The sequence below is a fragment of the Lissotriton helveticus genome, chromosome 11, assembly GCF_964261635.1.
Source record: "Lissotriton helveticus chromosome 11, aLisHel1.1, whole genome shotgun sequence".
Classification (NCBI taxonomy): domain Eukaryota; kingdom Metazoa; phylum Chordata; class Amphibia; order Caudata; family Salamandridae; genus Lissotriton; species Lissotriton helveticus.
The window spans coordinates 386,502,906-386,647,084 of NC_136072.1; the positions used below are offsets into that span (position 1 = coordinate 386,502,906).

At 44.7% G+C, this 144,179-nt stretch overlaps 1 long non-coding RNA gene across 1 annotated transcript; it reads left to right on the forward strand.

The window, feature by feature from the left end:
* The first annotated feature begins 106,727 nt into the window (after positions 1-106,727).
* On the forward strand, positions 106,728-107,899 carry LOC144792800 (uncharacterized). The gene is made up of 3 exons (XR_013602621.1): positions 106,728-106,788; positions 106,882-106,985; positions 107,713-107,899. It is a non-coding gene; the product is annotated as an uncharacterized LOC144792800 (long non-coding RNA).
* The last annotated feature ends 36,280 nt before the right edge of the window (positions 107,900-144,179 follow it).

Genomic DNA, 144,179 nt, shown 5'->3' on the forward strand with positions numbered 1-144,179 from the left:
AGTTTCCTTAAGTGAGATTGTGTCTCGGGCACAGCGTTGCTGGTGAGAAATGAAGCGCCTCACTCTCTCCTTCCTAGCAAATAGCTGCTAATCCCCTATGTTTCCTCCAGATGGAAACATTGCTGAATGGTTTCTGACAGATGGGGGTGACTCCGAAAACAAGATAAGAAGCTAAAAGAATAAAGTGCTCTCCATGTGCTAGTTGCAGAAGGGGAAAAAACATTAGAATGTTGAAAGGAGTCTTTCGGGACCCATGAACACCTCTCACAGGGATGTGGGGAGGGGAGTGGAGGCAACCCCACAAGCACCTGGAGAATACCGGGGGCATCAAAAGCAGGGAATAGGCAGGCGGACCAGCACAAGGGTCCTTGTAGCAAAGTGGCAGTCCTTCTCTCAGTCCAAGCAGGTAGCAGGTCAGCACTATAAAGTAATTAAGTCCAATGGCGGTTCCTCCTGACAGTCCTCTGGCTAGGTGCAGCATGTAGAACCAGCAGCATCTGATTACACGTCCACGCAGTGTCTAAAAACATGGGGTCAGTGCCCCAGTACTTATACTCAAAATGCCTTCGATCTGGAGGTAACTTCAAAGGAAATCTTAGAAATGAACAACACCCCCATTCAATCCCAGCCCTGGCTCCAAGCACCGGTAGCCCTTTGTGTGATGGCAGGAACTAGCCTATACAAATGTATGTGGCTCAGCTCCGTCTATCCCAGCCCAGGAAGACCAATCAATATGCAGATAAATGCAGATGCAACTGTGTTACACCCAATCCTTCCCGTGTGATGGCTGTCTGGAAAATATGCATAGATCCTAGCTGTCACTGTGCTTGAGACGTGGATTGAAGACAGGCTGCAAAGCACAAATAGACCTAAGCACATAGGAATGCTCACTTTCTAAAAGTGTCATTTCTACAATTGTAATGAAAAATCCACTTACACCAATAAGCAGGATTTATCAACACTATTCCAAACATACCAAACTTGGCAACTCTATGCCTTTCAGATCAGAAATTACCACTTATATACAGGAATTCCCAATGCTAACCTATGAGAGAAGCAGCACTCAATGTAGTGAAAAACAAAATAGGGTGATTGTCAATACCAGGACATTCTGCACATGTCCTACCTTTTACCTACACAGCACCCTGCCCTTTGAGCTACTTAGTATCTACCTTATGGGTGACCTACAGTTAGTAAAAGGAGAGTTTCAATCTTGGCAAGTAACTTAAAATGCCAATTCAATGTGGTAGTAAACTGTGCACGCAGAGACTGCGTAGCAGAGGACTGGGACCAGTTTGAAAGGCTACTTTTGTGGCAGGTGCAAGCAACGCTGTGGCCCACTAGTTGGATTTCATTTACAGCTTTGGGTATATGGGATACCACTGTAGAACGGACTTACAGGTAAATTAAATATGCCAAACAGATGTAAGCCAATCATTTGAAGTTTAAAGGAGAAAGCACATGCACTTTAACACTGATTAGCGGTGGTAAAGTGCCCTAAATCCAACAAAAACAGGCCAGAAAAAATACACCAGGTCAAACAGGGGGATCTGACAGCGGTTGGTGGTGAAGTGTACGATGATATGGTCAGTCCAGGTGAGTTCTGTGGTGTGGCCGAATTTGATTCTGTTGCTGGAGGTGAAAATTGGGTTCAAGTGTGTGTCTGCCTTTGTGCGTGGCTTCGTTGATCAGCTTGGTGCGACCACTGTTGGTCATTGTCTCCAGGAGGCCGATATAGTTGGCATTTTCAGGGTCGTCAATGTGGAAGTTGAGGTCGCTGAGTACGACGTAGTGGTGGGAGTCAATTTCTAGGGGGCGATGGGGTTTGGGATGGCATTGCAGAATGTTGCTCAGGGTCCCGGGGGTCTGTAGGCAAGGGTGCCACTTGTCGTGGTCTTTGCATCAGCTTGTAGTAGGAAGTTGAGGTGTTCCATGAGAGGCGCAAGGTTGTCATTGGTGCTGTTGTATCTGATGGTTTCCTTGAAGTTGATGGTGATGCCTCTGCCTTGATTGTTGGCACAGTCTCTGTGTTTTATCTTGTAGCCTTCAGAAGTGGCAGTAGTGATGTCCGGGTCCGAGGAGGGGTTGAGCCACATTTCGGTGATGAAGACAACATCCATGGAGAGGGTGGTGAGGGTGTCCCAGATTTCCATGGTCTTTTTGCAGAGGGAGCAGGCACTAAGCAGGATACCGTGGAGGGGTTGTGGTGTGTCCTCGGTCTTGTGGGCAGGAGTGCTGCGGGATATTTCATAGGTTGTGTTGCAGCAGAAGTGGCAGTGTCAGCAGGTGAAGGGTTCTTAGGTGGACCGTGGGGAGACAGAGATGCAGCTGCTGTTTTGGCATCTGGGTTCCAGGTCCAGGAGTTCCTTAACAGTGTACTGTTGGGTCCTGGGAGGGTCATGGATCCTGGTGCTGGGCGTTGTCCAACTGGCGTTGCATCTGCTGCACACCTGATATACTCATCTGCTCCTTGACCATGTGGCTGACTACATTAGTTGCCGTGGTGGGTGGTCCTGGGCAACGGGGAAGGACCTGGGATGGGCAGTGCGGGTTCAGGGACAGCAGACAGTGCAGGGACAGGAACAGGCAGCACGGGGTCAAGGACAGCAGGCAGAGCAGGGAGAGGGGGAGCAGCAGTGCTGAGGGAGCAGAAGCACACGGACAGCAGGCAGGCAGGGACAATACAAGGTGAGCGGCAGCACCGGGACTGGGATGCAGGCAGGGACAGCAGCCAGTGCAGGGACAGCAAGCAACGCAGGGAGGGGGGATGGGCACAGTACCTTAAAATGTGGTCAAGCAAAAGTGGGGTGGTTCAGCCCATCCTCCTCCAGGCTCTGCCAGCACGAGTCCCACAATGTCGGAGCCGCAAGGGCCCTTTATTCGGCGCCGGGAGGCACGAAAATCCAAGGACCAGAGGGCCTCTTCTCTGGGGCAAGTGGGAAATGTAGTCAGTGGTGGGAGGGATTCTGGGACAATCTGGAGCAAGGCGCAGCGGCAGTGGCAGCAACTGTGGGTGAATTCCCAATCAGAAGCCCACCATCTCCTTGGCATACTTCTTTTGAAGATGGGTCAACCCAGGCCTTTCCTCGAATCCTTGGGGTTGCAGGTGCCATGCAGCAATATCTAAGAGGAGAGTGCAGCCAGGACAACAGTTACATGGTAGAGGTGGGCGAAATTGCATATTTTATCCATGCTTAATAAACATAATTGTCACTGCACCTTATGTACATTATGATCAAAGTGTGATGGTCTATGTTAATTTTGAGCTCAACGAATGTTATGTTATGTTATGTTAGGTTGTTTTATATAGCGCATGGCTACCCCAGCAACGGGGCATTTAGATACCAAAATCACTAGGCCTATCTGTTCATAGTGTTTTCCTTGCCTATTAAAAGTCATGTGTTACGAAGCGCAGCACGTGTGGCAGTGTGTACGTTTCCCTCCACAGGTCTCGCAAGACACGTTCTGCTCAAAAGAGTTACTTGTAAGAAAAAAATGTGTAAGCAGGAGTATGGGAAAAATATGGGAACTACACGTAACCCAGTAATCAAGATTTATGCAAAATCATGTTCATATTTAAAAAATAGCTTTGTCCTAGGACATGGTCTGCGACAGTGAGTCGAACTCGAAAGCCATTGGTGACACTCCTGGGTAACTTGCTTTAAGCAGGGAAGGTTTACCTCTAAGGGCATGTGAAGGTTGAGGCTAGATCCAGCACACCACAGTTATCAAAGTTGCAAGAAAGACAGAATATCCTGCAAGAATTTGTGAAAAAGAAACAATTTTATAACGGCAAGAATATATAGATAATGTGCTTTGATTTTGGTAGTGGGCAAGAAAGAACTTCAGTTCCAGCCACCTCGAGGACTGTTCCAAAACTCAATAAGTTGATTTCCCCTCCCTATGTAGGATGTTGGTTAGAGCAGAGCTTAATTTGAGCCGGTGGCCTCCAGTGCTCAGCACAGGCACTTACTTCTCAACACCAGCACTAGTGACGGTCCCCACATGGTGAGGGTATCTGTCTAATTTTCAGATGAGCACAACAGAGTTTATTAATTCAATGTACATTAGAAAATGCATAATGCCTGCCACACACGGCATTCTTATAGCTTTAGATGGCCTTGAAGATTCTGGGTTTTCACACTTGAAGGCAGGCCCTACTTTATATTAGTGTGACCGGTGCAGCCACACCAGATGCTGGCGTGGGGTGGGGTGCTGTGTTTTAAATAAGTTACAGGTTTTAAACCACATGCTGCAGAGCTCCTTGTGTGTCTAGCACTTTTCAGGCAATAATAAAAATGTCAAGATAACTCTGGTGATTAGTGTACCTGTTAGAGAGAGATCTGAGTTTCCTCCAGTGGAAATTTTGACTCATCATAAAGCAGTACAGAGGGTTGATGGGCCTGCTGCAAAGAATATGTGCCATGCAGATCATTCAACTGAGTTTGAGAGAACTATGAGTAGAGATATTAAAAATTGAAATGTATGTATAGTGGGGCTATAGAGAGATAAGGGACAACACTGCAGGGTGGCAGTGAGGGAGTTTGTGGAGAAGAAGGTCATGGGGGGGCAAAAAAAGATTGTTGCACCGGGTGACCACCCGCACTAAAGCAGGCCCTACTTGTCGGGGTGAGACAAGTTGTGTTGCTACTGTCATTGGCAGAGCTGGTAGGGGCTATGAGTGATACAAGCTGCAGTTCCCCCTGAAAAGTGCTGTGGCACTTACTTTTTTTTTTTTTTACAAATTAAGCTCTGGGATTGCCCATGCTCCCAGCTCATAGAATGCTCAGTGAACGCTAATGCCAATAGAGCTCCCGCAGGTACTTTGTCTAATAGCTTAGTGACAAACCTGGAGTATTCCCCTTTGACAAGCTCCATAGTCAACGGCACAAAAGGCAGGAAGCCACATTGGAGAATTGGCTCCCCCTGTATTTTCTCTGTGAACAGCAGCCACCCTTCAAATTACACCCAGGTTTCATACTTAAAGATGCTCGCAAACATCTTCCGGTAAGCTTCCTGACAGATGTATTGAATGTGATGGCTCACCGCCGACTGCCGAGGAAGATCAAAATAGACTCCGAGACCTCGTATGTGCAGATGGATGCAGTATAAAGAACGGGGTTACTTACCAAACTGAAGAAAGTAATATCTCTACTCCCTGTCCGGAGAATGGCGGCATATCTCTAGCTAAATAAAGGAATGCTTTCCTCATCTGTGCCACTAACAAGACACCGTAGCTGTTGAGACCACGTCTTATCGATCCGTATTGTACCGCTGAGGGCATCATCAGCCACTAAAAGTTTTTAATTGACTCCCTGGAGAACGGATAACCATCTCTGAACAGGTTGGAGTAATTGTACCCTGTCTTGCAATGAAAATCGGTGTCTCTCAACAAGTATCCGGTCCTAAAATTTAGCAACTGAGCACTTGAGGAACTTAAATCGGCCTATCTTTTCTGTCCCCTGATATCTTTGATCCACAAGAGAAAAAAAGGTCCTGAGGAAGGTGGTTTATCCACCGAAACGCGCGTCAACCGACTATGTGCGGGGGCCTCAAGTTCTTCTGAGACCCTAGAATTTGACAACTTGGGAACTTGTCAATCAATACGTAGTTTCTCCCTTTTTTCCCCTTTTGGTAGTGTGGTTGTGGTATGCATGTGTGTATGTTTGCGAATTGAGTTGAGTATTTAAATATCAGGTGGCCTTCTTAAAAATTAATTGTTTATTATAATCGTGTATAAGAAAATCTTTTTCTATTACTGGTGTGTTATTAATAATGTGTGCTCTAAAAAGCAAAAAAATTCGAGTTTGAAAAATGTATTTATGATGAATCATGTATTTTGTATATGAAAAACTGAAATGAAAAAAACTTAATTAAAATGAAAATAAAAACTATGATAAAGTAAACACTTTTATATAATTCTGTCACCTTTCTTAATTATTTGTTGTATATTGCCTATGGATACATATGACCACTGAAGGAACAACTTCCTAGAACAAATTTCTTTCTTCCCCTCTGTTCCTTGGTCGCAAATTAATTCTTTGAGGGGGTCCCATCTTTCATGCTGTTGAATGTGATGGCAAACAGCTTCCCATCCACACTCATTCCTTTGTTTACAATCCAGGTAATGCCGGAAAGCGCTCTCATTCCTCAAATAAAATAAACACAAAAGAGGACATCAATGTATGGGGGTCACTGGACGATATGTATAAAGTGGCCAGTAAGCATTGCTCCTGGGATCAGCTACTTTGCATCATATGTATACAGATGTTAACACATCCCGGTATTTCATAAGAGCAAAGGGTGCAGAGCTAAATACACATCTTCTACCACTTGTATCTGCTGTAAATATCAAATGCCATGATTACACTGTTCATACTCAATTTACCCACCTCAGAAGTGGAAGGATTTCGCTCATTCAACTCATTGAGCCATAAATTGGAAGATGAGAAACGACAAGAAAAAAACATAGAAACGCTCCTTCACTGGGATGGCACCCAGGATCTGGAATGCCCTTCCTCCGGAAATAAGGTTGAACCCCTCGACTGCAGCTTTCAAGCGGGAAGTTAAAGGCATTCTTATGGCAAAACTCTCTTAAACACAGACCTTTGACTCTGCATGAACACTTGTACATAGTATCATTCTAGGCTATCTAATCAACCTGGTTTTCGTTACCCTGTCGTTAAGTGTGCTCCTAACAGGCAATACACAACCAGGGGCCCCCTGAACAACGCTAATATAGGGCAATTCAGGACCCTATTTGGGCCACAAGTATCAATAGAGGGCACTCTCTTTGTTCTTCGTTATAGCGCTCCTAACAGGCACCTTATTGTTCTGCTTTTATTTTTCGTTCTCAATGATGTCATTGTTATTTGACCTCCTCACCGGTCAAGGCACTACCCGCATGTAGAGTCTCTCACGCATTAAGGACACGAGACTCTGTAGATATTTATACAGTCCTTTATTCTTCGTGTACACTGGTCCCTGTCCCTACTCTAACTGCCCGCCTTTCCTGTCCGTCCCACTCCTCCCTTTCCTGTCCCTCCGTTGTCTCCACCCACTATCCACTAGACTGCTAACACCATTACACCGCACACTACAGATCATCTCCTATTGTCTTGTGTTATGTTGTCGTTTTGTTCTTATGTACACCTCATCGAACTTTCCTCGAGGGATATTATTTTTTATCCCGATGTACTGGTAAGCGCTCTGATACCTGTAAGGGTCTTGTCCGCGCTCTATAAAACTCTCAAAATAAATAAGTAAATAAATAGTCTCCCTAGCCCTAGAGGTGTCTCTCTGGAGCACTATGGCCCTCATTTACAAGAGGCCTGCTCCGCCCGGAGCATTACTTTTCATGACGATCCGGTGGCACATGCCTCTCAATTATATATATGAGGCAACACCAAATCACACTGCATGGCTTTGCATGGTCTCGTAGATACTCTACATCGAGGAAGCATTCCATAGATTTTGCGGTGGGTATTCCCACTCAACACACACGGAAATTGACACAACCCCAGATTTGTAACATCATGTCAACCTGGGGCATCGCCAAAAATGTACGCCTTCCAAGAGCAGGCATAACGAGGAGAAATGTCTTACATTTGTCCTCGCTTTTTTGATCATTCCACGTGTGCTGCATTCCGCAGCAGACATAGAATGAGGAAAATGCCTCTTGTAATTGCTTTTGTGCAGGAAGGTACCCCTTTCTGCACAAAAACAATCATGCAAACAACACAGACACCCTTGCACCATGGTGCAAGTGTGCCTGCGTTGGCTGCAAATTGTGTACCGGTGGTGGTTGAAAGGACAAGAATGCATTGTATCTTGTAAATATGGTGCATTCCTGCCCTTTCAAATTGGCATTCGAAAGGGCAGAGCAGAGCAGCGAAATGACTTGAGGCGCTGCCATTCGCCAATTCTTTTTAAATAAGGCCCTATATTTGCAAATGAGAAGGGTTCTCTTCAGTGGTGTAAGAAAGTTGAGGGGGCCCCTGCAAAGTAGATGGATCCCCCACTCAATAAGGAGTTCTCAGGCCAGGGGCCCACCGACCGTGCACAGTGCCGGATTGGACTTCCTGGAGGGGGGGGGGGCCCTGCAGCGCGGGGCTGCCAGGGGCAAATGTTCTGCCTCTGGTTGTCTTTGGTTATGGACTTATAAATTTAGTCAAAAAATAATGATTTGAGGCAACGTCAGAACCAAGGGAAAATGTCTGGAATGTGGCAGTGAACAGGCAGTCGGGGACTAGTTTGCTATTTACAAGCAGTCAACATATTTGTCAGACGCAGCTACCTCAGACAGTGAGCTGTCCCAACAGTGAACTGTGAGCTGAAGCATTCAATTGTCCTGTCCTCGTAAAATGTATTAGTGGCGACTTTTTTTTCTGGGTGAGAAGCACACGGGATCTTTCTTATCTGACGCAGAAAGAATTCAGTGAAGGAGAGACATCGCTGTGCCTGGGACTATGGCAAGCTCCCCATGATGAATCGTCCTGCTTGTATTTTACTCATGGCAGCAGATAAATGTATCGCGCGGAAATGCTATTCAGATAAAGGATTGAGAGCAGAAGGAGACGGTGCTTGGGCTGAACTGATTATGTGTGGAGGAATGGAGGGGAGCAGAGAGGCGGAGAGAAAGTGTTCTTCTTAATCAATAGTTTGCCGATGGCACTCCATTCGGGGACTGTCGTGACGGGAAGTCATCCGCACCAAGATAATGTACCGAATAAATGTGGAAGGTGGCGCGTGGCCCCTGCCCGAGGGGAGGAGCAAAACAGAAGCATACGAATGCAAGTTTTTATGGAATAGTGTCCATCTTCCCAATGACAGCTTCTCTCCGGCCCTTCAATTAACCCCAAGCCACCTTGGTGCGAAATGCAGGACAAGGGATTTATTTTACAAGCCGTGTGTCAGAGAGAAATAAAGAGAGAAAGTGAAAGGGAGGAGGAGTGTGGAGGTAGGATTCAGGAGTGGGATTGAGGACTCGAGAAAACAAGCATTTTCAATCCAATAAATCCCGCGTTTTCGAGAGTTAGAGCTAGTGGCGTTGTAAATGACAACGTATTTTACCTATGTGTTTTGGATTGGAATGTAGTTGATGTACGTGGTGTGGAGTGCAATTATTCTATTTCTTTTTTCCGGGATTTATATAGCGCATGGCTACCCAATGGGCCTTAAAAGCACTGGTAATGACCTCCGCTCTGGTTGAAAATATCTAAATGTCCCTAAAATAGGTGAGTTTTCAGTAGCTTCCTGAAGGTAATTCATACCTGCCAACTTGAAGAACCATCAAACAGTGTGAGGAAGGGGCGGACCTGGAAAGGGGTGGGGCCTTGTGTCAAGAAGTACCTTCAAGGCACTTTTGAACCCCACCTTGCCCCCTAAGCCCTCTCCTCCCAACAAAAAGAAAATGCTTGCTGAGGCTGGTGCCAATGTCCTGGGGTATTTTCCCACCCCTTAAATGATGCCGGCAGTTCAAAGCCCCGGAAAAAGAGATGGAAGACCACTATTTACAGTGGTGGTTTTCAGCTCATTTTTCCTGACATTGTTAGATATCGGCTGCTCACTGGGAGACCGTGTGATGGGAGCCGCAATTGTGTGTCACACTGTGGCACAGTGTGAGTTGGCATGTATATAATTTCTGTTTTATCCTACATAATATGAAAAGGAAGCTTGTTCCAAAGCTTGGGAGTTGGAAATGTAAAAGAGCTTCCGCCACCTCTTGCCTTCTTATTCTTGGGAACAAGAAGACGGTTCTGACCCTCGGAACGTAAAGTTCTTTTGTGGGCATAGGGAGTGATCAGACATTGAATGGGCGGGGGCCGGTTTTTGTTTTCAGTCCGGCCCTGGCTGGGGTTAGGGTACTTTTCTTTGTACAACTCAATGAACTAAGCAAAGAGACTTAAACTGCATTCTCTTTTGTATTGGCAGCCAATGAAGTGCAGCCAAAGCAGTGGCTGTTGATGTGTGCTTAGGGATATTAAAAAGCATACATGCTGCTGCATTCTGTATTACCTGCAGAGGGTTGGTTACATATTTGGGACTACCTAGGTAAAGGAAGTTCCCGTAGTCTAAGTGCAAATTGATCAGACCTCAGTCTACTATTCTGCGAAACTGGCTTGGAAGCCAACTCAAAAACTTTCTTTCACCCTGAAGAAAGCTGAAGCAACAAGCTGCCAACTTTTTGGCCTGGAATTCCATAGATAGCCCTTTATCGATCCAGAATCCTAAACTCTTCACTGATGGAGCAGTTATGGGAACAGTCCTAACTCTTTTGGTCAATTGAGTTCATTCCAGAGGGAAGGATTGTTTACTTACGACCATCACCTCTGTTTTATCTCCATTCACTTTTATAAATGACTATCTGAAATCCAATTCATGATAGACCTGAGGCATGCATTCAGCAGCCTGATGTCTTTACGGAGCAAAACAACAATCTGGGTGTCGTCTGTGTATGAGACAAGGGCAAACCTATAAGTATGTACAATTTCTGACAGTGGGCATATGTAAATATTAAAAAGGGTGGGACTCAAGTACTCCACAATTTAATGCATAGATTGTGGAGAAGGAGGACTCCTCCTCATCTTGGAAGCTTCTCAGTTCTAGAAGGTTAGTTAGCCATGTGGGTTGTGTTGGAATTGTGTGGGTTGAATTCATGTGGAGTGTAATTTCTTAGTGGAATTATGTGGCATGGTGAACAGATGGGGTGAGAGCTGCACATAATAGATAGAAAGGAAGATAGAGAGGGATAGATAGATTGTGCAGGAAGTGATGAATGAATGGAGACAGAGGAGCAGAAAGGGTGTGTGATAAAGAGAGAAAGAGGGGGAGATTAAGCCACAAACGCATAAAGAGGATACCTGTGTACACAGAAGACACACCAAGAGGCGGCGAGCATGGGATTGAGGGACGGAAACTTCAAAAAGGCACGGGAAAGAAACTGCGCTCAAAGGCCTGAAGTCATCAACATAAGAGAGGTGGAAAAAGTCTTGCCTTCGGGACCTCGGGGCTTTGCCAATTGGTTTTAGCCATGCTGCATTATATCTCTGATCCTATGAAGCATGGCTAAACAATAAAAAAAAAACACTTTAGTGTTTGAATGGTGCCGTCATTTTGCAAGCGTGCACACAACTCATGTGCTCCTACAAAATGCACCCAGTGTGTTTTTTACAGAACTGAATCGGATCCTTAACTAAAATAAACAAGTGTGTCAAACATGGTCTACGCAAATATTATGGGTGCAATAAAAATTCCTTACCACAGTTGTACTGTGGGTTGATATCTCACTGACTGTTTCTGATATCGTGCTGAAGAAATTCAATTTCAATGATAAAATCCTCACTTTTGGATATCATAGAAAACACGATTTAGAAGAATCAACACACCTTCCACGTAAAGCCATGTTTTCAATAATTGAATAGAAGCAAGCAATTTTTTAACAGCTCTTAAGCAACGCTACTAAGCTATCACCTTCCTATTACTTGACCATTCCCAACAAAAGTGTCAAACTGTCCCCATTTACTCAATGCGAATGTTCCTAGGAGTCGGCTCCTGGTCTTTCTCATTTCCTCTTTTTGCCTAAAAGCAACTTTCGAACCATCATTTTTACATATTTTGATAAAGGGTAGGGCTGTCCATGCTTGTATTTTCCAGTATATTCATTATATGGATGATACATGCTGCCTCCATCTTCCCAAAGCCTTTCAAATCCGATGTATGCATGCATTCTAACCAGAGGCGCAACCAGAGCCAAATTTCGGGTGGTGGGGGCTGAAACTTTGAGCAATAGGCAGAGTGGAGCTGCAGGGGCTCTTACAAGGGGTGAAACAACAACGAAGCCTCTTTAACATGCAAATGGTGTTTTAAAGACCTGTGAAGTGCTCGGGTGCGGCTGTGTGTGTGCCCGGGAAGCTGTCTCATCCCGGGCTGCCACACACGATGGGGGGTCCAATGGGTGTTGCGTGCCTGATTCTAGCACACATTGTGAGCTGAAACACTTCCACATACTTGAGCATTAGTGCTCATAAAACGGGTAAGTACCAATACTGCAATTAAGCCCTAACGAAAAGTACAACGCACTCGAGTCAGGCCATAGAATTGTGCTATCCTCATTGCTTTCTCCTGCAAGGGGAATATTTAGCTGGTACGTCCACTTTTTGTAAAGCTCATTTTTTAACTTGTAATTTTACGGTCATCTTTTAATTACCTTGCCGGTTGCACTCGCACGGCCTTCCGCATTCATCCTCGGTCCACAGCGGTTTTTCCCAATTGAGTGGAGGGAGACTGTGTGAAGGAGGAAGTAGTACACTTGGGGGCAGATTTTCAAAACTTTTGTGCTGGTTTAGCGTCACTAAGCAAAGCAAATTTTTGTTTTGCTATTTTCTTTCCAGTGCAAAACTTGTTTTGCGCTGGAAAGTACCCTGTAAGTAGCGCAAAGCAGGGCCAAGCACTGCTTTGCTTAACTTTGTGCCGAGGGGGCGTGACATGGGTGGTACATGGGCGTTCCCATGCAACCACTAATGCCTTTTGACGCAAAACCATATTTACAAAGATTTGCAAACCTGTTTTTGAGCCAAAAGTTAGCGCCCCTTCAAAGGAGGCTCTAGCAGGAGAAATGCTTTAATTTCTCCATGCCTTTCCGACTTTCCATGCGTGCTGTACTTTGCAGCATGTATACAAAGTGAGAAAAGCTTTGCATCATGCCTTGCATAATGTTTTGAACAGGAAGGGTACCCTTCCTGTACAAAACCTATGCTACACTCATGCACGTACCCTAGCGCTGTGGCGCCAAGGTGTGTGCGTGGTGCACTGCAGCTGAAATGAGCGTTGGCGCAAGGGAAAGTGGAGGAGAGAGCCATATCTCTGAAGATATGACACTCTCCTGCTCCCTCCCTGTTGCGCAACGTGGCGCAGTCTCGCGGGGGGCTGCGCTGAGTTGTGCGACTTTTTAGAAAATCTCCCCCTTGGGCTTCTGGGGGAACGAACGGAGGTCTGCGGTCTAGCTGCTGGCCTCCCCTATTTAATTCACATGGCTGGTACGACGGGCAGCGGACGCACGCATAGGGCGTGCCGCTGGCGCGCCTAATGCAAGCCCATCTGTGCCCTTCCGTGCCTGGTCGTCGCAAGGAGCCAGGACCCCTGCATGTTTTACACCAGAGTCAGGAACCAGCCTGAAGGACATATGCACGTACACTAACCAGAAACTCCTCGAGATTAGACAAAGTAGCTTAAATAAATGCTTCCACCAGGCCAATGCAACATCTTGTACCCCTAGACTTTGGAGGGGCCCTTTGCATCTAGGTCCTGTAGATATCAGAGCTTGCAATTGACACAGCATCCCACTGATAATACGACATCTGACAAAAGTAAAAGTCAGCACAGCCCCTGTGCAAAGGTAGAACCCTTTCCACAGACCCAATCGGGAAACCAAGACTGGAACTGCTTACTTAGCAATGTTAGATCACTGCCTAAACACACAGTTGAAATCTGAGACCTTTTTTTCTTCCAAACTCTCCGATATCAGATTCCTCACTGAAACTTGGCTAAAACCCAGCTCCACCCCTGCCATAGCAACAGCACTACCGGAGGGATACCGTATCCTAAGGCTGGATAGACAATTCAAGGTAGGGGGCGCCTCGCGTTGGGGGTAGGTTCTTCACCCTGGCTGTCCGGTGCTACAGGTATTCTACCTTTCCGAACAGCCCCACGGGAACAGTCTGCGGGGCCCTTTAGGGTTGTCCTTAGGGTTCCCCTCTAGAGTAGGACCAGTTGGCTTACTCCCTGATTGGCCCAATGAGGTTGTATCTTTTTAACTCCTTTTCATATTTTCACTGTGTAGTACCCAACAATCGAGGTCCTGAAGAATTGCCAGACAGGCATGAAACATGTCGACCTTTCTAGAGGGTAGAGTTAGTCCACTGTAAATTAAGCAGTTCCTTTATCCCCTCCCACCCTTTTAAACAAGGGAGTCAGCCACTCGAATAAAAGTCCCCTGTGGACTGACTCACCCTTTTTTACCTCACTTACCCCTCACGACTACACTTCACCAGACCCCTTACACGCACTCAAACCATTGGCTGGAACAAAAGATCTCCAACAAAGAGCGCCTACGGCGCCCGTCAGACATTGCAGCGCCAGTCTGACGAGGCGCAGAAGACCAATGATGAAGCCTGACACCTAGGTTCCTGGGTGTGTGAGGTCTCCTAGTTCCAACAAGGGAACACCTTGTTCCCTGCTTTCTGTTCTGTCTCCATATCTTTACACCTCCCTCCTTTTCTGTCTCCGGGGAACTCAGTACTCCTTTGCCTATAGGGGGGGTGTACGGCCATAATTCATAAGGATTCCATTAAAGGCTCCATACTGGAGCAACTAAGTAACAACAGAATTGAAATACTAGTTTCAGAATTGACCAGCACCCTCAACACAGCTGGAAAGGCGCTTTTGTTTACCGACCTCAAGGTCCCCTCTGAGACTTTTGATCCAACTAATAGAATAAATATCCTTCCATGTAATTTCTACAAAAAATGTCTTTCTCCTAAGTGACTCTAACGTTCACTGTGAAGTCACCAGAAATCAGGATGCCTCAACTCTCCTAGAAGATTTAATCATGCTAGATTTAAATAAGATCAACAATGGCACCACCCACTCAGCAAGACTCACGTTAGATCTCATTCTTACCAACTCTCCTAATATGTTTTGGGGAGCTCCCTGCCCACTTACATGGACGACCATTCACTTATAGAGTTTCAAATCAGGGGTCCCAGGTTACACAACGCTCCCTCTCCAACCCCCCTGAGCTGGCGCAGACAGTGGCAGAAAATCACTCCTGTCTACTTTCAGGATTTAATTCCAACACCATGGAACCCTGACGCACAGAATGTAGAGGATAGCCTAGCCCACTACAACTCTATTATAAAAATTGCCTTTGATCTCCTGCGAACTTTAAAACAATGCACCAGTTCAGCCAGGCGTACTCAGACAGCATGGTTCTCTCCCATTCTCAAGATAGAAAACAGTCTCTGCAGAAAACTGGAACGGCGCTGGCGCCTCTCCCACAATGCACTAGATAAAGAAAGATAAAGAAAGATACAAAACTGCTCTGACTCGATATCATAGAAATATAAAAATCATCCGCAAAGCCCATATTGCACTGCAACTAGAGCAGGTAGGGAATGCCCCCAAAACTCTCTATCAGCTTCTAAAATCCTTCACTCATGTGAAGGCATGTAACAATGAGGAAGCTCCCTCTCAACCTTTATGTGACAAAATAGCAACTCACGTCACTCAGAAAATGTATCTTATCTATGATAAAATCACCTTAGACGGAAGTTCTCAACAGGATCTCACAGCAGACCACTCCTCTGCCCCGTCTAACATGCAAAAGGTAGAAAATGTCCCCATGCTCACGCCCGATAAAGTTGAGTCCTTACTTAACACAGTAAAATCAGGCCCCTCTTGATATCATCCCGGCCAAGACCACCTCGTTGCTATCCAAACAGCTTGCCACCCCAAACTGCTTAATCCTTAATCTCTTGATGAGAAAGGGTCAACTCCCCCCTCAGTGGAAGGCGGCACAAATAATTCCCTTCTGTAAGAACCGTAATGTCCCCATGGATGACCTTTTCAATTATCAACCTATTTCACTGCTACCTCTCCTGAGCAAGATATTTGCAAAACACATCAATAAACATCTATCTGACTTTGTCAAAGCCTCCAGATGTCTCGATCCTTCCCAGTCAGGTTTCAGACCCAGGCATAGTACTGCATTAGCACTGATTGCTGTCACCGACAACTTTAGACAATCCCTGGACAAAGGACAGGCAGTAGTTCTTGTACTGCTCGATTTGTTGGCAGCCTTTGACACTGTCTCACATCAAATTCTGCTCAGGAGTCTCAGGGGATTTGGAATTCATGGGACAGCCTTACAATGGATGTTGAGTTTTCTTTCACATAGAACTCAGGATATCAACCTATGTCCTTTCCGCTCAAAGACTATGGTACTGACTAAAGGGGTACCCCAGGGATCCTGTCTCAGTCCCACATTATTCAACATTTCTGTTGCTCCCCTAGCGGGATTACTCTGGAACTTAGGTTTTATGCACATCTTATATGCTGATGATACTCCTACTTGCCTTCCATTAAAATTAATACCAATGCCCAGTCCATTTTCTCCAGAGGGCATGAACATCAATGTTAGCTGGATGAGGCACAATTTCCTCCAGCTAAATGCGGGGAAAAACAAAATGATGTTGTTTGGTGATGCATCTATGCGATGATCCCCAAGCTGGTGGCCAGCGGAGCTGGGCACCACACTGGCCCCCAAGACTGTGGTCAAAAACCTAGGCATCAGCCTGGACCAGAAACTATTATTGAAGGAACATGCTTCAAACACCGTCAGCGCTTGATTTCAAGTGCCAAGCCTCCTTCGGAGTGTATTTCCCTTTCTTCCACTGACCACCAGATAAACCCTCATCCTGGCACCAGTGTTAAGTCGCCTGGATTACTGCAATGCTGTTCTGGTCTCAGCTAACAAAGTGTCACTGAACAAAGTGCCAGTGGTCCAAAATACCGCAGCTCGACTGGTCTCCAATGCTCTCCCCCACACGGCCTCCCTCCCCCTCTTGCAGCGATTGCATTGACTCCCAGGTTATTTTTATTTATTTTATTTGACTGAGTTTTATATAGCGCGAACATGACCCAAATCAGGTATCAGAGCGCTTTACATGAGAACCAGTTGCATTACATGAGGTCACTTTTTAAATTTTTTTTTGTTGTTGTTGTCTTTTTGTTAGACACAGGGAGATTAGGGGCCCGATGTAGGTAAATCTTTTTTACCGGTTCCTAAATACCGAATCATACCGAATCGGTATTTATGAACCGGAAAACGATATGTAGGTAAATAATCGGTAAAAAATACAGAATCGGTAACATTCCGTATCCACACTCGGTAAATACCGATTCGGTAAACACCGATTCGGTAATCTCCGATTCGGTAACACCCATTCAACTCTATGGGCCTCCAGTCCCATAGGAATGAATGGGAGACACCAAATCGGTATTTACCGAATCGGTATTTACCGAATCGGTAAATTCCGATCTCGAAAATTCGAATACATGACATGTGAGCCTGTGAACCAATCAGGGACACCCACCACACCCCACAACAAAGCATCTGAGAGATCAACCAATCAGATGCAAGTACCACACCCCAGTACCTGGAGGTGGCCACACCCATGCAGGTACAGAGCAACAGAACTGCAGTGAGAGCTGGAGGTGAGACAGAGGAGCAGGCTGCACTGAGCCCAGCATAGCAACACCATGGAGTTCCAGGAGGCACAAAAGGATGGAGGTGACAGAAAGAGGAAGGTGAAATTCAGCCCAACTGAGCTCCAGGTGCTGGTGGAGAAGGTTGTGCAGCATTACAGTCAGCTGTTTTGGAGACAGTCTCTGCAAGTAGCAGAGTCTGTAAAGAGGAACACCTGGCTGGCAATCAAGAGCAAAGTCAATGCCCTAGGAGTGACTCATCCCGAAATCGATGACATGAAGAAAAGGTGGTATGATCTGAGGATCACCACCAAAAAGAAGCTTGCCACCCAGAGGAAGGAATCAGCAGCCACAGGTGGGGGGAAGAGCCGTGCTCCAAGCCTCACTGAACTGGAGCAGCTTGTGGAATCCACCATGGAGCCTGAGAGCATACACGGGATTGGGGATGCTGATAGCTCAGCCAGACCTGCAAGAAAGAAAGGTAAGATGCAGGGACATGTACCCCACCTGTTGGACCCGGTCCTTTGGGCAGGTTCACCCCGTGACTTTTTTGCTTTTTCCTAGCCTGTTTTTGGAACCTGGGTTGGTGATTTTAGGCCTCTGCGCACTTTTTCACTGTGGTACAGTGTAAAGTGCGTGTGCTTTCTGTGTATGGATGGTGAGCGCCCTGCCCTCCCATAGGAATGAATGGGAAATATGTATGCCCATGGTAGATTCCTGATGCGTGGGGAATGCAGGGGCGAGTTTGATATGTATGAACTCGTGAGAATGAATGCTGCAGAATGGTGTATGCGGCATGGCTGTATCTAGTCCAGAAGCGCCACTTTTAGAAGTTGGCATAATTGTGTAGTGAGTCTGCTAGCACGTGATTGGCTGATGGGCCTGGCCCAGGCATGCCTGGGACTGCTGGTAGATGGACTGTCTGGAGGAGGGGGTCTGAGTCAGCCGTAGATGAAAGGCCCCCATCTGCTGTTAGGGAGGAGTGGAAAGAGCGTCTGGTGGAGCCAGGCTGTGCCTGTGGGCCCACCCTTGATGGCTCTCCCTCCTGATGGCCCCCTGTCACCTCTGACCTGAGGCTGACAGGAGAGGGAAACCAGATACACCCAGAGCTTAGGGCTCGCTCACACAAAGACTTCAAATGACTTCAAAGCCTTTTCTGTGGATAAGAAGGGGCTCTGCCCCTTCCAAAAGGTTCTTGTCTTGTTCTTACTTCGGACTGGAATCTAGCAGGGGTGGGCGCTGCCCAGCCCCTGGATGCCTGGACTCCTGGGGGACCCCTCTGCCCTGCCTGGGCTGAGGGGGGGACTTGGCTTTACCCCTGGGAAGCTCTGGGACCCTTGGCAGCATGGAGAAGCTGCATCTTCCTGGGGAGGAGCGCTGGAGCTGTACTACTAGCGCCTGGAAGCGCTCTGCCTGTTGTCTAGCGCTTTGGAGCGCTTCAATTTTGCCCTGAGCGCCTGGGAGCGCTCTGCCTGCTGTGCTAGCGCTGGGAGCGCTGTGGACTGTGCTCCAGCGCTAAAGAGCGCTTTATGTTGGTCCTAGCGCTGCATTTGGATTCTAAGCGCTGGTAGCGCTTTGGGTGTACTTTTTGGCGCGTGGTTGCCCCCCAGCGCTTGTGAGCGCTGTTTAATGGTGACCGTAGAAGAAATCCGCCCCCGCCTGCCTGCCTAAGGAGAAGGGCCGCTGCGCTGCCCGCAGCAACCCGGAAGCGGTTGGCCGGCCGGCCAATGCGGTCGCGGCCGGCTGGAAGTCCCGCCCCCCGCAGTCGGCGGGAAGAAGGAGGAAGAGGGGCGAGACATGGCGGTCGTTCGTGGGGCTCCTCTCAGCTGAGGGAGCCCCGAGGAGAAGATGGCGGCTGCTGCGGGGCTCCCGTGACCGGGAGGGAGCCCCGAGAGAAAGAAGCAGGTTGTCGTTGCCGGTCTCCCATGCTGTGGAGGGAGACCGGAGATGTGCCCGAGAGGACGCGGAAGACGGAGCCACGGAGAGGGAGGAGTCCGGCCGCAGCATGGGAGAGTCCCGAGGAGCGGGAGCTCTCCGTCCCGCCGCCGCACAAGAGAACTGGTGAGTGCAGCTCGGAGGGGAGAGAGGGGCCGTCGGCGCACATTGTCGGTGCCCGCGCCCCCCCCCCCTCTGGTGTGCAGAGCCTGATGAGGCTCGGAGGGCGGATCTCTGTGCCCGAGCCCCCGAGCGGGGCTCCAGCAAACCGGCCGCATTTCTTTTTGTGAGCCCTGAGAGGCTCAAAGGGGGCACAAATGTTCTACGAGCCCATAGAGGCTCGAGGGGCATTCCCGGTATCTCGAGTCCCCCAGGGGGGGGGACTCCAACCAAGGGCGACCCCGGTCGGCAGTGGGTCGCCCCAACGTTTGGAGAGTCCAGTAGGGCTCTAGGGGGCACCATTGTTTTCAGAGCCTGAGGGCTCCCCGGTGCCTAGTGTTTTTAGAGCCTGTGTGGCTCCAACGTTTGACCAGTGTTTCTAGAGCCTGTGTGGCTCCCACGGTTGACCAGTGTTTTCAGAGCCTGTGTGGCTCCAACCTTTTGCGCAGTTTGGTTCTAGGGCCAGTGAGGGCCCCGGCGCAGTTTTGAATCTCCAGCGGCCCAGCAATTAGTGGGCAGCTGCACCGTTTAGGCGCAATTTCAGGAGAGAGTCCCTGTGTGGGACAGCGAGGGCACAGTGGTGCCCGGCCTTCACAGCTGCGCAGCACTTAGTGCCGGCTGCAGCGTTTAGGCCCTTGTGAGTGTTCCCAGGGGCCCAGCAAGTAGTGGGCCCCTGCATCGTTTAGGCCCCTGACATTGAGACTCATGGCGTTCTAGCCCCAACAAGGCCAGTTGGCCTAGGGACTGCCACAGGTGGTGGCTTATGTAGGTTTTGCGCAACTGTATGGTTCTTGCACCTCTGAATGTGATTTCTTGCATCATGTCTTATTCCTGCACCTCTGAATGTCTTTAGACATCATGTGACTATTGCGCTACTGTATTATTCTGGTACCTCTGAATGTAATTTTATTGCATCATGTGCTTTATTCTTAACACCGCTGAATGTGTAGGTTTATGCATTATGTGTTTTTCCTTTACTACTCCTCTGAATGTGTTTCATACATCATGGGTAATGTGTTCTTTCTTAGACCCCTAAATGCTGTGTGATACTTAGGTGGTTGTTCTTTTTAGTACAGGTGGTCCTAGTGAGGTCCTGGTCCCCTGCGTGACAGTCTCCTAAGGGGTTTAGGGTTGCGTAGGAGGTACTTACCTGTTCCCAGTAGTTACTGGATGTGATCTATAACTGTTACTTTGTGTTACAGTGAAGTTTATATACTTTTATTCTAATTTCTGACAAGTATTTCTATATCTGCAAAGTGTTGATTCAGACAGTGGCCCATGTGGCCCTGTCGTGTAAATAATCCCTTTTGAATATTGCCGTGCCAGTTGGCACAATGTACATGTGTGATTTCTATCTGATATGTTTTGACAATACAAAAGTTATTTTAATATAACCTTGTGTGGAGTCTCTTTTGTGGTGTGCCTAGAATGTTGTTGCTGTCGTGCGCTGACGCAAATGCTTTACACATCGCCTCCGAGTTTAGCCTAGACTGCTCGCGCCATGCTACCTAGAGGGTGAGCAGGGGTTATCTTGGCGTGTGACTTCCTTGCCCTGACTGGAATGGTGGCTTCGGCCTGGCTTTGGCGTCAGCCTTAGCCTACCCGAAATAGCCGGTTTCCAACATTGGTGGGTCAGCGGTGCGGATTTGGACTTGCGTTTGCCCAGTGCCATAGCGACAACTGGCTACATTACAAAAACTCTGCGTTTTTCAGATAGTCACATATTTGGGATTATTGTTTTTGATTTTGTTTTTCCTCAAAAGTGTCATTTTCAGATGGTGTTCCTGCGCTTTATGTTTAGTGGCAGATGAGAGAAAATGACAGGGCGGGACGCCAGTAGAGAGGGGAGGTTCCCATAGATTAGGAATCCCTTGCTGGGTCCAGTGTCCAATCCCTATTCCTGTCCCTGTGTGGGTAGATGGAAGAGAGGGAGGGTGGAGGAGAAATTGCTTGCTCAGGCGGGTGGTTATTCCCTGAGTGTAGTGTGTGTGTCTGGATTCCCCAGTATGGTAGGATCCAGTGGTGGCAGCTTAAATGTGTCCAGTGCGCGAATTCCCATTCCCATTTCCCAGAGTATGGTGCCTGGTGCGCTCAGTAAGAGGGTGACAGGTTGAGAGTCGGAGGCAGTGAGGAACTGTCTCACCAGTCTGGCGGGGGATTGTGTGGATGAGTGCTGTGTTGAACTGGAGGAGTTGTGTGAGTTTTTTTTTAAGGAGCTTGCACGTGAGGTGGATGTCTGGCGGTGTGCTGGATGTCGTGCAGAGACATTAGGGAGTGATTCTAAAAGTAGTGGCTTGTGTATCTGATGATCCTGTGTAGGTGAAGAGGTTCATGTGTAGCCCAGCTTGGCCCCATTAGTATGGTAGGGGTGTAGGGGCTCGCGTCCTGTCTCAGTGGAGGTGGAGTGAGTGTGGGATGGTGTGTCCCACGGTGACCCGAAACCCTGTCTCAGGGCCTGGAGGGTTCCCTAAGGGAGCGCCAGGTCAGGGGCCTAGGCTGTACTTACAAGTTATTTGAGGAGGATCTTCCTGTGTCTAGAGGACGGGGAGTTTCTGTAACCAGAACTCCGGCGGTCATAGGGTTGGGCAGTACCGCTTCTAAGTGGAGGGTGCAGAAGTCCTGGCTCGCTGAGCATTTGACCGTCTAGAGTGCTTGACCATTTTATTGGGGCCTCTGGAGGTCGTTCCCCGAGGAGGGGGGAGGTCAGGTTCAGGTTCAGCCTGACCTGGAAGGAAGGGCATCGGTAATCAGTGTCCTGACCGGTTGTTGGCTTCCAGGGGTACCGCTCCCGGTGGGAGGAGAGTGTGTCGCTGCTACGCCGCTGGCGTGTGCTCTGTCTAGCCTGAGACATACTGTGTCTGTGATCATGGAACTGGAAGGGGGTGCAGAAGGACGGTGTACTTCTGACCCCGGTGCAACTTAAGGGTGTAAATCCTAGGTTGGGAGATTAGGAAACTTCTAGGTCAAGAGGAACTCTACCAAAGTGAATCAGCTGAAGAGACCGAGGGGGCTGCCCTTGCTGTGTGTTCTGGGGCCCGCCTGCAGTTTGTTGTTTCCACTAAGGTAGAGGAAAGGGGACTTTGCTGTGTGCTGTGTCCCCCCACCTGCTTGAGGAGGGACTGTGCTGTGTGCTTAGTACCTCAGAAGTGGAATCGTTTCCAGGTGGTAGACCAGTGACGGAGTGAGGTCCTGATCTGGTAGGAGAGTTGTGTTCTGGTGAGTGCTTCCCTGTGAGGGTTATTCCTTCACCCTGACTGGAAGCAAGGGTCCCTACTTGGTCTAAGGTACTTACCTCTGCCAACTAGAGACCCCCAGTTCTAACATTGGTGGAGTAGAGGTAGGATCAGGCATTCTTGCCCGTGACCTCTAGTCAGCCTGAGGGTGTGGTCCCTAGGTTGTAGGATCAGTGGTAGTGTAGCTACCCTGAGAGAGAGAGTGGAGATTGGCTATTGTGTGCCAGGGGCTTCTGCCCCCACTCTGTGGAGTGGTTAGGACCTGTGATCTTTGGATGGGCTAGGGCCTGGTCCTGGCTGTGGATGACTAGTGCATACCAGTGGGGTATCCTAGTTGTGCCAGAGAGCTTTTGGTGAGGGAAATCTATGTGGGTTCAGAGTGGCGGAAAAAACTGGAAGTTGGCCCTGCCGTGCAGGCCCGTGTCCGTGGTTTTTGTCGCCCAAAGCAGTGAAGACCATCAGTGTAGTGATTGGTCTACCCTGCGTTTTGGCTGGAAGGGGGATGTGCTGGACCCGGTCCTTTGGGCAGGTTCACCCCGTGACTTTTTTGCTTTTTCCTAGCCTGTTTTTGGAACCTGGGTTGGTGATTTTAGGCCTCTGCGCACTTTTTCACTGTGGTACAGTGTAAAGTGCGTGTGCTTTCTGTGTATGGATGGTGAGCGCCCTGCCCTCCCATAGGAATGAATGGGAAATATGTATGCCCATGGTAGATTCCTGATGCGTGGGGAGTGCAGGGGCGAGTTTGATATGTATGAACTCGTGAGAATGAATGCTGCAGAATGGTGTATGCGGCATGGCTGTATCTAGTCCAGAAGCGCCACTTTTAGAAGTTGGCATAATTGTGTAGTGAGTCTGCTAGCACGTGATTGGCTGATGGGCCTGGCCCAGGCATGCCGGGGACTGCTGGTAGATGGACTGTCTGGAGGAGTGGGTCTGAGTCAGCCGTAGATGAAAGGCCCCCATCTGCTGTTAGGGAGGAGTGGAAAGAGCGTCTGGTGGAGCCAGGCTGTGCCTGTGGGCCCACCCTTGATGGCTCTCCCTCCTGATGGCCCCCTGTCACCTCTGACCTGAGGCTGACAGGAGAGGGAAACCAGATACACCCAGAGCTTAGGGCTCGCTCACACAAAGACTTCAAATGACTTCAAAGCCTTTTCTGTGGATAAGAAGGGGCTCTGCCCCTTCCAAAAGGTTCTTGTCTTGTTCTTACTTCGGACTGGAATCTAGCAGGGATGGGCGCTGCCCAGCCCCTGGATGCCTGGACTCCTGGGGGACCCCTCTGCCCTGCCTGGGCTGAGGGGGGGACTTGGCTTTACCCCTGGGAAGCTCTGGGACCCTTGGCAGCATGGAGAAGCTGCATCTTCCTGGGGAGGAGCGCTGGAGCTGTACTACTAGCGCCTGGAAGCGCTCTGCCTGTTGTCTAGCGCTTTGGAGCGCTTCAATTTTCCCCTGAGCGCCTGGGAGCGCTCTGCCTGCTGTGCTAGCGCTGGGAGCGCTGTGAGCGCTGTGGACTGTGCTCCAGCGCTATGTTGGTCCTAGCGCTGCATTTGGATTCTAAGCGCTGGTAGCGCTTTGGGTGTACTTTTTGGCGCGTGGTTGCCCCCCAGCGCTTGAGAGCGCTGTTTAATGGTGACCGTAGAAGAAATCCACCCCCGCCTGCCTGCCTAAGGAGTAGGGCCGCTGCGCTGCCCGCAGCAACCCGGAAGCGGTTGGCCGGCCGGCCAATGCGGTCGCGGCCGGCCGGAAGTCCCGCCCCCGCAGTCGGCGGGAAGAAGGAGGAAGAGGGGCGAGACATGGCGGTCGTTCGTGGGGCTCCTCTCAGCTGAGGGAGCCCCGAGGAGAAGATGGCGGCTGCTGCGGGGCTCCCGTGACCGGGAGGGAGCCCCGAGAGAAAGAAGCAGGTTGTCGTTGCCGGTCTACCATGCTGTGGAGGGAGACCGGAGATGTGCCCGAGAGGACGCGGCAGGAAGAAGGAGCCACGGAGAGGGAGGAGTCCGGCCGCAGCATGGGAGAGTCCCGAGGAGCGGGAGCTCTCCGTCCCGCCGCCGCACAAGAGAACTGGTGAGTGCAGCTCGGAGGGGAGAGAGGGGCCGTCGGGGCACATTGCCGGTGCCCGCGCCCCCCCCCCTCTGGTGTGCAGAGCCTGATGAGGCTCGGAGGGCGGATCTCTGTGCCCGAGCCCCCGAGCGGGGCTCAAGCAAACCGGCCGCATTTCTTTTTGTGAGCCCTGAGAGGCTCAAAGGGGGCACAAATGTTCTACGAGCCCATAGAGGCTCGAGGGGCATTCCCGGTATCTCGAGTCCCCCAGGGGGGGGGACTCCAACCAAGGGCGACCCCAGTCGGCAGTGGGTCGCCCCAACGTTTGGAGAGTCCAGTGGGGCTCTAGGGGGCACCATTGTTTTCAGAGCCTGAGGGCTCCCCGGTGCCTAGTGTTTTTAGAGCCTGTGTGGCTCCAACGTTTGACCAGTGTTTCTAGAGCCTGTGTGGCTCCCACGGTTGACCAGTGTTTTCAGAGCCTGTGTGGCTCCAACCTTTTGCGCAGTTTGGTTCTAGGGCCAGTGAGGGCCCCGGCGCAGTTTTGAATCTCCAGCGGCCCAGCAATTAGTGGGCAGCTGCACCGTTTAGGCGCAATTTCAGGAGAGAGTCCCTGTGTGGGACAGCGAGGGCACAGTGGTGCCCGGCCTTCACAGCTGCGCAGCACTTAGTGCCAGCTGCAGCGTTTAGGCCCTTGTGAGTGTTCCCAGGGGCCCAGCAAGTAGTGGGCCCCTGCATCGTTTAGGCCCCTGACATTGAGACTCAGGGCGTTCTAGCCCCAACAAGGCCAGTTGGCCTAGGGACTGCCACAGGTGGTGGCTTATGTAGGTTTTACGCAACTGTATGATTCTTGCACCTCTGAATGTGATTTCTTGCATCATGTCTTATTCCTGCACCTCTGAATGTCTTTAGACATCATGTGACTATTGCGCTACTGTATTATTCTGGTACCTCTGAATGTAATTTTATTGCATCATGTGCTTTATTCTTAACACCGCTGAATGTGTAGGTTTATGCATTATGTGTTTTTCCTTTACTACTCCTCTGAATGTGTTTCATACATCATGGGTAATGTGTTCTTTCTTAGACCCCTAAATGCTGTGTGATACTTAGGTGGTTGTTCTTTTTAGTACAGGTTGTCCTAGTGAGGTCCTGGTCTCCTGCGTGACAGTCTCCTAAGGGGTTTAGGGTTGCGTAGGAGGTACTTACCTGTTCCCAGTAGTTACTGGATGTGATCTATAACTGTTACTTTGTGTTACAGTGAAGTTTATATACTTTTATTCTAATTTCTGACAAGTATTTCTATATCTACAAAGTGTTGATTCAGACAGTGGCCCATGTGGCCCTGTCGTGTAAATAATCCCTTGTGAATATTGCCGTGCCAGTTGGCACAATGTACATGTGTGATTTCTATCTGATATGTTTTGACAATACAAAAGTTATTTTAATATAACCTTGTGTGGAGTCTCTTTTGTGGTGTGCCTAGAATGTTGTTGCTGTCGTGCGCTGACGCAAATGCTTTACACATCGCCTCCGAGTTTAGCCTAGACTGCTCGCGCCATGCTACCTAGAGGGTGAGCAGGGGTTATCTTGGCGTGTGACTACCTTGCCCTGACTGGAATGGTGGTTTCGGCCTGGCTTTGGCGTCAGCCTTAGCCTACCCGAAATAGCCGGTTTCCAACACCACCCATTTCCTGACCCCTTCCCCAATGTGGGTGAGTCACTCACAATCCAGCACACATGACAGTAGTCACCAGCAATGCCTCATGGTAGTCGTAGTCGAAGGTACATACATCAAAGCTGCCAACACCGAACACTGCATGCCATGCCACACTCCCCATACACAAACAGTTGAGGCATATGAAAATGTGTGTTAGGAATCTGTGTGATGAAAACACACAGCTGATCATTGTCCATGTCTGTCCACAGGAGAGTCATCGCGCAGAGCAGCGCAGGGAGGGGAGTCAAGTGCAACAACAACGGCTGCGAGGAAGAAGCCCACAGACACAGCAGGACCTAGCACTGTCCCTGAGGACACAAGCACAACGCACGCACCCACAGCAATGGAGCAAGACACCACTGCACAGCCACTGTCACCCCTGCTGTTCGAGACACAGACTCCGCCAGCACCTGCAGATGCCACAACACCCAGCTCAGGGTCCCCTGTGCATGTGAGGCCAAGGAGGCAGGACGTACCACCATTAAGGATCCTGGAGAGCTCCGATGAGGAAGTGGTCGAGGCTCCCAGACCTAGCACACCACCACTGGCTGGCGACGCAGGCCAACAGGGGTCAATGGGATCTGGCCGTGCAAGTGGCCGTGGCCGTAGGGCACGTGAGCAGGATGAGGGGCAGAATGTGCAGGAGGTCTTTGCTGGGCTGGAAGCCACAATGGTTAAGGTCCAGCGCATGCAGGCCAAAGGTATCATGGCAGTGCACAGACAGGTGCGCATCCTGAACAGCAGGATGTCAGACATAGATCGGGGGATAAGTGCCATGGCAAAGGGAATGGAGTCCATGGGCAAAGGAATAGAGTCAATGGGCAAAGGAATGGAGTCCATGGCAGAGGGGGTGAGGGACATGGGTGTGCGCATGGGTTCCCTTTGTGACAGGCTTGAGAGTGACCACCAAGAGAGGCGCAGGTATAGGCGCGAGGTCAGGCTGCTGAATCAGTCTATTAACCGTCTGGCAACTTCTACCATACTGCTGTGCCGCCGCTCTGGGAACTTGCAGACTGACATTGTACACTGCTGCAGTGACTTGTCCAAGGGGATGGGGAGGGTGACCTCTGCTATGGAGGTACTGCTGACACAGCAGACAGCCACAGGTGGTAACACGTGTGTTGGGGACACAGAGGAGTCTACAAGCAGGAGTGGGTCCAGCACGCCTGTACAGGACATTCGTCGGAGCAGCAGACTCCATGCAGATGACACCGGCACGACTGCGCAGGTAGACCCCCAGCCCCGTGGCTCCCACAACATCATGCGTAAGCGCAAACATTGAGAAACATAATGTACACAGGACAGGTCACAGTGAAGTGAACTTTGGCCATCCAGTGTGCAAAGTGCATTTAATTTGATTTATGTGGTTTTGAATAGTGCAGTAGTGCATATTAAAGTGAGTGTTCCAAGACATGAACATGCCTGTGTGTCATCACTCTATTAAAAGTATCTGTTGGTGATTTCTGCGTGTCGCAGTCGACCATCTGTTGCTGGTACTGCTCCTGCTGCATTGTGATCTGCTTGTACTGTCACATCATCTATGTCCTCATGATATGTTAGTTCAATCTCTGTGCCCTCCTTGGTGGCAAGATTGTGCAGCATGGCGCAGGTCGCAATAATCTTGCAACAGATAATTGGCGTGTATTGCCGTGCACCTCCACTCTTATGGAGGCACCTAAATCTACTTTTCAGCAGTCCAAAAGTGCGTTCCACCACGCAGCGTGTTGTTCTGTGTGCCACGTTATAACGCCTTTCGCTCCTGGTGGATGAGTTCCGGTAGGGGGCTGAGCACAAATGACCGCAGGGCATATGCACTGCCACCTGGGTGGAAAATGACATTTTGATTAGTCACATACTCATGATTGCTCATTCTGCATGGACTATCAGGGTGTCTCACACATACTCACCTAGCAGGTATCCATCACCAAAATCACCAGCCACAAGGCGTCTGTATATCCCACTGTTGGTGAATATGTAGGAGTCGTGGGTACTCCCTGGATATTTGGCTACAATGTCCGTAATCATGTTGCCAGCATTGCAGATCACCTGCACATTGATAGAATGTGTGGACTTCCGGTTTCTGTATATGTGTTCAGTTGCTGCAGGTGGGCATAGTGGGATGTGCGTCCCATCGATACAGCCTATGATGTGCGGGAACTGTGCAAGTTGATAGAAATCAGTTTTCGTCCTTGCTAGTTCTGCAGGTGTGTCAGGGAAATCAATGTAGTGTTCCATCCTCTGCATCATGGCGTCAAGGAATTTTCTGAAAAAACGTGACAGGCAGCTCTGGGACACCCCACCTACCGTGGCTATCATGTGCTGGTAGCTCCCAGAGGCAAGAAGGTGTAGGCAGCACAGCACCTGCACATGGGGTGGGATGGCGTGTGCTCTTGGGGTGGGTATTCCAGATATGGGTGGAGGTCCCTGATCAAGTCCAGGATGGTTCTGGGGTGGAGTCGGTACCTTTGCAGGAGCTCTGCTTCAGTCAGTTGGAAGAGGGTGATCCTCTGCCTATACACCTGCTCCTCCCTTAGCCACACCCTCTCTCCTGCTGCCTGTATCCGTAGCCGCATTGCAATAACGTAGAAAGCCGCCATTGTGGTTGCACTGTTGCATTTTGGGACCTTCTTATATATCCTGTTCCTGGTTTCCACCTGCTTCCAATCCATGGTAAATACCGACTCTTAAATACCGAATTTCATGAACTTCGGTATTTTTTGGATTTGCTACATCTCAACTGGCCATTTTTACCATTTCTTATTTACCGACTCGGTAAATATGAATTCGGTATTTTCCGATTCGGACAATTACCATTTCTTATTTTCCGACTCTGTAAATATGAATTCAGTAAATTCCGATTCGTGTTATACCGATTCGGTGTTTTACCGACTGGTATTTACTGAATCGGTACGTTTTTGGTCACATACATCTCGATGCACTTATACCGGTCGGTAAAGGCCGAAATTACCGAATTTCGGCCGTTACGGACCTGTATTTGGCTACCTACATCCGGCCCTAAGTGATTTGCCCAGAATCACAGGATGTTGAACGTCATTGCCGAGACTCGAACCCAGTTCCCCAGGTTCAGGATCGACCACCCTAGCCGTTAGGCCAACTCAGTGCGGAAGCGGATCCGATTCAAGATCTGTTGCATTGTGCACAAATCTTTGAATGGCAAAAGTCCCAGCTATCTGGCAGAAAAATTCACAAAATATCTGCCACCAAGGGCCCTAAGCTGAGGGACCAAGTATTTACTCGTGGTTCCACATTGTAAAAAATCTTGGCTGGATGGTAAAGCCTTCTTCCACCTAGACCCCTTCTACTGGAACCAATTACCGTCCATTTGAGACATTGCCTGGATCATCTGCAATTCCGTAGGCTCCTCAAGACCGCATTGTTTTGATTTGTTCCTCTTCTCTGGCCGACGGTAGCAGATCATCAGCATGGAGATACCCCTTGGGGGGTGATCGAGATGCTTTATAAACCAATAAATATCAAATATTAACAAGTGCTGCTCAACAAAATAGATAGCAAACCTCGTGAGTAGTGCTGGTTCTGTACTACTTGCGGTACAAAGAGCCCTGCTGATGGGTGGACACTTTCTCATTAAAAGGTAAACTTTTAAAGTAATAAAATAAAAGTATACCATCTTTGCATATACAAATATTAACAACATATGACGTTGGAAATAAGTGCTCCTTCTAACTGGCTGAGGTTATGGAAACTACGAGAAGTGCTTTTAATGTCATAATAAAATGACATAGATTACGTGGTTCAATCAATCAATCAATCAGGGGTTTGTAAAATGTGGCTACTCACCTGTAAGGGTCTCAAGGTGCTGGGGGAGTGGGGACTGCTGGTCCCTCTGGGTGTAGGATCATTCGAAGAGCCAAGTCTTGAGGTCCTTCTTGAATTGGGTCAGCAATGCGGATTGCCTGAGTTGGAGGGGCAGGGTGTTCCAGGTCTTGGTGGCAAGGTAGGAGAATTAACTTCCACTGGTTCTGGTCTTGCGGATCCTGGGGATGGAGGCTAGGACGTGTTGGGTGGAACAGAGTTTTCTGGCATGTATGTGGAATGCGCGGCCGTCATTTAGGTACGCTGATCCTTAGTTGTGGAGAGCTTTGTAGGCATGTGTGAAGAGTTTGTAGGTGATTCCCTTGTTGACTGGGAGCCAATGAAGTTCTTGGAATTGTTGCACCATGCAGCTTTGGCAGGGGATGTCGAGGACCAGACTAGCTGCAGTGTTTTGGATGTTCTGACATTTTTTGAGCTGTTTCTGGGTGAATCAGACATACAGTGCATTGTTGTAGTCAAGTCTGCTGGTGATGAGTGTGTGGGTAACCGTCTTTCTAAATTCTGTGGAGATCCATCTGAATGTCTTCAAAGCAGGCAGAGTGTGTGGAAGCAGGCTGAGGCAACTGTGTTGATTTGGCAATTCATTGTGATCAATGAGTCCAGTATGATGCTGAGGTTTAGAGGGTGGTTTGTCAGGTGAGAGAGGGTCCCAGAGTGGCTAGTCACCAAGAGTCATCCCAGGCTGAAGGGGAGGGTCCCAGGATGAGTACTTCAGCCTTGTCTGAGTTGAGCTTGAGGCAACTGTCTTTCATCTAGGTGGCAACAACCTTCATTCCACTGTTCATGTTGGTTCTAGTGGTTCGTTGGTGAATGAGAGGGTCAGCTGGGTGTCATCGGCATAGGAGATAATGTTGAGTTCCAGGCTTCTGACGATGGCTGCAAGGAGGGCCATGTAGACATCGAAGAGGGTGGGGCTAAGGGAGGATCCCTGGGGTACCCCACAGCTGATCTCCGTAGGTACTGAGACGAATGGGATTAGTCTGACCTGCTAAGTCTGGCTGGTGAGGAAGGAGTAAATCCAGTTGAGTGCCTTGTCAAGGATGCCAGCATCATGGAGTCTTGTGATTAGGGTGCTGTGGTAGACGGTGTTGAAGGTGACCGATAGGTCAAGTAGGATGATGGCTGTAGTCTGCCTGCAGTCTAGGAGGGAGCGGAAGTCAGCGGTGGCGGCAATGAGTGCATTCTCCGTGCCATGGTTGGTTCAGAAGCTGGATTGGGAGGTGCCCAGTACGTGCCTCTCTTCTATGGATGAGGTGAGTTGGGCGTTGTTGGCCTTCTTGATGTCCTTGGCTGGGAAAGGGAGGAGGGAGATGGGTCTGAAGTTCTTGAGGTCCTTCGGGTTTGGAGACGACTTCGTCAGTAGGAGGTTGATCTTGCCGTGTTTCCAGTAGTCAGGGAAGGTGGCGGTTTTGATAGAGCAGTTATTAGTGCGGCAACTACTCTGTGTCAGATGTGATAAGTGCAAGTGGAGTATAACTATCAATTCCAGAAATGGGATAAGTGAGTGGTTCAGTGAAATGGAAAGGGACAAGCAGAGTTCTCAGTTAGCAGGGCAGTACAGCAGTACTTCTGGAAGAAATGTAAACAGGGTGCTGCCGGACGGTGATCACAGTCAGCAAAGAAAATTGATTATACAACAGTTAATGCAGGTGATTCCTGAAATGCTCTAGTCCGCCCCTCTCAGAAAGAATGCTCCCAAAACAGTTATGTAAAGAAGACCAACTTCCTTTCAATAATCTTTCAAAACTATCTACGCACATAAACTGATGTAAATGTGCTCCAAAAGCGATAACATTCACTCAGTCTTTAGACGGGAGTGTCCTCTAACATAAATATTTAAAAATGCAGAAATAACTTTTCCATTAATTTACCTTGGGATTTCACAACTCACCTGCTGCAGATATCTCCATTTAAATTGCAGAGCGTAAAATGCAATTCCAGCAATATAGGTCTGCATTCACAATTAGTGGTTTTGCTGCAGAATGGCCACGGGGTGACCAGTCTTCAGGTTTAAGGCATGGACAAAGGCTGTACCCCAGCTCCTCCTTCCAAGAGTTCCACAAACTCTGTAGCGGGCAGGGGGAATGAAAGTGGGATAGAAAAAAATAGTACCTACATCACAGCAGACAGCCACTAATCAACTCAGGCTTACAAAAAGGCGATGCCGATGGCAAGAACGGCGGTGGAGACAAAATTATACCACCACCGAGAAAGACATTTATAGGGAGCTGATCGCAGAGTATGAAGAATTGATTCATATGTCAAAAACAACCTATTTCTCAGATAAAATCAAATTTACAAATAACAGCACTAAAGAATTATTTGCCACGGTTCAGAAACTAAGCAGAACCCTGGGGGACTAGAAACTGTGAAATTGATCAAACTTTCTGTAACACTCCAGCTTCTTCTGTGAAAAAGTATGTAGCATTTACGACGCATTTGCCATGAGTAACTCTCGGGAAAGGTGTAGCTCTTCTGCTGGGAGTAGAGGGGTCTTGGCTAATCTAACAGGCCAAAAGGGCCCATAATAGCTAATGCAGCTCAGCTATCAAATATTTCGTTCATCTTTTATGACCAGCTTCGCACAACCTAAGCTGGCTCCCTGACGGATCCTTGTCCCCCTAGAATAGCTCACGTAGCGCTGGATCCTATTGCACAGCAACTCACTGAAATTTTTAATCTTGTCCTCAAAACAGGAATAATACCAAAAATCTGGAAAAAGGCTTCCAGTATGCCTCTGTTAAAAAAAATGTTTTTAAACTTGGACCTGATATTGCTGGACCTATACGGCGGCTTTCAATACAGTGGACCAGGGCTTATTGATAAGTTGCCTCCAAGAAATTGGCATAGGCGGTGTAGCTCTTTCTCTTTTCAAATCTTTTTTAACTGAGCGTGAGCAACTTGTGGAACTAGACAGTAATGCATCACATACTTTTCAACTTCCTTAGAGGTTCCACAGGGCTCTTCACTGAGCCCCTCTCTTTATAATCTATACGTCACTCCTGTGGCCAGGCCTATTAAATCATTTGATTTTACCGTGGTGTCATACGCCGATGACACGCAGATTATTGTTTTTTTTACAAACAATGTACAGGACAGAGAATTTATATTTCATAGTTACATGCAACAGGTAAGTAAGTGGATGATGGATAACTGCCTGAAGTGAAATTCAAACAAAACCGAAGCATTGCTCTTCAGTAGGAACTCCTCCTACTGGTCTCCTGGTTGGTGGCCTCAGGGACTCAGTTTCCTTCCTATTCCAGTTACAAAGACAAAAAACCTGAGAGTTATCTGCGATACAGCCTTGTCCTTTACACATAAGGTATTGGCCATCACCTTGTCCCCTTTTTTGACATAAACATTTTAAAGAAAAATATTTCCTTTTATACCATTGGACCTTCAAAAACAGTTGTCTTTGCGCTTATCTTATCTAAGTTAGACTACTGTAACTACCTCTTTGTTTGTCTACAGAAGAGTCTTCTTAACAAGCTACAGGTTCTCCATAATGCAGCTGCTCACTTATTATTAGGGATCCTCACACATTCTTCAGCTAAACAAGCTCTTAAATCCCTCCACTGGCTTTCTGTGGAGAGAGGATTGATTTTGAGGCCGTTTGTATTGCTTTTAAGGCTTCTCACAATCACGGACTGGAATACCCACAGGACCAGTTCCTTTGGTATGTTCCGTCAAGAAATCTCGGGTCATCATCTCTAAAGCTGGTGGAGATTCTCAGATTCCAGCTTTCAAGCTAGCGGGGCAAAAGGTTTGTCACTGTCACCGCTAGATTATGGAACTGTTTTCCCATCAATCTAAAGAACTTTACTGACTTGTTTTCTTTTAGGAAGAACCTCAAGACTTGGGTCTTCACCCATTAGTCCATCTTCCAAAAATGCAAAGGTTCAAGTAGTGCTAAGATCTGGCTATCACTCCAGGTTTCTTTTAGCACCTAGAAGCCTTCAGATATTAGTTTGCACTCTATAAATAATTTTTTTTTAAAGTGTAATTAATCAGTACTTCACCCGTGCTCCTCAGCTACGAAAAGAAGTGACATATCAGGTGCGCCAACCAATTAGGAGGCAGAAAAGAACAGCAACACTGGAGTTAACCTGTGGTAAGTAACAGGTTGGCTCAACGTCCTATACTGAATACGATGAACACAAAACCACTGGGTGTGGGCTCCCACAGGCATTGCTTGCCACAATTGTATAAAGAACAAAACAGTTGCAAATGCCACTAATTTTTCAAATTAAACATTCGTTAAATGAACATACGATTGAAACAATATGTTTAATGAATTAAATTCTGCTTGTTTTAATTTTTTTGCATTTTCGTTTGAACACTTCTATTTGAAAATAATTTTCACATATATTCTACAAATATTAAAAACCTGGAGTGCACAACAAATATCATATACAGTGCTAACAAACTTGTTGAATATTTACAATATAATACAACTTCCTCACCATTCAGTCTTCACTCATACAACACTCAATCCACTACAAACCACACCGACTGACAACAAAACATAAATGATTCGAAAAATGCTGTAATAAATCTCCAGCAACAGAAGCCAAATGTTTTTTTCTTTAATCTGTACAAATATTCCCTTATTAATAAATCAATTGTGTTTTTTTTTGGCTATTAAAGGGGTCTACGCGTTTCGAACTACCGTTCTTGCGTAGTTCTCTTCAGGACCAATCTGTAATAAAAAAACAAAATCTATTGGAGGGGGGGGGGAAATAAATTAACACTACTCTGCCCTCCCCAAAACTCAAGTGTCCTCACCTACCTTGCGCTCGACAAAACAAGCTGGAGGAGTTGTGATCCCAATCTAAAAGATACATCGGGAAATCCCAAAGTCAGAGATCCATTCACAAAATATTACAAAATCTTACATCCTGTCAAGCAACCTTACATTCATGCCCCTGACTTACTTGGGGATTTTCAGTGCGCTCACGGACTGGCCTGGCTCGCCTATCTGTAATGGGGACAAAAACATGCCACCGGTTGGTTGCATCCCTGAGTGTCTCTTGTCTAGCGGAACGCGGAAATGCGAGCGCCGCTTACCAGGTTCAGGCGGGTCAGGCGCGTTGTATGTAGAAACGAGTCTATCGCCTCATTGTCCTTGTTTTCCTCGGTATTCACTCGTAACAGTTCTATGTAAACATGACGTGAAAGGAGGGTTTTAAATCACTCCGGGTTTGCCGGTTTGAAGGCGGCGGTAGTTGCTGGACAAATACGTGAATTCGCACTTACTGCACAGGTCGTGGCTGAGTCCCGTCTGTGTCACTGGGCGTCCGGACGCTACACTGAATGTAGGCACTTCCTGGTACAACTGGGATTATGGGTAATGTAGTCCCAGGTATGCCGGCTGAGCTTGGACAGAACTTTATTGTCCAGACGCTGCACTGAATGTGAGCATTTCCTGGTACACTTGGGATTGTGGATAATGTAGTATACCGGCCATTGATGATAATGAAATTAGAAAAACCTTTATTATTCTTGGATATAATGGTGCATGCAACGATATTAATTGTGCACAAGTTTTGTGTGCTATTTCGCAATCGCTTCTTGGGTGTAATGAAGCATACCACGGTGTTAATTCTCTTCAGAGTTGCGCTGATTTCTACTGATGGCTGGGTGGCCGAGCTTATAGTTTGAAAATCTCAGACAGTTCATTTAATCCTGAGAACACAGTGTTAAATTTCAAAATGAGCATAGCCTCTCTTTTAATTAGTTTGGCATCCAAATCGCCTCCTCTGGTATCATTCTCCACTTTGGAAATGACTGTCCAGGTTAATTCATTTTCATGGTGATTCTTTTCTTTCCAGTGGTTGACCAAAGGGGCATTGGCAACATTGTTTTTAATTCTGGATTTATGCTGTTGTATCCTTACGCGGACCTCTTGGTTGGTTTTACCAATGTATAAGAGGTCACATGGGCATAAAATTCCATACACTACATACCTCGTTTTACAATTGGAGAATGTCTCGTGTTTCCAATTAATTGCACTGTGTGAGAATACTTTGCCTTCTTTCGTAGAATCACAACATGAACAGTTGCCGCATTTGTGATGGCCTTGAATGGGAGGCAGGCGTAGCATATTTCTCAAGTCCGGTTTTTTTGTCGTTGGTAGTGCTGCTCTTACCAGATGGTTAGAGATGCTGTGATTTTTTCTGAATGCAAACAAGGGTTCCTTATGCAACATTTGGTCTAGATCTTTGACCAGGTGCCAATTCTGTTTTGCTAGTTTCTTTAGTGTGTTTGAGTTGGGGCAGAAAGTTGATACAAATACCATCCTATCCGTGTTCTTTTTTGGTCTCCTTTCCAACAAACATTCTCTTGGTGTCCACCATGCTCTTTTGCAGGATTTCTTGAGGAGTTTCTTTGGATATCCTCGTTGTTTTAAATTGTTGGTCAAGACCTCCGCATGCCTTAGATATTCTTGCTTTTCCGTGCAATTACGGCGAATACGGAGATACTGCCCATAAGGCAAATTTTCCTTGAGGCTCCGCGGGTGGTTGCTTCCGAAGTGTAATGCTTTGTTGCGATCTGTGGGCTTTTTGTATAGCGTTGTTACTAGGCCGCCCATGGAGGGGTATACTTCCACGTCCAGAAAAGGCATCTTGTCACGTGAGTAGCCAAACTGAAATGGATCGCTGGTACTCTGTTATTGAGCCATTCGTGGAAATTTTTTTAATTCTCTTCCGTCCCAGTCCACACGAAGAACACATCGTCAATAAAGCGATGCCAATTGGTTATCCATTGAAGGAACGGATTGTTTGTATAGACAAATGTTTCCTCGTATTTTGCCATAAACAGAATTGCTAATTCTGGAGCAACAAAGCATTACACTTCGGAAGCAACCACCCGCGGAGCCTCAAGGAAAATTTGCCTTATGGGCAGTATCTCCGTATTCGCCGTAATTGCACGGAAAAGCAAGAATATCTAAGGCATGCGGAGGTCTTGACCAACAATTTAAAACAACGAGGATATCCAAAGAAACTCCTCAAGAAATCACAGCATCTCTAACCATCTGGTAAGAGCAGCACTACCAACGACAAAAAAAACGGACTTGAGAAATATGCTACGCCTGCCTCCCATTCAAGGCCATCACAAATGCGGCAACTGTTCATGTTGTGATTCTACGAAAGAAGGCAAAGTATTCTCACACAGTGCAATTAATTGGAAACACGAGACATTCTCCAATTGTAAAACGAGGTAGGTAGTGTATGGAATTTTATGCCCATGTGACCTCTTATACATTGGTAAAACCAACCAAGAGGTCCGCGTAAGGATACAACAGCATAAATCCAGAATTAAAAACAATGTTGCCAATGCCCCTTTGGTCAACCACTGGAAAGAAAAGAATCACCATGAAAATGAATTAACCTGGACAGTCATTTCCAAAGTGGAGAATGATACCAGAGGAGGCGATTTGGATGCCAAACTAATTAAAAGAGAGGCTATGCTCATTTTGAAATTTAACACTGTGTTCTCAGGATTAAATGAACTGTCTGAGATTTTCAAACTATAAGCTCGGCCACCCAGCCATCAGTAGAAATCAGCGCAACTCTGAAGAGAATTAACACCGTGGTATGCTTCATTACACCCAAGAAGCGATTGCGAAATAACACACAAAACTTGTGCACAATTAATATCGTTGCATGCACCATTATATCCAAGAATAATAAAGGTTTGTCTAATTTCATTATCATCAATGGCCGGTATACTACATTTTTCACAATCCCAAGTGTACCAGGAAATGCTCACATTCAGTGCAGCGTCTGGACAATAAAGTTCTGTCCAAGCTCAGCCGGCATACCTGGGACTACATTACCCATAATCCCAGTTGTACCAGGAAGTGCCTACATTCAGTGTAGCGTCCGGACGCCCAGTGACACAGACGGGACTCAGCCACGACCTGTGCAGTAAGTGCGAATTCACGTATTTGTCCAGCAACTACCGCCGCCTTCAAACCGGCAAACCCGGAGTGATTTAAAACCCTCCTTTCACGTCATGTTTACATAGAACTGTTACGAGTGAATACCGAGGAAAACAAGGACAATGAGGCGATAGACTCGTTTCAACATACAACGCGCCTGACCCGCCTGAACCAGGTAAGCGGCGCTCGCATTTCCGCGTTCCTCTAGACAAGAGACACTCAGGGCTGCAACCAACCGGTGGCATGTTTTTGTCCCCATTACAGATAGGCGAGCCAGGCCAGTCCGTGAGCGCACTGAAAATCCCCAAGTAAGTCAGGGGCATGAATGTAAGGTTGCTTGACAGGATGTAAGATTTTGTAATATTTTGTGAATGGATCTCTGACTTTGGGATTTCCCGATGTATCTTTTAGATTGGGATCACAACTCCTCCAGCTTGTTTTGTCGAGCGCAAGGTAGGTGAGGACACTTGAGTTTTGGGGAGGGCAGAGTAGTGTTAATTTATTTTCCCCCCCCTCCAATAGATTTTGTTTTTTTCATTACAGATTGGTCCTGAAGAGAACTACGCAAGAACGGTAGTTCGAAACGCGTAGACCCCTTTAATAGCCAAAAAAAACACAATTGATTTATTAATAAGGGAATATTTTTACAGATTAAAGAAAAAAACATTTGGCTTCTGTTGCTGGAGATTTATTACAGCATTTTTTTCGAATCATTTATGTTTTGTTGTCAGTCGGTGTGGTTTGTAGTGGATTGAGTGTTGTATGAGTGAAGACTGAATGGTGAGGAAGTTGTATTATATTGTAAATATTCAACACGTTTGTTAGCACTGTATATGATATTTGTTGTGCACTCCAGGTTTTTAATATTTGTAGAATATATGTGAAAATTATTTTCAAATAGAAGTGTTCAAATGAAAATGCAAAAAAATGAAAACAAGCAGAATTTAATTCATTAAACATATTGTTTCAATCGTATGTTCATTTAACGAATGTTTAATTTGAAAAATTAGTGGCATTTGCAACTGTTTTGTTCTCTATACTGAATACAGCATGTCTCGAAGCAGTGCATGCGCGCTGCCTAATCTTGACATAAAAACAAGAGAGCAACCAAACAGAAAAGTAAAGGTACTGTGTAAAATTCAACAGGAAGAGACACAAGGTGACATTTTAGAAATAAGATAATTAGAGTGCATTGACAAGAGTACAGGGGATTTTAGAGAATGATTAACTCAAGATGGTAATACCCGATGTCTGTGTTGTATCCAGTCTGAATACTGGGGCTTAAGTTATTTTAGCCGTAATTCTGGCACTTGAGTGTTGGTGCTTGTTAGCAATGACAATTTATTTTTGTACAGACACATCAGGTTTGATAAAGTCTGCTTGAAAAACAAATAATAGGTTCTCATTTGAACAAGAGGACTGACTTTTACTTCATGCAATAATATCCTGTTCCAATGGCATGCATTGTTTCTCTCTATTATGATCATTTTGGTGAACTGACTTTATTGCAAGCAGCGGAGGGGGAAGAATATTCTCGTAAGCAGTTCTGGCCAGACATTGAGAGAGCCACAAGTAGGTGAATATTGCAACGTTAAACACAGGTGTAGCAAAGATGCCCTTGGCCATACATCTTATGTTCATTCTTTTAGGATCTCTCATTTCCTGCATGTTGTACATCTTCTTGGGTGAGATGTGAGAGATTGGGCACTTTTATGATAAAGCTATTTAGGTGAGTCTCTGGCTCCTTGAAGATAATTTATTACCTACTAAAGTTTTTGTTTTGCAGAAGATCACAGGCTGATGTTGTGCAGGACAAAGGCAGACCATCGGCGAGACCAATACCATGAATTCTGTGATCGGAATGATTTTTCTTGAGTAGCAACTTGGATTCTGTGCCTAATCCTTGGTAAGGTTTTAAGAAATATGTTGAAATGGCTGTGCTTTTATTGATCTTAGCGATCATGCTGACCTTGCTTAAACTTCAGATTCTAGTGACACAGCTCAAGGATATTTCAATGGTGCATCTCCTTTCCTGGTTCATTGCCAGGGATATGTAAAGTATGTGTGCCAAGCACCAGTGTTTATCTTTGTCATCTAATGTTAGAGCTGATTTGCAGAATCTATGTGAGATTTCAATGATCTATCAAATGGCGGGATAGGATGTCATGAAAACTAGAGTTTGCAATGGTCGGGGTTGATGGTGTTAGTGAAGAGGTTGGTCCTATTCTTATTGAAATACAATGTCATCTTGACCAGAAGGCATTGTCCTGGTATGTTAAATAATGCAGCCAATTTAATTGTCTTATTCTAGGATGCAAGTTTCAGAGACTTTGGCCTACTGGCAACAGAGATGATAAAGGAGTTCCAAATGGAGTTATTGAATCATTGTGCATGGTCTTCCTTCACCTCATAATGACTTTATTATCTCTTATAGCAAAAAGGTTTATAAGGTGCCTTTAAGTTATTTCAGCCATTTCACAGGACGATGCTGAACCCACATTTTCACCACTGATTTATTTCTCGCTTTTGATGACTGGAGGGAAGATATGTTCTCCATACTCACAGACATGTGGCTGTAACCATATATTTTATGTGTTATTTTATTTGACAGACTGGTCTGTTACTTTTTGGATAGAGAAGGCATTAGTCGGTTGAAAGACAACATCACGTGAAGAACTGGACATCAGAGTCATGTTTGACATTGGCAAGTTAGCATCTTTGAACAGTAATTGCAATGTATGTGCATTAGGGTGACCACTTACTCTCCAGGTCATTATGGACACTGTTTAAAGTCTTCTACTTTGTGTGATAGCTTGATGCATTTTGGTGTCATTGTTTTGTTTTGATTCCACTGAATTAATTAGATAAGTATTCCTGAAAATAATGATTTGTCATTGAAAATGTAAGACCTGTAGAAAGTGACTATAATGAGTCAATGACATAGAGAGAGGTGGCCATCCTAGATTACTCCACAAAACATGAAATCTGTTTTTTTGGGTGTAGCAATCACAATTCATTTAATGGCAATAAAATTAGTGGAGGGCTAGTTGCCAAGTCTAAGCCCAACATGACAGGTGTGTTGCAATTGGTGATTGTCCATTCTGAGTAAAGTTTTTAATCTTTAAGCAGGATTTCTTCTGGATTGTTTTGAAAGGTAGAGGCACAGTAACCTGCCTTTGTGCTGGCACTTGTTGCCTCTGTTAGTTCTCCTGCCACAGTTGAGCCTTTCTTGTTCACCAAAATGGGATATCTTCATCTCATTACCAGTTTTGAAGGGTTTGGGGGATAGTTACATGAACATCTGCACATTTACTTAGAAAAATGTTGACACTCAAACTTTTCTAGTAAGGGTAACTAGGGATAACCTCTTCAGAGCCTGTTGCTATGCTTCAGTCTTGACATTTAAAAAAGATTGGCAGTTAGAAGTTCCATTCTGTTGAGGTTCATGTGCACCTATAATTCTTTAATGTTTATGGCTCTCAATAATTCATTTTGAAGCATCCTTCTGTAGTGCTGATGGCAGCTCCTAGGACAATGTTGCTGCAGGCCTCTCTTATGAAGCAAACATGCACCATCAGAAGGATCCCTTGGTAAGAAATCAGATCCTTTTAATTGATATGAATTACAAGTGGCTACTTTGTTGGCAACATATCAGTAGCTGATATGTGGTGTTATATCTTGGCTTCTTGGTATTAAGGTTATTTTTTGCCTCTACAGCTTAAATTAGCTTGGGAGGGGGTTTGCACCATACAGATCTTTGGTGTAAATTCAACTGCAAGATGCAGTCGAGTGGATGGACCTTTGTCTTGAATTGAGGTTTATCACAAGCAGTTAAAAAAAGTAATGATGACAATGAAGCACATTTGGGCACACAAGGATTACAAAGAGCAGTAGATTTGGAGACCATAAAGATTTATGAGCAGACTGGTAAAGTTGCAAACTTAAATCAGTCAAACTCGTCATAAACCAATAGTCACCTTATAAAAGCATTTTTCAGTTTAATCCAAAGCAAGTAAGAAAAGCAAATATAAAGACAATTGTTGAACTTGGCCCTTTCTACAGGGTCTTTCCCAGACATTTTTCCTTCACGCTTCTATTTTCTGAATCAGTTTATACTGGCTTTTAGGACTCTGCATGCTTTACCACTGCTAACCAGTGCTAAAGTGCTTGTGGTCTCTGCTTAAAACATGGTAGAATAGGCTTACACCCAACTGGCATATTTAATTTACTTTTAAGTCCCTGGTAAAAGGGTACTATCTGTACCCGGGGCCTGTAAATTAAATTCTAATAGTGGACCTACAGCACTGATTGTGCCACCCATTTGAGTAACCCTTTAGACATGTCTCAGGCCTTCTAGTGCAGCCAGTGTCATTACGACAGGGTAGAAGAAACTTGATGCCAGGCCCTAACCTTCACTTTGAATACGTAGAAGTCACCCCTAAATAAGGCCATAAGGTAGGGCTGGGTAGCCCAGAATGCAGGGTGCAATGTATCTAAACAGTTGGAAATGTACTTTTCAGTGTTACAGGTATATTGCTTTTTTCACTTCTCCATTGGATAACATTAAAGTTACCTTATCATGTTTAATAAGCTGTAACTTCCAAATGGGAACTGGTAATCAGTTCATGTTTGGAGTCTTTAGAAGTATCATGAAAAATGTTATCATGTCAAAGTCAGATTGTAAATTACAATTTTGAAAATGACACTTTTAGACAGTTTGTTTTTTCCAGGCTTATCCATTCAATGCTTGTAACCTGTCTCTGGGTCTAATAACTGGGTGTAGCTGACAGTCGGGTTTGTGTAATCCACCAAGACAGCCACACACAATAGAGAGCTTAGGTGTGCCTAGATGGGGCATCACTAGCAGGATGAATGGGCGGAGCTGGGCAAAGCCCTACTTACACTTGAATTGACTGTGTCCTGCTTTCACACAAAGGACTGCATATCCTCTGTAATCATTCTGGAGCCAGGAAACCTTCGAAAAGAAACCTCTATAAGCATCTCCCACTTCAAAGGAGGTACCTTTAATAAATATTGGACCACAGACACCAATTCTTCAGTACACGTCTGACCTGTAGACACTGAGCCAGGAAGAAGGACTGCTGTGTTGCTGGACTACTGGCTTGGTGGACTGCTGCTTTGCTGGATTGCTGCTCTGCTGCCCTCTTGCCTGAATCAAAGGGAAGGATTTGGACCTGAACCTGAACCCAGGGCTCCAAAAGTGACTCCAAAGGCTAGTTGCTGGCCTCCTGTTCAGAGACACAGGGATATATTAGGCTCCCAACCACCTGAATCAGCGCTCTGATCCAGCTGGAGGAAGCCTCTGACCCCCAGGTCCTAGACACTTAGTTTGGTCTAAGAGACACTGAATTGATGATTTTGGGCTCTTTACAACTTCTTAAGTGCCCGTTGGTTTAGAAACCTTGTCAATTGAACAGCCCACCAATGTGAAGTTCCGCGAGCCCAATCCTTTGGCGACAGCATCAACCACTTGAAGGGAGTGCCATTGTGAAGCACCGCCCTAACTGTACACAATGACAACAGGATCTTCATGCTAAAGACATGCCAACCTGTGTCGCAGCCTGCTCTTCGTGCTATATCAACAATAGTCTGCAATGCTTCCCCGCTCCTTGCTACCCCCTCCACCGTGAACGGGACTCTTTATCCTGATCAGAGACAATAACTTTTCAGCAGGACTAACCTGGTTCCTGTATCCGACACACATTTCATTGCGGTTGGCCTAAACTTGTGATTTCCTTCTGTCTCACACAACCTGATAGTCGCGAGTGGCACTTTGGGCTTTTTGATGCTCTTTTCACATAAATATTTAAAATTACATATCTCCAGTGATAATGTTTGGATTTTTGTAATTATTTTCTTGATTTATTTATTACATTTGGCTCCATTGTTCTAAATTTGTGTGGGATTTTCATGTCTGTGTCAAGCTACCAGAGAGTTGAGCACAGGTTTTTGTTGTTTTTTTAAAGGTTTTATATAGCCCTGGCTAGACCCGGAGGTATCAGAGCGCTTTACATGAGCAGCAGATCATAGTTACAGGTTATATCGTTACAAAGGTTACACAGTTATTAGAGCATGGCAACATAGTTACTTGTGAGGTCAAGATAAACAATAAGCACAAATACGAAAGGGGAAAAGCAGGCAAGGGGAAAGATTATGGAGAGGGGGAAGGAGCTGGGGAAGTAGACAAGTAAAGAAGGCGGGAAAGAGGAGGGGAGGGTGAAGGACATCGCATGGAAAGAGGAGGGGAAGGGCGACGGGGACACAAACCGGTAGACGAGTCAAAGCAACGTGCAAAGTCCAGTAAGCTGTGATCCCAGGGGATGTGGTATCACTTCCCTATATCTGTTGCGGGAGGCTCCCTTTACGCAGTGGACTCTCTCAGAGGGGTCTCTGAGACTCCAAGGCCTACATACTGGATCCTTCCCCAAAAAGGGGAGAGGGAGTGCTTTGGCAAGGGGTACCACACCATACCTCAGCTGTGAGTGGCTCCCTTGGCGCAGTGAACTCTCTCGGCGGGTACGCTGAGACTCCAGTGTATAAATATTGGATCTTTCTCCAACAAGGGGAGAAGGAGGGCTTAATCAAAGGGCACAAAGGACAGGGGTCTAGGCAGACTAGCAGGCAAGGTAAGAGATTCAGGGGAGAGTGGAAAGGAGCTAGGAGCTAGGGAGGCAGACAAAGGGAGAAAGAGTACTAAATGGGAACAAATTTCATTAATGAGTTATTATATTGCGCTGGCTAGACCCGATGGAATCAGAGCGCTTTACATGAGGGACAATAATATTGCAAATTACATCAGTTAAAAGTTACAGAAGTATCAAGACAAGCATGTAAATAACATAGGGCACAAGCTGAATGGAGCAGGAAGGGTAAGGGGATAGGGTAAAAGGGGTAGGAGGAAGACAGGATGTAGAGATGAGGGGAAAAAATCTGCCCAAGGTCTGGCTGCGTTGGTGCCGTCAGGGAGGGGGAGTCCACAACCCATCTCCTCTTTAGCTATATGGTAGCTCCACCGGGCATCAGCCAAATCGCTAGGTCTCAACAGTCTGGGGTAAGTTCCGCAGGTTCCAAGCCCTGATGTGTAGGCAGGTTAGGGGATAGGTTAAAGGTCTGGTCAATGTCCAATTGTTGTCCCAGGGAAGTAAAACAACGTGTAGGGACCACTATGGATCCATCTTGGGGTCAGGCAGGGGACTGTACTGTACACTGGTACACCGGTGGCCATCCTAAGGTGAGGCATCAGGCAGTTAAAGTCAATATCCAGGACAGCGGCTGCCAGAAAATAACAAATCCAGCATGCACACACCATCACATGCACAGACAAGCACAAGCGCACACCAATGTGAGCACACACTCTCATAGGCTCACTGACGCACACAGACAAGCATATAGCCAGAAACATCCAAGAACACAAGCACATGCACACGCAAATACCATCACATGCACAGATATGCACAAGCACACACAAATGCGCTCACTCTCATATATACGCAGACACGCACAAACGCACATACAGAAACTATAAAAAAAACAAGCACACATACAATCACATGCTCCAGAACAAAAATACCCAAGGACGTACACACAAATACATGCACAAACATACACCATCATACGCACAGACATGCACAAGCACACAACAAATGTGCGCTCACACTCATACGCAAACAGAGGGTGCACATACAGAAACATCCACACGCACAAGCACACATACAATTCCATGCTCTAATACAAAAACACTCAAATACATGCACACACCATCACACGCACAGACATAAGCACACATACAGAAACATCTGCGCGCACAAACACAAGCATTCATAGAATCACATGCTCTAATACAAAAACACCCAAATACATGTCAACACCATCACACGCACACACATGCACAAGCACACACAAATGTGAACATAGTCTTTCATACACGCACAGGCGCACACACACATGTGCGTCCGTGGGGAGGCCTAGATCAGCTCGTGCTGGCAGTCGAATGGGGGGCCTGGTGTAATCGTAGACTGGGGAGCGTTGTGGGTCACGCGGTCTTTCGCAAGGCACATTAGAGACTCGTGGCCCCCATCTCCAGCATCAGCTCAGCTCTCCGTCCTGCACAGATAGCATGCCCTCAGACTTTGTCCCCTATCAGCAGCGGGGGGCGCTTGGGGAGGAAATCTCATTGGGCAGCTCGGTATTTCCCCAAATAAAATGCCAGGCCAGCGTAGCAGCCGTTGCTAAGCCGGGTCCCGCCCCAGGCAGGATCGTTAATGGCGGGCAGGCCCCAGCTCTCCATAGAAGGCAACAGACACCCAATCTTTCAGGTGGCAGTCGATCTCTGTTTCCGATGTTCCCTCAGAAGCTGCCACTACGTAATGAGGCAAGTGCTGTCACTGTCTCAGCGCACAATGTCGTGGGACTCAATGCAATGCGATCGTTAATTTGGGGTTTTCGTGTGACTCCCCCTGAGAAGGATTGTGGCTGCTGTTGAGTAGCGTTTCACCCCTCTCAACCAGTAGCCCAATTTATCACACAAGTTATTTAAAGGTTGCCATATGCAAATCGAATAAGAGTAAGTTCCTCTGAAGGGAAAGTCCCTAATACTGAGTTTAACCAGAAGGTGTCAGCAAATAAAGCCTCTAAGGCAGAACTGAATGATGGTTCTATCAGACAAAAGAAAATGGATTTGCTTGAGAATTTACCATTATCAGCAGGCAAAGTAAGCATAGATTCTCAAGAGAGAGACAGGGATATGTGCCCTCGAAAAAGTAGATAGGCGCATCTGAAACTAACTGGATCTTCAGGGCACAGTCAAAACATAAGATTCAACAAACACCTAACACCCACGGTTCCCTAGAAATGGGAACCAATCAAGATTCATAATTTCATTGACATGATCTAATCCTCTTCTTCCCAGACCCCGCACAAAGGAAACTTACAGCTGCATGGCCTTCAGGAAATATCTCATACAGGATTGTACATCACAGTCAATCTGTCCCAGGCACAGGTGGAAGAAACCAATTATTTGGTTATTGTGAAACTAACAATATTAACATTTATCTTGAAAATCAAAAAATTTGACTAATCCTTAATTCCTACAACTGTAGTGTAACTTGGCTCCTGAAACAAGAGGAAAGAGTGAGATAACACAAGCAGACAAAATCACGGTTTCAACGTTAGCAGGAAACATTTGGCTGAGGCCTGAATTAATTTAGACTAACTTAATGGGAACACACTCTAAATATGACCAACTAGACTGTGAGAATAACTATGGCCAAACTTAATATGGAAATCACACTTTAGATGCATATATATGTAATGTGCATTAGCATAATTTTTAAGCAAAACGAAAAAGAGTGACATTGCTTTACCATGAACGTATAATTTGTCTGAACTGGGTTGGATGATCCAGCTTTTCCACAACACTGTCACTACCTCTTTATCCCTCTCCTTGTTTAATTGATTACTCTACGAGGAGGCAGGATGTGCCTCCTCAGAACAGGCAACTCTTACAAAGCTCCCTAGAGTTCTTTATCCCATGCTGTCATAAGCTTCTATAAAGCGTGTGAAAGTGCCGGGTCCATAAGTTCTGAACCAGTTCTAGTGACACAATATAATGCTTTTCTTAGCAGCATGGAAGCATAGAGGGGAGAAAGTGAGTTATTAAGTCAATCAATTAACCAAGAATCCTCTTGGACACATATTAACCACAAACAACTATGTAAAGTTAGTTTGGTTTATTACAAGGCCAAAAATAACTGAACAAAAAAGCACCTCAAGACGAGAGTATAAAAAACATCAGAATTAGCAAGAAGCCACATCTGCATATCCAATTAAGACAATGTACTATAAATAATACAATTCGTTCAAAAAGCAGAATGCACAGGATCAGAAAGCATGAGTCCCAATTTGCCTGTATCGCGGGTTGATGAGTGAAAAGCATTAATCTATCCCTACACTACACTAAAATGACATCCCTACTTAAGCATCTTCAGGAAGAAGAAAAAAGGATGTCAGCATATGGAGTCTTCCTAAGAAGTCTTTCCACCATTGATGGGTCATTAGCGTAAAGCTATCGAGATAGAGTTGCTCTCAGATGCTCTCTCTCTGAAGGCAGAAGAAGAAGTGGGCACTTTCCCTGCTCCCATCATCACATTATTTGTAGATAACTTTCCCAAGATTCACGCCATCTGCTCTGGGTAAAATCTTAAAGGTGTTTTTCCATGGAACAAGGGTGGTCTTTACTTGCAATTTTTTGTCCTTGGTTCCCAGGATTCCTCTTTGTGAAGCACAATGGCCTTCCTTTATGGACTCAAGCCACACAATTGTGTCTTCTCTCCTTGCTTAGCTAGTAAAACAAAGAAATTATTCTAGCTAACAAGAACATTTCATTGACCTGCAACACAAATGTGAGAGAGAACAAATTCCACAGCACACATGAAATTCAAACTGTTAAAATTCTAAAGCGAGAGTTTCCAGGGAACTACATTTTAGGTCTACAAAATTCAGCTAACATAAGAAAGCATTAGGGAACTTTACGAAATTGCATGGGAAATAAGGCACCTTCAATGAATGCTTTCACCTACCTATAAATTACATGATAAATAAACACTTTTATCACATGAATAATTGTTAGACTCACAACACATATTCTTCATATTAATGTTTTCTGCTAAAAACATTCACCTTCTATATTAATTCTCCATGTTACTTTCCACTGGTCTAGAATACATCACGTTTCAGGTTAATACATTTCAAATTCTAATACTTCATGATAATACGACAAAGAATTATATGTGGCTGCATTTTACACGTGTGTTTATAATAATCTCCGACAAATAAAATGCAATTTCCGCTGCATCAGGTGGTAGAGTCCAACCATGCACCTTTTTCCCTTTTTTGCATCAATGTATGAAAAAAGACTCTGAGCTTCAGAAGTTGCAAAGTCCCAATAGTGACCTCAATTTGGGAAGGGTGACGCAGTACATATACATATGTATATCATATATATGAGACTCTGCTTGGAGTTCCGTATATATTTGGAGGCCATGGTTCACAGCATGACTCGTGCAGGAGCCAGAAAGAGAGGTTTTTCATAGTCACTCACTCATGTTCCACAGCATACAGTGGGCCTTTAGGAAAATTGCAGCACCAGTGCAATATTAAGAGTAGATACAGACGGAGTGCTAAAAAAGGAGGTACTCTTTTGCCATGAGGCTATTCCTGGAGGTTGCTTTGAGATGGCAGAGCTCTATCTGGAGGTATATGAAAACCTACTGAGGCCCTCAGGGCAGGCAGCCCTGGTCTGTACATCCAGTGAGGTAGGCCCGGGCAAAATTTTAAATTACAATAGTTTCATTTGAGTAATTTCAGGAATTTCATGTTATGCTTGGTGAGATTTTGTCATTACACCCCGTTTTACCGTGAGCACATGGGGGAGTGTACAAGTGGCCAGAATGTGTGCAGCTGTTGCTCTCACCATTTGTGTTTTTCATGCTATTTTGTTTTACAGCAAAATGTGTGTTGCCATCCCAAAAAAGGATGTAAGGACACATTTTGCAATAAAATATAGGGCTCAATGACGTAATTATGTATCATTTTACTTAATTTTCCTGAAAGTTCCCATAATTATGTGAAAGTAATGTATGCCGATTTTGCACACCCCTAGTGAGGATGAGATGGTAGGCATTCACATTGTGGTTAGTAACGTTCAGCTTCCTGCCTCTCACAAACTGTGTGGTGGATCTCTGGCGCATGCAGGACTGATTGTGGTCCTTTAATTGATCCTTGAATCTGCTGCCAGAAGTGTGAAATGCAGACCTGCTTCAGGGGCTTTCCTTTCCCTCAGTCACCTTGTTAACTTCTTTGTCTCTGTCTTTGCCTCCATTGTATAGTGCCTACTGGGTATGTGTGAGAGAAGATGCTTTGATGAGATAGTGGCTCCTTCTTCTTGCCTGGCACAATGTGAGCTTGGGTCGCGTACTGTGCTTGGGAAAGGACTGTGTCTGTTTATGTAGGGGAGCTGCAACACATAATGTCCTGAAAAATGCTGCTTTGTCTGTTTGGGTCTACCTTAAACTTTTCTATTCGACACCTGTTCCAGCTGAGCTTTGGAACAAAAGTGTTCAATACAGCCTTGCCCTTCCAGCATTATCACAATCCAGTTAAGGGGTAGCCAACCCCAGGCTATTGTGGCCCCTAGTTTTGTGCTGCTCATATGGGTATATTCATGCAGTCCTCTGACTGAATAGAAGTAAAGAGTCTTCTATTCATTGCTTTGCTACATCCTCTGGATGAAGGCTTGCAAGACCTAGATCGGTGAGATCCTTAATTCTACTTGGCCATAGTACCTGATGAATGCAGCAGTTTGTGACCTCTAGTTGTGGTCCACTTCCAGAGTGCGATGTGGTTCTGTATTTCATGAACCCTCTCTTCCTTTGTCTGGACCAGCCTTGGTGTTGTTCTGGTTAGGAATGTTGGTTCTTGCTCACAATTCTGGTATGTCTGGTGTTTGACCTGGCTCTGGCCCTTTCTGTAGGGTTGCCCCAGATTTTTCAATACATGAAACAATAACAGAGTACCCCATACCATTACATCTGCATAGGTCAAGTAATGCCTCACTATTCAAAACGTGTATTCAGCCAAAAACATAGTACACATGCAGATATAATTTTCCTCAGTAACTGTTATTAATTATTTTTTCTTTCAACATTTTTCTCTTTATTGTCCACGCACATTTGCATCTTTTGTGGACAATAATGTTTAAACAACATAAATCAATATAATCAACCACAGTATAATCAAACCTATTTCTACAAGGCTTTACCAACCCTTCTCCACACATCTCTACACGCCTTCACACATATCACAAACATTCCGCACTCGTGCTTCAGTTACAACCAGCATATCAAGACATTAAAAAATAATGTAGGCCAACACATTAAAAATATACTCATCAATATTCTCATATGTCTGTGATCATCACTTACTTCAAGAAGGAATTACAAACATTTCTACTATTATGTACCAGATTATGCAATATCTTTTGAAAGACAATCAATATGCTCTGATTTCATAACTAAATAGAAACATTCAGTAGAGCTAATTATAATTCAACACTTTATAATAAAGAATCCTCTCAATTTTATTTTTTATTTTAGGTAGCGTAGTCTTCAGGTTCCCACTTTGTTATTGCCGATGCGTGTTTTGGTGCAAAATCCAAATACGGTCAATCCCCTTCCTCAGAGCGCAACAATGAAATATAACGGCTAAAGGGAAAGGGAGGGAAAGTATCCCTGGGAAAATACCACCTGCAATATATGAAAATAGAATACATCTCATAATACAAAAATGGTTAAAATACTATCAAGGCCTATATTGGATAGTACTCAAATAAAGAAAATATCTGATATGTTACAATACTTCACCAATAAGAGAGCATTCCTGTACCAACATCAGTTTGTGTAAATGACAATAAATATGTGACGAATACCACAGATGACCTCCACCGTCAATAGGTGTCTATGTGAAAGTAGTAGAATATATTCTTTTAAATTAAATTAACCCCAAAATAACCCTTTAGTTCATTTCCCATCCATGTATTTATGCAGAACTTACACTTGTCTCACAAAATGAGTACTACTGAAACTAAAAAGAAGTGCTCTTCATCCAGACGTTACCGCTAGGATAAATAAAAAACACTAAATTAACAAATGACCAAAAAGAAAGAAGGACAATGTTCAGCTTTTAAACAAGTATTACATTCCTAACGTTCTCTATATAGCCACAGATGAATTATGAAAGCAGATGAACTGAACAGGAGTTAGAGCGGTAGAAAATCAATATCTTCAAAGGGTTATAATAGCCCAACAGTGGTTGAGCCATAAGATATAAATCGGCATTCTCTAGAAATGCTGCAAGGAGAAATGGACATAACCTACTATCATTATTCAGTAGAAATAGTCTGATGTTAAAGCAAGACATAAATAGCCTGATATAAACAACATGTGCACTATTGCCTTTCTCGCTAGAAATAACCCGAGAAGCAGGTGTTTCTAAGGAACAAATGGATAAGCAACATATTGTACATAAACTTTTGTGTCTAAAAGACACAAACATGTATGTGCCTTCTTATGCTTTGCATGCATAGAATAAGCAAATTGCACAGAACCTCTAAACTCGATGCCTCATATCTCCCTGCCATAATACTAGTAAATACAGATTTAGCAAACTAGTTTAGAACAAATATGTAGGCTACAAGAAGTAAATTGTATAGTATACATCAACATACATTAAAACTGTGTCAGACCTAGATGACCATGTTGATAGCACCATGATTCCCTGGCATATATGAGTATTAAGCAACATGGTCAAACAAACTCAAGTAAAATGCCGCAATAATTAGCCTCATGGAAAATATCTTGGGTAGTCCAGCCACCCTTAATGGATCACTGAAATAATATCGAGGGACAGAATATCGACCATCAAAAATATCGTTGACAAAATATCGACAGTCAAAATATCGAGTTTCTATCTACAAACAGGTAAGTACAAAAATATCGAGTTAAAAATATCGTTTACAAAAATATAGTTGTAAAAAATATCGTATTTACTAAAAACAGTGTTAAATTAAATTAATATTAATAATTAATTACTAAAATATACTTACAATTACTTAAATTAACTTATAATAATTAAATAATTAATGAAAGTTAAATAAATATTTTTTTATTTCATATTTATTAAAACATATATATATAGTAACAAAATATAATAAAATAATACCCCAAAACTGAAAACTGACCCTGAACCCTAAAAATACCCCTTTACCCAAAAACCCAAAACTGACCCTGAACCCTAAAAATACCCCTTTACCCAAAAACTGAAAACTGACCCTAAACCCTAAAAATACCCCTTTACCCAAAAACTGAAAACTGACCCTGAACCCTAAAAATACCCCTTTACCCAAAAACTGAAAACTGACCCTGAACCCTAAAAATACCCCTTTACCCAAAAACCCAAAACTGACCCTGAACCCTAAAAATACCCCTTTACCCAAAAACCCAAAACTGACCCTGAACCCTAAAAATAAAAACGAATTTTTTTACTATCTATATTATATACTTACATATTTTCACTTTCTATATTATTTACAGTCGATATTACTTCACTTACCTTAAAAACGATATTTTGGCTGTCTATATTCTGTCCTGTCGATATTTTGTCCAAACGATATTTTTGACTCGATATTCTGTCCAAACGATATTTTGGAGTCGATATTATGTCTGTGCACCACCCTTAATACCTTGGACAGACTGAGAACATTGAGATAAATAAACAGTATCAGATCTCAGCTAGCCTTATACTCCTTAGTATGTGTGCGTATAAATCAACAAAGTCCGTAGAACACAGTAAATATTCTACGGGTATTATCTTCTTTGGAAAATAATTTGGGGTAGTACTGCCCCCCTTACTGCCTTAGATAGACTGAGCAGTAACAAGCTACAGGAAGTAGCCCATAAACGCGGTAGAAACAAGGGCAATGGTGTGTAACATACAACAGTATCTCATAGGGTATTATTTGTCAGACTATTTCTATGGGAGCACAAGTAGCTGCTATGAGCACAGAAGGAAAAACAGGATGACAATAATTTGCAGAGATAAAGAGAAATTTTTGTATATATTGTCCTATATTTAACCTCTTCGCTTCGGCCGGATTTCCCCCCCCGTGTGGGAGAATTCCACACGTGCGCAGTTCGGACGGCCCCCGACGTTCCTCTGCACACGCCCACCATGACATCAGACGGCTGGGGGCCGTCTTACACACGGAAGCGGATAAAGGTAAAGAAAGCACTGTGTTACATTAAATGGCATGTAACCTGTGTTATACTGTGCACAGGAGCTCGTGAAATGGTGACCGTCGCAAGTGACACGTGAGGAACTATGTACAGTGGGAAGGGGCGCAAAACAAAACAAATGATATACAAGGGTTATTCGTAGTAATACTCATACAGTAAATGCAAATGAATACAGAGTGATTTAAATGGGCAAACACTAGAAAGGCGCCGTACATTTCGCTGTAAAAGTCAACGGTGTTTCGGCCTATGTGCAATAATAGGCCATCATCAGGAACATGTTACAGATAATTACATAACAGTGCTGTGGAGGAGAATAAAAAAAAACAATTTGTGTACCAAGATAGGGATTAACTCGAGAAAAGAAAGAGGCCATGATGGCAATGAGGTGAGCCAAAGCGGAAGATCTATGACAGGTAAGGCGAAGAAGCTGAGCCAGAGTGGCAGAAGCTAGAGGGCACACTGGCAGAAAGAATACCCCTTGTCTAGGCTCAGTAAAAAGAAGGGAAGTGAGAGGGTGCAGCAGGGGGTGAGGAATTGGAATATGACCCAAAAGGTCACAGGTGTGATGCCAGGAGTATCGCTAGGACGCTGGGTGGCTGAAAAACATGCTGGCAGCGATCGAAGCCCAGCGGAGATAAAGTAGTCTCAAGCGAAGGGCTGTGGGGATCTGGCTGTGGGGAATAAAGGAACTGGAGTGAGGGATTGGGCAGCGAGGACAGTGAAATGCAAAGTGGGAGCTGCTTAGCAAATTGGTCACTTACCATTAGTACCGAATGGAGCACCTGAATGTGGTTGGTCCAGGTGGGGGGAAACTGCAGTAAGGGCTGTGGAATGGTATGAGGTATCATGGGCGTGTCCATCTGTAACGGGAAGTGATGGGGAAAGGAGGTTACCAAGCGCACATCAATACCCCCAAGGCAGCGAAAGGGGGAGGACTGCACATGAACTTACTGGAAGAATTGGTGTTGGTCCGATTGCTGCTGGCCAAGGAGGGCCCATGGAGAATAATCCTCAGGAAGGAAAAGGTGCGGCCGAAGTAGCTGTGGGATGGGAGGCGTCAAGGCACATGCATCTGCAGTATGGGGTGAAGGAAAGGGTGGTCAACAAGGGCAAAACCATAACCCCACAGACAGAGAGGAGGAAGAGGACGGTGCAGGGAAACTTACTGTACTGAATCAGGGCGCGATGAATGCAGGGATCCAGTTGCTGCTGGCTTGGTGAGCGTGTGGAGTAAATCCCTGGAATATGAAGAGTACAAGACATGTGAGTCTGGCAAGTGCAGGGAGACTGGAAAAAAGAGAAATGATGAAACCGCACGGCGATAGACATGTGTAAGCGTGAAGCGCAAGCATGTCAAAAACTACTAGAGCGGGGCGCCGTACAGAAAGGAAGCGAAGAGAATGTAGGAGACAGGTACAAGCAGAGTAATTCCTTGGGCAAATTTATATGGCTAATCACTTTATGAGTACACACCAAGGTTTGTAACAATACATTAGAAAGAAAAACCCTTACTTCGATTTGATGGTAGAGGGCAAGCAGTTTATGCAGTTTATGATACAGATCGAATTTTGATAGTGAAGTTATAAGAAAACAAATTACTGTGAAACTTGTTTGCTAGAGAAGTAAGGAAAAGAAAATCAAAAGAGAAAAAACAAAATGAATAATAATTACAATGGTACATTATTAAACCATACTTATGTGACAATTGAAGGTCACCTATAGTGTGGTTGTTTATGAGGCCGACAATTGGTCAGAAAACTGCACTAATTATGTCGGGGGGTATCCCGCCCCAACATCATTTTTCGTATAGAAGGGGACATTGAGCGTGTGATCACTGGGTTCTTTTGGGAGAATCTGACAGCTTCCTACTACATTTTGGTAGCGGAGGCGGACTGGCTCCCACCTTTTGTTCTAGCTAATGGCTCGTGGGGAGGACGTGATACTCCCTAGTTTTTCGCATTATTTTCCAAAGGAACATGCAGAGGCTTTTGCAGCTGAGTGGGCTTTGGCCCTGGCACCAGTTCTGTACCGTAATCAGGTTGGCTGGGATAAAAACTCACTGCCACACGATATTCCATTGCGGTCGATGCCTCAACCACAACCCCAAAATCCCATTCGACTGGAAGCAAAGGGTCCTATCGTTGATATTCTCACTCAGTTGGAATATCAAGGAGTGATAGAAACATGTATATCGCCAATGAATATTCCGCTCTTTACTGTATACAAACCCGATGGATCTCACTGCATAGTTTTTGATTACCGGCTTTTGAACTCCCACTGACGGACTTTTGCAGTGCAGAATACCCATAGCTCTGCCTTAGTAGACAGCAGAGTTTCTAAAAAAAATGTAAAACAGCACTTGAAATCTCGAATGGTTTTTACAGCCACAACTGTCTCCTGAATGAAGTCAATGGATCGCATTCACAACCGGTGGAAAACAGAGTAAATACCGCCGTTCGCCAATGAGGTACAAAAACAGCCCCGGCGTTTTTGCAGCATGTGTTGTCTCTCTGTTCGACAGCATAGACACTGATGCGTATTCATATGTGGATGATATCTATCTCACAGATGACGAATTGTGGCTGCAACTGTGCCATGTTGACCGCATAATTTTGTAATTTGTGGACTACGGTTACATGTTTCATTTTGCCAAGTCTCACATTGCTTGTTATGCGGTGCTCTTCTTGGGTTATGAACTCAACAATGATGGTTGAGGCTTGGCTCCCCACTGTCTGGAGAAATGCATGAAATTGCGATCTCCAACCACACTGAACAAACTTCAGTCCTTACTGAGATTTTTAAATTTCGGGCATTCTTATATTCCAGATTATGCCCAGCTTATCAAGCCACTTTATGCCTTGATACAACCTAGATTTTCAAAAGCCAGCTGGTTACTGGAACATTCTACACATGCAAATCACATTTGTACACAGTGGCCGAAATGAGGTTTTCAACAGTCGAGAAAAGTTTGACTGCTGTGCAAATGGTGGTCCTGAAGGAACGCGCCATGGCACAGGGAAAGCGCATTTTGGGGGTTACACCATACCTTGCATTAGAAGCAGTAACGAACGCGAGTGTGCCAAACTCAAAAGTTTTGCACGTCCGTTGGATTCAATGGGCTACTTCCTTCATGTCCCCGGATGTCACCTTTATCTTTGATCCCGCTCTTCAGACACAGGTGTTCTTGCAGTATGAACACGTTCATCCGCCTCCTTTGTCCTTACTTTCTCTGGAAGACTAAGCATGTATTATTTAGTCCTATGGTTCGGCACAACCGGCCACTGGTTCTAAACATGCTTACTCGGCAGCTTGTGCTAATGGAGCCGGTACTATGCTGAATAGAGAATTCAAATCTTCCATAGTGCACACTCAGGCACTGGGAGACTGTACTGCACAATTGGCTGAGCTGTGTGCTTTGATTCTTGCTCTTGAGTTTGCTGATCCAAAAGTTTCCACACTTATTGTGTGCAACTCTTATTACTGTGTTCAGTCTTTCAATGACAGCTTATTATTTTGGTCTCAAAATGGTTATTGAGATTCTAAAGACAGCACAATAAGCATAACACGCTTTGGGCTCGAGTGGCAGATCTTAAACAATTGTTGCCACTCACACATGTTATACACACTCTTGGCCACCAGCGTGTGGGGGCACAAGCTGTTGAGAATTGTTTGGCTGATGAAGCTGCCAAATCTGCAGTAGCCACGTGTTCCGTAGCAGCCGTTACTAGATTCATGACGAAGATTGATAATGACATTTTGGCAGCAATAGCTGCTACAAAGGAGGGCCTCAATTACCAGCAGGCTTTCCCTTCAAAATATTCTTATCAGTTAACTTCCGAACAAGTTCCATTTGCAGAATACCAGACGTTGGAGATCGTCTGATTCCCAAGGTGGACCGCAGACACACTTTAATCAAAACCGCACACGAAGGCATGGCTTCGGCCCATGCTGAAGTTTCTGCGACTGTTTCTATTCTGCAGCAACATCATTCATGGCGTGGCTTAAATAAACAAACCTGCAGTTATGTACTTTCTTGTGACGTCTGTCAACAGATTAAGCCTTCTGCTGTAACACGTCCACCACAAACACCGCTTAGCATTGCTAATCAGCCCTTTCCTTGTGTGTATCTTGATCACTGTGGTCCTTTTTCTTCAGATACTGCATATAAATAGATTTTAGTTGCAGTGGATTTGTGCACAAGGTTCCTTTGGGTATGGCCAAAACACAGTGCTGACGCTCGAAATGTCAACAGGGATTTGCATGTCTTTGAAGGGATTTTTGCCTGTTGCACCTTTCATTCGGATCAAGGTCCAGCCTTCGCCTCTAAGGTGTACAAGGATGCTATGAAGTCTTTGGGGGTGCTGGTGCAATTTTCGTCTCCATACAGGCCTGAGGGCAACTCATTGTGAAGTGAATGAACCATGACTTAAAAAAATCCTTGACAGCTAGAGTCTTAGGTACTGGCAGGAACTGGTTAGCCCATTTTTATGGAGTCCAACGTGCATTAAGTAATCTCCCTATTGGACCTCTGGGTGGACGGACCCCATACGAAACGCTCTTTGGCACCAAATGTTTGTGCCAGACCTTGATGGTTTAGACGTTGCGGGGGCTGCTGCAACCTTTGGTGTAGATAATCATTCTGCTACATTACAGAACCTTCAAGAGACCTGTGCCAGTCTTGCTACGGAACATTTGTCCTCGGCTACTGATGCAGCACTACAGAATCCGGTGGTCGGCTGGTTTCCTAAAGTTGGAGATCTGGTCCGAGAAAAGGTGGAGAACAAAAAAGAATTCGGTCCCTCTTATCGTGCACCGGTTCCAGTCATTTTACCTCCTCTTCCAGGTCAAAAAGACAACAGATACATCTCAGTGGACAATGTCAAGCTACAACATCTGGCCGATTCTGAATAGTTGACCCCAGCTGTTTTGTGTCTGACAATTTCTAGGAATCAAGAGAATATAACATCTTCTATTTTACCACTAGACATTGTAATCAAGATGGACACTGTTGTTGACCAACCTTCTGTTCCCGCTGCTTCCACCTACAATGCAGATGCTGAAGTGGGCCTATGCATGATCTACCAGATAGTCCTTTGCACCATGGCAGTTTTTCTAGTGACTCCTCCTCCACCTCCTCAAGAGACCCAACCAAATTTTCTATTTTTTTAATCTGGGTTAAAGAGACTTATTTGGGTTCTCCATGGACATACATCTGGTTGATATTATTTTTGATTTTTCTTTTTATGTCAATTGGGTTTGTGACTGTATTTTTCCAACTCATCAATAGTCACTACATACCTGAATGCTCTGCTGTGAACCCTATTGATGAAATTCTGGCCCCCATCATGAAGCGTGACCAGACTCTTGTTAAAATTTAAGCATTCCCGGGAACAAGATGGTATAGTTTGGGATAAAGTAGAAGTACAAGTATATGTGCAAAATCCCTACATCAGCACTACATGCTTATACATGTCTGTCGCCGGGCGGCTTTATCATTTCTTTTTTTTCCGGCCTCCCTGCCCTTGCCGGACTCATGTCGCTTGTACCCTTCGTATCCCAGGGATTCACTCAACACGCTCGCCAAGCCCGCAGCAACTGGATCCCCACATTCAACGCACCCTGAATTTGTCCAATCAGTTTACCAGAGCCGTCCTCTTACCTCTTGCTGTCCTTGAGGTTATGGTTTTGCCCTCGTTTACCTACTTTTCCTTCACTCCATACTGTAGATGAACGTGCCTTGAGGCCTCCCATCCCACCACTGCTTCGACTGCAGCTCTTCCCTCCTGAGGATTATTCACCATGCGCTCACCTTGGCCAGCAGCAATTGAACCCGCGTAATAAACACCAATTCTTCCAGGAAGTTCCTTCGCCGTCCTCTCCCATTCGCTGCCTTGGGGCGTATTGATGTGCCCTCGGTAACCTCCCTTCCACCTCACTTTCCATTGCAGATGGAAATACCCTGATGCTTCCTACCATTCAATTGCCCTCATTGCAGTTTCCCCCCCACCTGTACCAACCACTTCCAGGTGCTTCATTTGATGTACTAATAGTAAGTGACCGATTTTCTAAGCAGCTCCACTTTGCTTTTCACTGTCCACGCTGCTCAATCCCTCACTCGGGTTCCATTTTCCCCCACAGTAAGATCTTCACAGCCCTTTGCTTGAGACTACTATGTCTCCGCAGGGCTTCGCTTGCTGCCAGCATGTTTTTCCACCGCCCAGCATCCACGCAATACTCCTAGTACCACGCCACTGACCTTTTGGGTCATATTCCAATCCTCCACCTCCCTGCCCCTCCCTTTCACTTCTCTTCTTTTCACTGAGCCTAGACATGTGGTATTCTTCCTGCCAGTGTGCCCCCAGCTTCTACCTCTCTGGCTCAGCTTCTTCCCCTTACCTGTCATAGATCTTCCGCTTTGGCTCACCTCATTGCCATCATGGCCTCTCTCTTTTCTTGTATTATTCCCTGTCTTGGTCCACAAATAGTTTTTTTTTATCTCCTCCCACAGCACTTTATGTAATTATCTGTAACCTGGTCCTGATGATGGCCTAACATTGCAGAAAGACCGAAACGCTGTTGACTTTTACAGCAAAATTTACGGCGCCTTTCTCGTGTTTGCTCATTTAAATCACTTTGTATTCATTTGCATTTACTGTATGGGTATTACTACAAGTACACCTTGCAAATAATTTGTTTTGTTTTGTGCCCCCTGCCCGCTGTACATACTTCCTCACGTGTTACTTGCTCCGGTTACCAGTTCTCGAGCACTTGTGTACAGTATAACACAGGTTACATGCCATTTAATGTAATACAGTACTTTCTTTACCTTTAAATATATGACAATATATACAAATGTTTATATTTGTCTCTGCACATTATTGTCTCCCTGTTTTTCCTTCTGTGCTCATAGCAACTACTTTTGCTCCCATAGAAATTGCCTGACAAATAATACCCTCTGAGATACTGTTGTATGTTACAGATTAGATAGACAGAGGGCACTGAAATGCATAAAGACAGATGGTCCTCCTTACCTCAGCGTACTACTCATAGCATAAGTATGGCATACTGCGGCAGAAAACAGGCCAAAACTCCACTACTGCAGTCAATTTAAATGCGGTGTGCCAATCATGTGATCGCACTGTTCTAACACTGCAGAAATAAAGAGAGGACTACATCACCAGGCCTCAAAAATAGTAAAAATTAATGGGCGTCTTTTTCAAATGAATAAATACATCGGTTTAAAAAAAGGTAAATGATAAAATTGTATCAACCTAATTATTGTATTTTTAGTTTGTGGGTACAAATTAACAAAAGTAAAATGTGATTCCCAAGTTATTTGAAAAATAATGAACTGGATACTATAAGATGAGAATAAGACATGTCTACTAGCACCACACCTATAAGTAGGGCCAGCCAAAGATACATGCATAAATGGTAATGGTCCAACAAGTAGCGCTCATACTGTAGACCACAGGTATCTTTATATGGCAGATTTAGAGTAGAATCTTACATGTATAGGGTACCCTATCCTAAAAAAACAGAGTTACATCCATCCAACCCAATAAAGGCCGTCAGCCCAAAAAATAGAAACTTATAAATAAATACCCCCAAAAAATATAAAAACAGAGGTGAATGTGAAAATATGCTTAATACCTTAAAGGGCAACAGTCTTCACAAAGCTGAGTAAGAATATAGAACCACTGTAAGTAAGAAGTATTTTAGAAAGCGTGCATCTGCCAAGGCATGTTAGTGCTAAACATTCCTAACGATGATAAAACATACCTACTAAGAATGAATAGTAAAGAGACAGTTTTTTAACAGTTTTCAAAATGAGGCTCTATTAGATTAGGGTCTCAGAATGAAAGGCAGGGAGTTCCACAATTTACAGGCCTTAAAAGAAAAGCTGCTACTTCCCCATATGCCTTTCTTAATTTCAGGAACTGCCACAAATTTAGCAAAGCCAGGTCTAAGATGGTGATTAGGCCAATACCAGATAAATGCCTTCTGTAGGTGGAGAAGCGACCTACCCAAAAAGGAAAATATAGAAGAAACCTTCGTCAGTTGGAAAGATAGATGACGCAGACCCTAAAATCAAGATACAAAATCAAGAAATATGCATGTACAGACGATTAAATTAAAGGCACAGTAACATGTAAACTAGAGGGAGCAACAAAGGACCTCCACAAGATCATTTCAGTGAAACCTCTTCTGTGTGTGCCCAGAGTAAAAATCCAAAATACTCTTCCTATTTTATGATATTCATTTATAATAGTCGTCTCTACTTCTAACAGTTTGTATTTTTTCAAGTATGGTCCACATAAGATTTTTTCCTGTATGTCCCAATTGTGTCCAATCTTGGACTAAGGGTGTCGAATTTATTTTTGCATATATCGGATTTGTGTTTACTATAGCTCACTCTGAATTCACGACTAATCTCTCCTATAAATCCCAAATCACATGGGCACAGAATGAGATAAAAAACATTAGATGATCCATAGTTCATCATTTCTTTCAAAGTGATTTTCCTGTCTCCAAATTGGAACAGATGATAGTCAATAGCTCCTTCACATGCATGGCAAGATCCACATTTGTGATTGCCACTTACTGGATTTGACCCGTGATGGATTTTTGTTGCAAAAACGTACTTGTAATATTAACACTGGATCTGACTAGCATATTCGCAAGGTTGCATTTCCGGTGAACCGCAAAAATGGGTTTAGGTAACATGCTGTTTTCCATATTGGTGTTAAATATGGCCCACTGGGAATTAACAATTTGTCTGACTTTTTGATCAACGTTAGAGTATTGTATAACACACACTTACTTGTCACTATCTTTCTTTTTTATTGATACATAGCTTCCCTGTTGTAATATCATGCTCTTTCAAGGGACTCCCAGATGAGGCGTATGGGATATCCTCTACTCAAAAGTGTTTCTTTAAGAATTTCTGAATTTTTAAGATTATCCTGGATGTTATATGAATTTCTGTGGAGCCAAAGAAGTTGGCTAAACGGAATCCCTTGCTTTTGACAGTGGGGGTGGAAACTCTCGAAGTGGAGAAGCGTATTTCTAGCAGCGGGCTAGGTACATAGAGTCCTGTAATTGTTTGTCTCTGTGCTGGATCCATATATCAAGAAAGTTTACACGTTCCCTGTTTGAGTTAGGAATACACTTGAGATTACAGTAACATAGATTGGTCCATGTAAGGAATTTTTGAAGTTGATCTTCTTCTGTAGCACAAGAGAGAGTCTGAGGAGGTTCACAGACCAGGAGTGGGTGACTCCCCCAATATGACACCAAAGCAACAAAATGCCCCTGGAACTAGAAGATATGGAGGAGTGCAAGGAGGGGGTGACCCTTTAAAATATAGTTTCCCTCACCCAACCGAAGGAGGCTTGCTTCATCATAGGGTAATCTCCTCGCATTGTGAACCTGATCACAATGTGGGCTACAACCCCCTTTCTACGAGGGAGGAGCTCAGGGATGTTTTCAGTGTTAGAAACAGGTATCATAAAACCTGTAGATGAGCAGAGTGTGGTGAGGATGAAGAGAAAAATAGTGTATGTGAAAATAAAATGAACTCCAAAGTATGCCCTTGACTTTACTGTGAAGTCCTTGGGCCAGGATTAAAATCAAACTATGACAAGAGGGTATTTAACATGTCATAGAACCATGGGGGTCAACATGTTTTTAGCCTTATACCCACCGTAGAGGAGTAACAGCTTTCCTCAGGACCAACGTGAAAAGTGTGAAAAGGTGTGTAGAATGGCTCATATAGAAAACATACTAAATCAAACAGTAAGAGTGATGGTATACAAAACCATTGGTTGGAGTGGAACACCACTCAGTGAGGGATCCACTGGGAGATGATACCTTGAAAAGATGTAGTGTTTCAGAAAAACTTAAATTAATATAGTCAAACAATGCACTCAATCTAAGGGTTGACCCACAAATTTAGGTACTAGTTTAAAACCCTTAGAATTCGAATTATTCATCTTCCTCTCCACAACAGACGAAATGAATATTGTCTATGTATCTAGACTAGTATGTGACGTTTTTTTTAAACTGTGCTATCTTGTATACGTGTCATTCTTCAAAAATTCCTGTATAAACATTTGCTATGCTAGGGGCGCAGGACGCCCTATACTAACTTTAAATATAGTCGAATTAAGCCACACCTAATTGGTACATTTTATTTACTTATAAGTCCCTATTAACCCCTTGCGTGCTGCCCTCGGCCAACGGCCAACGGCATCACTGCCTCGCTAGTGCTGTCGTCCCCCGCCCATTTTGCAGAAGTGCCGCACTGCCGCGAAATCGCGGCTGCGGCAAAGGGGTTAAACTGTACTACATGTACTCAGGTCCTGTAAATTAAGTGCTGCTAGTGGACTGCTATGAATGGAGTGACACATAAATGATTTTGACCAAACAACATATTGAACTAATAAATGCCACTGACGCTCAAAAATATATCCTCTCCGGATAATATTCATATAATGCAGGAAAACAAAGTGCTACACATCACAGACACAGTACTGTTACACAACATAATTAATAATAGTAAACATAAATCAGTTCCATATGAAAATATTTGGTCACATAAAAAGTAATACAACATAACAAACAATTAATAATGTACAGGAAACAAAAAAAACAAAAGAATCCCTCAATGCGGTGTCTGTTTAAAACTCTTTTGTCAACTCCAACATATCCTCATTTCTTAGCAAGAGAAATGTAAGGTATTGGTATGGAACACCTATGCATATTGCCAATGTTTCAACCCAACGAAATATATGTATTCATCAATGACATCACAATGGGTCTTCCTCTGGAATATAAAACATGAATACACCTTGTTTGATGACGGATACTTAGGGGTCTATTACGATGTCGGGCGGAGCACCACCGCCCGCATGGCAGTGGCGATCCGCTGACATTAACTCCCGCCCGCCTCCCATTTCCCCCGCCATATTATGATGGCAGGGTTTACCGCGGCGGACAGGAAGACTGTCCGCCACTTTTCCGCCCGGTCGATGAGTCGACTGGGCAGAAAAGGGTTAAATATGGTGGCAGTGTCTGCTAGACATCACCATCCACATTACTATGCATGCGGGATTCAGCCTTTACGTGCACGCATAGCTGCCACGGAAAGGCACGTGGATCTTGCAGTTGGGAGCCCGTTGTGGGCTCCCAGGATGTTAGGGGGGGGGCACATGGGGGTACCTTTTGTACTCCCCTGCATTTGCATGCACAACGTGGCAGGCACCGCGTGGTGCCTGCCATGTTGTGCATGCAAATGCACATTGTGCAGTCACAGCATTGTGGTGGGCGGTGCTGTGTGCACCGCCCGCCGCAATGATGTGAATGGGGGATGCCACCGCCACGGTGGCGGTGGTATCCTAATTGCCAGTGCGGGACTGCTGCACCACTGGCGGCGGGTCCCAGCACCACTAGGGTGGTGGGCGGACATAAGTCTGCCTGCCATCCCAACAGGCCCCTTAGTGTCAGTAGTGAAATGCAAAGAAAGCTCAATATTTAAGGGAGGTAGCCAGTGAAATCTCACCTGGTCGAAGAGGGAAGGTCATGTTGCTTGATGATCAGCTCGAAGAATGTACCCCTACACGGTAATACAAAGTACATCACAATGTTTGTATAAAAATGCATCAGGGTGACATTAGGAAATGACAAACATAATATTCACCGCTCACCTCCATGTGGTGAACAGGTGGACAAAGGCTCAAGGATACCCTGGGTCAGAGAGGGTCCTAAAAAAGAACTGTGTGAAGTAAATGGAGGATTACAAAATCATCAAAGCAAGGCGTTTTCTTGACGCCCTTCATAGCTTGAGCCTGATGCAACTAATCCAAGGTCCAACGCATGTTGCTGGCCACACACTGGATCTTATTTTCTCCAACCTTCCAGGGGCCATCACTTATCCTTCCCTCCCCCTCACTTGGTCTGATCATTTTTTACTTAGAGTAGACATTCCCCTCCCTCAGGCACCGACTCCGGTGGTATTGGGAACAGATTACAGGAGAAAATGGCATAAGATCACCTGTTCTGCCTTAGAGCCGTTATTTAGCTGCCCTCTGGAGCCTCAAGTGGTAAATATCAATGACTGCGTCAACACATTTAATACGACCTTATCGGCTGCAGTGGACGAAATTGCCCCACTCCTACCGGTATCATCCGCAAGAGTCCGCCCCTCTGCTCCCTGGTTCTCAGCCGCCCTACGTAAAGAGAAAAGTCACTGTAAAAAATTAGAACGCTGCTGGAGACGGACATATGATGCTGAGGCTAAAACTATCTACAGAACGGCCCTTAAGAAATTCATCAAATTAAAAAAATCTGCCATGACAGAGTTCTTTGCCACCCAAATAAAAGCCGCTGACAACTCAGCAAAGACACTGTTTAAAATTGTTAAAGACTTTGTAAAACCCCCTGCTATGACTCCCAACAACCTAGCCAACCAGTCTCTTTGCAGCGGACTATCTGATTTTTTTCAAGAAAAAATTGAAAAAATTGCAGCCTCCTTTCCTCCACCTGCCATTCCCCTCCCCTTGGCCTTTACCACCCAGGATATCGTTCCTACCCTAGACTCCTTTAAGGATCTTACTCCGGACCTTGCACTTAAATTATTTTTACAGTGCAAATCGGGTTCCCCGTTAGACCCGGTCCCCCCAAAAATCATGAGTGAACTGTCTACCTTACTGCTGGAGCCACTCACCACCATCTGGAATGCCTCCCTACGATTAGGCCAATTTCCTTCTGCGTGGAAGGAGGCTCTTCTTGTGCCCATCCTAAAGAAATCAGATGCTGACCCTATGCAATTCAGTAACTACCGGCCCATTTCCCTTCTCCCGAAACCCGCGAAAGTTTTGGAGAAGGCAGTCCAACTACAACTGGCAGAGTATTTAGAGACCTACTCTCTGCTACATGATTCCATGTCCGGCTTTCGTGCTGGTTTCAGTACGGAGACCGCACTACTAGAGGTTTCGGAGACTGTACGAGAATGTGTGGATAAGGGCGAGGAGGCCATGTTGGTTCTCCTCGACCTATCCGCCGCTTTCGATACAGTGTCCCACCAAATTCTTCTAGGCCGACTGGAGCAGATTGGACTGAGCGGCACTGCTTTAGCATGGGTCTGTTCTTTTCTTCTGGAACGCTCACAGAGGGTTCTTCTCAGACCTTTTAAATCTGGATGCAAACCTCTAGAACGCGGAGTCCCACAGGGCTCAGCGCTAAGTCCTCTGTTTTTCAATGTTTACCTGGCCCCGCTAGCCAGGGTGGTGGAGTCATGTGGAGTCAGAGTGATCTCATATGCGGATGACACACAGTTGATATTCTCATTTAGAGATCACTCTGACTCCAGCCTCTCCAGCTTCCGCCATTGTCTGGGCGAAATCTGTGCGTGGATGTCCTCGAATCATCTACGGCTTAACACTGACAAGACTGAGGTCCTGTTTTTTAATCAAAAAATGACCATTCCACCCCCACTTTGGTGGCCTACGGTACTTAACCCCCCTCCAGTCCCGGTCCATTCTGCCCGCAATCTGGGGTTCACATTTGATGACACCCTCTCCTGTAGCCCTCAAATCAATAAGGTTACTGCGACCTGCTTTGGCAAATTAAAAATGATGAGAAAGATCTTTCCTTTTCTGCCAATGGAGGCTCGCAGAACCGTTACTCAGGCATTAATCACTGCCCATCTGGATTATGCCAATAGTCTGTATGCTGGGGCCCCTCTATATCAAATTGAACGCCTGCAGGTGGTACAGAATGCTGCGGCAAGACTGATTGGTAACATCCCATATAGACACTCTATCTCTGCGTTCCGCAAAGAACTCCATTGGCTTCCTATAGCCTACCGTATCAAATTCAAAACGCTTGTTCTGGCTTATCGAGCTCTGAACGGCTCCGGCCCAGAATACTTAAGAAAGAGATTGAGATTGTCCTACTCAGTCAGAGACCTTCGTTCTAACAATCTGCGTCTCATGCTTGTGCCTAGATTCCGTCGCTCAAGAACGGGTGGCAGAGCATTCGCTGTCTTAGCTGCTAAACATTGGAACAGCTTGCCAATCAACCTGAGATTCGCCCCATCTGAAGCTCTGTTTCGAAGAGGCCTGAAAACTTGGCTGTTCGCTTCTATCTAGATTGCTCTTCTCTTCTAGCAGATAATTTTAGCGCCGGGACACCCCCGTTGGGGGTAGCCGTGCGCTTTATAAAATCCATAAATAAATCTTCATCAAGTAGGTTTTTATTAACAAAAGCTTCATCCATGACATGGAGCGTCTCCTTGTTCCGAAGGTCGAACTGCAACTGATATTGCCATCAAACCTTCGTACCAGCATACACTCCATGTGCGGGCATACAGTAATAAACATTACAAATTCTAACATATCCAACCTTCTAATACATGCCTAATAATACATCACCTCCCTCTTGTCATAAAATAAACAAAAGAAAACCCATGAAAGACCAAAACAAGCAATGCTCCAGACGCAGGTAAACAAACAGTTATCTTGCATGATTTTCCCTAAACCCAGGCAAGGCACGTTAATATTTCACAAGATCCTTAAACCTAACAGGAGCCCTTCTGATCCCACAACTAGATTCCATGCTTGAGCAGTAGACCCCACTACGGACCCACTAACCACTGGCGCTAACTCCTGCGGAACCACTTCCTAACCCCTTTCCAACACTGTTCTGCTACCCATTTCTGGTTGCAGCCAATGAGTCCAATCATGATTATGATCCTTCATCATTTCCTTCTTATGCTTAATGATCTCAGCTTGACCCTGTTTAACCTTCGTCAACTGCCTCTTGTTCCACCAACCTTTAACTTCCATGAAAGCTACCCCTTACTAGCATTGCCAACTTGCAAAGGACTCAAAAATACACAGTCCCATTTCCTTACTTTGAGGGTTTTTTTGTAAACATCACCCAGTCACCTATTGACACATCTCTGCCCATCGCATAACTTTTTTTATCGAAATGTTCTTTCATTAGCAATTGCTTTGGCCGCAACTTATCTGCCACCCCCCCTGCACTTAAATTTCCACCTATTTTCTCTGTCTATTTTTCTCCTAACCATGATGGAAACAAAGCTGTGTGTGCCTTTCTGCCCCTTAACAGCTCCAACGGAGTGGCCTCTGTGGTGTAGTGCGGTGATGTGTTATAATTCTACACTTTCTCCTCTAGAAATGTCCCTACATCCAAGCCAGATGCAATTGCTGCTTGAATTCCTTCCTTCAACACCTTATTACCTCGCTCCTCTAATCCATTTGGAGTGGGCAAATATAATGACACTCAAGGGGTTTTATATCCTGCATATCCAAAAATGTGCACATCTTTATGCACAAAAAGTGTGTCTTGTTATCTGTTACCAAAGTTTTATGTTCCCCTTCCAACAAAAATATTCTTTTCAAGAATCCAATTGTATTGTCAATATCCGGTGACTCCACAAATGTATAATACATCAACTTTGAATAATAATCTATAGCCAAAATACTTCATTTCATTTGGTAACACGTTATAAGGCACCAAGAAATCCAACCTAATTTTTTCCCAAGCTGCTCCTGGAAATTGATCGGATGTAATGGTGTGTGAACTGTCTTCCAGTGTTTATCAGACATTCAGGATAAAGTGAATGCAGTTGGGGTCACACATCGGAGTGTGGAAGACATACGCCAACGATGGTATGACATGCGGCAGTGCTCCAAAGAAAAGGAGGCTACCAGGTTGGAGCAAGCAAGGAGGACCGGTGCAGGGACTTCGACTGCCACAGAATCAATACCATTGGAGGAACTTGTGGAGGCAACACTACTGCCAGAGAGTGTCATAGGAGTGGCTGACCTGGACAGCTCAGACCCCCCAGGAGCAGGACAAGGTAAGAGGCATGCTTTCACACCCCTGACACATCCCCAACTACCCCCACACACCCAGCAGCGTCCTTTGGGCAGTGAGAAAGTAGTAATCCAGTGCATGTATACAAACACACACTGCAATGCATTATGGAAAATGTAGTCACATGCACATTACATTGGTAGTCTGACACCCAGCCATACCCCAAAAGCATATGTGCATCAGGAAAGTGAGACACAAGAAATGTGTAATTCGCAAAAGTTAAATTTATTTATTTACAAGGGCAAATCAGAACAGAAATTAAATGTATGCCTTTAGGTCCACAGCATCTAATACAAATCAGGCAACAGGGAGTGGGAGACAGGGCAAGTCCCCTACCAGAACAGCAGCTGCGCAGGAGCAAGAAAGTGAGGACGGGGCTAGTCCAGTCAACCCCCCCAAGCGCCGCAGGAGGATTGCTGTGCGACCTCTAACCCCTTTGGAGGGCGAGGGCCAGGACACTGATGGGGATGGCCAAAGCAATGACACACAGCCTGAAACACAACAGCACCGCCATGCAGAGCCAATGCAGGAAGTCCAAAACAGGCGCAGGTCCCGTGCTGCAACAAGTGTTGTAGATCCTGGGGATGGGTCGGTGTTTGCCGGGCTTGAGCTCAATATGTTGCAGGTCCAGCGCCTGCAAGCCAAAAACATCAAGCTACACTAAAGGGAAGTCAGGGCAGGCTTCAGGAGCTTTACATGTGCCATGGAGGAACTCTGTGGCGAACTCAGGGCTGACCGTGCAGCCAGGCCTAGGGAGATGCAGCGTCTGGACCTCTACACACGTGCTGTGAACCGCCTGGCCTCCTCAAACAACATACTAGCTAGACGCTGCATCAGTATGCAGCGCGAGTTTGCGCACAATAATCAGGACGTTGGAAGGGCCCTGCTACAAATCTCTACGGCTGTAGATAAATTGCGCACAATCCGCACCACAGGGCCAGGAGTCCTAACTCCAAATGATGATGATGCCCTATCAGTAAGGAGCAGCGCAACCCCCCCACCAACCATGGATAGGCGCCGTAGTGGACGCAACTGTAGGGCGACTGATATGAGTGAAGGAGGCAATGCGCATCCCCAGACAGGAGCTCCCTCCTGCCCCCGCGGCTAGTAAGGACACTTCAATGGAGCCACTGCATTGGTGCAGCTTACCACTGTGCATGGACACTTGACCATGAATGGATACATGCACTGCGCATCAACATGTGCTGGACATTATGAAGGACATTGTTTCCCAGTCAGCCTGTGTGTCTTTTACATTCCTGATGTTAAGGAATAAACACAGTATGTCAATTGTAATTTTGCATTGTAATTTTGCATTGTGTCATTTTTCTTACCTAGAAATAGTTCCGCGTAATCTCATCCCGCCTCTGACGGCCAGCAGCTGCACCTGCTACTCCGGCAGGCATGCGTCCTTGAGCTGGGCCCTCCACATCAGATGTGTCATATTCACTGACCTCCACCGGTATGCCTTTCCTGGTTGCAATGTTGTGCAGGATGGCACATGCGACGAGTATTTTGCAGCACGTTTCTGGGCTGTATTGCAATGCCCCTCCACTTTTGTGGATGCACCTGAATCTGCTTTTGAGAATACCAAAGGTCCTCTCTATGGTGCCTCTTGTTGCAATGTGTGCCCTGTTGTACCGCCGCTCTGCTGCATTTCCTGGATTGAGGTAGGGCGTCAGAATGAAGTCACGTACTGCACATGCACTGTCACCTGAGGGGGGGAAGGTATATGGTTAGCCACTGTCCAGCACATGCAATCCTTGACAAGTGTGTATACTGTGCAAATGCATTCACCTAGCAAATAGCCATTGCCAAAGTCCCCATTGAGGAGCCTACGGTGTATCCCACTGTGGCGGAAGATGTAGGAGTCGTGCGTGCTGCCAGGGTATTTTGCGACAATGTCCGTTATGATGTGTTTAGCATCACACACCACCTGTATGTTCAGGGAATGGTAGGATTTACGATTCCTAAACACGTACTCATTGTGGGAAGGGGGGATATTTCAACATGCGTCCCATCTATGCACCCGATGACATGGGGAAATTGGGCCATTTGGTAAAAGTCCTCTTTGGTCTGATACAGTTCCTGTGGGGTTCTCGGAAGGTAAATGTGGTGTGGCATCCTCTGTACCATGGCGTCAAGGAACGCATGGAAAAAACGCGAAAGGTCACTTTGTGAAACCCCTCCTGCTGTGGCTATCACCCCCTGAAAACTACCTGAGGCCAATAGGTGTAGTGAACAAAGGACCTGGATGTGAATGGGAATGGCTTGTGTCCTGCGTGTGGGGTGTTCTAGGTAGGGTCTGAGTTCTTCTATTAAGTCATCAATACTGTCTTCATCCAGTCTGTAATGGGTAAAGATATCCTCATCAGTGCGCTGGTCCATGGTGACACGCAAATGGAATATCCTCTCCTGGCATCTCCTCCTCTGGGCAGCAGCTCTCAGTCGCATCCTCCTGGCTATCAGGTAAAGCCCCGCCATTGTGGCAAGAAGTCTGTTGCATTCTGTTGCTGCCTAAATAGGTTGCACCTGGTTACCACCTGCTCCTACTTGGTGGTAATTGTGATTCTTTAAATTGCGATTTTCATCAAATCGCAATTTGCGATTTTTTCATACATACCATTGCGATGTCTAGTTTTGCGATTTTTCAATTGCGAATTTCGCTAAGTAAGAAATCGTAAATCTAGGTATTTGCAGGTAAATCGCAGATTTTTCATTATCGCACAATAAGGAATCGCATTTTTTGCGATTCCTTATTTTCCTGCGTATTTTCCTACATACGTACCTTTTTGCTAATTCTTATTCACAAAGGCCGCAATTTTGCGAATGTCGGCCTTTGCGAATGTGAATTTCAATGATACATATGGCCCTCACATCTTACATTTTTTGGGCTGCCCAGACACAAGCTAGTGCTTTCCAATTGATAGTACTGTGCTGGCATTCAAACTGCTTTAGATATCTAAATTCAAATGCTACTGTCTGCTCTCTACCTTCTACCTTCCGACTGAACACTGCTCCCAAATCTCTCATGCTTGCAACCACTGTTATCACTGAAGTACAGTCCCCCCGAAAAGCATGGAGGGTTTGAGGAGCAATAATTACCTCTTTCACACTCACAAACACCCCATCAAGCTCCCCAAACCATACAAATCTTTGATCTTTCTTTAGAAGTGCGCACAAAGGCTCCACTGTCTGAGCATAATTGACTAAAAATCTGGCATTATACTCTGCAAGTCACAAAAACGAGTGGAGAGTATCTCTATCACGGGGTGCTTTTGTATCCTTTATCACTCTGATTACTGAGAACTTTGGTTTAATGCCCTCTTCTGACACTGTCTGCCCCAAATACTCCAATTCTCTCACCCCAAATTTGCACTTGTCTGCTCTCACTGTCATGCCTGTTCACACAGACTGGACAACACCTTCCTCACTAACTTATTATGCTCTTCAAAGCTCTGCATTAAAATCTAAATATCATCCTAATATGCCTGCACTCCCTTTGTGTCTCAAAACAAGGTGCCCATCAGCCTCTGAAACATGCTAACTGCTAACGGAAGACCAAACGGAATCCTCAGGAACTTATACGCCCAAAAAAGGGTTACAAAATACATCAGCTCCTGCAACTTCTTTGACAACGGCATCTGATGGTAGACTGACCTTAGATCAATCAAGGAGAACCACTTGGCTCTGCCCAAGTTTGGCAAAAGCACCTGAAATCCAGGCAGGGGGTGGCAGTCCTCCACAATATTTTTGTTGAGGCCCCTAAGATTTGCGGACAACCAAATCTCTCCTGACCTCTTCTGTGCCACCACTATAAATGCGACTCATTGGGACGACTCAATTGATTGTATAATGCCCTGCGCAGACAATCCTTGTAACATGGACTTTAACTCCTCCCTCATGCTCGAAGGTACCGGCCACACCTTGTGCGCTACTGGTTGTGCACCTGGCAGCAGTTTAATTCTATGTTTCCACACCTTTCACCAGACCCACTTGTTCACAGAATACTGTTTGAAATTCAGCTAAAAGCTCCTTGATATCAATCCTTGCTTCATTCATATTACACACAGTCACATCCCTCACCCTTATGGGATTGTCATCACAAGGTACCAAATACAGCCCAATTCATGCCAGATAGATCTTTTCACCCCACTTTGGGGCATATGTAGGTAATTTACATTTTGAAATTCTCAAATAGCGATTTCTAAGGAATCGCTATTTGAGAATTGCAAAATGGAATGTAGGTAATAATTAACAATTTTTTTTTAAATTCCTTAATTGCGATTAGCAAATTGCGAATCCGAATTAAGGAATGAGTGTCCCATTAATTCCTATGGACCAAGAGGCCCATAGGAATGAATGGGGATACATTCTCAAATTGCGATTTTCTATGAGAAAATCGCAATTTGAGAATCGCAATTCCAAAAGTGCTAGGGGGTCCAAAGGACACCTGTTGCACCCCTGTAATGTGCCTGTTAGTACATGTGACGCACAGACATGCCCTAAGGGCATGTCTGTGCGCCACATGGCACTTTGAATTTAAAAAAAAAAAAAAGCATTTTGACAGGAAATCGCAAAATACCATCTACTTGGAGTAGGTGGTATTTTGCGATTCCTTAAGCCAAAATCGTAACTTAAAAGGCACCCCTGCATAGCATTTAAGGAATCGCAAAATTGCGATTCCTTAAATGCTTAAGCAAAATAAGGAATCGCAATTCCTTATTTTGCTATGTGGCACCTACATACCAAAACGCCGTTTGTGATTCGCAAACGCCGGAATTCTGCAAATTCCGGCGTTCGCAAATCGCAAACGCCTTCCTACATATGCCCCTTTATTCTTCCCCTTGAAAGCCACATGCACCTTAGTAAAGGCTTCTCTGCCCATCACTTGTGCTTTGGCTGTGAAGTTCTCCACCATCTCAATATCCTTTTCCCCAAAAGCCTTGGGGTTTACATCTGTCTTAGTCAAAGCGAAGTCTTTACCCCAATTCTCGTAAAATGTTGTGTCCCTAAGGATCATTATGGGTGACCCCAAATCTGCCATGACCTGAAGTTCAATTCCATCAATATTAACCACATTATTAAGAGACTGTGCATATACGTTAGCTTCCAGAGTCACACTGCCCACCTTCATAGGTTTCTTAAAACCCCTGCACACCTTTTGAAAATGGTCTATCGTCTGGCAATTTAAACAGCATTTGAGTAAAGCAGAGAACCCAGTCGAATTACTAAAATGAAATTTCCAACCACATCTGTAGCAAAAATGTAGAAATTTTTTCTGTACAGACATTTGAGATTTATCCTTCCTGCCCACTGTATATAACCCTTCCTCAATAGTCTTTGTAACCTCTCTTTGATCTTGTGGGAAGCACAGTTAAATACAAACTGGTCCATGATGTAGTCATCTAACAATGGACCAAAGCCACAAAAGGTCGCCAATACCCTCAATGCTGATATATACTCCTCCACCTTCTTGTCATCCATTTTCCTACGTTTGTAAAGATTATGCCGCTCTAGCATTATATTCTGAGTTTCTGAAAAATGTTTCCTTTGTCTGGTAATTGGTTCCCTATAAACATTCCACAGCATGTCCCCAGACTGCCCATGAGGGGGTTGTATTGGAGGGAAACTGTCAAAAATGTGTTGCGCTGCTTGACCAAGGCTTCTGAACAATAAGGCAAATTTTATGGGCAGGAGTATATTCCGTAGCATCAATGGCCGCCAAATGATTCTCGAACAACCTGAACCATTCAGGCAACATCAACGCTGGTTCCCCGTGATTACCAAGAAATGAAGGAGTTTGAGAGCCATTACTTATGCCAGAACAGCTCCTCCTCTTTTATTTTTCTTTACTAACAGTTTTGACCACTTCGCCCTTTAGTGATCTGGGACTTTATTTATCTCAAATATAGCCAGTCAAGAGACAAAATTAGTTCTACAGAACAGCTCCTCCTTTTTTTTTTTTCTTCTTTACTAACGATTTTGACCAATTCACCCTTTAGTGATCTGGAACTTCACCTTAAATCGGGAGCCGCCAATCAGCTCGTTCCTCCCACCCCTGGAGCACTCACCCTTCCATCTGAGCTGCTCCTGAATAGTCAGCGGCCCATTAAACTCCTGTACACCCTTAAGGAAAACAAACAACAAGCCGACTCAGGGTTTTCCACATTTTGCCATAGAAAGATGCTGTTCCTTTTCCTGCCGGCAGGTGACTTATAGAGACCGCAGCGTCAGAGCTACTGTTATGTCTCCCCACCGACCGGCCACACCACACGCAGGTGCTAGAGCGCACGCTCAGACGCTCGAGACACATTGGTTGCAGAAATCCAGGAGGAGCATGGCAGCTGTGCTCCTCACCCAAAAGCAGATGCGAGAGGTATCTCAACTGTGTCCCCGAAATTCTCAGTCCTCGGTGGCACCTGCCCTCCTGTACCTGAGCAATGCCTTCACCAGGAACTTTGTGTGATGAGTTGGCCAGTCAGCGTGAAGTTCTTCAGTGGGTGAAGTGAAGCAAAATCCCAAATCGTTGCCAAATAAAGTAACTGGAGGATAACACCATCATCTTCATCAAGTAGGTATTTATTAATAAAAGCTTGACCCATGACATGGAGTGTCTCTCTGGTCCGAAGGTCGAACTGTAACTGAAATTGCTATTGAACCTTCTTACCAGCATACACTCCATGCACGGCCACACAGTAATAAACATTCCGACATTCCAACATATCCAAACCTTCTAATACATTCCCAACACTACAATGTATCACAATGGATGAATATTTGAAAATTACTGGTGTCACGATCATGAAAAAAGTTATTTAATCCACTCTTACCTTAAAAACAAAGAAGAAATTGCACAAGGCCAGATTTCTAAAATAGCTATATACGTCCAATATGCAATGCGCGATATGTATAGCCCCCAATAGAGGTTCGCTAATCAGCTAAAACCTCGGAGATCCAGGAGGATTCTCTAAGAAGAAGCAAATATATATTTTTGGTTACATCAAAAACATTGACCGTAAATGATTAAAAATTGTGGGAAAAGGAACCGCACACAAGCCATGAGACTCACCTGGTTAATTATTGCTAAGACAGAGCGAGTGAATCAGTCGTCTGCTTCAGCCTGCCATAGCAGGAATGGGAAAATCTCCTAAGTAAATCTGAAATCCTTTACAAACTCTATACGAATGACACTCAGATCTACCTTAAGTGGTCTTCCGCCCACGATATCTCTATCCTCAACTCTACTCTCAACTCTATTCAAAATTGGATGTTAGCTCATCAACTCATTCTGAATCCTTCCAAAACTGAATTCCTCTTCCTCTGTACCTCACTCTCTCTTCCTCCTGTTCAATCTTGGTTGGATCAGCTGAATTTACTCAACAATAAACCTATTGTTGTCAACCTCGCAAAAACCCTTGGTGTCATACTTGACAAAAGGCTCAATCTACTCTCCCACATCAATTCCATTACAAAGAATGCACAATACCAACTGCGCCTTCTCTGGGGGATTCGACGTTTCTTCCCGAAGCAAGACTTAAAAACTTTGGACCAATCGCCGGTTCTCTCTAGATTGGACCATTGCAATTCTCTTCTTACTGGCCTTCCCAAATCCCACCTTTCCCCTCTTAAATCAGTTCTCCATTCAGTGACTCGTTTTCTCTTTAGGGCCAAAAGAAGTGACCACATCACACCTATGTTGTCTTCTCTTCAATGGCTTTCCATCGAGGCAAGATCAATCTACAAGACTGCCCGTATCACCCATAAAGCCTTGCACACTTCCACCCCTCAATACCTGGTGAATAAACGTAAATTCTCTGGAAGCTCTAGACCTTCTCGTAATGTGGAAAATGTACTGCTTGAGCCCCTCACCTTAAAAAGGGAATGATCAGGCTGTCATATAGCTACTGTATATCTTTATAATGCGTTAAGTTAGCATAGGCTCATTACATGTTTAAACGCCATTTTTCCTTTTGCTGCTTCTGTACACGACACTTAATTGTTGATTTAGCTTTCAACCTAGTAGTTCGTTGTGGTTTACATGAGAATAATATGTTATTACTCTGATATCAGCTTTGCTTAATAAACTATGTCTGTACAGAGAGTGCTGAAGCTTCAGGAATAACACGATACAGAATTGTTATGAGGTCTGATCTTCGTGCCTTCATAGACATAACATAAGTGCAGCTTCTGCCAACTTTGGGCTTTAGGCGGGTTTTATATTGCTTTGCTTGAAGCACACAAACACACTTGATGCTGTTCGCATGCAGAGAGAGCTGGTGTATGCTGATGTGATCTCTTCATTCTAGGATCCTGAGGTATGGGCCCGCCCTGCTAAAACCCAAAGAGACCTTCTTAGCTATTAATATAATATGTGAGTTAGGGAGGGTGAGAAATAAGTGTTGTTAACCCTTATTCATTACAGCATGTTAACATGCTGTCACCGTTTGCTTTCTATGGACTAGTAACTATGCTGATAACTTTGCTTCTGATAATATGTTTCCTTGTATTATCTAAGATACTGCGCCTGAGAAAACGGCATTAGTAAATAAATATTTAAAATGTGCACGTGTCCTCATTTACTCCACGTTCTGGTTTGAAATGATTGTATAACGAAAGAGTGCTCATGTGTTCCACGTAACCTGAGGTATTGTAAGTTAATGTTCTGGTTTGTCTAAACATTGGGAGTTTGTTATGACCAATGAGACACTGTAGCTAGCTCGATAAGGGGTTTGTTGGGTACTGAGGTGAGTTTTGGGTCACCCTAATTCGCCGAGGTTCCAATCCTCTGTGCACAGTTCTGTGGGAGAACAGAAACCCTGCTACATGGCGCCCATACGTTGGTGGTCTTATATCATGACACTCGAGTAGTATATCGTTCAAACCTTAACCCCCAAATCACAGCTTAGGCAATGAAACACAGGCTGGGCACAGGTGAAGTAGGAAAACCGAAACGATAATCCATATGCCGTGCCTAAAATCGCAACCGGATGCTTGAATATTATGGCACGCTGCCGCTTGCGATTTTAAGCACGGCATATGGATTATCGTTTCGGTTTTCCTACTTCACCTGTGCCCAGCCTGTGTTTCATTGCCTAAGCTGTGATTTTGACTGGGCCATTGATTTGTGTCTCTGCGGACCGGTTTCTCCTGAAGTCGACTATAATCAGCTGATGAGTCCCATCGTTACTCACGAGTTGGTTTGTACTGGCGACAGGATTATGGCCTTAGCAGCGATGCATGGACTAATGGGTCCTTGGAACATTCTTACAGCAGCGCAAGATTTCTTGGCACTGAGCTTTATTGTAAACCCACCGAGTTGTCCTCTGATGGTAATAGAGGCTCCGGTACTGGGAGAACACGTTTGTTCGTTTCCTCTTTTGAATTGGATGGCTGAACTGTTTTCGGATGAAGACGGTGATTTTCTGTTGGAGGCTGTTGCTGCATATTTTGCATATTCGGGCTTGCCTTGATGACCCTTATTAATTTATGATGATGCCTAAAAAATTATTTTTTTTTGCATTTTTTCACCTCCCAGTCCTATTGACTTGAGTGCTTTTGAATTCTGAAATTGAGATTTTTGTATTTTGATTTGGTTCATGTAATTGTTTATGATTATTGCGTTGTTCATAGTTCTTGAACTCTGCTTTCATGAAGTTGCCCTTATCTTATCTTATCTTATCCGTCCTCGGATCATGGGGGGGTGTCATATAGCTACTGTATATATTTATAATGCGTTAAGTTAGCATAGGCTCATTACATGTTTAAACGCCATTTTTCCTTTTGCTGCTTCTGCACACGACACTTAATTGTTGATTTAGTAGTTCGTTGTGGTTTACATGAGAATAATATGTTATTACTCTGATATCAGCTTTGCTTAATAAACTATGTCTGTACAGAGAGTGCTGAAGCTTCAGGAATAACACGATACAGAATTGTTATGAGGTCTGATCTTCGCGCCTTCATAGACATAACATAAGTGCAGCTTCTGCCAACTTTGGGCTTTAGGCGGGTTTTATATTGCTTTGCTTGAAGCACACACTTGATGCTGTTCGCATGCAGAGAGAGCTGGTGTATGCTGATGTGATCTCTTCATTCTAAGATCCTGAGGTATGGGCCCGCCCTGCTAAAACCCAAAGAGACCTTCTTTGTCACCGTTTGCTTTCTATGGACTAGTAACTATGCTGATAACTTTGCTTCTGATAATATCTTTCCTTGTATTATCTAAGATACTGCGCCTGAGAAAACGGCATTAGTAAATAAATATTTCAAATGTGCACGTGTCCTCATTTACTCCACGTTCTGGTTTGAAATGATTGTATAACGAAAGAGTGCTCATGTGTTCCACGTAACCTGAGGTATTGTAAGTTCATGTTCTGGTTTGTCTAAACATTGGGAGTTTGTTATGACCAATGAGACACTGTAGCTAGCTCGGTAAGGGGTTTGTTGGGTGCTGAGGTGAGTTTTGGGTCACCCTAATTCGCCGAGGTTCCAATCCTCTGTGCACAGTTCTGTGGGAGAACAGAAACCCTGCTACAAGGCAATGGGGTCAGAATCTGGAACTCGCTTCCTCCACTACTCCGTACCACCACCTCTACCCAGACCTTCAAAACTGACCTCAAATCTCTTCTCGTCCGAAGACACTTCCAGAACTAATACATCCCTTTTTATGTCCCTCAAGGAAGTGCTTTCAATTTTGTAATTTTGTAATCTATGCCTGTACGATCTTCATCCTAATGTGTTTTTGTTTTGTGTGATTGTCATCTATTCTTTTATTTTACTTTTCTCCATTCCCATTTGTTTCTGTAATGTGCAAATGTGTAAAATTCTCCTCCTGTACTGTACTTGGATCTATTGTGAAGCACTCTAACACCTTTGGGTAAAGTCCGCGCTATATAAAAATGCATTAAATAAATAAATAAATATGTAGAGCAGCGAGTCTCCTTGTGGCCAATCAGGGTAGTTGCCTGAGTATGACAGCATTCCGATGTACAGCTGGTCAGATGCATGAGATCGAACGCGAGTCATCGGCACGATCAATCAAGCCATCAGAACGTGTAACATTACAGAATGTAACAACATGAAAGGGCCTCATGTGGTTCAAATATTCATAAAAGCATGAAGGCTATGTATTAAAGAGGATCGCTTATCCTGGACAAGAGTCACCAGTGTCGGCAATGAAACCATTGGGACGTGCAATATTGCACTGCAGAATGTAAAAACATGAAAGGGCCCTATGTGGTGCACATATTCAAAATAGCACGAAGGCTCTGTGATAAGATCACTGACATACATAACATTACTAATCCGGGACAAGAGCAACTTGGAAAGCACATCTAGAGATTAATGCAAGAAAATGATGTGCTTAAGCTGTCAATGTGCATTCGGTGATGGCAAGTGCAATGAGCCTTATGATATCAAGTGACTTGAAAACAGAAAAATAGGTACATGTGAAGTGTACTCATGTGAATGTGTGGAACTAAATTATGCACTACATTGCACACAGGTGGACAAGTGCCATCAAAAGGAGTTACTTATACATGTCATATCTACGCAGGGTACTGCCCATATATCAATTGAGAGTATGAAAACGATAATACATAGGCTACAGCTTATACATGTTGTTGCTCAGAGACTTATATTCACAAATATAAAAATGCTAACATTTCTGTGTAAGGAGAAAAATACATATGCTAAATCTGTGCATGTTACCTATCGTAACATAACGTTACATGTCTATACACATTATTCAGGGGCTGCAACATGCATCATGGTGCCCACATGTGACTACCCATGAGGAAGTACAGTTGTGAGAAAGTACTAACCCATTCTCAGAAGGGCCGCCTGGCTGGATATCTCCTCTTATTCATTAAGACCCTGGTTGACCGTGTCAAGCAAGTTTATCTACTCACATTTTTTCAAATTAAGGGTAGAAGGTGTGTCACCACCCCTCAGGTTGTGAATTACCACTGCCTACTAGTAAACTGCAGCACTCATAGTTCTGCCCAATGAAATAGCCTTGTAAATCATATCTTAGTCCTGTCACAGCAGCCAATATTGCAGATTTAAACTGCCATTTCGACTTGCAAAATAAACCTTTTGAAAAGCCTAAACCTTCTTTGTTAATACATATACATCACCCCTAAGGTAAGCCCGAAAACCTCTTAGGGCAGAGTGCATGGTATATAGAAAGTACGACTTGTGAGTCTCAGTATTACCAGTCCTGAAAGTGAAAAACTCCTAAAGTTGTTTTTCGCACTGTAAGGCCTACCTCTCCCATAGACTAACATTGGTTTACCATTATTACACTTAATACGTTGATAACTTGAGTTTGGGCGCAGATAGGGAAATGATGTTACACTCCAACTAATTGTAATTTAAAATCATCTTTAATGGTAAAGTTGGATTTCAAGTTACAGTTCTGAAAATACCACTATTTGAAAGTTGTCATTTATCTGTGCCTAAACCAGTATGCCTTTCTGCCAATGTCCTGTGTGAGATGACTGCATGGTTCTCCTGTTGTGGGATATGTATTCCTCACAAACGTGGGGGCAAAAGGGACTTAGGTGTGAGTGAATGGGCCATCGTTGCGGGACATTTGGAAGAAGAGTTATAAACACCTCTGAATTATACTTCAAAGATCTTGCCTAAAGCACACGCAAAGAATTGTGACACTAGCTTTTGTCACCTCAGACAGTTAAGAGCCAAACCCAAGGAAGGGCGGAAGTGGGTCAGGTGTTGCCCCTCACAAAAAGTTAGCATTGAGAATAAAAGAGAATAAAAGGTTCACTCTCAGACCCCAGATCAGATTACTTCTGGGTCTGCAGAAGACTCTGCTGCAGGAAGGTATGCCCTGATGCCCTCCTGCTCGAGGAAGGAAGTTTGGACCTGCTTCTGGATCCCAGGCCCCCCCGAGTGGCACCAAGGTCTACCTAGTTGGCCTCTGTATCAGCTACTGGGACACAAAAAACTCCAGAGACCCTAAGAAGTACATGCCTGCTGGTCCCTGCTGAAGTGAGACCTAGTCCCAAGTGGTGCCACTCCGGGTCCTGGACCCTTGGTGTGGTGCTAAAGTGGCCTCCTCCTAACAAATCCGAAAACTGCTCTGAGAACTAACACTAGACCAGAACCTACCTGCAAGCCAATCTGACAAATGTTTGTCACTGGTTGAAGTAAATTCATCACAACTCCTTCTTCATTCTTCTCTGCAGCAAAAAATCCCTTTTAGTGGGACCTCTAGAAAATGGTATCTGGCCTCATGAAGCCCTTATCGGCTCCAGACTGCAGCCTCGAACCACTTGGGTATTTCAAGCTCCAGAAAAACGTCTAAGATGAAGGGAGAAATCTTCATCTGGGTCGATGTAGACCAGGACTCCATCGACAAGAACGACCTCTTTAGCCTGAAAATCCAGCGTTTCCAACCCTGAGCTTTTCCTGCTTTTGTTGACGCTTTCACAGAGACTTCGTCCAGTGACTCCCTTTCATCAACTATCTCCTCTCAGCTACAACCTGCTGCCTGACCCCGCAGAGGACTCTGCCTTGGCCAGGATATCTTCTGAATTTCTACTAAGTCTGAAGGTAAGTTTTGACCGGGGCAAACCTGGTGACTGTATCCAACAGGCACTGCATCGTGGTCAGCCTTAACTTGTGACATTCTCCTGGTCTATCTCTGTGTATGCAAAGTTATAACAGACAGCTGTCCACCCTGTAAGACTTGAGTGCTGCAAGGCCAAAGGAAGGGGCTAGATTCAGGTAGGAAAGACGAAGAATGCACAGTTGACTGATGGGCCTATGACGAGACCACTTAGTGAGATTTTTATTACTGCGGATAAACTCTGCTACTTGTTTGGGCTGGTTTGGGCGTTAGTGCCAACCTAAAAGGCTGCTGCATCATTAACCGGTTCCATGCTGATGACGGAACCGCTCCGTCATCAGCCGCGGTGGCTCTGTGCTGATGACGGAGTGGTTCCGTCATGGCCCGCCCGACACGCCTGCACGGTGCTGATTTCGCACCTGAGCGGCGCGTTCTATTGAGCGGGCGGGGCCATGACGGAACCGCTCCGTCCTGAGCACAGCTCAACCGCGGATGGTGACGGAGCGGTTCCGTCACCAGCATGCGCCCGCCGTGCGGCCCCCCCGCCCCCTTAGCACTGCGGCGAAATAGCCGCCGCAGCGATGTGGTTAAGGTTGGTGTGCCCAGAGTCAGTCTGACTGTGCTCACAAATCCAACTGGTTAATTGTCATGTGCAGAATAACAATAGGCTGGCATGGGCAAGTACTGTATGATGTGCTCCTCCTCCCACAAAAAATAATCTCAAGATCTCGGGGAGTGACAGCGAGGCCTGGAGAAATGGCTGCTTTTCAGGAGCACAGTTACATTTGCCATCCTGTGGGAGGTGAGAGGACGAAGGGAGTGTACAGGAGATGTGATTGCAGGGGAGGAGGGCAGCTGAGAAGTAAGGGAGCATTCCACAGACTGCATCAATTCACATGGAATGACCTACTAAACACTGAGCCTATGAGTCTAGGTAGTCAGTAGGTTCAGGGAGTCAGATCTTGTATTGGGGGATGGAAGACCAAAAATGTTTGGTTATGTACCTGGAGAGTGACTGGAGGGACTTGAGGATGATGGAAATGGTCTTGCATTTAATTATCTCTTTAGCCAAGATCCAGTGAATTTACCTGGGGGTAGATACAATTTGATTATTACTTCTTAAGCTAAATATGAGTTGAGTGGCATGGCTGCCATTCCTTTGCAATTTGGCAATTGTCTTTTCAGATATTAGGGACAGGTGACTTATTTTTTTTAAAACTGTAAGTCTCTGATATAACTTTAGGGTTATTTTGCTATTAAAGCACCACCTCACCCAACCTACCTATTCCAAGTTGCTACATTCCCCTTCCAAATAGACGTAAACTGCACAGTGTCTACTATAATAAGACCTTTTTGTTTTGCTGCTTTAAAGTATCTCTTTAGTGACTGGCTCTCAGTATAGGTTTGGTAGTCTGTTTTTCCCTGGTAGCAAACTGTTTTCCCTTTTTAGAAATCTCTTCTGTATATCTTTTAAGTCAGTTAAGCTATTTGAAATCTCTTACAAATTGAGTTTGAGAGTGATTGCTGCCTTTGGACACTCAGTGTGCAGGTGTGGTCCAGCCATTGGTGCTTCTGCCTTCCAATATATTAGTCAACTCACCTGCGTATGACATTTGTGTTGTGCCCTCTTCTTTTCTTTTGGAATCTGTGTTTTGTGTTGTTTGCTGCAGCTCATGAAGGAGACTCACACAATCTAGCATGAATCTGTGTTGATCTCCATGCCTGCTGACATCAACTGCTGTATCTTCAAATTCACTAGCCTAAATGAATGCCTTGCTGTATAGTTCTGGGACAATGTGCCTTGACATTTTAATTATATTCTAATTTGGAAACAATTACAGAGACCTCGTAGTATTCACATCAGTTTTGGAGAGACCTTGGCCTAGTTGTTAAACCTGTTTGATTAATGCAATGTATTTTCATGTACTACAGTGTTAAAAGTATCTGTACTTACTTTTTTAAGATTATTTATATTTGTAGCTATTTTACGGATACCCACACTAGGTTAGTGCTTTCCTGCAAAACTGGTTCAACTAAGCCAGAAATATAATGTTCAATTGACGTTACTTCCTGTGAAATCAGTTCCTGTGTTGTCACATCTTAGAGGGGCCTTGCATGCTCCTTTACTGCCCAGGACCCCCCAAACCCTGTAACTGGCCGTGACCCTTACAACTCCACTGCTAAATACATTTGCTGCACTTGATCTTTGTGTGGTGCTTGGATTTTTCACAATCCCTATGACTTCATTGATGGCAGTACCACCACTCTGAAAATTGTTCCAGATCCATTAATCAATTGTATGTTTTAAGGTAAGAGGCAGGACAATCACACTGTCTTTGCAAGCACTGGTCACAGCCAGTGTGTCACGCATGATGCTAGTTTATTTTAAGTGGTAATATTGTGATAGGTCAGCTGGCTGGCTGTGGGTGAAGGGCACAGAGCCGTGTCAGGGACTTGAGAACAGAGCTTCAATCCCAAGCTCTGGCTGAACCAAGATACCATCTACAAACAGTGCATATGTTTGGAGGAAATCACGTTTCATACATGCAGCACAGGAAGTGATCTGTAACTTTCTGGTGCCACCTCTCCTGTTGAGCAAAACTTGGTGCAAAGAATGCTCAGCCACGTCTGGGGCCCAACGTATATCTTGGGAGCTTTCCACCAGTGCTGGCCTATCTATACCAGGGTGGTCATATTCCAAACTTGCCTAGGCTTGATGCCACTTCATGCCTCTTTCTTCCACCACCTTACAATTATTGTCTCATTATCTCTGAAGGTAATTTGTCATCTCTGCTTTGTACCTATGTCACTGTTTCCTATGTTTCTATTTCTCCCTTTGACTCTCTTTCCCAGATCTTAAGTTTGATGATGAATTAGTCAGTCAGTCAAAAAGGCTTTATTTCGACATATAACAATATCTTAAAAAGCATACAATCAATAAAAAAATACTTTTCAGTACATTTAAAATAAACCGTAACTTTCTGCTATCAGAAAATGGATCTATAGGTTTTAAAAATAAGCATTTAGTTTAAAACAGACCATGGTAAAAAGTGTAATTAAACAATTTGCCTAAGTCTTTTTGACCGGATTCGCCATGCCCACCCAAGGTACTTCGAGGTGGCACATGCGTAAAAAGTACGAGTGTCCGAATAAAGAATTCTTAAGGCCACGTTGCAATGCCTAGTGCCCAGAGTACGACACATGGGTTTGAGCCATTTTGACCGTGGAACTATATATGCAGGACACTCGAATAAAAAGTGGGGGACAGATTCTCTGCGCTGTGGGCAAAAGGGACACCACGGAGCAGTCTGGTATGGGATTTTCCAGTGGCAAGTAAATTCCATTACGGGGAGAAGACCAATTCTGAATTTAAAGTACAGGGACCTTTCCCAAGAGGCTGAGATGGTGTCCAGATACAGTTCTCTATAGGGGGTATCTTTGGACTCCATGAAGTTTCTAGTCGATTTGCATATCGAGGTGGAGGAATTCCTTCTGTTTGTCACCCAATTCCAATAAAGTTGTTTTATTGTGGATTTGGGGGGGGCTGACTGTTGGTGCCAAGCTTCTTCCAGCCCCAGATTGGTAAGTAAGGCTTTGATATCCGTTAGCCACTTTATTTTCGCCCACCCTGCCGAACTTAGTAACTCCCGTAGACCATCCGCATAACTTGAGAGTTCAGGAACTCTCCAGATGCGAGCCCACAGAAGCAAAGGGCGTAACTTCGCTAGATCTTCTATAGCCCGACAGCCCATGTCCAATTGCAGAGGCAAGATGGGGACAGACGGGCCAAGGGACATCAAGCTTCTCAAGAAGGAATTCTCAGCTCGAGTAAGGTCTTTCAAGTTCGACATTCCCCATAATTCCGCCCCATACAAGGCAGCACTTACTCCTCTGGCCGCGTAGATGTCCAATACTGCAGCTATAGGTTTAGTTGAGGCTGCTCTCTGCTCTTTAAGCAGGGTCCCGGTTATTCTTTTTAGGTTTAGCAACATTTTGAGCAGATGCTGGTCCCATTTCATGGAATCCACCAACCTGATGCCCAGATAATCGAAGGTTTTAGTCCTGTCCAATGCCACGGAGCCCAATGTTGGCGGAGGGCCCAGTTTTTGCGGAGGGTTCAAAATAAGGTACTTTGTTTTATCTGTATTTATACAGAGTCCTCTTTGTTTACAAAAATCGTCAAAGCCTGAGAGAAGCTGTTGTAGGCCCATTGGCGATTTTGAAAGGAGCAAAGTATCGTCCGCAAAAAGCAGGGTGGGGATGGAGCGACCTGCCAGACGAGGGGCATCTGCTGGAATCCTTGACAAGTGGTCCACCACCCCATTAACATAGAGCGAAAAGAGTGTTGGGGCAAGAACGCACCCTTGCCGCACTCCTCTGTTCACATCTATTCTTCGGGTTTTTTGGCCATTGGGACCCCAGCGAATTTGGGCGTAGTTGGTTTCATGGAACTTCATGACCAGGTGGAGCAGGTAAGGTGGCAGGCCAAGATCGTTAAGAACCTTCCAGAGTTTATTTCTGGGGACCAAATCGAAGGCCGTCCGGAGGTCGATGAAGGCCAGATATAATGTACCCTTCCCAATTGTGACGACCTTCCAGTGGATCATAAGAAGCCTTAGCGATTGTTCAATTGTTCCAGTGCCAGCACGGAACCCTGCCTGAAAATCCGAAAGGATCCTGTTCTCATCTGCCCATTGCTGTATTCTTGTTAAAAGAACCTTGCCTGCAACTTTTTGTGAGCAGTCGATCAGGCTGATTGGCCTGTAGTTCCCTGGGTCATCTCTCGAGCCTTTTTTGTGAAGGGGAACCACTTCAGCGGCCATCCAAGAGGCAGGCAAAGGTGCGCCTTCCAAAGCAGCATTCAAAACCGAAGAGATCAGTGTGCTCCAATCATCTATGTCAGCTCGGAGCAAGTCACCCGGAAGACCATCGGGGCCAGCCGCCTTGCGTGGAACCAAAGATTTTATTGCACTTTCCGCTTCTATCTTAGTAAACAGACATTCCTCGAATCTTTCCATCACTCTTAGGGGCTGTGGGAAAACAAAATCCAACGCTTCAACTGCGGATGCCGTATACAATTTCGAAAAATGTGTAAACCATAAGTCCTCGCTTATATTACAGGTGATAACTGTATCAAGGGGTCTGTTCTTCTTGTGAACTAAGTCCCAGAAAGCTTTTGCGTTTTTTCCGCCGCTGGCAGCTCGGAGATCCTGCCAAAACTTGTCTTCCCAGTCTCTCTTTGCTGTTTTGAGCTCCAATTTATAGCCCTTCCGTTCAGTGGATATTAGGGTGGCATTACCACTTTTCACCGCCAGTATCAGGGCTCTCTTCTTGGCACGACACTCCTTCGTGTACCATCCTGACTTGCCTTGTTGGTTTTTACGATTAGGGTTCCCATTTTTTACTTTGGCCTTGAAAAGGTCCCCAATTGAGAGTGAGACCTCACAGAACAATGCTGTAATCTGATTAGGGCAAATAGGCTGACTTTTTAAAATGGCACAGGCTGTGGAAGTAACAGTTCTGATACATGCCATTTTCTCCTCATCTATTGCCACTTTGTCCCATTTCAAGCGTCTTAAGCAGTTTGTTGGGACCACTCCTCCCAGTGGCCCTGTTGCGAGAGCGTCATGGTTTCCATTTCCAGGGAAGTTCTCTTTCCACCAGGTTGATAGTGTCAAAGAAAGGGCGTTATGGTCACTGTCCAGGGAGGGTAGGACTACCATATCCTTCATGTGAGCCCACAAAGAAAAGTTTAGAAGGATATAATCGATCCGGGAAGAATGGCCGACCCTATTATATGTATGAGCCCCCACTAGGTCTGATGGTGTCCTCCCATTGACTGCCCTTAGACCATGCTCTAAAGTGAGGGAATTTAGTTGGATGATTCTGGGTGTCCAACTATTTATGATGGGCAAGTCAAGTGACGGGACACCTCTCCTAGAATCTTCATCATTTAGATCCAGGGATTCATCGGGTAACAAAGGCTCAAATGTGCAATTGAAGTCCCCCATGACCAAAATTAGGGAATCGCTACAGCACTCACCCAGGGCTACCTCCAGGTCCAAGAGCGTTGGTGACAAAGCTCTCCCGGTGGCCCCTCGTGTATAGATATTAAAAATCTCCAGTTTTTCTGCTCTCCTTGGGCAAGTTACAGTGAGATGCATCAAATCTGGAGTTTTTGGGGGGTGATGGTGTACCCTCCATCCCAAAGTAATGTTTATCCAAACCAAGAGACCTCCGAAGGGGCGACCTCTTCCCGAGGCTGGAATTTCTGCCGGGACAAAAAAGGTGGCATTACCTACTCGGTGCCTTGGTTCTACGCACCATGTCTCTTGAAATGCGCAAACTGAGTGGGGTTCAACGAGCGCCACCCAGTCTGGGACATCTAGCTTGCTGCTTAAGCCTGCCACATTCCAACTAATGATTTTCAAAGGGGCAGGATGCTGGGGCTCATTATAACCGCTATTCCCACCCTGAGGACCCGAAGTTTGAGGACTATCCCCTAGTTCAAGTTTATCTGTCCCATCACCTGAAGGAAAGGGTAGGATTGGGATAGGCGAGGGATCGGGCACAACAATGTTGGTCAGCGGTACCTCCCCTACCAGAGAAGTTGTGTCAGCCCTTTGGGGGGAGACATTTGTTACCTCTAAGGTGTTAAGTCACCAGCCCCAACCCTGTGGAGTGGTTGGTTGGGAGGGGGTCCATGCCCTTGCTCTAGGATCCAAGGTCGGGTAATGAGAGAACCATACACCTCTACCCCCATCTTGAAAGAACTTATTATTATTATTATTGAGCCCCATTAAGGGGGGAGGGTGATAAAAATACCCCAAATCCCTAGTTTGTATGTCGCAAAAGTTGTGCTGCGACTGTTGGTTACAAATCATACCAGCAGCTCTGGGATCATTGAAATTAATCAACACACAGTCCCCGGTAATAGCCTTGCGTCTGTTACCGATCCAACCCACCCTTCGGACGAAGGCTATTCTACCATCAATGTGCCCTGGGAGGGGTCTATTAGCTTTTAGCCAGGAGAGCGTCTTGTGTTTGAGTTCAGAATAGGACTCACAAGAGCCCTCGTCAAGCTCAGGTACCCCTGTTAGAATAACCACATAGGGCTTGCAGCCAGGCGGAAGGCTAGCATTTGGCGTACGCCGTTTTATCCTGTCTTTGGCTGGGGATTTTCTTGTAGTTTTTGCTGGGGATTTGGGCGCTACATGCGAAGCAGAAGTAGAAGGGGATGTGATTATAATTGCGGCGCCCTTGCTTACGGTCACTATATCTCCAGTTGCCTTAGTTTGGGAAGTAATAGGCTTGGGATTTGCAGCAAATTTGACCTTGGGTGCCTTTGGTACATGGGTGCTGGATTTGTTCATTGGACATGCCAAACTAGGCTCAGGGGTAGGGGTCGGTGGGGGGGGTATGGTTCCAGTAATAGGTTTGGGAGCCTTAGCCGAGGCAGGCGTTTTTGAACTAGGTGAGGGATCAGGGAGGGCTGTCGGATTAGACGGAACTGTTGGAGCGGCACCGCTCCTTAGCCCACCGTTTTCTTCAGCCTGAGTTTTAGCGTGAAATTTAACTAACGATTTCACTGCATAAAAATTGTCCAGCATTGACTGCTCGAGTGAGGCTAGTTTGCGTGTGAGGCCATCGATCTTATCTACGAGTGGCATCACCACAGACTTAATGATGCTCTCAACTTGGAGGAATATGCTAGCATCTATAGGGGCCAGTTGCCCAGGAGTGCCCTCGACAGCAGCGTCTCCAATATGGGGCGCTTGGGGTTTTGAGCGAAGAACCTGATTCGGGGTAATACCCCCTTTTGGTGTGATGTTCCTACTAACCTTACTATGAGGTTTTAGAGAGCCTCCCCTACGGGGACTAATGGGGCGCTTTCTCTTCTTTCGAGGGACGATGCCTAGGGTTAGATTCCCTACAGGTACAGTTTCGGGGACTACCACTCTAGGAGTGTTAGTATCAGAATGGCCTGCAGTGGATGGGGAATTCACAGCTGTATTAACAAACACATGGGGGCTCGAATCATCAGGGGTATTGAGAGTGCAATCTGGAATCTGCCTCTCTGGTGATGGAACACTAAAAAGAGAGGAAGTGGAGTGTGTCGGGTCGAGCACAATACTTGGAGCTGTGGTGGTTACCCTTTCTAGGCTAGCCCTAATCCGACTCACTCTCTCATCAATGGTGGGGGAATCAACTATTACTAAGGGAGTTGATGGAATATGACCAGGGCTATCAGCTAGGGCAATGGCGCCCAAAGAAGAGCGCTTATTAGACGTGCTAAAGGAGTCCCGAGACAACCTTCGCTCAGCCAAGATTATCTCCTTCTCAACTATGGAAACAGCACGGGTTATGAACTGGTCCATAGTGCCTATAACAACGTCTCCAGCAGATTTCTTTGTCTTACAAGACCGGGTTCCTGAAGCCATATTCCTGGTGGCTGGAAGTCCGCTTTGTGGGGCCAAGGGATGTGGCCCAGCCCGGCCTCCTCTGGCCCCGGACGGCCACAGACGGTCCCGCCCTTGTCCCGGGCTTCTCCCGGCGCGCTCCCGCTCGCTCCCGCGTAGCGGTAGAGCAAGCGTCTGTAAATAGATGGTGTGATTGGTGAAGGGGCGGGGCTTGCAGGGAGAGCGGCCCAGGTGATTGCAGGCGGGCTATCAGGGACTCCTGGGATATGGAGTCCCTGACCACGCTGCTCGCAGCCCTGCAAGGCTTACCGGCACCCTTGGCGTCTGCACGCACTCCCGAAGTTCCTCTGCTCCCAGACACGAAGCGGGACCCGCGGAGCGGGTCCGGCGAGGGGTAGCCTGGGTCCACAAGAAGGAAGCTGTTCCACCAGCAAACGGGCAGCAGGTACGCACAAAGAAAGTCCCAAGGAGGTAGTGGGAACAGTGGCTTTTAGCTCGTAGGTGAAGGGGCGGGGCTTGCAGGGAGAGCAGCCCAGGTGATTGCAGGCGGGCTATCAGGGACTCCTGGGATATGGAGTCCCTGACCACGCTGCTCGCAGCCCTGCAAGGCTTACCGGCACCCTTGGCGTCTGCACGCACTCCCGAAGTTCCTCTGCTCCCAGACACGAAGCGGGACCCGCGGAGCGGGTCCGGCGAGGGGTAGCCTGGGTCCACAAGAAGGAAGCTGTTCCACCAGCAAACGGGCAGCAGGTACGCACAAAGAAAGTCCCAAGGAGGTAGTGGGAACAGTGGCTTTTAGCTCGTAGGTGAAGGGGCGGGGCTTGCAGGGAGAGCGGCCCAGGTGATTGCAGGCGGGCTATCAGGGACTCCTGGGATATGGAGTCCCTGACCACGCTGCTCGCAGCCCTGCAAGGCTTACCGGCACCCTTGGCGTCTGCACGCACTCCCGAAGTTCCTCTGCTCCCAGACACGAAGCGGGACCCGCGGAGCGGGTCCGGCGAGGGGTAGCCTGGGTCCACAAGAAGGAAGCTGTTCCACCAGCAAACGGGCAGCAGGTACGCACAAAGAAAGTCCCAAGGAGGTAGTGGGAACAGTGGCTTTTAGCTCGTAGGTGAAGGGGCGGGGCTTGCAGGGAGAGCAGCCCAGGTGATTGCAGGCGGGCTATCAGGGACTCCTGGGATATGGAGTCCCTGACCACGCTGCTCGCAGCCCTGCAAGGCTTACCGGCACCCTTGGCGTCTGCACGCACTCCCGAAGTTCCTCTGCTCCCAGACACGAAGCGGGACCCGCGGAGCGGGTCCGGCGAGGGGTAGCCTGGGTCCACAAGAAGGAAGCTGTTCCACCAGCAAACGGGCAGCAGGTACGCACAAAGAAAGTCCCAAGGAGGTAGTGGGAACAGTGGCTTTTAGCTCGTAGGTGAAGGGGCGGGGCTTGCAGGGAGAGCGGCCCAGGTGATTGCAGGCGGGCTATCAGGGACTCCTGGGATATGGAGTCCCTGACCACGCTGCTCGCAGCCCTGCAAGGCTTACCGGCACCCTTGGCGTCTGCACGCACTCCCGAAGTTCCTCTGCTCCCAGACACGAAGCGGGACCCGCGGAGCGGGTCCGGCGAGGGGTAGCCTGGGTCCACAAGAAGGAAGCTGTTCCACCAGCAAACGGGCAGCAGGTACGCACAAAGATGAATTAGGTAACTTTGCCCACCACCTGCCATAAAACCCACTACTCGTGGCTCCTGAAGAAGGCGTTCTGTTTGACGCCGAAACGCGCGTAGAGACCAACTAATGCCACTAGTTGATTTTAGAATTATTGTTTTGTTTAAATTGTGTATGAATTCTTATATGACCAATTATGTATTATCGATTTTGATTATAACTGTATGATATGAATTGTTTTTAATATGTTTACGTAGATTAAAATTAAGTTGATTTTTAAAGAATTTCATGCCTTGTTTGTTCTCTCGTATTGCGATCTCACCTTTTCCTCTATGTTACTAGTGAATGCCTAGGGTTATATACATAATTGTTTTCCTTGTCCTAGGAAGTGTATTTACTTTTACAGGGGGTCCTTGTTATTTTCATATTGTTTCCCACAGCTTGTCTGTGCAGGGCTTTGTTGTTGTTATCAATCTTATAAATTATTATCTAATTGAGCATTTGCATTTGACTTTACTCTCAAGTTAAACTATATTCCCTGCCAATCAATCATGGCCAATTTAAAAACATTTGGATTTACGGATGCTGAGTTTGCACTTCTAGTTGGAACTACAGCTACATTCTGTAGCAGTAGTACCGACAATAGGGTCCATGATGACAAAAACAAGCTAGTAGATCTTAAAAAGAAACTCATCCGAATGGAAGCGCATGGAGAGTTCATGTTGGCTTATTTAAGAACAGGCATTATACCTAATGGATTAAGGGTACGAAATGTACCAGGTCTATTTGTTCACCCTAGACCTTTCTTAGAAAGGTGGAGTCAGATAGCGAGTAGGTGTTCTCGCGATCTGATGATGTTAATCGTGGAGACATCTAGAGAACTAGCTGCCAACATTAAAACAGAAATAGATGAGTTAGAAGAGAAACTTAAACAGTCAAATGGAGTTGAGGAAGCAATGAAAAGAATAGAGGAATCAAATAAAGAACTCGAATCCTTCACCAGCTATCTAAATAAAAGAAAAACTGATAAATTAAATAAAGAGAAAAGATTCTATACAGAAGAAATAGCTTATCCGTATTTAAAGAAGGAATTTTATCAACAAAATCATTATGTTGATGAGTCTAGAAATGCCCCACAGAGAGTGAATAATTTTTCTGAAACTTCAGATTCAGAGGGAGAGGGATCAAGTAACTATTATGATCAAGGAGGAGTTTTCAATCCCTACCCTGGTTCACGACCTCAACAACAGTCCTCTTTTTTATCCAACCGAGGGCCTCGGCGTGGTCGCCAAAGAGTAAGGTTCCAAGGCCAAAACAGAGGGAATTTTCAGCTGAACAAGCAACAACATCAAGTGCAGGAGCCCCAGTTCATCAGAGAGACTCGGAACCGCCAGTATTGGGGTCAGGGGATCTAATACCTATCTTCAATTTATCATCCACTAGACTAGATAGCCAGAGTGAATCATTATTATCGAAGGGACTTTCATATGTTCCTCACTCTCATGTAAACATTTTCGAATTATATCAAGATATAATCTTGTTTTTTCGTAAAATAAGACTAAAAAAGTTCTTTCAAAATGAGGAAAGCCATCTTGAGTTAGATAATAATAACGAGTTGAAATTACCATCAACATTCTGTCCAGGGTTAGAGCAACTAGGCCCTGAAGTTGCAGCATTTGAACTAGTAGTGTTACAAAAACTAGAAAAAACACTTCAATTTATTCCTAAACCTATTTACAACTTAACCAAAGAGGAGTCAATAGCCCTGAAGAAACTATCTGAGAATAAAGATTTGGTAATCAAAGGATGTGACAAAGGTGGGGGAATTGTTGTATTGGACACTCACTCTTATGAATGTAAAATGATTGAGATGTTAAACGATGATTCCACTTACCGTAAGATTAATTCTAATCCCTTATATTCAATCTCAAAGAAAATTCAACTTTTAACAAATGAAGCTCTATCGAATGGAGATATTAGCACTAAAGAATACGAATTTTTAAATTCCCACAAGAATAAAACGGCATGTATTTATGGTCTTCCAAAAATACATAAAAACAGTAACAATCCTCCGTATAGACCCATTGTCTCAACGATAGGAACTATAACTGAGCCTCTATCTAAATTTGTCGATCACTACTTAAGGCCACATATCTCAAAAATTAAATCATATATCAGAGATAGTGGCCATATGATCAATATAGTAGAAAACCTAACTTTTATGCCCAACAGAGACATCCTTGTAACTATGGATATTGAGTCTCTGTACAGCAACATCCCACTAAATGAGGCCATTATAGCAACTGATTGGTTTATCGACAAGTTTAACATAAATTGCCCCAAAAGCTTTTTGATTGACTGTCTATTTATTGTATTAACTGATAATAATTTTGCTTTTGGAGCTCTACTATACCAACAAATTAGAGGAGTAAGTATGGGCGCATCTGTCGCGCCCTCTGTTGCAAACATTTATATGTCTGCCTTTGAGGAGAAGTTTATTGAAAATGAGGTTGCCCCCTTTTTTGAATCTATCTCCCATTGGTCCAGATATATTGATGATATCTTTTTTGTCTGGACCAATGGGAGTGATTCCCTTATGGAATTCCTAGAATGGATTAATCTTGTTGATGTGAACTTAAAATTTACTGCTCAGTATAGCACAGAACAAGTAGAATTCCTTGACCTTCTAATAAAGAATCAAAACGATGGTTTAGAGGTCGACTTATATGTAAAGCCTACGGCTCGCAACACGCTGTTGCATTTTCAAAGTTTTCATCCGAAAAGCCAGCGTGAAAGCATTCCATTTTCTCAATTTTTGACAGTCCGCAGGAATTGTACTAATTTAATCGATTATGACAGACAAGCATCAGTTATGCGAAAAAAGTTCCTCGATCGAGGTTATCCTCACAGGCTTGTGAGAAACTCTTATAAAAGAGCGCGATTTTATGATCGCGACGCTCTACTGAGAACAAAAGAGCCAATAACAAAAGATCAACTTGTCTGCGTTACGAGACATTCCACCTTAGATGAACGTGTCAGACAACTTATTAATGCTAATTGCCATATTTTGAACTGCAACCCGACATCTAAAGAGAATCTGGCTAAGCCCTTATTCGCACATAAAAGAAATAAAAATATTAAGGACCACATTGTCCATTCCAAGTTTGGTACAAAACCTTCCCTACTTGGACCTAATCAACGATCCTTAATTAACAATCTCCCAGTGCGTGGCACTGTCAAATGCTCAACATGTAAATCATGCGCTACCATAATTACAGGTGAACATTTTTCACATAATGGCTTTGATACCAAGGCTTTTGAAATATGGAATTGTAAAACAGCGAATGTTGTGATTTTTTTAAGTGCCCCTGTGGATTGGGCTACGTTGGAGAAACTTCCAGACCAATCCAAGTTCGGCTTACAGAACATCGTTCTGCAATTAGAACTAAGAAACTTGCAGCTCCTTTAGTTAAGCACTTCTTGGAGAATAATCATAAAGCTGAGGACTTCGAATGGCGCATCCTGGAAAAAATTAGGACACCGGAAGATAAAGGTGGATGCGCAATCCGAAAAAAGAAAGAAGCCTATTGGATTTTTGTTCTTAACACATTCAAACGAGGTCTGAACGGTGAGATACCGTGGGGAAATGCGATATTTTAACCATGGGCTCTTCACACGTTAAATTAGGAAAATGTCCTGACGATGTTGGATACATAGAAATACTGAATCATTTTGGAGGGATATATGTGGGGAGTTTATTATTTGAGAATACTCCCTTTGTTTGTATCAATGAATGACATTGCAAGATGATATGTATAAGAAAATATGTCGTCTGACTATAAAATAAAATATAATTATAAAATAATGCAATCAGAAGATTTCCTATTTAATTGCCATACTTAGATAGTATCAAGGTGGTATCGAACTCCTGTCGGGGGCCGACTATCTCCGAACTGGTTGAGAAGTGCCGGTTCCTCTGAGCTAGGACTCAGCAGGTTCGTGATCATTACAGGGAGTGCACTATTAAACTGTAACCTGCCTTCTAAACTGTAATCTGCCTTTTACACAATTAAGCCTCCCGGCAGGACATACAGCTGAATACTTTCAGGCGCTGTAAGTTCAAACTCTACCGCTTTAAAATGTTAAATACTGCAGGTATGAGAAAATATGTCGTCTGACTATATAATAAAATGTAATTATAAAATATTGCAATCAAAAGATTCCTTGTCTACATTACCATACTTGGGTGGTGTCAAGGTGGTATCGAACCCTGTCGGGGACCGACTATCTCCGACTTGGTTGCGAGGTGCCGGTTCCTCTGAGCCAGGACTCAGCAGGTTCGTGATTATTGCAGGGAATACACTATTAAACTTTGTAAACTTGCCTTTCATACAATTAATCTTCCCGGTAGGACACACAGCTGAATACTTTCAGGCGCTGCAAGTTTAAGCTATACTGCTTTAAAATGTTAAATACTGCAGGTCATGTGACCATGGAAAGGGAAGTATTTAAAGCAATGAGGTTCAAAGCGGTTGTCGTTTCTTTTTCATCTACCAAGGAGACGCTACCGGTTACCCGTCGTTCAGGCTCGCATATAGCCTTATCTCGGTAAGTGTGTTGTCAGAATGAGACGCCACTATTTTGAAGAAAGGGAAGGGTGCTGAAGGAAGGCAAGCAGATTTGATTCCATGTCTGTTTGTTTAATTCTTATACACAGACTCAAGCGTCCAGTACGTACGGAGTATCATTTAATTCTAAAAGAGAAACGTTTGAGTTTATTCCTGTGATTGGGAGAGAGGGCGAGGGGTGGGAGAAAAGTAGACCAAAAGTTGTTTGTGTGTGTAAAAGGCCGCTTTATTAAGACACAGGTGCACATTACAAACACAAACCTTGGCAACGCCTTACAAAACTAAACCTCACTAAATAAATAAATAACTACAAACTCAGCCCCCCGAACCCTCCCCCACCCCTAAAACATTTGAGCCCTCCCGCTCCCAACAATACATCAATAACAATATAACAGCATTATAACATTACGTCATCAATAAAACATTACATCATCAATAAAACATTTCGTCATTAAACAAACATACGTCATCGTTAAAACTTTATTCGTCAAACCACAATTGCAATAACAACGGTCAGGTCCTCCATAACCATAAACCCTGCCTGACCCTGCACTCCTGCAGATACCCCCCTCACAAAACTGAACGGTCAAACCATGACCAACATACCCCAGCACTTGTCAAAGAAATACTCGAACTAATACTCAACCAGCAATCTGCCTAAAACCGTAATGATACCCAAAAACACCGCACAGCACCTGTGTCTAGCGACGGATACAAATACAAGAGAAACAACCCCTGCACACCGGTGGCCCACAAAACAGCCTTTTACCTAAAAAAGAAAATTGGGGCAAAACCCCCAAAAAATGGGAAAAAACTGGGCAGCGGGGGGAAAAGAGGAACATTTAAAGCAAAAATTGAGGGAGGGAGGGTGGGACAAAAAAGCTATAAGCCCACCTAGCCACCAGGTCACCAAACCTAAAATGGTGGCTGGTAGGCAGTGGGAGGGGAGTTTATAATTGGGCTATTCTGGTCCTACTAGACCAGCCCAAATCTAGAAACTTCTGTCCCTCTTAAAGAGACACCCCTCGCAGCCCTCCCAAACCGCCCGGGGGAGGAGACCTCCCGGCGGTCGGCTCCCTCCCCCAAGCCCCCCTTGGGAGAGAGGGCGAGGGGTGGGAGAAAAGTAGACCAAAAGTTGTTTGTGTGTGTAAAAGGCCGCTTTATTAAGACACAGGTGCACATTACAAACACAAACCTTGGCAACGCCTTACAAAACTAAACCTCACTAAATAAATAAATAACTACAAACTCAGCCCCCCGAACCCTCCCCCACCCCTAAAACATTTGAGCCCTCCCGCTCCCAACAATACATCAATAACAATATAACAGCATTATAACATTACGTCATCAATAAAACATTACATCATCAATAAAACATTTCGTCATTAAACAAACATACGTCATCGTTAAAACTTTATTCGTCAAACCACAATTGCAATAACAACGGTCAGGTCCTCCATAACCATAAACCCTGCCTGACCCTGCACTCCTGCAGATACCCCCCTCACAAAACTGAACGGTCAAACCATGACCAACATACCCCAGCACTTGTCAAAGAAATACTCGAACTAATACTCAACCAGCAATCTGCCTAAAACCGTAATGATACCCAAAAACACCGCCACCCAGAAAGGTAGGCGGGGAAGACACGCCTCCCTTTCTGCCCCCCAACCGCGAAGCGAAAGAGAAACCAGAAAATCAGCGCTGCATGGCCAATGCCCGGGCTAAGACCTCACGAATCTCCAACAAGTAAAGTTCCATGCCCACACGGGACAAATGAACTCCATCATCCCTAAAGAACTCAACAGACTCAAACTTAATGTCCCTGTGTGAAATCCTGCTGAAACCAAGGCTCCTACAGCAACGAGACACCTCCGAATTCACTTTCTTCCTAGCCCGATCGACAGCCCTGGGATTCACCGCTCCTCTCCATATCCTGCGAGGGATTAACTCTGTCCAAAAAACATGACACCCAGCCCACCGTTCCTTAATGAGGCCTAAATCTCGTTTCATAGCTCGCAGCAAGACTACACCTTTCGTTGCACATAGGTCATTTTCCCCCAAATGAATGACTAAAATATCCGGGCAGACACCGCCCACCATGTTGTTGTTCAAACAAGGGATCAACTCTCTCCAGAGCATCCCGCCTTTACCCTTCCAAAGAACATTAAACATTCGATCATTGAAACCAAGTAGATCACCAAAGTAACTCCTCGCTGCCTGGACTCTGGCCCACTTGACAAAGGAATGCCCCACAATCCAGACCGTTACCACCGAGGAGCGAGGCCCAGCAACGGATCCTGAAAAAGAAAAGAAAGTTAGAATCATGTGAAGGAGGATGACGCATGCGCCTCATCCGCCGAGCTCCTCACATAACGCTGGAAACAGTTAGAAGACCAGCGCCCCAATCGCTTAATATCCCTTTCAGACCAATTTCTGTGAAAAGCTTCAGTGGCTGCACCTATTCTGAAAGAGTGAGTACCATAAATATTGCCATCGAGACCTATGTGCTGTAGCGCTTTGCGCAAAACCATACGTAATTGATAAGGTGTTACAGGGGTGCCATTGATATGTTGGAAAACCAGGACTTCATCGCCACCCCCACACAAGGAACGCCAGCGCCGCGCCAGCAGTAGAGGGCAAGTAAGCTTTGGAGAACATGCCTGTAACCACACACCTTTCCCCTTACCCGTCTGATCAGTTTTAGAACTGGCCAACCATACATGAACTCCCTCATCATAACAAAAAACGTCCTTCCAAAACAATCCACACTTATATTTCGAACCCAACAACTCCGATACCCTGAAATCACCAAAAAACATGAACGCCATCAACATTGAGAAAAGACATGCCTCAAAATCATCCGAACAAACTAAAGGCAAAACCGTAATTAACCTGGCAAGAACTTGCCAAGATATAGGGGCTCTGGACCTACCAACGTGCCCTTGCTCCCTGGCCCAGCCCTCCAGCATCCTTCTACCAATTTCCCCCGCAGATGGAGGATAGCCCCACCACAACTTCCCCATGAAAGCAATCCCCGCCAGTTTCCCAGCAATGGTTACTTTGGTCAAACCCTTATCCATGAGGTCCAGTATAAAGTTGACCACATCATCCGACCGACTCGACAGATCCTCTCTTCTGACAGCACCAGATTCCAGAAATTCCTTCCACGCAAGGGAATACACAGAACGCGTGGACACAGACAGAGAACCTACCACCAATTGAACGACCCGACCTCGCCGACGTGCCACAGATGACTCGGCATCGGAGTCGGGGATCTGTCCGCATCCCTCGCCAGTCCACGGAATCTCCCCCACTGTGAACGAGACAGAGCATCCGCAATGTCATTGTCCACGCCAGGAATGTGTAAAGCACGAAAATGAATATCGTGTTTCAAACAACCAAGAACGAAAACTCTCATAAGTTTCAACACTTGTTCGTCCCTGGCCGATTGGCGATTCACTATCTCTACCACCGCCATGTTATCCACACGAAACAGCACTTTCTTGTGCGCCAATTCCTCCCCCCACAGTGTCAAGGCGACCAATAAAGGGAACAGTTCCAGGAAAGTGATGCTGCGACCTCCATTCAACCATTCATCAGGCCAACGTTCCGCACACCATTTGCCATTCCAAAAGAGCCCAAAACCATCACTGCCAGCAGCATCCGAAAACATTTGTACATCCCACTGAAAGGCAACCTCTCTGACCAAGGGGACACCATTGAAGGAGTTCAGGAAAAACTTCCACATTCTCAAATCCTCCTTGACACCAGCAGACAGACGAACACGATGGTGGGGCAAATGATGACCTGCCAAAGCCCTGCCCAGTCTCCTACAAAAGGTCCTGCCCGCTCTCACCACTCTGCAGGCAAAATTCAAATGACCCAAAAGCACTTGAATCTCTTTCACCAACACTTTTCTCTTTGACAACATCACATCCAGTAATTCAATCATGTTGACCCTTTTGTCCTCGGGCAGTCGAGCAGACATAACCACAGAGTCTATTTCAATACCCAAAAAGGAAAGGACAGTGGCAGGGCCCATTGTTTTCTCGGGAGCCAAAGGAACTCCCAAATCCTCCATGAGCCCTTGGAATGTGTCCAGAGCCTTCTGGCACTCCGCGGAGCCCGGGGATCCGACAAAGAAAGAATCATCGAGATAGTGTGTTACCAGGGTATGACCGGACTGATGGGAGAAATACCATTGCAGAAAAGTACTAAAACACTCAAACAAGGCACATGATATGGAGCAGCCCATCGGCAGCGCCTTGTCCACGTACCATTTACCAGCGAACTGAATACCTAAAAGGCTCCAATCGTCCGGGTGGACAGGCAATAACCGAAAAGCAGACTTGATGTCACACTTAGCCATCTCAGCGGCTGCGCCCGCTGTCACAACAAGTGACATGGCCACGTCAACCGAAGAGTAAGAGACAGACACTGCCTCCGGGTCAATGAAATCATTAACAGACGACCCCTCAGGCCATGACAAATGTTGAATCAGTCGAAACTGTCCCGGTTCTTTCTTCGGGACAACTCCAACCGGTGAAACAATCAAGTTATGGATCGGCCAATCATGAAACGGGCCAGCCATCCTCCCTTCATGTACCTCCTTATTAAGTTTGTCTTGTACCACTGTGGCATGTTCAGAAGCTGATTTTAAATTGGCAGACCACCTCCGTTCCCTAGAACCTGAGTAACCGAGTCGGAACCCAAACTGAAAACCTTCCAACAGTGTAACTTTTGCTGACTGATCTTCGAAACCATGGAGGGCAATACGCAGCCTTTCTAACTTAACTGGCGTACGAGCCCTTGGACCCAGCACCCTTAGCACCTCTGTATCCCCTTCCTCCTGAAAATTGTGAAGTCGTATTTGATGTTCCTGAAACCGTTTGCTTTCCATGTGTACCCTCCGATGGCTGATTGTCCCAACACTTGGACAACGGGTGCTTCCTACCACAACCTGAGCATTCATGTTTAAATTTACAATACTCCCTGGTACAGGAGCCCCTATTAAATTCTCAACAGAAACCAGACCCTGAGTGCAAGGTTGCAGTGGCCCCCACCCCTCCCCGGGTGGGCTTCCCCTGAAAGGGCCGGTAAACTAACGGCAAACCACTGGCCGTAAAAATGGTTTTCCCCCCTGACGCTGACCCCATTGTGTGTTGCCACAAGTCATTATCGAGCTCCCCCCACTTGGCCTCCGGGTCCCAAGCCATCCTGGCCCTAAATTCCTCATCATATTGAGACCAAGCAAAACCACCCCCGGTGATCTGGGCCTTGCGAATGACGTCCATGTATTTAAAAAGGGACACGCTGCGCTCCGGGAACTTTTCGCAATATACACTGGCATAAATCAAAAATGCAGCTGTCCAGTTTTCAATAGTTAAAGGCACTCTGGGGCGTTTTGCCAGCTCAAACTCCTCCTCCTTAGACCCCTCTTTGGACCGGACTTCCCTGTGGAGTAGCTTCAGTAGTTCCACATACTCACCATTCCAAATTCGTTCCTTGGTACTTAACATGAGATGAGCACCTAACGGTTTCGTAACCCCCATGTAAGGCAGTTTCTTGATTTTTAGTTCTTTACTGGCCACAGGCTCTTTAACCTTGCTGGAAGCACCAGCCATAACATCACCTACCACCTTGTTCGTAACGTCTACCACATCATCTGTACCGACTGCTGTGTCTTTTACATATCGACCTTTGACCAGACGGCCATCACTACTAATCACTTCGGTTTCACCACCTGTACCCACAGACACCATCGTAGGTTTGGCCTGTGTGGCTGATTGCTCACCTGGCAACAGAGAGACCACTCTCGATGGCTCCGCCCGTGTCTCCGAGGTCAATGCATCCGGTCTGCGAGGCGCCCTACTCGATGGGCCGTGCTCTCTTCTCCCTTGCACTTGACTTTGGACCACTGGAGCCTGTAACACACTAGAAGAAACATGAGAGGGCACCCCCCTTTCCGGATCCCGCACTTCACCTTCTTCAGGACTCTCTTCGTCGTAGTCCAACACCACTGAATCGACACTAGTGTGCAACAAATCACCACGGGTCTTACCCAACCCGGTATCAACCACCGTACATTTAAATGATTTTGAAACTCCAGGAGGGGGAGCAGACTGTACGCGCCCGTACCTCCCTGTGCGTTGACTCTGTAGCTCCTTAGCCGCCGGCAAGGCCTGCCACCTATACCTGCTACTCGTTGGGGCCAGCGGGGTCACGCCAGACCCTCGTGTGCTGGCCGCGGCGGGATCCCTCGGTGGAACAGAGAGGGCCGCGCTAGGCACTCTCCTCACTTCCCCTTGGCGTGATGGGACTGGACCGCGCCCTGCCAAGTCTGGACCTCCGCACCTATTCCTATCCTGAAAAGAAAAAGTTTGGACTGGTGTGCTAGGGTCCCTGAAAACAACACCTGAAACAGACCTTGATCTCTGCAAATTAGCCTCAACAACCATCCCTTGCAACCTATCCAGTGAACGCCCTCTAATGCCGCCCCTCGCAGGCCGTCCCCTGACCGGGGAATCGCCTATCATTTCCTCATCATCGCTCACATCCAGGTTACCCCCTGCCACCGCCGAAGATGGAGCAATAAGAGGGGCCCCCACACCACACACCTGGCCCTCATCAGCCCTAAGAAAACCACGCTGCGCTAAACCAGATGTACCAAAATGTTCCCATCCAGGAGATCCCCACATAAAATGTGGACCTCTTGCATCTCCAGTCCAACCTGGGACCACCTCTCGAACCCCATGAAGGGCCCCGCCACTCCCTTGCCCTTGAAACCCTTCCTGTCCCAAAGCCGTGCCCCGGAAACCCACTGCCTCTGCATACCGCACATCTGGTCGCGAAAACCCCACCAAATGTTCCACACCGTGCATCCCAAGCCCCGCCAAACCTGAGGCATGGGCAGGGCCAGCCCCACGTCCCTCCCACGAAAAGGCTCCCTGAACCACCTGTGACGCCCTCCTGTCCTCTCTCTGCAGGCTTACCTCCCTCTCCTGAAAACCGGAAACACCTCCCCTTGACCTTGAAATTTCCTGACCTAAATTAAATCCAGACAAAGAACCCCCTTCACCCATCTGGGCCCACTCTCCTTCTCCCCGGGAACCCCCCCCCACAGACAAATCAGCCCCCACCGATGAACCAGGGGTAGAAAACAGTAAAGGGCTGCCCACATTAGCCCCCATTTCGTCCTGTACCACACCAACACTATGTGAGGAAACAAGCGGGACAAAAGGAGTCTCACAACCCCCATGTGTCACCACCCCACCTGCCCCAGACCGACTTGACAAAATACCCTCCACCGCACCAAATCCAGGTACCAACATGCTGGAAGGGGACAACAACATCTGTGCGCCTGCGTCCGGGTTAAGCTGTGTCTCTGACACCACCCGCTCTGACACATGTACCGGAGGCTCCATATGCCTTTGCGCTGCCCCGCGGAGTTCAGCGAATTGTACTGAACCCCTTCGCGCACCCCTAGCTGACACAACGAACTCAGGCTCCAACACGCGCTCCCCCAAGGGGTCGGATGCGGAGCGCTTCTTGCTACCTCTCCGCCCCCCTTTTCCCCGCTTGTCCGTAGCACGTAAAAGCGGCAGGAACGTTTCAACGTTCCGCACGCTTCCCGCCTGCACCGCCGGTGTAAACAAAGTCGCGCCTGCCCCGCCCGCATGTCCAGGAGTCCCGGCAGGGACCGCCGGAGCCGCCCCCACCCCAACCGCCACTCGAGCTCTCACCACAGGAGCCGGCCGCGCTGTAAGTGCGCCCGCCACAGGAACGCCGGACTCCACCAAAGCACCCCCTTCTTCCCCAGCCCCACGCGCCTGCATGGAAGGGGCCGGTTTCCTCGTACGGGACCGGCCCCTTTCGCTTACCTGCCCTGAACGCCTCTTGGTAGGCGGGGAACACGCTAGCACAGCAGCGGAGACGCCGGCGGAGGCCTGGCGCTGGGGGCGCGCCGGCCCCCCTCCCACCAATAAGTCCATGCGGCCTGCTTCGGACAGCAGCCTCATGGCCTCCAAAACGCGATAATCCTCCATCACAGTCGAAAGATGCTATAAGAAACTCTACAAAAAGTATCAACAAGCACCCAAATAATCACTCCTCACAAAAAAGCTATAAGCCCACCTAGCCACCAGGTCACCAAACCTAAAATGGTGGCTGGTAGGCAGTGGGAGGGGAGTTTATAATTGGGCTATTCTGGTCCTACTAGACCAGCCCAAATCTAGAAACTTCTGTCCCTCTTAAAGAGACACCCCTCGCAGCCCTCCCAAACCGCCCGGGGGAGGAGACCTCCCGGCGGTCGGCTCCCTCCCCCAAGCCCCCCTTGTGCAGATGAAACGCCTGAAGTATCTGCAATCTTAACCGGAGAAACAGCCACTCGCGGTCAGTAATTATCGGTTTGTTTACCGCACATTAGATCGTGATGTGATATTCATTGAACAAATATTTATTAGCCTAAGTTACCATTTTAGGTGTATCAATTATCTTCAAAAAAGAAACGTTTGGGTTGCGCAGATGAAGCGCTTGAAGTGACTGGAATCTTAACGGGAGAAATCGTTACTCATGGTTAGTAATTAGCGGTCCGTTTACCGCCACACATTAGATCCCCAGATGAGATTTACTAAATAAATATTTATTAGCCTATATTACTATCCTTAGGTGCTCGATCTGATAAACACCAATATCTTTATGGTCAGACTTTTACCTGGATGCCTGTTGATGTATTTACAAAGATTTCCACTTTAATGACAACCATATTAATGGTAAGAAAAGCTAAGTAAATATTTCTAGAATACCTTTATTGACAACTAACATACATATAGGATACAATGTATTTAATCATTTGTGAACTTCTTTGACCTGCAGATATATAACAAAGTGAAAATACCAATACAAAGACGAATCCATTCTTGAAGCTGTTGTTGAACATGAATTTGTACATAAACGGTTGTTAGAGTTTTTTAATTGGTGAGTGCTATGAAATATATCCCTTTGACCAAATCTTAGAAGAAGGACTAGAATAAAATTAAGAATTCTATTGTTCCAACTAGATAAATGTAATAATCATAACCCTACCTACTTTATTTATTAGGTGCAGGTTTTAATAGTTGCATTAAGAAAACACAATTTTCTGAGAAAATATCAGCTTCCTGAAACACCTTGGGCACTAACTATGTAGTGACTCATTAAGTTAAAAGCTTTATATATATAAGCGGTTGGGACTTGCTGACAAATTGTCACCAAGATCATAGAAACAAGGTAAAAATAAATAAATGCAAATGCTCAATAAATTGATTGTGATTTCGCTTTAAATGTATACTATGTTTATTGTAGAGGATAAACTTGTGATCAAAATTGGAAAACTAAAAACTGTTATAGGGAGAATAAACATTTAATTAACAAGGCAGATAAATAACATTGTAAAGTAACTATGTGTATTGTTGTGCGAATGGTAAATTAACAGTCAGAATTTTTATGCTCTCTTTACAGAAATACTCGTGGCTCCTGAAGAAGGCGTTCTGTTTGACGCCGAAACGCGCGTAGAGACCAACTAATGCCACTAGTTGATTTTAGAATTATTGTTTTGTTTAAATTGTGTATGAATTCTTATATGACCAATTATGTATTATCGATTTTGATTATAACTGTATGATATGAATTGTTTTTAATATGTTTACGTAGATTAAAATTAAGTTGATTTTAAAGAATTTCATGCCTTGTTTGTTCTCTCGTATTGCGATCTCACCTTTTCCTCTATGTTACTAGTGAATGCCTAGGGTTATATACATAATAAAACCCACTAAGCACTGGCACCCGCCTGTGAAAGAATAACCCCTTAACGTAGGTGCAGCCTGGTCTGAATGATGTTTATTTTATATACATATTAGTTTTCATAATACTTGTTAGGCTAGCATTATGGATGGTGATGGGCTAGGGTGCTGGTAAACGATGTGACGTCACAATTGCTCAAAAAAGGCGAGCTTTTTCACACCCCAGAAACAGTTCTTGTTTTCATCAATTGTATAAACAGGAGTAGAATTGTATCCACCTCAAGGTATTGCATTCGCTTTTGGTTGGGTTGAACGTCGATGACGTACAGTCCTTCGAATACTCTTTTGTAAGATCTGTGAGGCACTGAATAAAGCAAAACATATGGTGAGGCTTCTGAGGCATTGATAACAGGTGAAATTAACAACATTGCCATGGATTCCAGGAAGACATAAACCCCTGGTTTAAGGACATAATATCTTTATTAAAGTAAAAAGACACATGCTCATTGCAGGTAAAACCTTTATCACAGGTTTAAAAACACTTTGTTTGTCAGGAATGCATTTGCGGCAATCGAGCAAACCATTATCGTAATAAAACATTACTAAAAAGCTACCGTCTCCAGCTCTCATTGCCTGAATTTATGAATGCACTACTTAATGAAGACACATCAAGAGCACAATAAGGGAGATAAAAGCATGCAGAAGAAAAACAGACACGGTAAAGAAGGTAAAAAGAGTACAGAACAACAGCACAGAGGCGGGTTCCAACGAGAAGCATTTCTGCATTTCATCTCAAAGAGATGTCATGCACCCAGGAGTGGGTGGACCAAACATGAGTTTCATTGTAGAATCGTTTATGATTAAGAGAGATTTTGTTCAGAACTAAATTAGAGAGAGAGATTGCTATAGTTTAATATCATTATTCACCACACTATTTTATTTTCAGAGACATGTGGATAGATCTTCCATGAGTACTGTATGCGCCGCTGTAATTCCAATCAAAAGTTTGTTTGTATCCAGTAGCGGCTGCTACCAACCAGGGGTGGTGAGGCGGGGGGGCGTTATTATCATTTTCGTTTTTTTGTATTGAGCTTGTCATAACACTCCCTGACAGCTGGGCTTCTTGGAGCTATGCCAGGAGACCAGGGCTCCACTCCCTCTCCAACATTCATCAAAGTTAGGGAAACAGCTACATTAACTTCATCGTAGGTTTCCTCCTATTTTGCCAGCTCTCGTGGAAATGTTGGCAGTGATCAAGTAGCCGCCCCCTGCCCCTCACAATCTCTGCAGCGCAGATGGAGCCCCAGTAGCCGTGCACGCGCGCTCAATGAGGTCCACCTGGCTGCGCGCCATCAAACTACCTGAAAAGTTTCATAATTTCACCTCACAGGGAAGCACATCGCATTGTCTCCTTCAGAAGCTGCACAGCCTCTCGAGTGGCTTTGGCACACATGTGCCTCACCTTCCCCTTGCCAAATTAAAGGAGTTTCTACTTTACTCAGTTGTTTATTGGGCTGTTCCTTATCTCCTCTTGAGCCTGGATTAGTGCTGAAACACCTTGCCCGTTCACGCTCGCTTTAATTATACAGCTGGAACAAGGTGCGCTAAATGAATCCATTTATAACCACGGCTGGGTGATGTTAGATTTAAATTGCCTTTTCCACCCTTAGCAGCCCACGGTAATCAGCTAAACACCGCTCCCATATCTGCAATGAAGGCCACCCCGCAGGTGACATGAAGGTGACAGCGAGGAACAAAACACGCGGTTATTTATGCAGCGCTGCAGATGAACCTGCTGTCAATTAGTAGCAGAGGGCGCGAGCCGGACACGATGCTCATTTGGATAACCTTGCCGTGGAAGGAGATGGGTGTGACCTTGAGGCATCAGCCTTCTGGAGGGAAGCGGCGGTGTCAATAGCCTCAAACAATTACTTTCTGCATATGTTATGAGATTTTCCTTTTTTTCGCAGATTTAGCCATTGAGCTGCGGGAAGGTCCAGGGGCTCAGAAGTGGGGCCCACAGAATGTTTCTTTTAAATCATTAACAGAAATGACAGCTCCGTGCGACAGCTGGGGGCTCTCTGAAATGCTCAGCTGTGGGAATCTGCGCGAGCCGTAATGTTTGTTATTAACTCAAGTATGGTCCCTGAGAGGGCACCTGCGGGCACAAGAAGTGACTTGGACACACAACGGGGGGGATACCAGTTTTATAAACAACTTGCGTCTCATAAATGATTGGATTTTGAAGGTGAATATTGTAAGAAGGCAGCAGCTTGCTTCATAGGCATGAACTGTATTCACATTCTGAAATCACTGTTGGAGGGTCTGAAATCTCTGATAGGCTGTCAAGCTGTGGCTGTCCCAGCCGTTTTTTTGTTCGCAAAAAAGTTGCTCAATATTTTTTCTTTTTGCCAATTGATAGTGAGGACCTTGATCCCGAAGGACCCTGTAAACTGGTGTTCCTCAAGGTCACCGTTGCGTGATCTCGTGGGGGGGGGGGGCTGATAGATCCCACATTGGCCTCCCACCCTGTATTCTCCAGCAGAAGCCCTGTGCTCGAGCCCTGTCTGATTTCATTTCACCGACTCTGCTTTAACACCTTCGCTGCGGCGGCTATTCCGTCGCAGCGCTAACGGTCGCGGGGGGGGGGGCGCGCGGCTCACCTGCGCGGGTGACAGAACCGTTCCGTCACGGCTCGCGGGTGAGCTGTGCTTGTGACGGAATGGTTCTGTCACGGCCCGCCCGCTTAATGAAACGCGCCGCGCAGGCGTGAAATCAGCGCCGCGCAGGTGTGGCGAGCGGGCTGTGACGGAACCGTTCCGTCATGAGCACAGCCCACCCGAGGGGCGTGACGGAACGGTTCCGTCAATAGCGTCGAAAGAGTTAAGTGCATAGTGCCACTGAGGGAAGTAAATCTTTGGCTTAAATAGGTATGGTATGTTCAGAGGGTTGAAGCAGACAACTGGCTTCATGTTAATTTTATTTTTTTAGTTAAAGTAATGTTCACGAACAATACAGAAAGCAGCGCGGCCTACCCTTAACTATTACTAGGAAGAGAAATAAAGCAAGAGCCTTCTGCTCATTATCTTTAAACCTTTTATGAGAGTTAGCCATTAGTATTTCTAGTTGTTGCCTTTGTCAGAAGGAAGATGGACGCTGCTCACAGAGGACAACCCATTTTCCCACCTCTTTCTCTGATCTTCTTTGTTTCAATCACTTTCTGTGAGAGTCCACAGATTTTCCCACCAGACAAGCATCCTGGAAGGAGAATCTGGTCATCTGCATCTAGACAGTAATTGATATGACGCATTGCAAGATGAGGACCTTCTCAGAACCCTTTGCAAGAAGGGAAATTCTGACCAGCATGATTAGCTGAGCATTTGAAATTGTGACATGCACGAAACTATGGTTGACAATGGGCTCTTGGTCAGCTGACTGACTTTGTGAGTAAAAGCTGGAAATGCCCTCCATGGATCCATCTCACTGCACATCATTTGAACACGGAGCTGCATGGACCCTGCTGCTTTCAGTAATTTTAGCATATGGAGGTGAGTATTATCTATTTCATCATGACTGGATCAATCCTCAAGTAGACTGAACAAGCTCTTCTGGTCGTCCCTTCTGATGCTGTCCTTCACTGCGTCTTAGCCTCAAATGAGCACCTAAAACCCACATCAACTCCTCATGAGTGACCGTATGAGGGACATATTATGGGACAGAAACTTGTTAGCAGCTCATGCTGTAAAATCTTGTGAATCCGACAGCACACCACTTCCAAGTCACTTTATCAGGAAAGGATATGCAATTGCTGATCTTGATAATTTTGATTTTGAAGACCGCTCTTCTTCCTCTGGAAGATCCAGCACACATGATACTGCCATGGTGCTTCTTCAAGACTGTACCAATGAAGTAGCAGCTGGAAAACAAGCTGTGTCAGCTGTAAGCATAAACAAAAGAAGCTAAAAAGTTACTACCCAACTGCCTTGTCAAAGCACACAAAATCAAAACAAGCCAGACATCTACCAGTCTACCAGAAAGTTGAAAGTGGCTGAGGACATGGATCTTCTTCAACCTGATGCTGCAGTCCAAAAGCTGTTTTAACTGAATTTATCATACTACTTAGTCGGTGTGGACTGAAGGATGAAGAATAGCCGGTTCCTCCGTGAGCTGGAAGTCATGCTCTGATCTCCCAGCTGTGGCCTAATGGTCAGAGTGGCTGACTTTGGAGTTGGGGAACCCGGTTCGAGTCCCGGCTTTTGCTAAACATCCTGTGATTCTGGGAAAATCATGTAATCTCCCTGCGCCTACCAATAAATGAATGTGTCCATCTGTAACGTAACTGGTGCTCATGTAAAGTGCTCCAATACCTTCGGGTCGAGTTCTCGCTATATAAAACTGCAGAAAAACTAAAAAACCTGAAGAAGGTAGGGTTTTTCCAGTCACAAACTATGCAACAGTATACACACTCTAAAAAAATTCCAAAATGTGCATGCTCAGCTTGAAGACCAGCTTATCCTGCCAATTTTCTACAATGAAGGTTTTTTCTGTTTTGTAGCTGGCATTTTTATTAGCAATCTAGGTGAATTTGATGATCTTTATCCAATGATGAGTGTTTTCTACATGATAAAATTTTGCTTTGTGGTGTGCAGAAAGTTATCTCTTTGGCTGTGGCATAGGCGATGCACTTATTGAGGCTGAACATTTTGGAAGTAAAACTGTCCAGTCTGCATTGAGCGGAACTCATTATGTTTGTTCATTACAAGGTACGCTCATCATATGCTCATCTGAGGCTATAGAAACATTTAGTTGGTTTGCTGTCTGGAGAAAAAATGACAAATTAGGTTTTGCATATCTTATCTCAGAAGTGAACAGGGCACAGGGTGCACTTCATTCAAAAGACATAATGCAAAGCCAGTCAATGTTCAATACACTCAGTTCAAAATCAGAAATCCTGAAAATCAAGTTTGCAGAGTTTGTCAAAGCATGAGAAGAAAAATTAGTACTTTGCAAACTCTGGGGAAATGTTTTACACATGATAGCTCTAGTGAAAAAAATGGTACATGCTGATCATGAAGGTAATTGGGAGCTGCACGTGAAGGCTGTTGAGTCTCTGATTACTGTGTTTCACTAATTCAATTGCATAAACTACCTGAGATATGGTTCCTGGTATTAGGAATGAGGGAAGAAGCTAGAGGTGGGAAAACCATACCTCTACAGAAAAGTCACCCAAATGACAATTTGTGGTAAAAGACAGAGAGGTAAGGTTCAATGCTGTGGCTCCAGATATGAACCTGGAACAGATGATCCAGAGATCACAGAAAAGCTCCAATAAAAGTGTTGGTAAGACAAGTAAAAGTAAATATGTTGTTAACTTACAGCTATTTTACCATGAAGTCCTTTCTATTTGCAATATAATCGGAGAGATAACAAATTCAACATTAATGGACCATGGTAAAACTGTTCCTCAAAAGAAACTTGTGAGAAAGAGAGGGGAACGTTTTAATAAATATGTTGACAGCTTTCTTCATTTCAAGCAGCAGCAAGGAAACCCCTTTGCAATGACTGAGCCTGTGCGACTACACAACGTTGTGACCAAATAATTTATGGATAATGATATAAAGACATATCTACTAAATGTCCTGAAAAATATATTGAAACTATATGCAGAACTGAAGCAGGAGTGATTTTATTTGAAAGTGAAAAAGCTGTTTGACACAATCAGTTAAGCTAAACTTCCATGCTTTAATTGCCATTGTAAGACTTTTGTCTAACCAGCCACTACAAAACAGGTTAAAAAAATAATAACATTGACAAGAACATTAAATCGACGGATGTAGCAAAAGAGAGGGGTGAACTTATCCAGGACATTCTGTCACATGATCTTCTTCCAACAAGCACATTATTTGATGGAGATGCTGCAACCAAATCATTGAAGCACAAACTCGTACAAGAGCTCGAAAAAAAACTTTCACCTTAAGACTTTCAATTTGAAAAGGTGTATGTAAGAGTGACCCTCAGAGATGGTGATGTTTCCAAACACAGACAAAGTTATGAGTCACAACCACACCAGCATAAAGCAATAGGTCTGTCTCACCAACTGCACTCCTGACATTCCAAAGATGATGTGGTGGTTATGGAACACTGCTTTATCACCTTGAAACAAGGCACCACATCAACTCTCTCACCCAATAAAATCCCCAAAACATTTTAAATTGGATAATAACTTCACAGACAACTTAACAAACATAGGTACACACATCCTGCAAGAGATATGATTATAATCTATATATTAAGACAAATTACAATAGTCTTGTAATTGCACAGGCTTTTTCAGTTCCCGTTATGATCTTGTATTTTGATTCACTGATGGATCTATCACAGATCTTTCATCAGCCTCAGTCGCGGGTTTCACCAATGGAGTTCCACCACATTCCTGCTCCACTGAATAGTACCTAGCAACCCTGTTGAGATTCCAGATCCTGTGTTCACTTGTTTTCACAGCATTCTCAAACATTTTCAACACCTTGAAAAGTTGACTAAGCTTTGAAGTTTTACCATCCTTATGTGGGGATCTGATTTTTACCCGGTCTTCCACTTGCACCTTCTTCACACGTTTTCTTCCTCTCGATCCATATTTCTCACCTGATCATCCACTTCCTTCCTTTTTGCATTCACCCATTCAGGAAATGCTTCTCAACTGGGGACCCTCCCCTTGAATAATTGGAACGGATAAACCCGAGTGGTAGAATGTAGTGTGAGGCGGTATTCTCACACTTTTTTCCTCATCTCATTTTTGCATGCAGCACCACACACCAGGCACTGTTGCAGACTTTCTTTGAGCAGTTTGATAAAACTCTCAACAACACCAGTAGACTCAGGGTGATACAGTGCTGCAATCTTATGCGTAATCCCTCTATCTTTCTAAAATGTTTCCTCTACCTCAAAGGTCAGTACAACACCATTGTCAGTCAGTAAAGAGGAAGGGAAAACCCTATAACCTCCCTGGACTCTACCAAGTTTACAAACTTGATCTCAGGCCACCTTGAATACATGTCAATACAAATGATCACATACCTGTCACAAGATTTTACCTTGACAGGTCCTAATATATCCGATGCAATATCCACCCAAAGACCAGCAGCTTCCTCTCGCCTCCATGGGCTGAGTTCTCATTTAAGCAACTTGTCACTTCGCACGCATTCTAAACAGTTTCTTACCACCCTCTCAATCAACAAATTCATGGCTGGCCACCAGAAATTCTCACTGAGCCTATCCTTGGACTTGGATATGTCCATGTGACTAGCATATGCTTGATCCACCAATCGTTTCCTTATACTATATATCAACTTACTGCCCCTCAGCAGTAATCTGTTCACAACGGCTAACTTACTCTTCACTTGCCATTATCCAAGGAAATTCCTGACCACACTTGTTCTTTGTACACCAGCCTCCCAAAGCCATCTCCATCACTTTTTGCAAAACCACATTGTCCTGGAGCTCCTTCTTCCACTCTGCATCCTGAATCACCCCATCGGTTACCAAACACACCTTCACCTCTTTGTCAAAATCCTACCCAGCAAAATATTCACCTTCATCCACATCACCTGCCACTTGAGCAGGGCACAACGTCGAGAAACAGTTAGCCTGTACGTTACATGCCCAGGTACATAGAACACTTCAAATTCGAGCTCCTGAAGTGCAACCACCCACTTACAGATACGATGTGACACCAAATCAATGACTTTCTACAAAAAAGACTTCTTTAAGAGGCTTGTAATTGGTCTTGATCTCAAACCTGTGTCCACACAGAAACTTCCTGAGCTTCCCACAGTCCAACACACACCCAAAGCCTCTTTCCCCACCACAGGGTAATTAAGTTCAGCTCCCCTCAAACCTCTAGAGACAAGCAAGATTGTCTAATCTGACCACCAGACTTCTGAAGTAACACCACCCCTAAACCTTTAGAACTGACATCAGCCATTATTATAGTCTCATCCTTGATGTAAAATCTCCCTAAACCAGGCTGTTTTTTATATCCACAACTTCCTCTTCACAAGATTTGCCCCAAACAATTTCCTTGCCAAACAGGGACCTCATGCACACTGTTCTCGCTACAAACCTGGGAACAAACTTATTGTAAAATTCAACCATCTCCAGGAATTCACCAATTCTTCTTTACTTTGGGGAAGTGGGAGATTGGTGATGTCATTCACAAACCCACATTTTGGCTTAATACCCAGACCTGTGACTGTATGACCTAAGTACTCAGTTCAGTTCAAAAGCTTTATTCGATTTGTAAAACAAACCATACAAGCGGAACACATGCATATGAGACATGAATTCTTAAAAACATCAGATACACAACAATTATGGAACTGTCTAAAAAAAAAGAGAGAAAACTTGCATGGATAAGAAGGCATCGGGGACACGACAGTTAAAAGGTGATCAGGAGGAAGCCGTTATGTACATGGTGAGAGGGGAAAACTTAAAAGACATGGTCTACCCATTGTAAGATTTCAACAGTACAAGGCTATAAGTCAGTAAGGGCTAAATTCATAGATAATTCATGGTAAATGCTTTAGACAAACAGTACATAGCATAAGATTTAATAAATAAGCTAACTAAACTAAACTAATGTACAGACAGGAAACAACAGTAAAGAAAGCTGAACGTAGTCCAGAATGTCATAACTAGGGATTTCCTGGCAGCTGTACATTGTTAAAGTATACAGACAGGAAGCCACGGTAAAGACAAAGCTCTAACTCAATTATCAATAATCATGGCTTTCCTGGCAGCTGTACACTTTAATATATATGTCGCTGCGAAGAAGCAGATGTTCATATCCTCTAGGGAATTAAGTAGCCGTAAAGCATTCCTCGTGGATCTAACCTTATGTCTTAAGAAGATGGGTTTTAAATATGTTACCCTAAGGAAATGATAAAATTTGCAAAACAATAGAAAATGGCAACAACTTTGGCGGGAAACATTATCACAAGGGCATGCAATACCCGATCTAGAGTTCATCATAGGAAATGCGACAAGGTGATGAACAATTCCCAATCGTAATCGTGTCAGGACAAACCGGTGAGAGTTACGTGTAACACCCGAGAGATAGGGTTGGAAACCAATGAATAGATTAAAGCCCCGGTAGGTCATCACGGTTTGTAACTTTCCTGACACCTTTGCACGACCTTCTTTCTTATAGTTTAAAAACCTTTGTTTAATGTCTTTTTTTGGGATCGTAACTACAGAGCTGGGGTCAAGAAAAATATCAAACTGAAACAGGAGATAAAACCAGTGGTATATATACTTAAGCCATGAAATGCGTGAGGAGTGATCCAACCTAAGACAATCAAGTATAATCTCCTGGGTAAATTGGGTTTCAGACTTGGACCAAATTGAGCGCCAAAGCAGCAAGGGGCGCAGTGCAGCTTGATCATGAATAAAATCAGTTCCTACTTCTTCATGAATCAAATCCACGGATGTTGAGGGTGGAACACATAACAGTTTTCTGAGGAACTTATTTTCATCTCTCTGCATGCTGGGACCAACACAATGTCCCCAAACTCCCGCTCCATACAATGCTGAGGACACACATTTTACTTTATAGATATTCATCATATCTTTGATACTCCTCACACCAAGTTTAGATGAAAATCTAAAGATACTATTGGTTAATCTCTTCATTTGTAGACTGATGTTTTCAAACTCGGAGTGCCAATACCCACTATTGGCAAAGGTGATGCCTAAATAACAAAAGGTTCTTACTTGTACCATCTTAACCTTGTCAATAAAAAAGCTGAATTGAGATTTCTTAGCTTTCATCCCACAAGACATTACAAAGGTTTTTGATTTATTAACTAAGAGCTTCCTACCTTCAATAAACTTCATAAAACTGTCAATGACCTAAGTACTCAAATTGTGGTATATTAAATTTGCACCTCTCCGGCTTTAATGCCAGGCCACAACTCTGCAATGTTCCCAGGACCTCACTCAACCTCCTATCATGTTCATCAACCTTCGTCCCATAAACCAGGATGTCATTCTGATAAACTTTCACCCCTTTGACACCTTTCAAAATTCTCTCCATCCTCCTCTGAAATACAGAGACTGCGGAAATCTGTCAGAATTCAAAAGGATACGTCTTGGGTTTCTGCACAGGAACAGAGATGCTGGCTCCCAAATCCACCCGAGGCAACCACCCAGAGCCCGATTACCAGGTCTCTAAATGGTTACCTAGAGGGAAGGGGGAAATTGGATAAAATTACAAACAACAAGAAGAGACTTTCTTGGGTGTTCCTCTCTGCTGTCCGACCTGCAGACCGCTTCTCACATGGAACCCTGTGGGGATAAGAATCTGTTACCAAAAACTCTAATTCCTTACTCTTCCTACTCTACCCTCTCCTCCAGTGTCCTACCTACCATTTACTCCCAAGGTCTTGTCCTCTCTTCTATTTTCTTTCTTTTTCTTTTAGATATTATTTTTCTTAAATGGATTTCCTGTAAGATGGAGTAAGTCGTCTTTAGTTAACATGCACCCTCCTACTCTAATACTCTACTCTAGCTTATTTCTCTCTCTGTACTCACTTCTGTTTTGTCTGTTCTGCTCGTTGTCCTAAAAGTCTTTATTTTTCATTCTGCTGTTCTTTCCTGTGGATATATATATTTGACAACCTGAGTTAGGGACCTTAGTTATTCTACTATGTATTACTAGACCCCTTTTTGTGTATTCTAAAAATATTTTGACTTACAGCATTACTAATCTTTTCTTTCTGTGTAGTATGGGTGGTCTTCGTACATTGGTTCTTGTTAATTCTGAATTCTTCTCTCTTCTTTTATAGATTACTGTAAACTGGCTGCTCTGAATATCACGCTATTTAATCATCCGTGGATTATATTCAAGGTAAGTCTATTTAATACATTGCTTTTACTTGACTCCTCACAAAACTGTAACTTTAGAAACAAAGTCTTTCACTTATCGTTTTCTCTTGTTCTCTTCTTTTCTGACTACGCTCCCGCAGTCTCTCTCGTTCTCCTCCGTTCGTTTCTTCTCTTCAGGCGTTGACAGCTGCTACTACCTAATAGTGAATACCTAGAGACTAAGGGAAATTTCTAGGGACTCGAGGCTTCGGGTTTTAATTAGAGTAGCTAAACGCTGAATGTTCTCAAACGATTTTTATTTCGGGTTAGCGCCGCTAGTTACTTATGCGGACGCTCAGATAACTTCGACTAATACTTCCGCTATTTTCCTAAAACATTAGCGGCGTAAATACTTCTAATACCAGGGGTTATTTCCTCAGACTCTCTAGGACTTCGACGAATACACTCCTCATCGGGTAACTTCTCAGGTGAAGTGCGCAGTTCTCTGCTCGTGCGCACGTCTCCTGGGATCGGTTGATGGTTGCGTAGGAAACACTAGACTGCTACCCTCAACTCCAGCCTGGCGGCCATCTTGGAGTTCCGAGTTCGCACTCTATCTGTCCAACTGCTCTCAGTTAAGCTCTGGATTGAACTTCGGCATCTTGAACATGTGATCACAGCTATCTGGGTTTTAGGGGTTCTGACAAAATCAACCCAATTGGCATTCTGAGAAATTTGAAGGTGCCGAAGGGAGTGACAAAAGTGGTAAGTTCCTGGGAAGATGGGTGCAACTTAATTTGGTGGTATGCTGACGGCAGGTCGAGCTTGGAAAAATGCTTGGCACCATTCAGGGAACACACCATTTTGTTAATGTTGGGACGTGGATAATAAACCACCACCACTGAGTTCTTTAGTTCCCTAAAATCCACACAGAGCCTGGCCTCCACATCAGCCTTGCATTTCATCACAACTGATGTGACCCACTCTGATGCTTTAACTACCTGAATGATCTCATTACAATCAATTTGTCCAACTCCTTCATCATGCTTTCTTTTACAGGAACCCTCGTACTTAGCCACCTCTAGGTTGTGCATCCGATTTAAGTCTGATTATATGCATATATCGTCCTTGAGACATCCCAACCTTTTCCCAAAGACATCAGAAAACGTATCCATCCATGCACCACTACTAGCTGCAATCCTCCCTACAGTCGGAAAATGTTTAATAAGAACCGAAAGGTGCTCATTAGAATCCAAATATCCATTCAGGTCCGGCTGATGAAACCTTACTAATGAGGGAATCCCCTTTGATTGATACAGAAATCTTTCCAGGTACAATGCGATCCTTGAATTAAATGGTTACCCAGAAAAACCCAAGGAGCTTAATGGGCTCCCCATCATACCCTTTCGGTTTCATATCCAGTTTCAATAATTTTACCTTTGTTTTCAACTTTTGTTCATAAAACGTTTTAGGAATAAGTTTTATCTTTACACCTGAATCAAACAAAATTCTAACTGATTCCCCATGAAGTTTAACAGATCATATCTAGCTGAAAGAATTCTGTTAAAGTATTTTCGTTTTGGCCTCCTGAATCATGGGTCTGTAATACAGGCTCTACCGTTGTTTTTTTTATAAAACAGATACACAAAGGTACATTTTAGGGACTAGCAATATCGATGCTCCCCAAGACAGGTAGATTTAAAAATCTTATGCGGTAAAAGATCAACGGTTTCCACAAGCAGCACGCAGTCTAAACCAGTCAGTTGGGCACTACTCTGGCCCTTTCCTAGAGGTATTTAATAGATATTCTACACTATCAAGGCTGGAGGAGTGGGAATGAGTGCATAACCCTGTAGAATCCGCTGTGGAGACAAAGCACCAGCAGAAGCCTCCAATTGTGCAAAGTGTGTTGGCCCCCGCGTATTTAACAACAATGTTTTGTCGTGGAACATTTGTCAGGACTGTTAGAGTTAGAGGCAGTAAAGGGCAGTTCATTAATGCAATTTTAACTGAAATTGGCAAAATCAGCAGAAGGAAATGTGGGTCAGAGAAAATCTCATTATTATCAGACCCTAAGATGGGGGCAAAAGGTTTAGCGCCGAAGAGTCAGGTTAGCGCACTAATGTTTGGGCACAATCACGAAGATACAGATGGAACGCCTGTTATGTGGCACACTTCACCTGAAGATTGAGGATGAGAAGACGTTGTGTGAGGAGCGACGCAAAAGATAGTTAGGGAATTATTTTCGCCGCGTTCTGTTGCAGTGTTCCGAGTAGGACTTTGGTGGTGTTCGAGTAAAATTCAAGTAAGACTGGTCTGGTAGCCTGCTGTGAGCATGCACAAGTGTATTTAGGGTAGCAAAGGAGCAGAGGTTGCGCAGCTGAATTTAACTGTATGAGCATGCGCCAGACAGAGGCATCAGTTTATCGAAGACATTAGGAGTCAGCACATGTTCCGTTTTTTCGGCTGACAATTCAGTGAGCTAAAGACGGAAATTAGTATTTCCAGATAACCGGTTGAGTAATTTCACGAGAGGAGTTTCATGGCAAGGTTATAGTAATTATTTCTTAATAAATAAAGATTGAACCACAAAAATATACCAAACAGTGAAGTAACTGTACAGAGTATATCAGTTAATTTGTTGCACACAAAACGAACAGGAATATTTCAACATAGAGAGGTGAAGCAATAAATAAGAGACTACTTACCTTAAGAAGAATCCATCAACAGCATCTAATGTAACACGAAAGGTGAGAAGACCTGCAGGTACACAAACGTATAGAGTTAAATGATAATGTCCATATCAGAATTAACCTCTAGAAAACCATTTTAGTTACAGAACACAAGACTGAAGTAAGACACAGAAAAGAATAGAAGAGAAGCTAAGGTCACATCAAGACTTGGTAGGTGCAGAGGATAGTAGGTAAATATTGATAACTAGGAAGAGTAAGAGTGAGAGTAACTTATATATATATTTTTGTTTCAGTGAATATACCAAGTAGTCAGTGAAGAAGAAAGAACAAAGAAAAAGACGTTTGAAGTATAAGAAGACTTTCAGACGTGGTGTGGCTGTCTCTTCTCTGTCCCATACCCTTTCCCCCGTGGGGCTCTTCTGGCTACCATGTTTTAATAGCAATGTGGCTGGGGAGTTCTAGGAAGTAATTGGGAACTTGCGGCCTTCTGCTCCTGTGTGAAGTAAAGAGCACTACTAACAGTATTCTGACAACATTTCAGGCCTGGAAGATACGTTTCAGGATCCCATTTGGCAGCAGTTTGTCAAACAGTTTTCCGTGATTTGTTTCCAGGCAACTTACTTGGGGAACTGCAATTTATTTTTGGAGGGATTCAAGGCCTTCTTTGTCCCAGCCTCCCAGTCAGCATGTGGTAGAGCTAAGGGTGGGTGGTATGGTTATTTACATATCTTTGGCAGTGGGCTGCCGGATTCAGATCCTCCCATCTTCAAGTTTGGGTTTTCAAGCTATGGTATTGAAGATGGGGATTACCAGTATGGGCCTGACTAATTTTTTCAACGCGATGACAAGTACCCAGGGGAATGTAACATCACCCAGCTGGGTTCCTACATAAGGCAGTTCTATAGTTCTATTTCACATAATCTAATGGTGCTGGCCGATTTTAACATCCACCCTTGTGGAGATCCAAGATACACAAGTATGGCTGATCTGGGCCGCCCCGGAATGTTGGGGTTTCACTTTGAGCACTCGACTAAGGGGTAATTATTGAATAACTTATTCAATTAATTTGATCTAATGTCACTAATGTCTCTTTCCGCCCACATAGTAAAGCCCCTATTCCTTCTTTTAAAGGGAGAGATAGTGGATCTTTTATAGATTACATTTGAATTTCATCTACTCTTCAGTCTCTATTTTGTGGGTTTACTATTACGGAAAGTGTTTACAGTGATCATAATCCACTCTGTGTGCAACTGAGTGGCCCACTTTTATTTAAAAAATCTAGGGTGGTGTTACCGGGCATGCTAAGACCAACGGGCGGTAGGCGCCATCTTAAATGGTCACAGGACTCCCCTGATGCCTTTTATGGTGAGGTAAGAGATTCTTGTGCTACTGAACTAGCTCTCTGTATTTCGCCAGGTACTTCGTTGAGGGACGTCCTCAGCACCTTTAATGTCATCACCATTAAGGTAGGGGAACTTGTAAGTGCTCGTGCACGTAAGGTAGCCACTCTAACACCCAGATGGTTTGACTCATCTTGTTCTCAGGCAGCGCGGAAACAGAGGGAGGCCTTGAATAATACTCCTAGAAACCATGTACAGATACGTGCCTGTTGTAAGGAATATAAACAGGTACTGGCCATACACAAGGCTGTCTTGAAGGAGGAGGCGTGGAGGGAGTTGTTAGAGATGAGCACCCTTGGGAACAGCTCAAGGTTCTGGGGTATTATCAATAGAGCGCTTTTTGAGAAAGATACAGGGGGTGGCTTAGGCTCCCACATCACTGAGGAAGAATGAGTGTCTCATTTTCAATCTATGCTTAAGGGCCCTACGGATGAATCTCTTCAGGCAGACATGGTCATTAATATCGCCGTTGTGGTTTTCGAGCAGACAGAGGTTGAGGCTGGGATTGCCGGCCTGTCAAGTAACAAGGCACCAGGCCCGGACGGCATCCCAATGGACCTCTTCAAATCGGATCCACTCTTTTGGGCACCAGTTCTTGTGGCTGGGTTTAACGCTGCAGCTGGGAATGGCTGCCCTGATTCCTGGGCCACTTCAACTATTGTGCCAGTATTTAAGAAGGGGGACCACAATAGCACCTTTTGCTACAGGCCGATCTCCCTTCTTGATTCAGTGGTAAAGGTTGTGGGTGGGGAGTTATTAGAAAGATTATCTTCCTGGGCAGAGGAGCACAAGACAATCTCTGATATTCAATATGGGTTTCACCCAGGGCGGTCAACTGTGGCCCAATGCCTCAATCTTTAAATGATCCTTGGTGAGTACACGATTGCTCACCCAGGTACGATCTACATGGCCTTCATGGACCTTTCATACGCATTTAATTGTGTCAACTGGGTCAAACTGTGGCAGTCCTTGAGGGCCTTGGGGGTGGAGGGCAATATCGTTAACTTCCTAGAGGATCTGCACAGGGCCACCAAGGCCAACATTAGATACGCCCAGGATCTTCATGTCTCCAGTGATTTTAACATTGGGAGGGGGGTACGGCAAGGCTGCATTTTTGCCCCTTTTTTGTTTACCTCCATATAAACGATCTGGATAGAGTATTGGCTGATACAGGGACAGATTTTCTGTGTATAGCGTGACGGGGTCTCCCCATCCTACTATATGCGGACGATGCAGTACTCATAGCCAGAACCGCTAGGGGCCTACAATCCCTGCTTGATACCTTCCTAGATTTCATGGTGGCCCAAGATTTAGCAATAAGTAACGCTAAATCCTATATACTGCAGGTAGGGATGTGGCCTAAGAAAAAGTTTCTCTTTACAATAGGTCCCGAGAAGGTCTCTCTGACGACTGTCTTTTCATTTTTGGGGTTTTTATTGAATAATCGTTTGAAGTGGGGGCTTCTTAGCCAAAAGAAAAAGGGGGAGCTTACAAGGGTAAATGCAGCTATTTTCAACTTAGCTGCAAAGTTGAGCAAGCGCCTAATTGAATCCATGCTGAAAGTCCATCAGGCCAATTGTGTAGCTACCTTTTGAAAGATACCTGGAGCATGGATTCACTGTTATTTAATCACAATTGATCGTCACAAGAAACGTGAACATATTCCTTTGGTCATAAATTATTTGCTAGGAAAAATGACAAAAAAACATTGCCCCAGGGTGGGTGAAAAGGGGAAGGTAGGGTCAGTGCAGAGATAAGTGCAAGGGTAATGGGAATTTGAGGGAAATTGATGGTCAAAGCAACCTGAATTTTCAAGATATATACAAATGCATTGCCTTGAACAATTAGCCACACTTAAAACAGTAAATGTTTATACATTTCCTTCAAAAGCCATCATAAAAGCAACCATTGTGAACACATTCGAACTAAGCTCAATGTTGGCAGGTAAGGTGATTGTCGACGTTTCAACTCCAAATAGGTTTTAGGTAACAGTATTGCCTTAGCAGGGGGTCTTCTTCAGGACAGAGGGGATGAGGGAGGGGCCGGGAGCCTGAAAAACAAATTGCACACAATCAATATACGCAATGGCTGGCTGTGATCACAATAAATGATAATGACTGTGCCAAAAAAGAAACATATTAATTACTGTGACTTTCAGTTTCACAGTGGAAAACTACATGGTATTTAAGGGCAGATATGCTCCAACAGCGATAAGAGATGACCCACACGAGTCTCTGAAAAGAGAAACGGGAATCAGGGTCACGGTACGATTTTTCAGGGTCACGGTACGATTTTAAGGTAGAGACAAAATCAAAAACAAGGAAACCAGTATGTACTCACTGATCTCCACGGGCGTATTAATCATGGGCTGTTTATCAAAAAGGGGGTCTCTCAAACATTCTTCACAACTACGACCAAAGCTGCAGATTGATGTCCACCTGAGAATATTGCTCAACAGATTGACCTTGCTGTTGCATCTTCATTGCCAAATTGATAGCGCTCTAGCACAATGCTCAATTTGGGTAAATGATGTAGGTCCAAATTTTTTAGGCATATTTCATATTCATTAAGATTTGCATAGTCACTATCCAACAGGTCAGGAAGATGCTCAAATACCTCCTGATCTTCGGTGCCCAGAGAGTGCATCAACAGCAACATTCTGTGTTCTGCACTGAGTGACGTACCACACCCTTGCATAATAATGGAACACTTTTTTCCATTTTAACCAACACACAGGTGGATCACCAGGTGACCAGATAAGGAGGGGCATTGGCATTCTGCATGATGCAAAGAAGAGAAAAAGAGCAACACAATAATACAACACAATACCGGGCTGTACCGCAGTGATAGAGCAACAGTGAGAGAATGTGGGTGCCTTTGTGGTTCTAATAACCCCTTCAGACTATGTAAGTCTGCAGGGGTGAAATATGTAACAGCAGATGCTACTTCCTCTTAATCAATCTTATACAGCAAATGCCTCAAACACAAATGAGTCATCTGTCCTTCTTTAAAAACAAAAGCACTCCCAGGTATGCATATCACAGTGGACGCAATGATGTAGAATGAACTATCCATACAAGATGTGCGTGTCAACGTGAAACTGGCCCACTCTTAGCTCCCACAATGTGAGAAATAAAATGAATGATAAGGTGAGTGTGTCACCGCAGAAACACCTTGAATATACCTTCCTGCAAAGGTGAGCGTGTCACCACAGCGTTTCCAAGCAGCTGGTGTACACAACGTGCAATGACAGACTGCGTACATCAATAACCGAAGCAGGCACAGCACACAGCTCTGCTTTGAATGTGATGGCAGGCTGCCTATGCCTCTGACAGAATCAGTCGTAGAGCCAGGGTCCTCGCAGACCAACAATACATTGCAATAACAACCATCCAGCGTCTCCTCTGATATAACAAGGAGAGGCGTTGCCATCAGGATGCCGACTCTACAGGCTAGGTTGCCAAGCAACCAGTCAGCATGTCTCCAGTGACATGAGAGGGTGTAACGTCTTCAGAACGAGGCTGCAAAGTGTCAAGAGCATCTCTTGTGTTGCAGGCGCTATTCCTCAAGTGCGAGTAGCTGTTTCTCGAGAGCGGGACGGCACTGCTGTAATTGCCACTCCTCGCACCTGAAAGCTGTTGGCCGTCTCTGACGCAAAACAGCATAAAATCAATCCAAGGTACCTTCGCGAGTTACCTTTGCTTGCTGCAAACCCTTTGCAAGCTGTGTTGTGGCTTCACCATGCTTAGGAAGTCGAAAACAATGCTTTGTGATGGTAGCTGGTAGAAGTTTGACATGTAGGTCCACATGTCCACTGGTCTGTCATCGCCAAATGTAAGAGTGACCCTCCGAGACCGTGATGTTTCCAAACATAGGATTTATTTATTAGCAAATTTATGAGCCCCAACCCCATCAGAATAAAGTATTAGATCTGTCTTACCAACTGTACTCCTGACATTCCAGAAACGAAGCAGTAGTCACAGAGCACTGCATCATCCCTGGAAACAGAACACCACAGTGTCCTCGTTGAAAACTGCTGTTGTTATGCACTATATGTCACCATTCCAAATGGTCAAGATTTCAACCTTGCTAAACTTTGGAGAGGTTGTTAAGACTATTCTACAGATATGAAAGCCAGTGTGCACCTTGCAAGAACTGCATATAGGGCCCGATGTAGGTGATTTTTTTTTACCGGTTCATAAATACCGACTCATACCGAATCGGTATTTATGAACCGGAAACCCAAATGTAGGTAAAAATCCGGTAAAAAATACCGATTCGGTATCAATCGGTATTCAAAGTCGGTAAATACAGAATCGGTATCTACCGAATCGGTAAAATCCGACTCGGTAACACCCATACAACCCTATGGCCTTCCAGTCCCATAGGAATGAATGGGAGACACCGAATCGGATTTTACAGAATCGGTAAATACCGAATCGGTAAATACCGAATTGGTAAAATCCGATCTCGAAATTTCGAATACATGTCATGTGAGCCTGTGCACCAATCAGGGACACCCACCACACCCCACATCCTAGCATCTGAGAGATCAGCCAATCAGGTGCAAGTACCACACCCCAGTACCTGGAGGTGGCCACACCCATGCAGGTGCAGAGCAACAGAACTGCAGAGAGAGCTGGAAGGGAGACAGAGGAGCAGGCAGCAGTGAGACCAAGAGAAACAGCATGGAGTCCCAGGAGGCACCAAAGGATGGAGGGGACAGGAAGAGAAAGATGAAATTCAGCCCCACAGAGCTCCAGGTGCTGGTGGAGGAGGTTGTGCAGCACTACAGTCAGCTGTTTGGGAAACAGTCTCTGCATGTTGCAGAGTCTGTAAAGCGGACCACCTGGCTGGCAATACAGAGCAAGGTCAATGCTCTAGGAGTGACCCACAGAGACATTGACGACATGAAGAAGAGGTGGTATGATCTGAGGATCACCACCAAGAAAAAACTAGCAACCCAGAGGAAGGAATCAGCAGCAACCGGTGGGGGGAAGAGCCGTGCCCAAAGCCTCACCGACCTGGAGCAGCTTGTGGAATCAACCATGGAGGCTGAAAGCATACATGGGATCGGGGATGCTGATAGCTCTGCCAGAGCTGCAAGTAAGAAAGGTAAGATGCATGGACATGTACCCCACCCATTCCCAGGCCCCTTCCCTAATGTGGGTGAATCACTCACAATCCAGCACACATGACTGTAGTCCCCAGCAATGCATCATGGTAGTTGTAGTCATAGGTACATACATCAAAGCTGCCAACACCGAACCCTGCATGCCATGCCACACTCCCCATCCACAAACAGTCTAGGCAAATGCTAATGTGTCTTAGGAATCTGTGGTGGGAAAACAGGCAGCTGATCATTGTCCATGTCTGTTCACAGGAGAGTCATCGCGCAGAGCAGTGCTGGGAGGGGAGTGTAGTGCCACAACATCGTCTGCGTGGGAGAAGGCAAAAGACACTGCTGGACCTAGCACTGTCCCTGAGGAAACATCCACACCCCAGGCACCCACAGCAATGGAGGACAACACCACTGCTCAGCCACTCTCGCCCCTGCTGTTCGACACACAGACTCAGCCAGCACCAGCAGGAGCTACAACACCCAGCTCAGGGTCCCCTGTGCGCGTGAGGCCAAGGAGGCAGGATGTCCCACCTTTACGGATACTGGAGAGCTCCGATGAGGAAGTGGTAGTGGCTCCCAGACCTACTACACCAACAATGTCTGGCCACGCTGGACAACTTGGCTCACAGGGATCTGGCCGTGCAGGTGACCGTGTCCGTAGGGCACGAGAGCAGGATGAGGGGCAGGATGTGCAGGGTGTCTTCGCTGGGCTTGAAGCCACAATGGTGAAAGTCCAGAGTATGCAGGCCAGAGGCATCATGGCTGTGCACCGGCAGGTGCGCATCCTGAATACCAAGATGTCGGACATCGATCGGGGGATAGGTGCCATGGCAAGGGGAATGGAGGCCATGGGCAAAGGGATGGAGGCAATGGGAAAAGGGATGGAGTCCATGGCAGAGGGGGTGAGGGGCATGGAGGAGCGCATGGGCACCCTCTGTGACAGGCTGCAAAGTGACCAAGAAGAGAGGCGCAGGTATAGGCGCGAGGTCAGGCTGCTCAATCAGTCGATCAACCGCTTGGCAACTTCCACCACCCTGCAGTGTTGCCGCTCTGTTAATATGCAGACTGACATTGTTCACTGCTGCAGTGACTTGTCCCGGGGGATGGGGAGGGTGACCTCAGCAATGGAGGCAATGCTGACCCAGCTGACAGCCACAGGTGGCAACATGGTTGGTGGGGACACTGAGGAGATAACGAACAGGAGTGGGTCCAGCACGCCTGTTCAGAACATACGTAGGAGCAGCAGACTCCATGCCGAAGACACCGGCACCACTTCACATGTAGACCCTCAGCCCCGTGCCTCGCAAAACAGCATGCGTAAGCGCATGCATTGAAATAATCATTGATCACAGGACAGGTCAAAGTGAGGAAACTTTGGCAAAACATTGTGCAAGGTGCATTTAATTTGATTATTGTTTTTTTGGAAGGTGCAGTTGTGTACATTAAAGTGAGTGTTCCAATCACTGGACATGGCTGTGTGTCATCGCTCAATTAGAAGTATCTGTTGGTAATTTCAGCACGTCGCAGTCGACCATCTGTTGCTGGTGCTGCTCCTGCTGCATTGTGATCTGCTTGTACTGTCCCATCATCAATGTCCTCATGATATGTGAGTTCTATCTCTGTGCCATCCTTGGTGGCAAGATTGTGCAGCATGGCCCAGGTCGCAATAATCTTGCAACAGATAATTGGCGTGTATTGCCGTGCACCTCCACTCTTATGGAGGCACCTAAATCTACTTTTCAGCAGCCCAAATGTACGTTCCACCACGCTACGTGTTGTTCTGTGTGCCAGGTTATAACGCCTTTCACTCCTGGTGGATGGGTTCAGGTAGGGGGTGAGCACAAATGAACGCAGGGCATATGCACTGTCACCTGGGTGGGAAAGGATAATAAGATTATTCACATACTCAGGAGTGCTCCTTCTGCATGAACTGTCAGGGTGTCTCGCACATACTTACCCAGCAGGTATCCATCACCAAAATCACCAGCAACAAGGCGTCTGTATTTCCCACTGTTGGTGAAGATGTAGGAGTCGTGGGTACTCCCAGGATATTTGGCTACAATGTCCGTTATCATGTTTCTAGCGTTGCAGATCACCTGCACATTGATTGAATGTGTGGACTTCTGGTTTCTGTAAATTTGCTCAGTTGCTGCAGGTGGGCATAATGGGATGTGCGTCCCATCGATGCAGCCTATGATGCGCGGGAACTGTGCAAGTTGATAGAATTCGGTTTTTGTCCTTGCTAGTTCTGCAGGTGTCTCAGGGAACTCAATGTAGTGCTCCATCCTCTGCATCATGGCGTTTAGGAATTTTCTGAAGAAGCGTGACAGGCAGCTCTGGGACACTCCACCTACAGTGGCTATTACGTGCTGGTAGCTCCCAGAGGCAAGAAGGTGTAGGCAGCACAGCACCTGTACATGGGGTTGGATGGCGTGTGCTCTTGGGGTTGGGTGTTCCAGATATGGGTGGAGGTCCCTGATCAAGTCCAGGATTGTTCTGGGGTGGAGTCGGTACCTTTGCAGGATCTCAGCTTCAGTGAGTTAGAAGAGGGTGATCCTCTGCCTATATACCTGCTCCTCCCTTAGCCAGACCCTCTCTCCTGCTGCCTGTATCCGTAGCCGCCTTGTTATTACGTAGAAGGCCGCCATTGTGGGTGTACTGTTGCATTTTGGGAGCTTCTTATATATCCTGTTCCTGGTTTCCACCTGCTCCCAATCCATGTTAATTACGACTCTTAAATACCGAATTTGACGAAATTCGGTATTTCCTGACTTTGCTACATCTCAAATGGCCTTTTTTACCACTTCTTATTTACCGACTCGGTAAATATGAATTCGGTATTTACCGATTCGGTAACTTACCATTTCTTATTTACCGATTCGGAGTATATGTATTCGGTAAATTCCGATTCGTGTAATACCGAATCGGTGTTTTACCGACTGGTATTTACTGATTCGGTACGTTTTTGGTGACATACATCTCGTTGCACTGATACCGGTCGGTAATGGCCGATTTTACCGATTTTCGGCCATTACCGACCGGTATTTGGCTACCTACATCGGGCCCATAGTCTTAGACAGTTATCTTGAAGTATCTGTCAAAGAATGCGAGGGAATCAGACAAATGTCTAGAAGTGCAACAATTGACCTTCTCTGCATCAAAACAATTGACACCCATACCTGTGCAACTTGATTAATTCTGGTCAAAAACATCAAACAAGATGAACTTTGAGATGTTAACTCGCCAAAACATTGCTGATGCTTCAGTAAACACTGAATATCCATTATTGCAAATGGAATGATTGTCAATGAGGAGTGGGTGCCTGCAGAGATATATTCAAAAGCTACGGGCCATTTTATTCAAGAACTTAACAGCGAATTGCAGGAAGCTAACCTTTGTGTTGTACCACATGTTTAGTGGCCCATTTGAAATGGTTCTAACTGGGTCATTGTACTGTCAAATGATACAGAAGTTCTTATTGTGCTACTTACATTTGTTGCACTGTTCATAAGTCAAGCATTGTCAGAGTTATGGATACATTATGGAATGGTTGAGAAAAGACACTAAAGCCCGCTTTATATTCTGTACAAGAAACTTGACCCAGAGATGCCCAGTGTTCTTATCAATTATATTAAACAAAACAACTGCCAGTACTGCTCAATCAATTCGAATGTTGTAGCAAGAGACAATAAACAAAATACTGTCCTGCAAAGACTAGCCGTTCAGTCTACAATAGTTCATCAAATTAATTTATTATTAATTTATTTATTCCAATTTTTTAATTTTTCAAAATTTCTAATAGATTTGACATTGAATTATGGAAACATACTTAGGTTTATTTACAAGGGGATCTCTTATTTATATGTGCTACTATATACAACAAAGTGTAAGAAAAATAGGTAAAAATAATATATCAAAAAAGAAGAAAATTATCAGTGAGAACTCAAACATTCATTTCACATTCATTCACACATTTGTTTAAAAAGGAGTTATTTATGATGGCTTTGTTATACAGTAAAAGATATTTGTTTTAGATTGATTACACAATAAGTTCTCCCGCCTTACTCAAAAGATTTGTTTATTGTCTCTTGCTAAACATTCGAATTGATTGAGCAGTACTAGCAGTTGTTTTGATTAATATATTAGTAGCGCAGCCTAACTGCGCACAAGCCAAACTCTTCTTGTTGGACAGTGTTTTAATCAAGGCACATATTTTTATGGGTGATGACACTATGAGCAAAATTGGAACAAAGCTTTGAGCTTTAACTTCTGAATCTGAGAAGTTTCTAAAATGGTTTGCAGGGACAGAGAAAGAATGTGACTTTAAAGACATTGAAAAATATCTTGCTCATGTGTGGAAAACAATTTCTGACTGTGACAGCACGGCACGGTGATTTCAAGAGATCAGCCCTGCAAAGTGACTTGCCACCGACTTCATATTCTTAGCATGCCAATTTAAAGAGCATTGTACTTGATCAGAAGATTTGTAAAGGTTTTGGATCATGCACATGTAGAGAAAGATCAGTGTGATTTTGGGGTGCTAAAACCTACAAAATTTCTAAAGCCTCTACCCACAGACCTTACATGTACATGTACTTGCAAAACCTGTGCTACAAAAAAATGTCCCTGTCAATATGTTCTTCTCAAATGTTCAATATTCTGAAAATGTACCCTGAACAATTGCTTAAACAAATAAATAAAGTGAACTATAAAAATGTCTCTAATACAGGCGTGTTAAATATCCTATTTTTCATATTCAGATCATAAACATTGTTTGGTGTATATATTAAAGGATTAAAAACTATTATTATTTGTTTTATTTCTTTATATGTCTCTTCTTCCTCAATTATAGCTGCTATTTTGTAAAATGGCAGAAGGGTTGCTCTGAGGAGTTATTTTCTGTCTCTGTAAGACTACATGCCTCCCAAAACCTATGTTTTTGACACCAGAATGAAGTATATAGGTCACATAATCTCTGCAACACATCCACCATTATTACAAATGTCGTCCAGAAAAATTTGTCCCGGATCAACAATGTATACCCAACCTAAATTACTTCTCTAATGATCCAAAAACACAAAACAAAAATCAAAATCTCTGGACAATTATTTTTACGGAGCGAAATCATGGGGTCTAGATTAAACTGGCTTCAAAATCGTTAGTAACTGATTTTAACCACGCTAACAGTGATTAGCATGCTATTTTTGTCAGAATAGTGACTATGCACATGGTGTCACCATTAATTTTCATTGATACTCATAAATATATAATTATTAGCATAGTAGATATTACTTATAGTACGTTGTGATCAGGGTAAAGAAGTTTTATATTGTTGTGTGTGTATAAGTTATACCAAAATTATTCAAACAGTTCCCTCGCGTAACCTACGTTCCGCTCAAAAATCTCTATTGACGGTTCCCTCCTATAAAAGGAAGCGCTTAGGTGGTTGCTGCTTTGACCATCTGGCGGCCACCTTCTGGAACTCCCTTCCCTTGCAGCTGAAATTGAGTGACAACCTTCTCAATTTTAGACACTCCCTTAAAACCTGGTTATTTTCGCAGGCCTATTGCTGAGATCATTATTGCTTTCATTTTTAACTGTTGTGTTGTGTTCCCTTCTATAGCGCCATGAAGCCCCTGGGCGTACGAGCGCTTAATAAATATATATTAACATAACATAACATAACATAACCTCTGGCACCTTTTCTCCAAGAACATAGAGAACCTCATTTAAAATGGAGGCTTTGGATTAGATCTTTTAATGTAGGGGTGGGTGGTGAACTCCACTCCGCCAGTGGAGTTTGCAGGGTTTGTAACCTCCACGCTCCACTGAAAGCGAGGAGCTTAGCAAAATACTCAGTTTCTGCTGAGTTGCAGAGTTTGCCCCTGCGGCGCACCCCTAATTTAGAATTTAAGACACACAAGACATCATTCCCAAGTGTTCCATTAACAAAAAAACAATAAAAAGCAGAGCAGGGCACACGCGCGGAAGCTGGACACGCCCAGCTCCCACCCTGGCCCATTCCAAAAAATAAATTAATTTCATAAAAGTGTAGAAAAGAAAGAAAGTCGATAATCTGGGGTCCCTTTACTTGTGCTTTTAGCGAAAAAAGATGCTGCTTCTTTAGAAATTAAACCGTTTTTAGACATTAGGCTCATTTGATGGTGCGAAAAGACAGATCGTATTAATTGTACTTTTTGAAAATGGAAATGTAATTAAATGGAGAATATTTACTTATGTAAACAAAGATAAAATACCAAAATTAGTGCGTGCATTTAGTGTAATCGTTTATTAAGAAATATATATAATTTTTTTAATTTTAATATTTTATGCCATAGACTTCGCTTTTTTTATGGACAGTGAAAAAAATCTCTCCCATTCAAAGATGGCCACCCGATTTGGGCATGGCAGAAGGGGTGTTTTGATTTAATGTTCCTTGTGATGTGAGTGACAGAGATGCACGTGCTTTACTGTCAGTTTATTCCCTGCAGTGGTTTCCGGGAGCCGGTCTGTGTGTGGTAGACCACAGATCAAGACAGACCCTCCAGCACAGATGGAAAGGGTGAGGACCAGCAGGTGCCTGCTACATGACATCTGTGCATGTGCGAGACACAGTAACCTGAGACACTACACGGTGTAGTGTCTCAGGTCGCTGTGACTCGCACATGCGCAGATGTCACATAGTAGTCACTGGCCGGTCCTCACACATCCCATTACTGCCAGAGAGTCTGTCTGGATGTGTGCATGTTCCTGCTGAGTACCGTAGATACTGATTTGTTACAAGGTAAGGAGCGAGGCGCTAGGGACAGTGTTTAATGAGATGACTGCACCTTTCAGAAAAGACAAAAAAAATCCATTAATACAAACCCACAGAAAGCAATATATACCATTAAGAGCTAAGCCCTGTGAGGCTGGCTGCTTTCGGGTGGGAGAAAGAATAAGAATTTGAACACTTTTTTTGTGCCAATACACCGATTTCTAGCGTAAAAACTTTCACCTATTTGGGGGTAGTTTATGACGACAAGGGCACGTGGGCACCCCAAATAATGGTCAAAATTAACGCTATGAAAAGATCAGCAGCTGCTATTGTCGGTTTTTCAAAACGTCTGGGTGGCAAACCCACAGAAGCAATGCTAGCACTTTGTAGAGCAAAATCTATTGCAGTAGCAAGGTACGGGGCTTCCATTTGGGGTTATACCAACAATGTAGAAGCAATCCAGGTTGAAGAAAACAGGTTTTTACGTATGCTGTTAGGTCTGCCACAATCCACAGCCACCTTTTCCGTTCATACGGAATTAGGCCAGGGGTATATAAGTGACACTATTAAACAGTCCCCAATTTTGATGTGGTTAAAAACGTGGCTGAACTTTAACTTAACACTGAACCACACAATTATGAGGGACTGCTTACTCTTGGACAACATGAAAAATATCCCGTGGCTTGCATACATCAAAAATACCCTAAGCTCCCTGGGCCGCCCAGATCTATTCTACAAACCGGACTGCATTGTTAAAGATGACCTGGAATGGTTCAAAGTGTCTTTTATTAAAATGAGAGAAATGGAGCGGGAGAACTGTGAGCTTGTGAAACCCACTGTGAGGGAGCACTATATTTCTAAGACTACACTGGCCATTGAACCTTACTTAACGGTAGTGTCATTTCCGTTACATCGCTGGTTATTAACTAAACTAAGACTTAACCAGATTCACTTCCTGTTAAATGACTCTAAGGTGTGGGCTAAGCCCGAGGATTTACCTGTCTGCAAATGTGATAGTTACTCTCTGCAGGACACTATACACTTTATGTTTTTTTGTAGTATTTATACCCTGCCTAGGAAAAAGTATATTGTTCCGTTGCTTAAAAATAAGGGGTTTGTTCAAGCCAAACCTGCTCTATTTTATCTAAAAAAATTAGATTCACCACTAACAATGTTCAGTGTCGCAAATTTCCTGGTAGCTGCCTTTCGCCTTAAAAAACGTACCGGAAACAGTCAATATAACAACATTGGCGACAATTTATGGAATCATTGAAAAATTGCTGCATTTTTTAAAAAACTTGTAAATATTTTAATTGTTCAATTTTAACAGCGACATCAATCCAATGTAACCGTACCCCCTGATTATGCATTTTGTACTTGTGTGCTTTTTATGGTTTGTTACGAACCGAAATAAAGTTGTTTTGAATCTAGAGCAGAGATGAGCTCCACAGAATTTCATGGAGCTTTTATGCAACTCCTCAGAATTCTGCATAGTGTAACTCCGCGAACTCTGACCCCCCCTAATTTAATGCATGTCTTGGTGCTATTGATGTTCAAAAATTCAGACCTGACAGAAAACAGAATTTATTGTATCACTACTTAGATCCTGGGGCAAAATGTATTTGACCAATTGCTTGAGTTTAGTCCTGTGGAAGACGAAGTGCTAGATGAATGCCAGAGTGCTGTCAAGCAATTAGAAATTTGCTTTGAGGGCAAGGTTAACCTAGTCATACATAAGCACACATTTTTACTGGAGTGTAAACCCCATCTGAATCAATTTATATGTATATCACTGTCCTAAAAGTGTTGGCTTCGTATGGTGATTTTGAGAAATACACATCACAACTTATAAGTTATCTATGAGTGGCTAGGTGAGTTCTAAAAATATTCAAGACAGATTGTTATCATGTAAAAACCCAACACTAGACAAGGCTATTGACATAGCCAAGAGTATTGAGTCTTCAAGTGAAGATTCAAAACAATTGAGAAACAGTCTACACTAGATTGCTATTGTAAACCATGGTACCAATAGAGGACAGCTGTCAGGTCATCAGCAGTCAGGCCCAAAATGTATTCCCTAAGGACAGGGAAACACTAAACCCCAATGTTTTGGTGCGGTTCCTCTTATCATGTCTCTAGTTTTAAAAAGTGCCCTGCAATTTCTCAAGAGTGTTGGAAATGCAACAAACTAGGGCATTTTGGCAAGGTATGCAGGGGGTGGCAGAAATATTGTGGTAGCAAAGCGACAACAAGAGGCATGTCTGCATGTGGTGTTCAAAGTCAAGATATTATTGAAAACAAACAATGTTTAGAGAATAAGGCAGAGGAATTGGTGCTAGCAGTAGATGTCATAGAAGCAAAGGGTGATTTTAATGTCAAATGTTACAGTATTCCGTTAGTGGAATCTGTGGTTAATGGATGTACCATATCCCTCTTTGTTGACTCTGATGCTAGGCTTACTATAATTGACATCACCAAGTTCAGTGAAAATTGGTCTGACTAAGCTTTATTATCCCCTGACATCATAACAACAGCTGTCGAAGAAGCAGGATTGATCTACTGGGGTATTTCTGGGAAACAATTGGATTTTCTACTAAGGAAATCAAAAGGAACATTTATGTAGCAAAAAAGGGCATCAGCGTGCTCAGTTGGTGGCATTAAGATGATTTCACTATTGTGATAAGGACTGGAAAGAAACACCTGGTAATACTTGAAGACATACAGGATATTGGGGGGACCCTTACCAACAAAAAGGTTCAATAGGTCTCAGAATTCACCAAAGTATTCACAGACAATATAGGTGAAATTAAACATTTTAAGCATTACATTAATTAAAAGAGTAATGTATACCCATAAATCACAAATTGTTCTATGTGCCTTTTAGCTTCAGAGGCGATTTATTCAAAATTTAAATTAAAATACAACAGGATCATACAATTGAGCCTGTAGATGCCACTCTATGGTTACCCCCAGTTGTATTAGCCAAAAAGTGAACAGAAGAATGCAATTATGCGTCAATTTGAGAAGTAGAAATGTTCCAATTCAATGTATAGAGTACCTTATAACAGCTGTAGTCAGGCCAAATGGTACACAAAATTGCACTTAATAGCTGCATTACATAAGTTTGTTTTAGAGGTTGAATCACTTCACTTGACAGCTTTTGTGACACCTGATGGCATGTTCCAGTTTTGTAGGATGCCATTTGGTCTGGCCTCCACTGCTTCCGTGTTTCAAAATGTAATGGCAAAAACACTTCATGGAATAAAAAACACTGTCATGTTCCATGATCACGTCTTGGTGTTTGCTAATACTGTGGAAGAACATACTGTTACATTACAACTTGGATTTTTTATTATATTTTTTTCTAGACAAGTTTCTTTTAAAAAAAATGTTTTTATCTATTAATTGAATTTTTTATTTTGAACAAAGAAGAACAACCAATTCCTAAGCACTGGTGTAGACTACATAAAATATTCAGCATAAGCAAATTAAGAAATAACCTGCATTGTTAGACTAGGCATCATCGGTGTGGATTGCCCCTGTAATATTTGCCTTTGCCTCCTGTTATTTTGCTGTGTGTTGTAAGTTGTTTTTGCTGGTATAGATGTTTTGGGTACTTTGCCACTGTTGTTCAGTGCCAAAGTGCAAGTGCTCCCACTGTAAATTGCTGTTATGGATTGGTGTTTCAATAATTGGCTTATTTGGTTTACTGCTTAGTCCCTAGAACAGTGCACTCTGCGTACCCAGGGCCTGTAAACCAAATGCTGCTAGTGGGACTGCAGCATTGATTGTGCCACCCACATGAGCTAAGGTGTATCTCGCATCCTAGTTAATCTGGTGTCATGTTTCACTCCACTCCTCATATGGCCTTGTCAAGATTGGACATGTTTTTGTTGAGCAATACGCTGGTTTATTCTTCCAGGTTTATCCACAACCTATTGTGAGGTATTACATTTTGCCATCATTTTTTACACTTCTCCGATCGGTGATGGGGTGGTCACCATGGTCACTGGCTGACATGTTTTCAGAGATTCTCCCATTGGGCGAAAATATTCTCCCTGTTCCGGTATAGTCAACATGATGTATTTCAAGCATACTCGCTTTAAGACTTTTTATCAGGCCTGGTGCTCTTTTAGGAGATTATTTCCGGGTATCACTCTGTTTAATTTGCTTACGAACTTGGGCTTTAACCCTAATTTTCCTAATGGCGTTCATAGCAGGTTTTGGGAGATATGGGAAAGGGTCAATTTCCTTTCCTTAGGCCAACTTTTTGAGGGTAATGTTTTTGCTTCCTTTAGCAGTATACAGCAGCAGGCTTCCCTTCCATCTTTGCTTTTTTTCACATACCTACAGTTGTGGCATTTTATTTTCAGCCCTAAGAAAGAGAACCTTAACTGCTTTGACAATTCGGGCTTTTATCTGATTAGAAAAACTCCTTGAACAAGAAATATTGAATTTGTCTACAATTCAATTTATATGACTTCACATAATCTAATTGAGGATTGGTCCTAGCAGAGGGCCTATAAGTGGATTTCTTGGCTTAGTTCAGAAGTCACGGGGTCGATCATCAGTGTAGCAATATGATGACCCATTTAGTTTTGAATATATCTTGGATCAAGGTACATCACCTTACATATATTAATAATTGATACTATGCTCTGCATCATCTTTTTGTTACGAAGCTACGGCTTGATGACCAATGCTTTTATTATGGGTTGGCGGGTGCTAATGCAGTCTATGTCTTTGCATCCTACCTTGCGCTTCGACTGTATTGTCAATAAATTGGGGAGCATTTCTAACGTGGAGGTTTGTGTGAAGCCGAAGCTTAATATGCTTGGGCACCCACCGGATATTTCCTCTCATTTAGCGGGCGTATATTTATTTGCCATCGCGCTACCTAGGCTGGTTTTGGCATGATTCTGGCTTTCCTTTTAGCTGCCCAACCCTTGGATTTGGTGGTAGGAATTTTTATACACAAGACGGTGCTTATTGATAATGACCTACGGAAGAATCGTCTGGGTCTGATTTGAGATCCTCATAGGGGTTGGTTGGCTGAGATTGCTGAGATTGCTGTTTGGGTGTGACCATATTATAGGACTCTGAACTGTATTGTCAGCAGGCACCTATTAGGTTTTTTATGAAGCCCTCACCCACCAAGCTAGTTGGTGGCATGCTTCATTATCGGGCCCACCCAGTGACACCTAATGTGTCCCGGTGTGCTACGACGCCTGATTACAGCGGAGCAGGTATTTTTCTGAGAATGCAGTGTGGTGAATAGTGCAGTGAAGTTAAAACGGCTAAACGGTGGTCCCAGTACCCGAGGGTGAATTACATTTTAATAGCCTGGGCCTCCATCAGCGGTTAAAAACAAGGCAAGTGGATGTTTGTGGTGGCAAGATTAAGACCTCCTACATCCAGTTTGGGTCGACATGTTTCAGCCAGTGCCTTTGATTGTGCTGGCTTTCCTCAGGACCATAAATAGTGCATGTGTGGGTTGAAAACAATAAAGTGAGTGTTTTCAGACTATGTGACGCACTCACTAAGGTGCTATAAGTGTAAGAGGGGGATTTTCTCCTCATGCATACGCTAACGATTTGTTGTGAGTGCTCCCTGGAGTGAGGTCAAGGCCTGCGGTGTACCTGTTGTACCTCCGGAGGTTGATGACGGCACAACAGGTACACCCCAGGCCTTGACCGAGAATCCCGGTCATTTCCCTTGCCGAATCACTCCAGGGAGCACTCACAACAAATCGTTAGCTGACAGAGGCCCAGGCTATTAAAATGTAATTCACCCTCGGGTACTGGGACCACCGTTTAGCCGTTTTAACATCAATGCACAATTCACCACACTGCACTATCAGAAAAATACCTGCTCCTATAATATGGTCACTCCCAAACTAGTCCTTGTTCATAAACATATAAACCCCAGGGGATACGGACTAGCTTTCTAGTCCTCTCTCTCCCTCTTGATACGCCAATGAGATTGCTGTTTCTCAGGGCTGGTCTGCCTTTACTTGAGCTTTGGGGTTTTATTTTGCTTGACCATGGGGCTCTTCTTCACATTACGGCTTATCTTGAACCCAATATGTAACAATGGTGTTACTCTAAGAAAAGATAAATGTGTATTCGCAGTCAACAAAGTAGAGTATCTTTGTCATATTCTGTCATCTTGAGGAGTTAAGCCCAAACCATTATTGATAGATGGCATTGTTAAAGTTCCACATCCTAAGGAAAGGGACCAACTTAGCTCCTTTTTTGGGGATGTGCGAAAATTATTCAAAATTCATGTGTAATTATTTTGACATGACTGAGTGTTTCAGAAGTCTGTTATAGAAGAACTCAGATTTTATTTGGTCTTCCATGTGTCAACAAAATTTCGATCTCATAAAGAAAAGCATTGTTCTGCTCCAGCATTATAATCTTACGTATACGGGCATAGAACTGTGGATGCTAATGTGTATGGCTTAAGAGCTATTTTTTCCAATGCAACAGCGCAATGGGGAATCATGGTGTATGTGAAAACCTGGATAAGTGGCACAAGGCAGTAATTGGTGATGGTGATCTGCAAGAGGTCATGGAGTTTGTATTGCAAAGTTGGCCTAAAGAAAAGAATGAGAAGTTCTGCTTGCAACCGTTCTGGAAAATTGCGATGAGTCGTCATTGGAAAACAACATCCTAGTTAGAGAATATACATGAATTCCTCCTGAATGCTACAGGCAATTAATTACTGAAACGGTGCAAGCAGGACACTTGGGCATGTCAGCCACAAAAAGGCATGTGAGGAATATGTATTAGTGGCCATCCATGGATCGCGTACTGGGCAATATTGTGCATGGGTGCATCAATTCTGATTAGTGATAAACATCTGGTAACCTCGATCCCAAAAAAGCATCAATTGATTTTTTCGGCCTGTTTCATGTTTTACCAATGCACATGAATATATGATCATTATGATTGAACATTTATAGAGAAAAGTGGCAGTGAAGGGTGTTGCTGAACCTAACACTGCAAGCAGTTTAGAATTCAACTACAGAGACGGTACCACAGCTGGAACTCTGTCACGCAATGGAGTATAATTCACTTCTGCAACCATACAAGAAAAATTGAATCAAACACCTGCACTCCGTTGTATTTTCCACAATTTAATGGCAAAGTGGAAAGATTGAGCAAAGTCTTGATTGAGTGCATTTAAAGTGCGTTGAAATTTCAAGTTGATTGCGTGGATGCCATCAGGGATACCATATGGGCCTATCATACTACTCTGCACTCTGTTACAGGGCACGTTTATTTTCAAATAATAAGTGGAAGGAGTGTGAGATCATGTCTGTCGCCTATTTGAATGTCAGATGTTCTTGACGTGGTGTTGATGTGCATGTGTTTTCTGAGAAGGTGTAAGCTGCAAGTGATGAAGCTGGTAGAATTAAAGTTAAACATGAATTGTGTGGTAAGAAAAGGTGCAAGAATGCTATAAAGAAGTAGGTGTTTAGGTCCATATTAAAGACCCCTTGCTGCTAAGAAAGGGTTTGTCAAAGTTTAGAGAACCTATTCAAGTGAAGAGATTGTGTGGCAATTCAGTTTAAATGTCTAATGTGGCAAAAGTGAATATGGACATTAGTGAATGTCCCAAACATTAGAGGGACGATGTTGGTGGGAACACAGTCTCGAGAGGTAAAACTCAGGGTCAGGGGAACTGCCCACAGTCCATGGATCCTGTTAGTCTTTTAAGGAAAAGTTCACGTGTAAAGAGAGTGCCTAAAATAATTATTGAATGCATTTTTAGGTGTTTATCTGTTGCACATTGTGTGTATTGTCTGTGTGGCTGTGTTGTTAAAAAAGGAGGTAAATGTGTGGTATAGTTATAGGTGAATTTATTATATGTATATGTCAAGGATATGTCATCATCAATTAGTAGCTAGTGACATGTTAAGGTTCTGTAGTGACATGTTACATTTTTGTAAAAGAACACTGGAGGCACATGGAGAAGGCGCTGGGGACTGGATGCGGTCTTCTGGACTCAGTGATTCTGTATCTTATCTACTGATGAAAGTTGAATATTGGTTTAACTTCCTGTGACTGCGGGTCCTAGTCACTTCAAAGGATTACTTTATGACTCCATATGATCAGGCCCCATGTTTCCAGGTCTTGTGTATTGATAGAAGAAAACAATACATTCTAGTAGTTGTGACCTTGATTAATTTACTTAAGCCTAATGGACAAATACAGCCGATGACCATTAATTGTTCAAGTAAAAGCAGGACTGAAATGCTCGTTTTGGTGCCCGATGCTTGTGGCAAACTGCTACAAGCATTATCTCATCTCAGAAGTTCTCGGTGGGTATGACATCGCTATTGGCTTGGCCTACTTGATCTAAGGCTCTGTCATCCAGTTCACTGAGATAGTGTCACTCCCTTTAGACCTTAACGGTATGACCAGGGCAGAAAATGAGAACAAAAAAAAGAAGCATTATCTCATCTTATGCCACTGGAGAAGTAAGCAATTGCATATCCAAGGACAGGCTAGATACTTAAGTCTGCAAGTCGGCCCACGTAGGGTTTTCTTTAGTTGAATTATCTGCTGTATTTAGGGTGCCACATATGCTTCATACCATTTGAACTGGCACCAATTTCCATTCACGGTGGTCCCTGCAGAGAGAAAGAGTGAACTGATTAGTGTGGTGGGACGACAGGCGTTCATGTGTTGCATGAAGCACAGGACACAATAACATGCTTGGCAATACACCTGAAAAGAAAGGGAGTCAAACAATAACTGAGGCCCCATTTTATGTCTGAGCATAGCCAACCAAACACACTCTATAGTGGTTATTTTGATTGCTATCAAATATTGCATATCCCTCTCAGTGTCTGCATCTCATGTATGCATCTGTCATTAATTTGTATCCTGGCTAGTAAGAAAGTTTTGACTAAGAAACAGGGACCCTATACTGTATATTTTCTCCTGAAAAAAGAAAAGTACCACCATTTTGCTTGACACAGATTTAGTAACAACATCTACTTTGAGGAGGCGGAGGTCACTGGGGGCAGGAGTTAGAGCCTCTCAGTGCCTGGGTTCACAGTGGGAGGTAGGATGCAGTACCTTCTCAGCATTTCTGATAATATATCTTAACTTTCCATGGAGGATTCAAAACCCATTCTAACCTAATGAATTGTTTGACCAATAATAATCTGAAGCTCAATATCTGATCACCTCAAAATTTACCAAAATAAATTGGCTTTAGAATCTCCAATTGATCTGCTGTTAGAGACTGCACGTCTCATTACGCTAAACACAATTTATCAGAGTTGTACAGAATAAAATATGGACTTAGTTCTAGATCAAAAATAAGCGGAGAGGATTT